At 34.0% G+C, this 144,179-nt stretch overlaps 3 protein-coding genes and 1 long non-coding RNA gene across 5 annotated transcripts; 2 read left to right on the top strand and 2 right to left on the bottom strand.

Annotated features, from left to right (window-relative positions):
* The first annotated feature begins 1,690 nt into the window (after positions 1–1,690).
* On the top strand, positions 1,691–22,420 carry PCB (Pyruvate carboxylase). Of its 2 annotated transcripts, XM_077427984.1 has the most exons (25): positions 1,691–1,809; positions 13,757–13,991; positions 14,064–14,215; positions 14,294–14,434; positions 15,511–15,626; positions 15,827–15,921; positions 16,010–16,410; positions 16,483–16,692; positions 16,760–16,850; positions 17,040–17,175; positions 17,260–17,357; positions 17,433–17,517; positions 18,026–18,076; positions 18,625–18,874; positions 18,944–19,091; positions 19,183–19,384; positions 19,455–19,512; positions 19,589–19,803; positions 19,887–20,097; positions 20,173–20,379; positions 20,466–20,574; positions 20,646–20,771; positions 20,851–21,012; positions 21,096–21,171; positions 21,240–22,420. In XM_077427984.1, exons 2-25 carry the CDS (start codon positions 13,887–13,889, stop codon positions 21,410–21,412), a joined length of 3,618 nt encoding a protein of 1,205 aa, XP_077284110.1. In that variant the 5' UTR covers positions 1,691–1,809; positions 13,757–13,886; the 3' UTR covers positions 21,413–22,420. The 2 variants fall into 2 exon arrangements, with proteins under 2 accessions (XP_077284110.1, XP_077284120.1); XM_077427994.1 differs by lacking the exon at positions 18,026–18,076 and having other exon boundaries at positions 1,692–1,809; positions 21,240–22,409.
* Positions 22,421–25,064: 2,644 nt separating this feature from the next.
* LOC143909863 (uncharacterized) lies at positions 25,065–46,941 on the bottom strand. Its single transcript, XM_077428107.1, has 4 exons — positions 46,877–46,941; positions 26,601–27,702; positions 26,393–26,527; positions 25,065–26,315 (listed from the first exon to the last, which is right to left on the bottom strand). Exons 2-4 carry the CDS (start codon positions 27,693–27,695, stop codon positions 26,241–26,243), a joined length of 1,305 nt encoding a protein of 434 aa, XP_077284233.1. The 5' UTR covers positions 27,696–27,702; positions 46,877–46,941; the 3' UTR covers positions 25,065–26,240.
* Positions 46,942–61,855: 14,914 nt separating this feature from the next.
* Positions 61,856–63,311, bottom strand: LOC143915750 (uncharacterized). The gene is made up of 3 exons (XR_013260928.1): positions 62,617–63,311; positions 62,353–62,503; positions 61,856–62,277 (listed from the first exon to the last, which is right to left on the bottom strand). It is a non-coding gene; the product is annotated as an uncharacterized LOC143915750 (long non-coding RNA).
* Positions 63,312–104,882: 41,571 nt separating this feature from the next.
* On the top strand, positions 104,883–130,737 carry Tis11 (Tis11 zinc finger protein). Its single transcript, XM_077428117.1, has 2 exons — positions 104,883–105,604; positions 127,619–130,737. Exons 1-2 carry the CDS (start codon positions 105,542–105,544, stop codon positions 128,327–128,329), a joined length of 774 nt encoding a protein of 257 aa, XP_077284243.1. The 5' UTR covers positions 104,883–105,541; the 3' UTR covers positions 128,330–130,737.
* The last annotated feature ends 13,442 nt before the right edge of the window (positions 130,738–144,179 follow it).

The following is a 144,179-nucleotide window of genomic DNA, read 5'->3' on the forward strand; positions in this document are numbered from 1 at the left end:
GTTCGTATGTTCACAAACAGGGGAGCAAATTTTCGAAATTGTTGCACACTATACAACGATTATTAGATACTACATAATTACTACTTGGATTTTTTTTTATTACATTACAAATAATGAAATGTGTATTCTGATTAGAAACTGGTTGGATTCTTGTTATTAGCTCTTTGAAGCATAGAGGTATCAAAAATGGCTCATATTTTTTTATCTTTTGCTACATGGTGGGATGTAATTTATACCATTTCGAAAAATTAAAACTATTTGAAGCACAAAGGTTTATATTGTGTCCCACTAACTAACTAAAAAAAAAATTTTTCTGTGCAACACGTGACTTTTTTTGTTTCAAATCTCGTGCCGCAAAGAGTTAATTATTGATTTTTCAATCTTGATAAAATGACAATTCTCTTCTTTAAAATCAGGGTAAAAGCTGAGTGTTTACGGATGAGGCGGACCTTCTTGGCTCGCTAGCAAACGTGCTGGCCGCTGTCATTAGTAAAGCCCGGACCCAGAAGGTGCCGCGTATCGTTCAAATGTTGTAAATGCATTGTTAAAGGTTTAACGAACCTTTTTTACAAAGGATTTACAACAATAGAACAATGAGCGGCACCTTGGCTATCCTACCTCTAGTCATTAGCTGCTGTGTGCGAGTAGGTTCTTCCTGTAAAGCCACAATAGTCCAAAACTACTATAAATAAATAAATAAATACAAAATACAATACAAGTTGTGATTACCAGAGACCGGCGGACAAGTTCCTTTGACCACAAAAAATAGTTCACTATTGTCAATTACTATTGTCCTACAAAGCAAGAAACCAAAAAAAAGTTGACAATCGTCAACCATTTTTTGTCTCTGGTGTTAACAACCATTTGATTATTCCATTTCAATTAATTTCACTCTCGTTATCAATATCACACCTTTAAAATGGCATACTACAACTGAAAATGATCAAATATTACAAAAACTTACATATTTAAAAAACGTGCCAGTGCAAAAAAAAAGGAAATTAAATCGGACTTAAATAACAAATACCATGACATCAATTATTGGAAGTATAGCCCTATAGGTCTTAAAGTAGGTCTTAGCTGCCTACTTTAAGACCTAAAATTGTGAAGAAAACAAATGTTAAAAAAATAAAAGCTTTAAGTAATAATATTTTTTTATCCTCGTTTTCAGAATGTGCAATGTGTGCCCACAAAGAGGCATTTATTTTTATTTTTTATTTTTTACATATGTATATTTTAACACGATAATTATTTGAAATCTTATTTAGCATTCACGACTGAATTCATTCAGCTTTTTTATATTATTTTGGAGAGTAGGAGGAGGGAAGGGCATCACCTGTATATAACTCTTTTATGTTACACTTATCATCTGGTCACCCTTGACTGAACCACCGCTAGAAAAATATACTGTGTGTGAGCCTACAATCAGTAAATGTATAATATCGTGAAGCTAGCGACAAATGGCACATATTTTGAAGAACGATAAATATTTTAAGTAAAAATACATATTTCATATCCAGATTCCATGAATGAATAACAATTAATTAATTAATTGAATAAATGAGAAATATATATCGCTGATTTAATGCGTTATAAAATAAAAGAAAACTGTTAAAATTAATGGTCACATATTGAAGTGTTACGTTTTAGAAAATGTGAAAGGTTTTCGGCCAAATGTTCAATTGTCGTTCAGTCGCGTGCGATCTCTTCCCTGGTTAGGTCGTCCGTTTGGTTTTCTTATTTTCTTCTTTCAACTCGTCAATTGAAAAAAAAAGAATATGGTTGTTTTTGGATAACTCCCCCAATTTTGTAAGTTCTCACACCGAACAGTTTATCATACATCACAAACACTGTAAATACATATCCTGTAATATACATACATTTATAATAATGCAATACACATTTCATACTATCCTCGATAATAATATGTATGTATTGACTATTGTTACTTCTTAAGAGCGCTTCGATAGTGCGATTGTTCTTGTATAAGGTGTGCAATTAATTTTATATTACGTAGACTTTCAGTTAATTCAATATTTAACTTTCAATCTTCGTATGTACACTCGTGTGTGTACACTCTGAAATAAGAATAGCCGTACGAAATGTCGATTATGTCACCTGTCAACATTAGCAACATCTATTTTGAAACGCGAAGTCTATATTTCTATTATAATACAGAACGATAATTATTTGCGTACCGACCGTTGTTTTATTTTTATTTACATAATAATTACGTTTGTTTTCACGTCAATGTCAACGCTTTGCGCAAACCTTTTCCGTCTTTCTACCCACATTTCGCTCGTTGCACAAATATTGCAACTATTATCAATCAATCATGTGTACATGCACGTGCAATTCATTTATATGCATATTTCATATATGTACTCCAACTATGAATCGATATCCCATAGAACAATATGGCAATGGCAAACGAATTGCATGTAGCTATTACGATATTTTCAAAGAGGAACAACCACATGCAAAAAGGAATTTTTTTCTTATAAAAGTTATTATTAGTAAATTATTTTAAAGTAATTTTTACATATATACGTCTTATTTTATCTTTTTAATTTGTACCAGGAAGGCCTAACAGGTAACCCTAATGCGCCTTCCTGGCCAGAAACATTGTACATTTGATAAAAAAATTATTAGTATTATGAAAGACATCTATGGTCAAATTTGCAAATTTACAGCATTTTATACAATTCAGCTAAATTCGAGATTGCTGAAAACTCGATATTTTGTGAGAAAATGGGTAAGGCTGCCAATTTGTTGGAACCGTTTCAATGAAAATCAGATAAATTGGCAAACTCTGATAGGAAACGATCGACCTGAAGTCACAAATCTAAGGTCTTGCGAGCAGAAGCCAGTGGGATTTAAACCCGTGACCACTCTGTTCAAAGCATTATACCACTGGTCTACATCTGTGGGAAACTGCGTTATACAATGCTTTTTATAAAATAAAGCCATCAAAATGTACTATTTTGATAAAATTTGCTTATATTATAAATTATTATATTATATGTATATGAGTTATTTGAAAGAAACTAAATCTTAGTTACGTCTACTAAGGGCAGTTCATGCTGAATCCGCCAGCGACAATAGCCTCGGGTGTAGTTAATTTATCAATTCCTTTCCGAAACCACCCGTTTAAAAATCAACTGGCACAACACTAATAATTATATAAAAAGTATTTCTTCGGTTAGTTTCCATTTTAAAGCTAGAATTGCTTAGTATTGTGTATATTTGTCAAATTGCCTAGCATTGCTCAGGCGAGTGGAAATTGGGGGGGAAAAGTCAAAAACTTACGCTTTTTTTAGAAAATATTTGTATGGCGGTGGTCTAAATCAAATTACCATGAGATAGTTTATCATATTTTGTGGTTCTAAATTGAAAACTATAAATTGGCAATGCGAACAAATAAAGACGCGAAGATTCATCTTCATGTTGTAGAAATATGATATAATGAAGAGAATAAGAGATTCTTAAAATGGCGATGTGTGGGTCACGTAGCTAGAAGAATGGGCGAAAGAAGTGCTCGAATGGTACCCGAAAGAATGTAAAAGTGTGCAAGGAAGGCCACAAGGGAGATGGGTGGATGAAATTAGAAAAAAATGTGTGAGAGTTACCCAAGACAGGTGAATGGAAACGTGTTGGAGAGGTTTTCATCCAGCAGTGGATAATGATGATATGCACATTGTAGATTGTTCTGTTAATATTACTTTTAAAAAAGGCGTGTGAAAAATAGCTGATATCTGAGGATCTGGAGTGCATTTATACAATACAGAATATGAAACAATACAAATGTGCTATGGGAGATGGTCCAAAATGATGTAATACTTCTCTGCTAAACTATTATATTTTAAATCGATTACATTCTATAAAGTATGCCAAATGATTTCCAAAATGTATCATATTGTACAGTTTGGCCTCGAGAATAGCCTGGACTACGAATCGTATTAAACGATATTAAATTTATCTTTTGTTACTAGCCAATTTGAACGTCGACTCCAATGAAGATACTTGTCTGAGTTGATTCACGGTAAATTGCATGAGCGGTTTTAGTGAGATGCACTTCGCCGAATGTTCAAAACGCATCTCGAGTTCATTGCATCCGATTCACCTTGACGCGGTCAACACACTAACATTGCATAATTTCCACGTGTCGGAAGGGTCACCTTGGTACACCGAACCTAACCTTATATTTGGGGCCTTTATACATTAGTGGATGGTGAATGGCTGTAAATGATGACGATCACTCATTTTCTTCATACGAAAATTAAAAATATATCGATAGATTCTAGGAACGGTCCGAACCTACTGAACCCACTGGACATAGGGATATGCTCGCCTGATCAACGTATTTATATTCCTATGACTAGAGGTAGGATAGTCACAGTGCTATCCATTGTTCGGCAAACCTTTAACAATGCATTTACAACCTTTGAACAATACACGGCCCCCTCAGGCTCCGGTGACTACCTATGACTCTTACGACAGTATATACGATACCCAATAGAGCAATCCCGAATATCAAAAAAAGATTTTTCTATCAAGTTAACTAAAGGAAAAGAATTTTGCCCTGATGAGTATCCGTAGACTACTTATAACTATTTTCCAATTCATAACATAAATTGCTAAAATATATGGATAAATAACTAAACATTTAAAACCCACATCATATCTACACGTACGTGCATATATAAATTTCATTCGTGTTATTTCGATTGGTAAGTTTTAGGGATTTCATTACCGGTTCACCGATTTACCGGTAAATCGCCAAAATTTCGCATAAATCGCCGCATTTTCAAAATTATTTTATCGTGAATTGAGTACGTATACAGGCATATTATTGCGTTAAAAATCGATGCAAATGGCGTATTGTGGATTAGGTAATCTGTAATTCATTCATTTTCAGTATTAAATGTCCATAATAACTAAAATTTTGAGTGGGATGAATAAGAGGTATGCAAGGCTGTAAATTCATCATATTTCTCTTTTGTTATAGGTGTTGAAGTTTTGTACAGTGGTAACATAGTAATAGTAATTCGTTGTAATGATTTGTAGCGAGTAACGAGCCTTCTGTCAGTTTGACAGTTATCTTGTAACACTACTGATACATGCTGAAGAGTGGCAACACAGATCAACTACGTCGTAATAAATGCTATCAGACGGTTGTTTCAATTATGATTATTAATTATTAGAAATGGACTTTATATATTTATATTACATTATTCACCTGAGATTATTGATATAGAATAACCTAGATGCGCCTTACAATACATTTTTGGTCGGAGATCTTGTCGCCACTAACTGAGGGGTGCGGGGGGTTTAAAATTAGCGGGGAAGTTGAGAAAATAAAAGGTTTTTTTCCCTACGACGCAGCAGTCGGCGTTTTTTTCACTTCCCCGCTAGTTAAACCCCCCGCACCCCTCAGTTAGTGACGACAACATCTCCGCATATCTATCGACAAGATCTCCGCAATCGATCTTTCCTACTTAGAAGCTAACTACCTACTGATAGAAAGTGTGCATGCGCCATGTATTTTATGTATTTTGCATGCGCCAAAAGGGAGACCAGTATGAAGCGTGAGGGCGGATCTATGTTATTCTATATCAATGCCTGAGATTTAAGTATTTGCGGTTCAATCTACCTAACGTTTGTAGAAAAAATAACCACATATACATAGCTCTAATCTACGTTGATTTTTTTCCATTTACCGGTAAAAACTGGGAGAAATTATTTACCGTCTACCGGTAAATGAAATTTGGCCATAAATTGCAATCTCTAATAAGTTTCAAAAGAAGTGTTGCAACGAGATGCTACGTGCTGCGTCGTAAGTAGAGATAGGCGCAGGACCGTGCTTTTTGGACAAAAAATGAGAGTTTTGGGGCGATTTTCCAGGAAAGAGGGCAAACTACAAAGCTAGAGACCAAAAACAAAAAGGTTCACCATAAAAATGAACAATAGTGCGCAGGGTCGCGCCGAAGCTTAGTCATAACTCATAAGCAAAGATCGACGTTCGATGGATACTTTTCGCACAAAAAATGGTTCCCTATTGTCAATTTCTAACAAAAACCTTGCATTTTTAAATCTCTTGTTTTTAACATCAATGTAGTGGTCTATTGTTTGAAAAGCATCCAACGCTGATCTCTGGTCATAAGTTAACATTATCGACTAATTTCTAGTGGCGGATTGGCCATACAAGCGACATTTCCTAATGGCGAGTGGGCCCCTCTATCTGTTAAATATGGGCCCTCAGTAAAATTAAATAACTTTTTAACTATTCCATTTTACGTGTGTAAAAATTTACAGGATATTGCACTTAGGGTATTTCAACAAAACGAATTTCTTACGATATACACAAAGAACTAATACCTGCTTTTACAACCCAAGGATTGGTTCATTTTTTTAATAAGGGTCGAAATGTAAGTTTTCAACATTTGCGTGGGCCCTTTTACGCGGGCTTATTTCCAACATCAAGAATTTGTATACATATGTACATATGTATATCCTATCAAAATTGTTTTAAGCAATTTAAGCAACGATTCGTCATCAACCAGCGATTTAAATTTACTTCATACTTTCAAAATAACATTGGATTATAATTGCACTTTTAATTTTTGATTCGTGCATTTTTGAAAATTTTATTTATTTTTTATTACCCTTGATTTTTATCGTGATGGAAAGAAGAATATTTTGTTACATGGGGGGCCCCTTTGACTCCTGGCAAGCACTGATGTCAGTCTCAGTCCGCCACTGATCAAAACCATACATATAGCATTAACATGCAATTTGGTGTTGCATGGTAACTCAGGTTGACATTGCTTTACTTACATATGTGTTGTTCAGATTCAAGACTGCTCGTTTGACCCCTCAATTTTTACGCATACAACAAGACGTCATTGCATTTGACCGATACTGCCTCACCTTTCTACAGTAACATCCATGTTTATCTGAGATATACATACATACTTTAAATATGCCTACATATATAATCTTATCAGATAAACAATATCCAGTATAGCGGAAGTTCTTTTTTTTTAATTATCTCCACGCGTCATCGTTCAGACATTGACACGCGAAATTATCAAGATCAAAGTTTGAACTTCAAATTTTAATTTTGTACTCGTTATTTTGCACATGTGAATAATAACAATTGTACGAAAATACGACTGCTTTTCGTGCACTTTTGAATTATCTAACTGTAGACGAGAATATCTACTCAAAGTCATGACATTCACCACATTTCTTTCTCGCATAATTATATAATATTCATATGTATGTAGATGTATTGACAACTTAACTTGGAAATTCAAATTTTTTCATGCGATAATTAAAACTCACTTGTTTTCATGCGATAATCAAAACTCACATGTATCATTTTTGTGAAATTATTGAAATGAAATGAAATATAAAAAATCAGTTGTATTTTCACCAAAAGCGAATGTGTGAATTAGACGGAGGCCGTCGCGTCCTTTGGCAGGCCGTAAACATATCCTTGTTAAATATCATATGTGCACATTTGTAAATATTATTAACTAGTTGTTTTACCCGGCTTCGCTCAGTATTTGTAATATAAACAGCTTAAACATGACGAATCTAATAGTAAATATTCTTTTGTTTTTTTATTAAATTTATTTGAATCGAAAAACTAATACATCGAATCGTCATAGAAACTGTTTTGTTTACGAAATTCCCAATCTAACATACAAACTTACAAAGTCTCTTTCGAAATTATATATTATATGTATTCTATATTACTAGTGTTAGGCCCGTTGATTTCAATGGGTGGTTTTGAAAAGGAATAAAAATAAAGTTAAAGAAATTGAAACGACCGGTTTCGGAAAAAATTGATGCACGAATTACAAATTTCAAAGTGATTACGAAAGTTACGAATTACGTTTTGTGCATCCCCGACGCCACGACGTCTTCGCCCCCGATGCCTCCGGCACCCCGGGGCCTTCGCCCCCAGCGCTCCCGACGCCTCCGACGCCCCTGGGCCTTCGCCCCCAACGCCCCCAGCGCTTCCGACACCCCGGGGCCTTCGCCCCCACCCCCGAAATGAAAAAAAATGAAAATAATTGGTGGAAATAATTGGTTCCCTATACTGGTTGATCGTCCGTCACAAACAAACATACATACATATTTAGCGACAGTCGGTTTTTATATATATTGTTATACCAGAATCCGACGGCCCCCCCCGGCACCCTCCCCCCGGCGCCCCGAAAAGCATGGTTGACAATAGAGAAATATTTTTGGTGCCAAAAGCATCATCCCAATCTTTGTTTATCATTCATCTCTGTAGCCCCGCCACTGGATCCTACCCAATACAAAAGATATATAGGTTTCTTTGACGCTTTCGCGTACACTTCAAAATTACTGGACACCAATTATTGATGCAATTCCTGAGCATTAAAACATAGGGTTTTAGTGATAAACCATCACTAAAACCCACAATTACACTGAGCAACAAAAAAAAATACCAGAGCGGAGACTAGCCAATCTTTACTAAGTTTGACCCACTGAATTCGAATATGATATTGATTTTTGTTGGTGGGTGATCGTTTACGAGATATGAGCGTTTAAAAAAATCCGCGATTTTTACAGTTTTTTGGCTTTTGCGGTCTTTAACTCAAAATTCAAAATCTGTGAGGTGGTACAGCGGTCGGACCTCACAGAGTACAGCGGTCGGACTACATGCCATCTCGCTTGCACCTAACATATTACGCGATACAACCATATATACAACGAAAGCATTTAAATTGCAATTACCGCTTGAGTTAGTACGTTTAGATAAAAAAAAATATTGAGATAGAAAACCAATCCTTATAAACGTGGTGAAATAAAAAAAATTCCCAAATAAATGAAAAATAGCACGGAAAAAAAATATATTTTTGACTTTTAAAATTTGCTAGACAATTAATTAGAAGTATTTTAAAGCAATGAAATATAACAATTAATAGGAAAATATCTGACTATTGATTCCAATACTCACTTTGAGCGTAACAATCCTAAATTTTGAGTTAAAGACCGCAAAAGCCAAAAAACTGTAAAAATTGCGGATTTTTTTAAGCGCTCATATCTCGTAAACGATCACCCGCCAACAAAAATCAATATCATATTCGAATTCAGTGGGTCAAACTTAGTAAAGATTGGCTAGTCTCCACTCTGGTAACTCAAAAACGTGATTTTTTGTTGCTCAGTGTTATTATTTATATTATATAAATCTTCAACAATATTTTGAAAGTAAATATTATTATTTATTTATAAAATAATAGTGTTCTCAACTTATTTGTCCAGAGGTTCTCAATTTTAATATTTAAAATATTTATAGAATAATTTATTTAACCTCAAAATTATAAAAAAATCTCTAAAGTGAGCTGACTAAGTGTTCGATTTCAATTTCGATGTGTGTGAGTGCGTGCGTGCGTGCGTATGTCCGTCCGTTCGTGTGTGTGTGCGTGCGTGCGTGTGATTTTGATTTCGATTTCGATGTGTGGGTGAGCGTGCGTGCGTGCGATTTCAATTTCGATGTTGATGTGTGTAAATTCAAATCTTGATTCGTCGAAATCTTGCTAAAAAATCAAAATCTTGCTTTTTCTCAAAAATCTTTTTCTCCAAAATCAAAATCAAAATCAAACGAAATCTTGCTCAGTGAACATGTTCGTGCACAAGTGTGCAACACTGTGCGCTTACAAAAGTTACACGCGGCATTGCCGGTGGAGACAGAGGCTAAACGCGATACCAGCTTAGTACGTGTTGTGCTGTAGTTTTGCACAAAATGTTTGTAAACAAATGTGCTGCACACTATTTTGGTGGAATCGTACCTTAACACTTTCAAGCGAGCGTCTGTCTCATGCGGACCTAAGTCCAACTCTCATAAGTAGAGGTAGGATAGTCACAGTGCTATCCATTGTTCGGCAAACCTTTAACAATGCATTTACAACCTTTGAACAATACACGGCCCCCTCAGGCTCCGGTGACTACTCATAAGTAGACTGCGGATAGAGACCGTGCTTTTTCCAAGAATCGGGGCGGTTTGGCTCTATTTACAAAGCTAGAGTACAAAAAAAAAGGTTGGGCGAACTTTTTACAACAATTGAACAATAGCATTTACAACAATTAAACAATAAACGGCGCGCTGTGGATCCGGCCACTACTCAAAGTGACTTTGGCCTTTTATTTGGATTCCGAACATGTTTTTAACCAAAATCGGATTTACGAGGTATATAAATTGAGCTGCCGACGCAGTAAATTGACTGATTCCACTGACAACCCTACAAGCGGGCCCGTACTATCATCTGCTAGTGCGTCTGCCTCAGCTGGGCCGACTCTTAGGACGAAAACACACTGAGTGGTATGGGACGTCACGTCCCTGACTTGTAAACAGTGGGTGTTCTCCAAACCGAATTAGAGTGTAGTTGCACGTGCAGAATGCATATGTTTGGGAAGTCGCACGTGTATGCATATCCATATGCAGCCAACAAGTTTCTTCTACATTTATTCAAATATGGGATTCATCGCTGTTTTTTATTTTATTTTATTTTTTACATAGATATACCAGGAAGGCCTGACAGGTAGACCCCAATGCGCCTTCCTAGTAAATTAATTACAAACATTGGAGCATTTTTATTACATAAATCACTGTATTTCGAGAGGCCGAAGAACACGAAAATTAACAATTCATTTATTAATTAATTAATCCATTGAGACATCTATGGATTGAGACTTGTACATATTTTTTTACATATTGTACATAAATAAAATTCAGACAGCGGGTAGGATGATTTTTGCCAATTTGAGGAACAGTTTCAACAATGAAAATCAGAAAAATTGGCAAACTCCCATAAGAAACGATCGACTTAGAGTCAAATATCCAAGTCTAACCAGCAGTATTAAAGATAAGCACGGGATCGAACCCAGCTTAACATAAACGCAACCACCGATCCATACTGCTGGCTATCGATCACTCAACCAAGGATAAAATATCACCGAAAACACCCCAGGGGGTGATTTTAGGACTGTGTATCATTTATGTTTTTTCGCATGTTTAAAATTATCTAAAAAAAAAAACACGTACCACATACCACACAGTGTGTTTTCGCGCGTTTGTCTTTCAATTTTTGAAGCTCAACCGATTTATTCCTACTTTTCGCTTAGTTTTGACACAGTTTCTACGAGCTCGTTCGCCGCGAAACGAAGGTCTTATTTGCACATTTTCAACGTCCAAAGAAAAAAATAGAAATCGCACATGTATTGAACTTGAACGACTTGAATCGGAGGAGTCTAACGAAAGTCACATGACTTTGAATAGATTCTAATGAAAATATATACATATTCCTTTTGTACGTAGAGCAGTTGTTTTCTGTACTTTTCCATCAGTGCGTTACTAATTATCGTTCATGTTTACATTTTTTTTATTTATTTTTTATTTATCCGGTTAAAACTTGAAGTCCTTGACCTGAACTGATGTTCAACAGTCGGTGTGACTCAATCGTTTCAATCAATTTTAACACTTTCGTAAATATGTACATATGTGAGGAAAATATAATACAATCCCACTCTAATGAGTCTAACTAGAAAATAAATTTCAGCACTGAAAATTTTCTTCAGAAAATGCTCCAAAGCAAACCATTCCGTAGTGTATTGTAATTGTTTGTACTAAAATTTGACTTGATCTCTAAAACACGATGTCTGGCACCTAATTTTACACGCGATAACCGTGAAGATAAACGATAATCACAAAAGCAGTCAAAACAGTGAATAAAATACTATGTTTTGTACTAGATAAAAATTCTCGATATCTAAAAAAAAAATGATTTTCGGTCGTGAAGTACAGGGATCGGCAAACTTTTCAACTTGTCCATGAGCTGGAATTCGCATATGCAGTCCTCGTTCAAATGAATGGGAATAACCGGTCTATAATTATAATTGCAGTTCTAACTGCACGTCGTTGGCAAAACTCCAATTTACATAGCTAGTAAATTTCAACTCGGTAGTTCGACATTAATCGTATGTATGTACAGTGATGATTTGATTTTTTTGTCTCCTAATATAATTAATGATGAAATGTTCGATACGCCTGTCACAATGTTAAAGATCACCAACCTTTGATTCACTTCGATTTTGTTTAAATAATCTATAAATAAATGTACATATTTATGTATTTATCTCAAAAACCTCGTGCCACATCGACTTAATGGTCATTTAAATAATAATATGTAATTTCAAGTTAGCAAAAAAAATTAAATATGTAGACTTTTTCCTCAATCGCGATTATTGTTAAAGACTATATTCGTAAATCTACAAGCTAAATCAGCAATGACAATATTTGTCCAAAGTTCAATATCAACATTTGATTTTCATTCACTTGCTCATTCTTTGAGAAGCTTAATTTGAGCTCTGCAATTCTGTTTAATTCTTTGAATTTTATTTAATTCTTTGATTGATGTCGCACTGTTGCCCCCCCCCTCCCCTCCCCTCTGGACACTTATATTTTTAAACAATAAATTTTCTTATAAATAAATCATATTTCGTAGTCGAACTATGATTCTTCTAAGTGGAATTTTATTTAATTCTCATATAAAGACAATTTAATATATTATCCCTATTAATTCAATTCAGATTCGTTTAAATACGAGTAAACAATAGTACGAGATTTTAGCTCGGAATTTTACCGATTTAAAATTCAGCACACTTCCAATTAACCCTTTTAAACGAAAAAATAAATAGTGTGGCCAAAACACTAGATTCCAATATTCATTTTGAACAGGAAATTGACAGATTTTGAGACATCGACCGAACAACACCAAGATATAGAAAAATCGCGCGATTTAAAAAACACATGCAAAAAACATCTCCGAATCTTGAGCCAATCAACATTTTTTATTACCAGATTCGTGTTCACTGGGCATAAGTCATATCTCGTCTCTGAACCATTTTTCGTGTCGAACAGTGTTATTTTACCCACATACGCTGTTGAATGTACGTAGTGACAAAAAAATTACAATGTTTGTAATTTTTAGCTATTTTTCCTTATAAAAAAACCAGCAATCAAACTATTTCTTATCACATAAATATATGGACTTTTATCGATATATCATATTGTATGTATGTACATATGTACCTACTTATCACATACATTTTTACTATTCCTATTACATTCTGTTATCTTGTTATTTCTTTCCTGTAAATACCACTTATTATAAATTGTTACTTAAATAATTGTGATATCTTCATCGATGATACGTCGTAGATGTATAAATTTTATTTAATAGATGATTATTTTCAATTCTTATTTTGCCATAATCACATCATTTAAATGAGCATTGCATTGAAATTTGCAGACGTTACTGCATTTAATATTCATATTATATTTAGCATTCCCATACTCTAACGCGGATATTTTCCTTATGCATGTAAATATGTGTATATGTATGTAGTATTATACTGCACTTGGTCAAGTCAGATATAAACACACACCCACTTTGCCGGTGATAATTTAGCCTCATTTCTTATCAATTTAATCATGATAATTGTGCAAATGTAACGGAAGCCTTGTAATTTCGTCAATGTCTAGTAATTATCATTTGATTAAAAAAAATGTTTGTCTCCGCTTTTGAGGCTTCACCTTTATTTGTTTTTGTCACACTATCTCTTGTGGGAAATTGAGCTTTTATACATATGTACATATATAATACAATCATAGTGTTTCGTTGATTTTTATCTTTATTTTATTACTTTTTGTTTTCAGTTCATTTGTGCAGACCAACCGCCGACTCGTTCTTCATACTAAATTGCTCAAACTAGTCATTCCTATATTTTTATTTTTTAATTTTACATTTTAATATTAAATTTTTTTTTAAATAAACAATAACTACAAAATGAAAATGTTACGCGCAACCAAGTCAATTAATCAAATATTAGCTCAACGAGCATTATGCTGCACAACAAATGCATCATCCAAGCCGAGATACACCTCTACAAAGGTATATATTTATATTTCAACAGTTTTATTTTATAAATTTATATTAAATGATACTACTTTTTTCATTTTACAGCCAGCTGGATCTGGCATTGAATATAGACCAATACGAAGTGTATTGGTCGCCAACAGGGGGGAAATTGCTATCAGAGTATTCAGAGCTTGTACTGAACTAGGTATCAAATCTGTTGCTATTTACAGTGAGCAGGATAAAATGCATATGCACAGGTTTTTTTTTTTTGCTATTCATTTTAAATATATTCTAAATCTTACAAACTATTTTACGGACTAAATAATTTTTAATAGACAAAAAGCTGACGAATCATATTTGGTTGGGAAAGGCTTACCACCTGTAGAAGCATATCTTAGTATTCCAGAAATTATTAGAATTGCCAAGGAAAATGATGTGGATGCGGTTCATCCTGGATATGGTTTCCTTTCAGAAAGGTATAACACATTTCATACTACTCAAGATTCGTTCATACTATCTAGCACTAGAAGGCAACAGCACTACGTGCACAGAAAATACTATACAGCAGGGCACGTTTCGGCACGTTCAGACTTGTTTTGGCCGAGTTCAATGCAACATACGGCGCAATATCGTCACAATATGACATTTCCGAAAATGTTCGCTTGTGCACTTTCGTTAGTACACGTGCACTCGCTACTATGACGTCGTGCGTGAATATTTCCACAGTTGTGAAAGAAAACTGTTTTTGCTTGATACGTTATGGTGACATGTACTGCTGTATAATATGAATAGATCGTGTCGGTTACTGCTGCTACGTTTACACCACCTACATATTGTATATGTAGAACATATGAATGTGTCTATATAGTAAGGTGACCATTTTTTCTGAATTCAAAACCAGGTCATTTTTTTTCCAAAAACATATTTCTAAATACTAATATTATTAAAAATCAAGATTAAAGTATCATAGACGCTCATTTATGCAAAAAAAAATAATTAATTTTCTTGAATGCTCTTATAGAATTCTACACAAACCTGGTTTAAACTGGGTTCTACATAAGGCTGATTAAAAAAAAGAATTGATTAGCAAACATCGTAAGGTGTCAACATTCAATTTTGTTTTATCGCTGAATATATATTATTATACATATATTGTTCATCAAAGTAAAAAATCCTTCGGCTGGTACATTTGTTCCTGATAAATGGAAACAACATTTGACTAATATGCCAATATTTTTGTAGACGACATCATTTTCACCGAATAATTTGTATATTTATCCATCTATTAGATAAAAAATTCAATTACATAAAAGAGCGTACTGGTTTTATCTCACAACTTACCAGGACAGATACCCAAAAAACAGGACTGTCCTGGTAAAATCAGTACGAATGGTCACCTTACTATATAAAACGTATTAAAGAATATGTACTTTTAGTACTGCTGTTTACATGAAGTTGCCGGTATGTGCTGTGCCATTATGAATGGACCTTTATATGTATAATGTGTAAAATTATATTATAAACACAAATGTTTAATAAAACAAATCTTTAGATCTGACTTCGCCCAAGCTATCATCGATGCTGGACTTCGGTTTATTGGACCGTCACCTAAAGTTGTCCAACAAATGGGTGACAAAGTTGCCGCTAGAAAAGCTGCTATTGAAGCCAGTATGTAAATTTTTTAAATTTTATCCTTTATGTGAATGAATACAAAAAAAGATCTGACCCAAATTTGTACGAATGTAATGTCCTTTAACGAATCCACCACTAAACAAAATTCAGACTACTTTTGGTGCTATTCATATTACTCGTGCAGGCTTAATACCATTAACAAGATCAAAGAAATACTAATTTTATTTGTATTTCAGAGGTTCCAATCGTACCCGGTACCGATGGTCCAATAACGACTAAAGAAGAAGCCTTAGATTTTTGTAAAAAGCATGGTTTACCTGTGATATTCAAGGTTTTCATAATATATAACATACGTTGTTGTTTTTGTTTATGAATTTATTCTTCGATATTTTTATACATATTTTGTATTTATTCAACAGGCTGCGTTCGGCGGAGGTGGACGAGGTATGAGAGTTGTACGAAGCATGACAGAAGTGGGCGAATCGTTCGAGAGGGCCTCATCTGAAGCCAAAGCCGCTTTCGGAAATGGTTCAATGTTCATCGAGAAGTTCATAGAGAGGCCACGTCACATCGAAGTTCAACTGCTGGGTGACAAAGCCGGAAACGTAGTTCATCTATACGAGCGGGATTGCTCTGTGCAACGTCGTCACCAAAAAGTCGTTGAAATCGCACCAGCACCTCACTTGCATCAGAGTATAAGAGATCGCATGACCGAATGTGCAATTCGCCTGGCTAAACACGTCGGCTATTCCAATGCGGGAACCGTTGAATTTTTGCTCGACGACAAGGGAGAGTTCTATTTCATCGAAGTCAACGCTCGGTAGTTTGAATTGAAATCTCAGCGGCGATAAAGGATATTGCTTCACATTTTTACAAAGAATTACCATTTCAGGTTGCAAGTAGAACATACCGTCACTGAAGAAATTACCGGCATCGATTTGGTACAATCGCAAATACGAGTAGCTGAAGGAATGACATTACCGGAAATGGGCTTAACTCAAGACCAAATTCACACCCAAGGATATGCTATTCAATGTCGAGTTACTACCGAGGATCCGTCCAACGGCTTCCAACCCAGCACTGGGAGAATTGAAGTATTCAGGTATGACAAATTGTGTTTGAATATATAAAAAAAAAACGTACGATACATTGGATATATTAAAATGCAGGTCTGGAGAAGGTATGGGTATTCGTCTTGATTCTGCTTCAGCTTTTGCCGGCGCAATTATTACACCTTATTACGATTCGCTTCTTGTAAAGGTAACATTCAACTTTTTCGTACTACAATCATACATTGAAATTCACTTTCAAAGTTAAAGCAGTGAAAAAGTGCAAACCAAAGAGCTTTGACATTCTACATATAATATATTTCCATGTTATTTTGTTTAATTTTTCACTGCTTTGAAATATATTATACGGATTTTATAATTGCACTCGAATTTTTGACAGGTAATTTCACATGCGTCTGATCTAGCTTCTTCCAGTGCCAAAATGAATCGCGCGCTGAAAGAGTTCCGTATTAGAGGCGTCAAGACTAATATCCCATTTTTGCTCAACGTCCTCGAAAATCAGAAATTCCAGAATGGTCAGCTATGAAAGCACTATTTTTTGTGTATAAATATTGATTACATTTTCTCCGTAGTGGTATAATATAAAACATCTCTTTTAGGTTCCGTTGATACGTACTTTATCGATGAACATCCTCAATTGTTTGTCTTCAAACATTCTCAAAATAGAGCTCAAAAGCTGCTCAACTATTTAGGACAGGTAATTTGTGATATTTTTTGAAGCTGAAAGACAGTAGCAAATTTAGCGTTTGTTATATTTTGATACCAATTTCAGGTCCTTGTAAATGGTCCCACAACTCCGCTAGCGACGAATGTCAGGCCAGCTGAAATCCACCCTCACGTTCCTGAAGTGCCTTTGGGTATAGCTTTATAATAAAATTTATTACTAATCTAGTGATTTTAGCCAATTGCAATATCAGCGTTTAGTTTAGTTTAGATATCGTGCATTGTAAACTTTTTATTTTTGCTCAATTTTTTTTATTTATTATATAATAGAATCAATCTCGTATTGTTTTCATTGTTAGATTTAGATTTTTTATGCCTATAAAGTTTTAGATTTTTTTTTGTTTAGTGTAGGAGCACACATGAAATTGTATAACAAAATTAACAATGCTTGTACTTAATATGTAACCCGCTCACTTTAAAAAATATTCCATGTGATTTTGTTTATTTTTAATTCTTTGTGATGTTTATTAAAGTTTTTCCTTGGCTTTCTTGCTCACCACTCGGCTTCCACTTTCACCATTTTCTCAAACCCTTAATTTTTAAATGGTACATGGAAGTTTTTCGCCTGCAAATCTAAAAAATCCACCGTCTTTCTAACAGTTTGTTTTCCATTTGTTAGATGTTTTCGGTTTTGGTTTACAGATCTATCCCCAGAAGCGTTGCACCGTCAAGAACTCACTGGTGAGAACACAGGTAAAAAAAATACACAAATTCAAATTTTTCTTGATATCGTTTAAAAAAAATAGTACGTCAACGATTTTCAAACGAATCGATTAAAACAGCTCATCTACCACTCTAACTAATTTCAACTATATCAAGGTATTAAGAAATACATATTTATTGTTTTGTAAGTAACAGCATGCTTTTAAACTATTATTACACATAGTGATTGCATTTTTTTGAATTCGTTATTTTTAGATTTGTTTTCTACTTAAAATAGAGTACTGGCTTTTCTTATACCATCGATGCATCTTTTGTTTATTTAATTACATATTTACAATTTTATTATGATATTGTTTTTTAAAAATGTGAATTTTAATCCTAGTTGTTCTTCTATTCAATTTTCAACAGGTTTCTCATCAAAAAGCAATTAACTAGGTTATGATGAAAAAAAGTTTAATTTTTATTTCCCTTGTAATGAATTTTTTTTGTTATAATTAACCTTATTTATAAAATTCAATTGAATGCGCACATTCTCTTTAATGAATGCTTTAGTAATGTTCCGTATTATAAACTTTCAGCGATAGCTCCTCCCAGAGGATACAAACAACTCTTGGACGAGGAGGGTCCCGAAGCCTTCGCCAAGGCAGTCAGAGCTAAAAAAGGACTTCAATTGATGGACACGACTTACAGAGATGCTCATCAATCGTTATTAGCTACCCGTGTTCGTACTCATGATTTGCTAGCTATATCTCCGTACGTAGCTCACAACTTCAGCAATTTATATTCATTGGAAAATTGGGGCGGTGCTACATTCGATGTAGCCATGAGGTTAATATTCAAAAATTAATCACGTAAATGTATAATACAATTTTAGTTAATGATTTTGAATGATTTTAGATTTTTACATGAGTGTCCGTGGGAGCGGCTTCAGGAAATGCGACGTGAAATACCAAATATTCCATTCCAAATGCTTTTAAGAGGAGCTAATGCTGTCGGTTATACCAACTATCCTGATAATGTCGTATATAAATTCTGCGAATTGGCTGTAAACATTGTTTTTTTTTTTTCAAAATATTTTCATTTGTAAAATATCTACTTATACATAATCGTACAACTTTTTCGTTTCATTTTAAAAGGTGAAATCCGGAATGGACATCTTTAGAGTGTTCGATTCTCTAAATTATTTACCAAATCTCATCCTCGGTATGGATGCTGCCGGTAAAGCAGGCGGTGTAGTGGAAGCTGCTATATCATACACAGGTGATGTGTCCGATCCTAAGAAAACGAAATACGATCTCAAATATTACGTCAACATGGCTGATGAATTAGTCAAAGCTGGTTTGTACTTGCTTTATTTTCTTATATTTACAAATAAGAATCTTTTTAATGTATTAATGATCGATTTCAGGAACGCACGTTCTTTGCATAAAGGACATGGCCGGTTTATTGAAACCGCAAGCTGCTAAGTAAATATAGTTCTAATATTATAATAGTATATTCTAATATTGTAATTATTATATAACACTAATTTAACACTTTCAGATTGTTAATCACAGCAATCAGAGATAAACATCCCGATATTCCAATTCACGTCCACACGCATGATACTTCAGGAGCGGGAGTTGCATCTATGTTAGCTTGCGCCGAAGCAGGTGCTGATATTGTAGATACAGCTGTAGACTCCATGTCAGGAATGACCAGTCAACCTAGCATGGGAGCCATTGTCGCATCTTTACAAGGAACGCCTTTAGATACAAGTAGACACTTTTTTTACACACTACATATGAATAGGTATAGTTATTTTAAATCGTTCATTGAATATCGAATGTATATTTGTTAGATTTCCAATTGCAAAATATCTCTGAATATTCGGCTTATTGGGAACAGACGAGAACGATGTATGGTCCGTTTGAGTGTACCGTTACTATGAAGTCCGGAAACGCTGATGTTTATCTGAACGAAATTCCCGGCGGGCAATATACGAATCTTCAATTCCAAGCGTTCTCGCTTGGACTCGGAGATCAATTTGAATCTGTTAAAAATGCTTATAGGTCAGTATTATACATAATTTTTCACCGTTTATGTGACATACATACATACATTGAAATGTCTTAAATTCGTTGCAGAGAGGCAAATTTACTACTCGGAGATATAATCAAAGTAACGCCATCTTCTAAAGTCGTCGGTGATTTAGCTCAATTTATGGTTCAAAATAAACTGACCACTGACGATATTATGGCTCGAGCTGAAGATTTGTCGTTCCCAAAATCCGTTGTTGAGTTTCTTCAAGGAGCTATCGGCACACCACACGGCGGATTCCCTGAGCCGCTTAGGTATGTACCTATGTATATATTGCTATTTTTAGATTGATTTATTTATATAGACTAATTCTTTATTGAGTAAATGCTTCTTTGATTAGGTCTAAAGTGCTTAAAGATATGCCTCGCATCGATGGAAGACCTGGAGAAAATTTGGCTTCGGTAGATTTTGATAAATTGAAGAAAGATCTTATAGAAAATTATCCACAGGTACTATTTTGATTCAATATTAGTTTTTGGGCTTTTTTTACAAACTGTTTTTATTAATATTCTTTCAATAGATTTCAGATTACGATGTAATGTCTGCTGCTTTATATCCTCAAGTTACTGGTGACTACTTACGCTTTAAGGATTCTTATGGACCTGTAGATAAGCTAAACACGAGAATATTCTTAGTTGGGCCGAAAGTATGATTTTTTTTTTATATGTCTTTAATTTCATACATATAAATATAAATGTATTATTATGAAATTCAAATGTTTTCAGGTAGGAGAAGAAGTTGAAGTTAAACTAGAAAAAGGAAAGACACTTGCTATTAAAACTTTAGCTTTATCTGATGATCTTACCGCTACCGGTCTCCGAGAAGTCTTCTTTGAACTGAACGGTCAACTTAGATCAGTTTTTATCAGAGATGAACAAGCCAGCAAGGTATATATAATGGAAATATTACATAATGTATTTTGTTATATTCATTTGAAAGTAATTTTATAATACATATATTTTTTATTTAGGAAATGCATGTTCATCCAAAAGCAACAAAAGGTAACAAAAATGAAGTAGGTGCCCCCATGCCTGGAACTGTTATAGGCAAGTGTTCTTACTAATGATATATATTGTGTATAATTTCCTTTATAACTAATTTCCAATTTTTTTAGACGTGAAAGTAAAAGAAGGCGATCACGTTGAAAAAGGTCAACCTATAGCAGTAATATCTGCCATGAAAATGGAAATGATAGTACAGGCACCGATCGCTGGCACAATTAAATCTGTACAAGTCACCAACGGAGTGAAACTAGAAGGAGAAGATTTGATCTGCAAAATTGAATAAGCCGCCCTCAAAATTACACACAGTCCATTGATTTTATTTTAATGCAAGCAAATCCAAAAACTACAACACATTATTACATTTCCAAAATGTTTCTACTTATATGATTGTATGTGTTGAGTTATTTGTATTTAATATAAATAATTCTTACGAGTATCTGTAAAGTTTAATTATTCGGCACAAATTGTGTATAATGTACTAAGTACGTAATCAACAAACCCATGCCTTCGTGTTAGAGAAGATGAGATTATTATATTTTAAAAACTAGTTTTATCTTCATATTACGAATTGTTAAATGATTTTAATTTAAATATTTATTTTAGCGATAAAAGACGTATCACTATAAGTGCTGGTCTGAGGGTCCTTTATTTTATATAAGAATTTTAATTTTAAGTAATTAATGAATAAATTTAATGTATTTAGTACGATGTATGTATACATCAATGTATGTATTTACGTATACTTGTTTCATTTTTTAAATGGCTGAAACTCAACGGTGCTTTTATTTATTTCTTCTGGCTGGAATTGGAGCTATGTATGTAGAATATCGTAGTGTTTGTACTTTTATGCTCATTTTTTTACCTTTTAAATTATCCGTTTCAAATATTTTTCATTTTTATGCATACAAAAAATTTTTAAAAAAATTGTCTTTTATTTGAGCGATTGTCATTTTTTTTTATTTCAGATGACGCAATAAAATGGTAATAAAAATTAAACAAATGTATGATTTTAAAAAATTTATTATTTGGATTTATCATTGCAATCCAGTTGCTTTCGTACGAACACACAGATCAAGGGAAGCGTATTAGACATACTATACATTATTTTCCATCTAGTCTAATGGAAATGAAAACAGTTTCAGAAGATTCAAAATCAAAAATCTATTCTTTTGTTTCACATTTAGAGACTTTCATATTGATGTATAAAAGTTATTTTTTTTTAATTCAACAAATGATATGATTTATTTACTACATATCATAAATACAAAGTTTGATTTGCCAAAAATCGTGTATATGAATTATTTTATTACTTTTCGATCACAGCCATACGTTTCATCTAAATCGTAGTCAATCTTTCTTTCACAGTGTAAACCAATCGGCTTTTTATTTACGGATGTACATATAATATTATAGTAATGACATTACACACAACTTACAGTTGTATTAGAATGTTTAAATTAATTGAAAAACCTTGCAAGTAACATAAATTGGTTTATTACACAAATTTCATTTATAAAAGATGCAATTGACATGTCATACGATATTTCACAGATATGACACTTCATTACATATTAAAAACAAACATAATTTCACGTGTTAACTTACTTTGTTTTCAAATCTGTTCTTACTGAAACATTTTCTCAAGATATCAAAGAAAAAATTGTTAGCATTAATTTTAATATTCATCAATGCATTGCCCTGAATATACATATGTATAATAATATTAAAAAGAAAAATCATCATCCGCAGAAACAAAGATTGAATCCATCGAAACATTAAAAATTGACACAATCACACAGTAAACATGTATATATTACACATCTACAAATGTTCCGTTGTAAAACAATAATTGGTGCCTTCAAAAACTTCAACATTGAAACGTCTGTTTATTCAAATTAATATTAATTTGCATTAAGTGAACGGTAAATTGAAGTGACGTTGCTCTTATATAATAATAATATTAAGGCATTAAACATAAAAATGTTGTATTGAAAAGCGATGCTGTCATCAAGCAAAGCCTCGTGTACTTGTGTGTGTGTGTGTGTTTTGTGTGATTCTTTACAGAAGTAGAATGTAACTTGCATCTTTGTAAGTATACATACATACTTAAAGTTAAATCGGTGGTGTGCCATTCGATAAATACAAATATAATGTGAATACGACAAACTCTGCATCTATGAAACGATACGAACATGCCTCAAATAGTCAAATATAGTCTATACGAGACTTATAAAAGACACAGTCAGACCAAGTAAATTTATGACGTTTTACAAAACATCAAATGCGTTTTATATTCTTGTGTAAAAAATTCATAAGATAAGATATACGTACCTAACGTGCAGAAACAGACAAAACTTCACATTTCTATATATAACACCATTCACGCAGTTTGCCATTCGTGGATAATAAATATCATACTTTCAATAAAATGCATATTGAAACTATGTAATCGAGTGAATATTTTTGCGTAGTACACGTACAGTGATATTCCGAATTAAAAGCTGCGATTCAACGAGCAAGAAGCTGTTGATTAGATTTAAGCGGAGCATGAGCGTCGCTCCTTGCTCATTGAATCACAATCGTTAATCTTGAATAGAGCCTACGTTATTAATTAATATATCATTCCTTCGAATAGAAAACGAAAATTAAAACTATCACTTAAATTTTACAATATTAAGATACACTGATCCTTACTAATCTTACATACACACATATTATGATGCTCCTAATCTATAAATACATATATATATATATATATATATATATATATATATATATATATATATATATATATATATATATATATATATATATATATATATATGTAATGAGACAATTTTCAAGGATGTTAAGGGTGAAAAAATAGTTTTTCGCTACTAATTTTAGAAAAAATATACCCTATACCTGCTTGTATAAAAAATATATACAACTACTAAAAAGCACATCGACCTACAAACATAACATGTGGATTTTGATTAAAATCAATTCATGGGAATGTATGTACATTTATTCGTCATTTCTTTTTTACTAAAATAATTAAGAAAGTGACTAACACCCCTGATCAGTGGCGGAACTAGGTGGCGGGGAGACTGGGGCAGAAAAGGGCCTATTTATATTAAATAATCATATTTTTTCATATATTATTCTGTAATAGCTTTCTTCAATTTATTTTTTTGATTGTAAAATTGTTGCTCTTTGCTTTTTTTAATTTGAATTTGTTTAATTGCTGTTTGCTATTTTCAAATTTTGTTTTTTGTTGTAAAAGTTTTGTATTTTTTATGTATTTGCCTGTTTTTTATCGTCTGCAATTTTAATTTGGCATAATGTTCATTATATTGTAAGCAAGGCTGTAACGCGGGGGGGGCAGGGGGGGGGTAGTTGATCCCATGCACAAAATTTAGAGATTGACTGATTTTTTTTAATGATTTTAAAGTGTTGATTATGATCTGAAATTTTACAATTCTTGTTTTTTTTAATGTAGACGATTGCCTTTCGCCCTATCTATGTATTTATGAAAATGACTATAATTTCCTTTCAATTCATTTTATTCTTTTGAAGTTTAATTTATTTGTTTACTTGGCGTATGATATAAAATAATAGATAAATAAGGAATAGAGGGGGGGGGCGACAATAATATGTTTGACCTCGGGTGCAATCTACCCTAGCTATGACTCTAATTATAAGTAATTAACTACCAATTTCTGTTTTTTTAGATACCAGTGCCATAATAAGACAAATAGGGCCCAAGATGAGGAGGGGGGCGAAATAGAACTGACAAATATAATAGACAAAAGAACAAATTTAAAATAAATAAAATCTCAAATGTACATATATATTTGAAGAAATCTTTTGACTTGTGGCGCATTTTTTTCTTTTATAACAATCTTTCCAAAATCTTTAATTTTTTATGGTTATTTTACATTTTTTTATTTTTTATATATTATTTAAATAAGCGAGTCCCTGATATTTTTTCGGAGGGGGGGGAGTTCCGCCACTGCCCCTAATGGTAATATTTGAGATCTGGAAATAAAAATACCAACATAATCTTATCAATATACACATAGATAGTTTTATCAAATTTGATGTTTCAAGTAACTATGTACATATGTATGTGTATGTACCTCTTGGAGGCAAGACCACTTTCTTCTTCACAGCAAACGCTGTTAAATATTAAACGGAAGTCAGTTTATTCATAAGAAAGCTCAGAGTATATTGTAGAACTTATCTTGATCATTATAATAAATCTGGAAGTGTTAAGCTATCCAAAACATTTCATTAAAAAAAACCAACCTCAAACTTAACAAATAAGATTTATCAATAACCCTAGGAGTATTAACATATGTACGAGTAGGTTATTTATGTAATATATTTTTTTTTTATAATAATACTTATTTCACTTTCTTTTAAGCATTTTCAGTCAATTTTCAAAACTACCTTTAGCACGTATTCACACTACATACATTACAAAATTGTGACATCTACACAATCACAAATAAATGCGATTTATATGTGCGCTTTTTGAATAATTTATTGAACAATGTTAGTGTGATTTAGTTTTGATGATGAATGAAACGATGACCCACCCTTCTTATCGACAAAATATGAAGTCGTTGAATATAATTAATCCTTAAATTGTATGTGCATACATTTCTTGTCGAACTTCAATCATTTGTGTTTAACAGTTCCAATGCAAGCGAATCATTTATATAAAAAAGTTTATCCAATTTTCCGTTTTTAATTTAAAAAATGCTTTTTAATCAACTACATTTTCAATCGTATGTAATACATGTATACATATTTTTTAATTTGAATAATTTCAGTAAGTATATCAAAAAGTATTCTGTTTCTCACTAAGAATAAATACTGATTTACCGAGTGGAAAAATAAATTAAAATAAATATGAAAATATATTCATCATTTTTTTTTTTTAATACTACCCCTCAAAATGAAATACTTTAGTTAAATGAAGATGAAACTGCTACATTGCCAATGACACCATTTTTATCACCGAAGCGCAAATAAAAACGCTCATATGTTATATAGATATTATATGAATGTATAATAAATAGGCTTTGTTAATAGTAAAATATAAATGCTGAACTTCTGCAGTATTAATCCTCTTCAGATGGATTTTCAGCCGTCAGTAATATTGCATTGTCTTCTGCTTGCAAATCCGATGTTAAATTCTACAAACATATTTTTACTTAAAACAATTAACTATTAACAAAATATATTCGAATAAAATGTTATATGGGAATTATACCCCTATCTCTTGAATCCTCCTCTTACAACGTTGTCTTCGGCGAAGAGCATAGCACAGAATGGCTAAGACGAGCAGTGCGGACAAAGCAGCCGAAAGAATTGCTGGTAGCAATAAGTTATCTCGAGCACTATAACCCTATAAACAATAATCAATCTTAAAGTTTAAAAAATATCCATCTATCTAATTAATGTAACCAAATGTAACTCACCGTCCATTGGAAGTAAGACGACGGATCAACAAAAGGCCACCTTGTTTGTAACCATGACGACTTTGTCTGTGACATTTTCACATCGTCGTTTCCTGTCTGCTCAGAAACATCATCTTCATCAGCCAAAGGTTCTTTATAATCTTCATCGTCATCATCTAAAATGTGTTCTTTCATTTCCATGTACTTCACTGCGTCCATTTTACTTTTATTCTTGTCCTTTGAATCGTTGTCTGCAACTGTCTTATTTTGAACTATTTTAATAGCATCTGTTACATTGGCGTTCACTGTAGATACTATCGTTGTTGTGGATTGATTTGTAGTTGATGTGGACGTAGTCATGGGAGTTTTGGTCATATCATAGTCTTCATCATCGTCACCCTCGTAATCAGGCCACTTTATCTGATCGTGTCCTAGCATCAAATCATTATTACTCTCTCTTTGATGAGAATAAGGCGAAGATAGCTTTTCTATAGTCGTCAGAGTACTCAGCTTAACGACGTCAGTATTTGGTGTTGGGGTAGGCGTGGTGGACAATTGGAGCCGTTTCAAAGCTGGCATTATCCAAGCTTGCTCGGTTGTTACAGTTTGATTTGGAGCAATTGTAGTAGGTGGAGATGTAACTATAAGAACAGTTTCGACTGGAATTACTGTATTATTTTCATTCTGTTGAACGGTAGTCTTGTTGAGAGTCATACTAAGCGATTTATGTGTACTCGTCTCTTGTGATAACTTCATATCATGCGCCAATTCCTTCTTTCTCGTAGGACTTTTATCGGGTTGTACAGTTGAGCATGGAGTGGTATTTTTAGCAGACAATTGTTCGTGTTTGACAGAATTGATATGATTTGGTAAGTCGATGGGCATTATGCCGCTCAGGATGAGAGCAAACAAAAGAGTTCCAAATACCAGTAATAGACCAAAAAATATAATGGCCACATAATATACCATTAACTTTTTACTCATTCTTCTGACATGAGTTGACGGGCTGTAATCTCTGCCTTTGCCTTTAAGACCGCTATTCGAAAGCACTTCTTCAGTCTGCGGCAGTATCGTATACTGCAGACTGTTCTCGCCTTGCCTCACCGTTTTGTACATCTTGAACCTGCTCATTCATTATTAACACAATTATAATAAAAGCTACACATAAATATGTAAATAAATAAGTAGTAAAAAAAAAATTGATCAAAATATTTTCATTATAGAGCTATTAACGTCTAAGAAATATGATAAAATTGAATTTTTTACTTGGAAAAACGATAAACTTATTTATAAAGATAAAAAAAATGGTCAAATCTAAACTGCTTTTAATTTTTTGATAACACTATTTAAATATGTAAATAAACAAAATAATTATATAAAATTTGATTTTTATATGTTCATGAGAAATACCTCTGTATGTACATAAACTACATACTAAATCCACTACTTAATTAAATCTTTTCAGATCTAAAAGTGTCAACATCTAATTCACAATGTAAATTCTGCTGATCAACTCATCGAGAAGCCGAAGAGGTACACATAGATTTTTTTGTAGTTTCTGTACTCATATATGAAAGTGATCATAAGGTTTTTAACGTTATCTGAAGATTTTGGATTTTTAAACTATTTCGCAATACTAAAATTTGGACATTGCCAAATGTTAATTGACCGGCTAACGTTTGCTTCTTAGAAAGAAAAACCTAAAATTCTCAAAATTTTCATCAAATATGAGGTGTCTCAATATGGAAATTGATAATTTATTAGCTGTTAATTAGATAGTCAATATTGGTTAAACTTTTTGGTCAAATTTAAATTATATTACAACTAATCAGTCATTCACGATTCATTGCTATATAAAGGCCTCTCTAATACCCTTCCATTTTTTTTTTCTGGGCGACACTTGATCTGATTCCACACATTTTCTAACACACTTACTTCCTACTCAAAATCTAGATACACTCCCTTGAATATATCTCTTGTCCATCTGCCATCCTATCTTCATTTTGATACCCTCACTCACTCCACTGTATCACCAACCATAAATTATACATCTGACCTATATGTTTTAGCATATTTATATTACACACTTCTCTTTACCATACTTAAAGGTAAAATTTCGGTAATTGGATTATTAGTCACATTGCGACCGCCCAAAAGACAATTTTTGCCATGAAAATCGCGGATACGGAATATTTGGCACTCCAGCTCTCATTAGTATGATAGTTATCGTTAGTATGATGGACTTTTCGGCTGCCAGATGTTCCGTTATAGAGATTTTAGTGACTTTTGGGCGAGCGCTTTGTAACCAATAATCACGGAACCAGAATTTCTGATGTTTTATATCTTTCATAGATCATGAAACCACTCGGCTATAAAATTTACTTATTATGAGTCATAAATACAACTACGGTAGTTTCTAATAAGTGTGTGAAAATGTTATGCATTTATTGTAACGTACAGTTTCCAATTTTAGTATATGTAGGTAAATATTGTATTGAATTCACCGTTAGAGCTTTTTATTACCTCGTCATAATATTATAAAATTACTTTGATTTACGATTTACGAACACTCATTTCAACGCGGAAATTTACAAATCGCACGCGACATTAAATGAAAAGTGAGAAAACCAAACATCGTCAGTAACGAACGTGTTGATTTCGTACACTGAATAGGTACAATTACGTTCGGAATATGTAATTTAATGTTTGTAGCGCATTTTGATCGATATCCAAACAGCAGCAGCATTTCGACCCTAACAAGTGATGAAAATTGATCAGCGCTATCCGCATACTTGCACAAATATCACTATGTATTTCCTGGTTCGTACCGTTTGGTAAAATGAGTCTGACGTCAGGCGGCCGCTGCACTTCCGGTTTGACGTGCGTGAAAAACCCGGTTTTATCCGCGACTTTCCGGTGACTAGCGCATCTGTTCGATATGTGGAGGATGAAGAGGATATTTTGTGCGCAAGTCCGATTTCATCGAACCGTCCAGACTTACCCCTTCTCTCACCCCATATTTTACAACGGCGGCAAATTTAAATTCAAAAGCACGTCAAATCGTAAATTCGCTACGCATCTTACATATAAAACGCTAAAGTTTGTTCGTATGTATGTTCGTATCTTTGTATGTATGTACCTATGTATTTTTCGTCAATTTAATTAATAGTCGACAGTCTATTGTTCTGACGTCGTCGAACAAATAATTCGCTTTTTTACATACATACCTCCTTTACGTTTCACTTACGATTACAATTCAGGAAAAAGTTTGCCTCTTATCCGATCGTTTTCATACTTTGCCATATTGCTCATTTTGGTCATCAATATAAGTAAATGGATCCTCCAACCTTAATGGTTCGGTGATTACTAGTCACCGGACCCAGAAGGGGCAATGCATTGTTAAAGGTTTGCCGAACCTTTTTTACAAAGGATTTGCAACAATGGAACAATGGATAGCACTGTGACTATCCTACCTCTAGTGATTACTAGTCAAATGTGAACCGGTCACAGGACAACCGGTCGCCCTAGATCGGTCACACGTGATCACCCGTCACACTAAAACTGGTCACGATAAAACTAGTCATACCCTAAAATCGGTCACGAGAAAACTGGTTGACCGATTTTAGGGTGTGACCAGTTTTCTCGTGACCAGTTTTAGGGTGTAATCAGTTTTAGTGTGACGGCTGATCACGTGTGACCGATCTAGAGCGACCGGTTGTCCTGTGACTGGTTTACATATGACTAGTAGTCCGTTTACCGCCATTACGATAGAGATAAAATATCGTTTAAGAAGCTTTTCAAATCTGCCCGGCGAGATACTCGGTGACGTTTACCGTTGACGTTTGTTTATTAGTTTTAAACATAGATGGCGGTAGTAAAAAAATATATTGGTGTTTTTATTCAAAATAATAAGAGGTATGTTTTTAAAAAACTTTTTTCCTATTCAAAGGATTCGAAGTTCTCGGGGGCGTAGGCGACGAGGGCGAAGCCCAAGGGGGCGCAGACGCCATGGGCGGAGCCCTAGCGGGCGCAGACGCCGTGGCCGGAGCCCTAGGGGGCGCAGACCCCGGGGTTGTACATATATTTTTTTATAACAGACTTACTATATATGTTTGTTAGTTCGTGACAGTTAATTTAATAAAAAAAAAATAAATGAGTATTCAACTAAATTTATATAAAATAAAACTATTCAAATAAATTTAATAAAATGTTTACTATTAGATTAGTCATGTTTAAGCGGTTTATATTACAAATACCGAGCGAAGCCGGGTAATAAAGCTAGTATAGTATAAGAATATCAGTATTAATTATTCGTCCCCTGATATTGAATGTAATTTAGATTTTACTGTTCGATAATGTTTGCTGTATCACTCACTACCTCTGTGTCTGAATTAGTAACCTCCATATATGTACATATGTATGCACATATGTAGTAGATCAAACAGTATCTCCTCGAATGTTCAAAATCGGAGTCGAAGTCTGAGTCGGAGAAGAAGTCGTAAAAAATCAACCAACTCTTTATTATTTTCATTGATTAATAGTATTACGGTATGTGTCAACTAGAGTCTCCAATTTTATTGAAGTAAATCCACTAAAAAATTTTAATTTAATAATTACTTTATCTATGTACGTAGTAACAATAGATGAAGTTTTGTGATCATGCGAAAATTCGAACTTGAGATTTTGACTGATTCGAATCGATTACTGATCACGTTTTCATGATCTAGAAAAAATGTGTGTGTCTGTGTATTTTGGGGATTTTTTGAACACCGTTAGTCCTATCGAACTGAAACTTGGTATCGTTACTGAAATTCTTATCGACACGTCGTAAATTTTTTTTAAATTTTTAAAATGACCGGAAATGGTACCTCCCCTTATAAGTGTCCTCTTTTTTTTAAGTTTTTGAATTCAATTATCTTCCAAACCGCTAACTGAATCGAACTAAATTTTTTTACATGTAATATAAATTATAAATTCTATAACCTAATATTTTTTTAATATTTTTACCTGAACCGAAAGTAGTACTTTTACTCTAGAGAATCGAGGTTTTTTATGTTTTTCTCAGAAACCTTTTGGTTTATTTTTTATAAAAATCGTGATTTTAAATTACATCTTCTAATATATAATTCCGAAAGAGAGTTTGTATGTACATATGTAAGTAAGTTTTGGTTCGTAGAATCAAGAAAAAACTTGTATACATATAAATATTGTTTACTATCAATATTTCCTCTTGGAAAATAGAGTCACGAGAATTTAGCGCCATCTTTTGAAAATTAATTTAATTATTAAATTATTTTTTATATTGCTGTTTTATATTGTTTATATGTAAGTAGTTAAGTAGTTTTTACTTATGAAATGAAATTTTCATCGGGTCTTTCACTAGTCATAAAAAAAATCTTTGCATTCACGGCTGTCTAATACTTTTTTCTCATTTTTCGCATTGATTTATTTGTGCATGAAATTCATATAGATACACCATTAATGTAATTACTTTTTATTTTTATTTATCATTATTCATTACCAATAATTCAAAAAATTGGTCTACGTGCACAGATATAGAATAACATTGTTCTATGGCTACAAGTTTTTTTCTTTTTTACTTAATAGTTTATATTTTGGAAATCGCTATTATTTTTACTACTAACAATTTTATACGTTGGCAAGAAAAGTCGATCTTACTAAAATTCAGATCAAGTTGGAGTCAGAGTCGGTAAATTGTGATCCGATTCCAAAGTCCTGGTTCTTCTGCAAATAAGGTGTCAATTTCTATGTATCTTTTTTTTTTTAAAGCACGTGTTGACTGATCCAGACACAAAAATATATGAACATTAAACACACACCAGATATATTTTGATCCATCATTATATATAGAAAAACGACATAAACTGGAGCTAAAAATTTTCCTTCATAATGCTACGTATGCTGACTAATTTTTTTCTTATCCACCTTTATGAAATCGGATGAATACGTATAACCATATCAAATTAATAATAGATACATTTGTACGACTGTTTATAATCTATTAAATATATTCGCTTACATGCATTATATTATGCGAGGGTTGACCAGAACCCACCCGCATGGTACGACATGAAATTCTCATGCCCGTTTCCTGGTTAAAATTAACTAATGGATATGTATGTATTTCCATGCACACATACATACATACATACACATATCGTTAAACGTTAGAACCAAACATCCCCTCGCCTTTCAAATCATGTTTATTGCTTTTGACTTCCCGACTCAATTTCACCCCAATAAACAAAGATTCCATAATGAACTACAAAGAGGGCTGTCTCAGCAATGTTGTCAGTAAAATTTGGACGGATATTTTCGCGTTTTTCGTTGCGTGAAACCCGTTCGGTGCATCGAGTGCGGTGCAGTGAGTTGTAGTAGACGCATCGGGATTGCAAATCACCAAAAAAGTAAAATCCACAAAAAGTAGTAGCACAAAAGCGAGAGAACGTTTCGGGCGAGACTAAACCAGTTTCGAAACTCGTATACATGTGTATAAAATGCACTCGAGAAACTGCATCAGTTTCACGATGCGCTTCGGTTTCAAAAGGGTTCAAATAATATCCCGGCTGATTTTCGACGATAAATACCCGCTGTTCTTTCGTATAACACGAGTAGTGCGTAATAGACGATTAAATATGAACTTTATTACGACACATTATCGCATCTGCATTTGTCTATAGTTAAATCTTCATATTGTGATACGCTTAGCGGGGTTGTGGGCCGACCAACTAGCACTTGTATAACAAAATCAGTTAAAAAAACTTTTCCTCGACTGCTACAGGCTGGTTTTCAAAACATTTGCATTATATTGTACCGAAATTTCAATATATATGTATCATTCGAAATTTGTTGTGTTGCGCAAGTCATCAGTGATGACCAGAGCTCGGCGCCTCATTGCGCAAAATGGGTTCCTATTGTAAATTTATAGAAATTTACAATAGGAACCCATTTTGCGCAATGAGGCGCTGATCTCTAGTGATGACTAAAGAGCGGACCCAGAGCGCGCTGTCTATTGTTCACATGTTGTAAATGCATTGTTAAAGGTTTGCCGAACCTTTTTTACAAAGAATTTACAATAATGGAACAATAGACGGCGCGCTTCCGGTCCTACCTCTAGTGTTGACTAAAGAGCGCACCAACTTTGCGCCGTTCATTGTTCATTGTTCGTCGTGGTTTGATCATTTTTATGACGAACTTTTTTTTATGATCTCTAGCTTTGTAGTTTTCCCTGTTTCCTGGAAAATAGACCCAAAAGGATCTGTTTCCTGCAAAAACCACGCTTCTGGTCCTACCTCTAGTGATGACTCATGGTCATCACCGCCAACACCAATTCATCATTATCGTCTACAGCCATTCACCATCCACTGCTGGATTAAGGCCTCTCTGACACGCTTCCACGCGTCTCTGTTTTGCGCAACTCTCATCCATGTCACCCCACACATTTTCATAATTTCGTCTACCCATCTTCCCTGCGGTCTTTCCTCGTTATGCCAAGCATACAACGTTCCATACTTCTTTGAGTGCATTGGACTTTGTGTAGCAACTTGACGTTCAATGTCCAAGTTTCATATCCAAACGTCATCACTAAAACCAATTATGCCGATTTTAATTGTTGGATTTTTTTGTTTTGCTTTATTTATCAAATATAAAACTTTAGAATGAAACATAAAATGCCACTGCATACATTAAATCGCAATTGCCTTTAAAAATCTTGATTATTTTCTGCATAAATGATACACAGATTTAATTTGGCGTTCAAAATTTCTATCAACGTTTTTTTCAGATCATAAAATTTACCATTTTTTTTCACACTCTTGAATCATTTGGGGAATAATTAAATAAAATGGAATTAATTATTTTACAAAATAATTTATGTTTCAAAAAGGCAAGTTATCATAAATGCAATTTTTCTTTATGCACTAATGACTAAATGTGTGGAGATTTTAGTTTTGTATCTAACCTTGAATTTGTTCTATTCTACTGAATTTTTAATCTCATCTTGTATCGGTTAATGCAGGTTTTGAAACGTTATTTTGAACATAATAATGCAATTAGAAAAAATAGACAAGACACTCCTTTTTTAAAATATGTATTTTAAAGTGTATAAATATATATGTGAGTTACAGTGAAATTATAATTACACTGACGTTTCAGTGAATTCATATTCGACTACGAATTCACTAGGTATTTTCATTACGCTTACAATTCAGTAATTAATTGATATCTCGCAAGCATAAAAGTCAGGTTTTTGATGACGCTTTTATGTACATTTATCCCAAATTATAGCGACTAACAAATCTCGAATTGAACAAAATAAAGATTAACCATACAATCATTGGTGTTTTGTTCAATATCTGGTTCACTATTAAATATCTAAATCATACAAAATTACTTTCTGTTAATAAAATAACAAAATTTGAACATATTTAGATGACATATCCTTAAAAATATTTCAAATAATGATGCTGTGCGACTTCAGATTTCGTATGATCTAGTCAACTTTACATTATTGAAATATACGTATGAATTAATATCACCAAAAGACTTAATTTTCATTTAACATTTTAGCGCATTTATTTACGATTTATTTACTTCTCTAACATTGAGTAGGGAATTTGTAATTCTATTGTTAAATCCATACTCACTACCCAAGTTGGAGAAATTCTAATTTCATTAGCGATATTTTAAATTCACTGACAATAACAATTTCACTGTAACGTATATATATATATACATATGTAGACACAAAATATATCAGCAAAATGAAATATGAATAAGAAATATTATGTGGTGTATTTTGTGAGCAACCTGTTGCCAGAGAGAAACATGCAAGGGACCTCTTCGCCTCAGAGGCTTTTAGACCACCATGGGTGTACTATATAACATTTCACTGAACATATTTATTCGTTGTAAAACGGCGTTAGTGGAACTTGTCGGTGTATGTTCGCGATAGAGAGAAAAAACCTCGGAAGAGGAAAAAACTGCGAACTTATCTCGAAATTTTTAATGGACCGGTTCACGGTCACCATATTGCGGCGCACTTGTAGCTATAATTTTACGAGTATAATATATTAAATCTGCACACGTTTCTTTTTATCAGTATTTTGATCCTCCGAGTATAGTGAACGTGCCAAAAGAGCACGCACCGGATAAAAAATGTGCATAGGCGTCGTTAGTGTGCAAAATTTCACGCAAAAGTGACATTAAAGCGAGGCGATCTCCCGCCGCGAACGTTAAAGGTTAAATAAAGCTCTGGGAAAAGCCGTTGGAACAAACACCGAAATAGAAACAAAGGAAAAACGCTTTCCAAAACGCACTTGGCAAACGGCTGAAACGCGCTACGTGTTTTTTACTCAAATTTTGGTACGCAGTTGGATCAGCAAGCTATAAAAAAGATGTCCAGCATTCATCGCACACGAATGCTCGATTCTTAAAAAGTAAATGATAGAAACCGAAATACATCGAATCGGATGCCAGACACCTATAGATAATAGAAATAAACACCGATAGTTCCATATAAAACAAAAAGTTCTTTCTAGCTTTCACATATACATATACAATATATCAGTCGAGGCGATAAAATTGAGGGTTCGGTGATTATTCCGCAAAAAGCGATCTTACGTACGGTCACTAAAATCTCTATCACGGAAAATCTGGCACCCAAAACTCCATCAATCGAAACTGACACACGCGAAATATTGTACTAACGAGAACTTGAGTGCCAGATGTTCCGTGAACGAGATTTTAGTGACTTGCGCGAGATCCCTTTTTGCGGAATTATAACCGAACCATAGATGATATACATATGTATTATACATATGCTATAATGACAAAAAAAAGACACGTATTCTGAAAAAAATGTTTTATTCATGTTTGAAAAATATAAATGTGATTTTTTTAGCATAATATATTAATGTATGTAAAATATGATTAGCTAAACAAATTAAAAAGAAATAGCACTAAGTATGTATTCGTTTTTAATCGAAGGACGTTTAAATGGTCCATTTTGTGAAAATATCTTGAATTCATCGCACTCATTTAAAATTTGCATTAAATTTTGACTATTTTGTCCTGGTTGCATGGCTCTGCATACTACTAAGAAAAAAAATAAATCATTAGATCTCGAATGAATCCGTCAAGCTGGATTTAAAAACATTCCTGTTTTTATCACAGTTTGTAAATTCGCAGGGCAGATTACAAAAAAGCATTACATACTTAAATTCGTCAATTTGATTTCTATTTTAGATTACGTTTCCAACAGGGACTTCTTGAATGTAATGATTTTAATGATTTACTTTTCAATGTGTTTCTATTTTTTTTATTGAAATTTGAATATTCATTTTACTTTTTGCTAGACAGATTAACATATAAAACAAATCAAGTGAATTTAGCTGTTGTATGGAATAAATAAATATAAATATTTTGTAGTACGAGCTACAACCATGCGTCAAAGAAAATAAGGATCCCAAAACGGACCGAGAACCATTTCAAGGTTATGCAGTGTTATTTTTTTTTGTACCCTGTTTGATCTTTGTGCCCGAGCCAGCCTCCCCTTGCGGTCCTCACACACACACATACACCCACATCGAAAATCTGTTTTTGTAGACATTTGCTTTTATCTGAGCTATCCCTGAAATGGTTCACCGTTGGGATTATGTATGTATTCGTTGTGTTGGTTTCGCTATTGAAAAACTCCCCTATTGCTCTGTGAAACAGGTGCATTGTGCACTGCTTGAACTGTGCACTTCTAACGCACTTGCAGCCAAAATTCCGTGACGCATTACATATATCACGACAAAATCATCGGATTTTAAATTCGTGTCAGTGTACAAAAAATACAGTTTTTCAAATGAGAATGCGCATCCTGAATAAATATGAACATGATAGGAGCAGGTAACCTGGCATGACAAATTATGTACATTTTACAAAAGGTTCTTGGGGGAACCTTCTATTGTCAAATGCATAATAATGTACCTACTGCATATGTATGTCAACGTATAATTCTAACTCACCTGTAAAATGTACAACGAATCGTCATTGAAAATTAATCATTTTTTTTAACAATTGTGATACTCATATTATACTATGTATATTACATATGTAATTACTCATATATTACATATGTAATATACACTGTATAGCATATATTTATACATATATTGAATACTTGGGAAAGGCGGCAAAGCCGATGGACCCAAGAGGTTTTATAATAAGTATACAGTAATACATAAATACTAATATTAAATAAGATAATAAAATAAAAATACAAATCGAAAACAAAAGGAAATATTAAAAATAGACGAAAAAAAAAAAAAATACAAAAAATGAACTTAACTTTAAAAGGGAAGAACTTCAAAAACCCATTTATTTTAAGGAAATCATCAAGTATATTTTTATAAAAAGGTTTAAGTTACTAGAAGCTACTAATTCATTTGATAGTCTATTCCAAACTTTAACCTCTCAATTTGAAAAAAAAAGGGTTCTCTAATTATTTTGTAGTAAATATCTTTTTGGAGTCAGAGCACATGACCTCTCAGATGAGTGTTATTGTTAAACATAAGGAGGTTTATCATAGGACAATTGTAATGGTTATTTATAATTTTATAGACTTCAATTAGATCAATTCTGTGTAAAGATTCATACTTTTCAATCTATATAATGTACGTATTTCCTTTGTGTTGAAAACATTTCAATGCCTATTTACTTACTTGAAAGGATTGTAAAACAAACCAACACCTGCAAAATACAATACGTAAGTTTGCTTTTGTGTACTTTTACTTAATTGCGTAACTAATTTTTATTACATTTCATAAAAAAATTAAAAATAAATTTTTGACGGTTTTTTGTTATCTCGAAATATACATTCATAGATGATGCCATTGTATTGTATATATATATATATATATAATATATGTATATGTTTCCGAAACTCAATTCTATACGCGTCGATTTTATGGCCAGTCGTTAAAGTAAAAATCATTATTTCAAAAAAATTTCGTTCGTTTTAACTATAATTTCAACTGTACCGTGACAAAGTTAAAACATGTGTTCGTCATATTTCAAATTGTGCACGATGTTGTCATTTCAGTTGTGATATTTTTATTTATTGCAGACCATTTTCTTACCCCTTCTCGGAAACTTTGAAAGTATGCACTTCCTTTGTGTTTTATTTGAAGCTGAAGAGCAGTGTATGAATAGAGAAAAAGGTGATTTTCAAAGAGTCAGCAAGTTCTAAAAAAACGATGGTGCTAATTTTCAATTCCTACAATAAAAACTTCCTAGTTTTTTGTTGGGCTGAAACATTTAAAATTTACAAAGGCAATAAAAAGCAAGACCTTCTAGCAACATAGTTCCTCAGCATCAATACGTGATTGATGTAACTTTTTTTTATTTCGGAAATTTAACTCTTATAGTCTATTGAAAACTAAACATTTATTTTCAGTATATGCGGAGAATGGTCTATAATTATGTACTTACATTTCGCGCATACTTTGTTTTGTTTGTAAAACTGCGTTTTTTCTTCTGTTTTTTATTGATAAGTTATTCTTCGTCAAAAATTGAACAAATTCTTTTGTTTGACAGCAAACAATTATTATAATGCTGTTCTATAAGAATGCTATTAGTTAGACTGCAGTGAATACAAAGCTAGTATATGTATGTATATACATATGTAGTTTCAACTTACATTCATTATAAAATAAATTTTTGTCATAGCAACTGACAGTGTACATACAAATATATCGAATTATTGATATAATTTAAATCGAGACGATTCCAATTTCAATTAAGTGAGATTTATTAAAATCTTAATAATGGTTTAATTAATTAAAAGTTCAGTTATTCGTTACAAACATAGAAGTAGAATGCATAGAATGGTCATTTCTAACTAAAGTATCGTCTAAAACCGAGCCATCGAAGTGAAAGACGGAAAGTCAGAAGAGAGAGACAAAAGTTCGATATGCATTTATCATTGATTTGGTAAAAAACAAATTATAATTGTCAAAATGTAACAAAAAAATGATCGAGTGCGTTGGATTGAAGGGATCTAGACATGATTTGAAAATTCTTCTATTAGCTATTTATTAGCATGCTGTACTGAGAAGAAAGCTACAGGACAAAGATGTTGTTTTTATTGTGTTCTTCCGTTTTAGCTGCACGTGCAACCTCGTCGGCTTTCTTTCGACAGGACAGAAAAGAAATGAGGGATTATTGCGTTCCTCACATCGTTTTATGACCCATGGCAATTTTCTCAAACTATCCTACTTCAGAAATAGGCCGAAGTAATACACGCTCGAAAATGAGTGGAAATGTCAATTTTTATTAGGGGTGTCATATATCAGGACAAGCCGAAAGAGATTTCGGTCTTTTTGAAACCGCCGAACTTGCTCATTTGCAATCGCCGACAAAAATATAAAATATGTTAACCAGGAGTGTCGTGCATGCGATTTATGTATGTACATACATAGAAGTACTACTTCTATGGTTACATACGATATATAGGAAGAGCAAAGTGTGTGTCATGCGAGTTTTACAGCGTGAAATTTGACCCATTATCCTGGCCAAGACGGCGTGTCTGAACCGATTTGGTGGTATTAAAAACCCCTTAACGACCTTCTTAGCGCAGATTGAAAAATAGACGGATCAATTGTTGTGGAGCTCTCCTTTTCTCGGAATATGTACTATATAAAAATGAAACTAAAAATAAAAGGCAAGCGTAAAAATGTCTCGGCGTTGGTCCATGCGTACACTCGCTTAAAATTAAAATAAAATCAAAAAAAGTAAATGAACCTCGAAGAATGCACTATAATTACGACGAAACGCGGTGCTGGGGGTATGAAGAGGTTGACTCATGTGAAAATGTTCGTCAGTATTACAGAAAACAATCTTTTCATCAAAATACATCAAGTCCTAGTCAACTAAAACGGGAAAAAATTATGAATATGTACTTAAATTATGTATCAAAAACTAGTTTTACGATCGTTCTAACCCCATCTTCCTATCTTCTTTAGGTAGGGTGACCGTATTTCCCAGGACTCAAAACGGCACCCTCCGCAAAATAATTGTCTCCCCCACAATATGAAAAAATGTGTAGCACATCCAAAAATTATATAATTTTACCTTCAAATAACCATTGATATGGTCGAAAAATTTTTGATTTTTTTTTTCAGATAATAGAAACAATATAAAAAATATGTAGTATATTTAATGTTCATGCGCCGCACGCTAATTTTTTTTCTGAAACATGTAAAATTAACAAATAAAAATAAAATTTTCCAAAAATATATTCTCGGTTTCTTTTAATTGCAAAAATTATGTACAATTGAAAATTTTGATTTCTTTTAAGTACTTAATTATCAGAACGTACATTTCTTTAAAAGAAGAAAATGAAACCAGATAAAAAATTAAATATAATATTGTACTACATTTATTCAAAAATAGTATAAATTTTTTCAGTAACATATAAAATAAAATATTTATATTACTTTAAAATTGCATATAATTGTATATAATTATATTTGTTTTTGGGGAATGAATTAATTGGAAAAACAAGGAAAAATTTGGAAATATATGAGCCGCTATAATTGAAAGTGGCATAAGTCCATTTTTCTTTATTTCGAGAAATAGATATCTTGTAAAACATTAAATATAATGATTTGATTTGAAAGTACTGGTGGCCTGTAATTCGCTTATTCAGGAATCGGGGCGGTTTGGCTCTATTTACAAAGCAAAGTGCAAAAAAAAAGGTTCGACGAACCTTTAACAATGCATTTACAACAATTGAACAATGAACGGCGCGCTCTGGGTCCACTATTTAGCTGATTTTTTTGCTGATACAATTTTTGAATTAAGTAAAACAGAAATAGTGTTTTTGGAATTGAAAACTTGACTTCCACCACTTTCAAATATAACGGCTCATTCGTGTCTTCTCTCCATTCTCCAAGAAAATGACGGGACAAACGCAAAGCTCGTATATAGAAAACGGGACGTATGGTCACCCTATATTTGGGGCACATCCCATGTGCTAGTTCCATTTTGGAGTCAATCACTGATTTTTTGACAAAATTATACACCCATCTTTGCATTTGATAAAAGTATATACTCCATATACAATGTACAAATGTAGCATTATCGTACATTAGCAGTTATCGGTCATAAGCATAACGCAACGTTTGCTTATCAAAACTGGGTTAAAAGTTTAAAAACACAATCGTTACTACAAAAATATTATTTTTTATTTACCACTCGCATTGTTATTAGTATTACATAGCAGTAAAGTTAGTACAATACCTATTCAGATAATTACACAACTGAATCCGTTTGATCAATACGTACATTTTATTCATAATAAACTCGAGTCTCTCATACTATATAGTTTCAAGGTTGTCAATTCCGTAACCACTTTCGTTTTTTTTTCTTCTGTTTTCAAATTATCATCCTTATAAACTGGCTTGATCACTTTTTTTCCTGTTATGTTGATATTTTTTGCGTGAAATCAAGTTTGATCAATATAATTTGCTTCTCGAAACTTAAGGCGTTGCGAAATTAAATTGGCTCGCTCTGAAAATATTTTAAAATCACAAGGCTTTTGTTTTTTTTATCCATCCTCGTGTTTATTTATAGTTCCAGAGTGATAGAAATACATAAAATTTGGTGAAACGGACACCTACTTGATTGAAGATAATTGATTATTGTGGAGCGTGAAGTCGTTCATATATGATGGGTGGCGACGAAACCATATACAAGCACTGGAGTAGGCACAACAAGCATATGGTTTCTCGGAACCGTGGGAAACTTCAAAACATGTGCGAAACACAACACGAAACTGATGACGCCAAATAAATAAGGACAACATTGAAGATTTTTTACTTCACTTTTAATCTAAAGGCGTACTCCCCCTTTACTGACTTACACGTAACTGCGCAATTGGAGTGAGCCAAAACTTTGCAAACCATTCTATGAATACAGCTATCGACAGACCTACCAATTACTCTGGCTCTTTGTGCTTACAAAATAAAATATGTATGGAAAATCAATTTCATTTGGCTCGTGATATGAATTTGTCTTCAAGAGTGTCGACTCTTCATAGTACATATTTCAATCGGCCAGAGGCGTTGGTATTCGAACGTTATCAAAAATAAATAATTGTTGAACGTATCAATAGTAGGTACATATGAAGTTGTGCGCAGATACAATATTTCGTTTTGTATCTAAACGATTAGGTCTGACATTAATGTATTTCGTTAAATCTTTATGAACCAATTCAACGTTTATAATCTTTCTTCGCCTCAAGTGGTCGTTATGTTTTCATTTTACGCGATAAAAATTTTCGAAGCAGCAAGATAAGAAAACGATATTTATTATCTATCCAAAAAAAACAGGAAGAGGGTGTGATTTTGTATTTGCTCTGTGATTTAATTTCAAGTAACCCTACAGTTTCAGTTCTGGGTAGCAAAAAAAAATCAACTCGAAATGCAGTGCACGACCTCTAGCCTCAGAGATGCTCGGAAAATCCACCTGTTTTTGGTTTAAAACCAACAAAAACTGCTCACCCTTGTGAAACTGGATATTTTTGAAACGGACCCATTTCAAACGGGGACGCTCTAAAAGTTTCTGTCGTTTTTATTTATTGCCAATGTGAAACATGTACATATTTGATATGAGATAAAATGTACCGACATCATAAACGAGCAAATTTTTTTAGCAATATTGCTCGGCAACATTTTCAGCATCACATTCGCAATATGTTCAATGATTGCCGGCAATAAGTTAGGGCGAAAACACACAGGGAAGAACGGCACGTCGTGGTCATTTTGGGGCCCAGCCCATTTCTTTCGAATGTTTAAAATTATCTAAAAAAAACCACGTGCGACGTGCATCGCTGTGTGTTTTCGCCCAACTGTTTTATTATTGCCCAAATTTTGTGTTTTTGAGACTTTGTGGCTGCTGCATATGTGATTTTATAAAATAATAAAAATATGAATGTTAACTTAAATATACGTGATTTGATGGCTCCTATAAAAAATCAATAATTAGAACTCGATAGTTCTTCTTCTTCCTCGTTAGCTCAATGCTGACCGTCGTGGTCATCGATGTGTAGAATTTGATGGACGATTCGCCTCCATTCCTATGCCAAGTTAAAGGCAGTGTTAAAGGACGATCCCGTCAGTTCTTTGATCTGGTCTGACCATCTCTTGGGAGACCGTCCTCTCGCTCGCCTTCCCTCCAGCGTTCCGGTGATTACCATCCTCTCCAGACTCTCCAAATTCTTCGTGGTCAAAGTAGGAAAGAACCCTTTTCCTACATGTTATGGAGTCTCTCTGAGACTGCCAGCTCTTAGAGGATGGAGATGTTCGTGCGTCTTGCGGTCCATGGTATGCGAGGCATTCATCTCCAACACTACATTTCAAATTCTTCTAAATGTCCATTTCTTTCTTTTTCGGGATCCATGTCACTGGATAATTATCTGTTTAAAAATTTTACAAAAATGTCCATGTCTGAAATCGAAGATTTAATTTGTATAATTGGATTAAACATAAAAAAATTTACACCGTTATGAAAAAAAAATGGTTGCTACTTTACAACTCTCTCAATATTTATTCAGAGTATCCAACTTATACATTTATCATATTTTACCAGAAGTGTATAAAACATTGACAGAAGGAATAAAAGAACCGAGACCAACGTTTGTGAGGGAGCAGGAAAGAAACAATATTGCTGAAGTATTACCGCATATTTTCGTATAGCGAGCGATATGGCAACAATACTCGGCAACACACGGTTGTAAAAATGTTGCTCGATTACAGAGTGCTTAAGCGGTCTCCAATCCAATCAAATATTTGATGACATAAGAGGAAACAAGAACGAAACAATTACATTTATTTATACGCATGTATACATAAACGTACGTAAGAATAAAAGCGTAAATTGAAACGATAAAGTTATCTTAAAGCGGGGAAACGCGTAATATCTCAATTGCGTTAATTTAAGCAATATCTCACCACATTGTAAATTTCAAACAACATATTAAACACGTATATGCGAAAATTCACTGTTAAATAACATTCTTACGCTCACTGTAAGAAAGATAACACTTTCAGTCACGCAAAAACAACAAAGATTTTTGTAAACATGGATTTAAACATTTATCAGTAGTATACATACATATGTTGTACAGGCATATTTTTGTTGCGGTTGAAATTTATGTGTATTCGCATTATTATCATTACTCACATTTCTTTGAGTTTCATCGACGTTAAATTTTATTATTATCTGGTATACTTTTGAAACCATCCTCGCTAACAGTCTCGTCTCGAACATATTTGAACAAGTCGTCGGGCCAAAATATTCTTTATGCTCATGGCGGGCAAGATATGATATTTCGTGGCACATTCAAGGGTACGTATCTTCATAAAAACTAGTTTATGATGAGGGGGAAAATATTAAATCACATTTAAATTTAAAATATGATAATATGCTGGATTTAAACCGTTTTAATTCTCCTATATGTATTCAATTAAGTGCATAAAGGTATTCGAACTTTTATAATTTCTTCTACAACACGTTCCCATTATTTTACTAATAATTTTGTGTCCATTTACTAATAAGTGAATGTATACAAAACAAAGCAAAGACCATATCACAACTTTTCGCGTCGATTAAAAATGTCCCTTAATGGTCCATGTTTGTTCCTGGCGGTCATGCGACATGACATGTGATATGAAATGTGTCATCCCACATCTTCTTTGATGATGAAATCTTTTTTTTTTTAATAAAACGTTCTTTATCATCCAGGGCACTCTTATAATAATATAATAAACATGCCTACATGCTTTCAAAATTATAAATGTAATTTTTATAAATTCTACATTGATGTAGATATATTTACCTCAGTTTTTAGGTTAATTTTCGCTTGAGACATAGTTCCGGAACCCGTGCTATTTGATTCTGGATAAAATTATTCGTCATCATCATCATCATCTAAAGACCATTCACCATCCACACTGGATGAAAGCCGCTCCAACACGAATCTATTCGTCTCTGTTTTGCGCAACTCTCATCCATCTCACTCCACACATTTTCCTAATTTCGTGTACCCATCTTCCCTATGGTCTGCCTTTTACCCTTTTGCATTCTCTCGGGTACCATTCTAGCACTACTTTTGTCCACCTTTCGTCCATTCTTCTAGACACGTGGCTCGCCCATTGCCATTTCAATCACCTCACTCTATCTATTATATCCACTACTCTTCTCATACTTCTCACTCACGTATTATATTTCCTGTCTTCCCTAGTTTTGCCAAGCGGACATACTTCTTTGAGTGCATTGGATTTTGTGTGTAGCAACCCCCGTGACCTTCCATGCACTCTTTTACATTCTTACGGGTATCATTCGAACACTTCTTTCGTCCAACTATCATCCGTTTTTCTAGGGACGTAGCCCACCCATTGCCATTTCAATTTATTTACTCTCTCCATTACATGAAACAACTTTGGCATACATATTTCTAACCCACGAATTCCGTTTTCTATCTCCCTTTATTATGCCAAGCATACAACGTTCCATGCTTCTTTGAGTGCACTGGACTTGTGTAGCATCTTGGTGTTCAATCTCTAAGTTTCACATCCATATGTATACATATCATACATCCATATTGGTAAAAAACATTGGTCGAAGATCTTTTTCTGATTATTACAAGAATATATTTAAAAAAAACTTGTCAAAAAACTCGCTGGATATCTCACATTGAAATTGTTATAATTTTTTTTTTATCAAAAAAATTGATTTTCTTTAAAAATACTTAGTGACGCTGCTTTAAGGTTAGCCTTATTTCAATTCGTGTATCAATTCCTTTCCGAAGCCACCCGTTGAAATCAATGGGCACAACACTAATGTAATTATAAAAGTCGTTCTTCTTACACCATATGCTCTAAATGAGATTATTGTTACTGTTATTTTAATGTATGAGAGTTTTGCATGTAAAAAAATTTAAATATATATATGAATACGTTTGAAAACTTGGATAAATCACGCAAACAAACATATGTACATGCATATGTATTAAACTAATGAATAAATATACAAAACGTCACGACTAAATATTGAATGCAGCGCGTCTGTGAGATGGACATATTTATTTTGGTCATTATCAACTGGCGAACGAGTAACGAGCTTTTTACGACGGATTTCGTCACACCTATGTATGTATGTATGTATCTATTCATACAGTCGTGTTGAACTTGTACAGCTTTCATATTAGAAATTGTGAAGCACTTTACACTTGAAATGCAAGATGCGATGTGTGCCCTCCTCGTTAGTTTCAGTGGAATGTTGACACCACTCTGATTAAAAATTCAATTGTTACATGGGTATCTCCGTGTGTTTATCGTGGCGATATGTATTCCAATTCCGACCAACTGAACAAACTGTCTTTTGAGGTCCACCCCGCTTCTATGCATCGACAGATGCAATGCACCAGCTTTCGAAACAACACAACTGCGTCACAGAGCATTTGAACAAACATTACTGAAAACACCTACGTATCTATAAAATGTTAAATATGAAACATGGTAAATACCTGCTGCTTTCAGTATTACTAAACTAGGGTTAAAATACGAACGTCCTATATTTGAAGCCTTAAATTTCTGTTGTCCTTTTGTTCATATGGATTTTTCGTCTCAATACACATGCTAGCATGTAATTCCAAATACGATTTTTTTTATATTTTGCCATGATGCTATTATGGGTTTTACCCCTGAGCGACACCTATAGTAGTAAACGTTTACTTACATAAATTTGAAATCATATTCAAATAGTGGTGATAAATAGTAAGCGGGATGCTTTTGTCAATTTGTTGAGGGACCGCTTCAACAATGATAACTAGAGGTAGGATAGCCAAGGAGCCGCTCATTGTTCCATTGTTGTAAATCCTTTGTAAAAAGGTTCGGCAAACCTTTAACAATGCATTTACAAAATTTGAACAGTACGCGGCACCTTCTGGGTTCGGGCTTTAATGATAACTAGTCACCGGACCCAGAAGGTGCCGCGTATTGTTCAAAGGTTGTAAATGCATTGTTAAAGGTTTGCCGAACCTTTTTTACAAAGGATTTACAACAATGGAACAATGGATAGCACTGTGACTATCCTACCTCTAATGATAACAAGTATTTGAGAGTGTGAGCGAGTGAGATGGAGTGATGCGCTCTCCACTATTCATCTCGCTCTTACATCATCGATTTGTGTCTAGTTTTAAACTCAATTTAAAATCATTTACCGCTCAAATTAGTACGTTTCGATAAAACAAAAAATATTGACATAAAAAACCAATCCTTATAAACGTGATAAAGTAAAATATTAGCGAAGTTAATTAATTATAAGTATTTTAAAGCAATAAAAAATAGCAATATACAGAAAAAACATCGGACTAATTATTTCAATACTCACTTTTGACAATACTAGATATTGAATTAAACACGGCAAAAGCCAAAAATCTTTAAAAATTGCGCATTTTTTTAAACACTAATATATAATTTCGAAAGAGACTTTGTATGTATGCTTGTTTTTTTGGTCCGTAGAATCCACGACGTTCAATTAAAAAAAAAAAACAAATGAATATTCAAATAAATTTAATCAAATGTTTACTATTAGATTAGCGATGTTTAAGCGGTTTATATTACAAATTCCGAGCGAAGGCGGGTAAAACCACTAGTATCTCATAAACGACAAGTAAAATAAAATTTAAAATTCAAATAAAATTTAATACATACTCAAATTCAATGGGTCAAATTTAGTAATGATTGAATAATCTCCGCACCGTTAATTGTTTTGTGTTGTTCGGTGTAATCGATAGAATGTCAAAAAGTGGGTGTAAAAATAATATGCATTAAACATTAAAAAATACAACATGCACAGGAAGATAAAAATAGATAAAGTATGTACTTATACAAGTTGGTAATATCAATTTGTCGAAATGTAAAAAAAAAGTATTTTTAGATTAAAATCCTACCGTAAAATTATATGCCTAGGATTGGCAGCCCTATCTAAACCAGCTTTATATGTATTTATTTGATTTTAATTTCAGGTTTCATTAATGCTATTCCATTGACTCATGATTACGATAACGAAAAAAATATTAAACGTATTGGAAATATAATGAAAACTCTAATTTTTTAGTAGAATTTTATGGCAGCTTGAAAACTAGACTTTGAAAACTTCTTTTGGGAGGACTGTCGTGAAAATAGGCACGAATTGACGTATTTATAAAATGTAAAGGACATTGTTTGCAAATTTGTAAATTAATTAAGTGTGCGCGTGCCGTGCCGCCAATGGTTGGTTTTTAGCTGAGACCGGTTACCAATTCCGAGAAACCGAAACTGGATGTTTTACATAACGACGCACACGAACAGTTCATCTCGTTTGTCTGTTCATCTTGCAACCGACTCGTTGCATTGAATTCATTAAGAAAAAAATCAACGGTCTATTTCTGACGAAGCTCAAATTTCCGCAGAAAGAATAATATATATATATATATACATACATACAAATGAATATTCATAAAATATTCAAAGCGTAGTTCTCACTTTGCCGAAGTATTTCGGTGAAATTAGACTATGTTTGTATATGTATATAAGAGACTTTCATGAGATTTACTTCTTCGTATTGAAAATAATCAAAAATTTTCGGCAAAATGAGCGTTACTCAGTGCGTGTATTATATAGTTTGTTATTCACAGCTAAGAGATAAAACAATGATTTTCAATGCGACAGAAAGGACATTGGGATTAAAAACACGTCCCGGAACATATTATGCATTCTCCTACTGTTTTGAATCTCCATCTTTTTATTTTCAAGTCAATAGGTTTTAACTTGTTGAAAAAGTGTCTATTTACATTCAGGACAGCTACATTGAATTGAGAATGGAGTGAAAAAATAAAGAGTTATAACTTTTTATTTGTTACTGATTACTTCACGTCCTATCCTAGGAAGAATTCCGCGTCGAACGAGACAGTCCAGTTTTTCCATTTCGATCTCAAATCAGTACCATCAATCAACTGAGCAATTATTCTGCTAAGTCGACACCAGATTACGTGCTGTTTTGTATGCAAAGTACATATGTACGCGTTGTTTTGAACCAACTGCTCATTTCATTCAACATTCAGCACAAGCAAAAAAAAAAACGACATCGAAAGCGAATAAGTAATAGACTCCATTATAAATAAACTGGTGTAAACATACATTAAAGGAACAGAGTGAATTGTAATTAGATCTTCGATGATATGGGGATAGCACCATCATAAATTTAAATAAGACTAATATTTTACAATCCAGCATTGAATAGTATTAAAATTTATCGTTTCCTTCGCGGATCATTTTGAAATGGACTGATGTGTAGTTAGCAGTATAAAGTGTTAGTATCAAATATGTATCTTCTTCGGCTCGTAAATCTGATGTACATATATGTTACAGTTGAAGTGTATTGTTACGGGGACAAGAAGGAGAAGGTGTAGAATATTATAGTCACAGATTTTGTCAAATGATTATATTCTTTAATTAGCAGTAAATATGAACAAGACTAATATACAAGTTTGTATTACAAGTTACTAGTAAGGCAGTTTAATCGCAAGTAACTATGTATGTAGTAATCACAAGTTACTAGTAAGACAGTTTAATCGCAAGTAACTATGTAGTAATCACAAGTTACTAGTAAGGCAGTTTAATCACAAGTAACTATGTATGTAGTAATCACAAGTTACTAGTAAGGCAGTTTAATCGCAAGTAACTATGTATGTAGTAATCACAAGTTACTAGTAAGGCAGTTTAATCGCAAGTGAGGTTCAATAGATCTAACATGAGCATTTATACACAAAAGAATGATAAGCTTTAACCAATCACAGAATTTTGGTAAATAACAAAGTGATTAAGATACAGAGCAACATCCGTGTGTAAGACAGTTTTAATATTTGATTTATGTATCCTTTGAGAGTATCGAGACATTTTTGAGTAGAAACACAATTTATCATAGAGATAAATAGAGATAATAATATTTTAGGGTTTACACGTATCGTGGGACAAAATGCAGCTATAGCAATAAAGATTATTAAAAGTAATACTTTGTATTTCAACAGGTCATTAACTGTGTCGTCTTATATAGCAATCGTGTTAGAAACTCGCATAAATTATAATAGATAAGAAGTTAAGTAGATAGAGTTGAACAGAATAGTTGATTGTACAGGGTGGAAGCAATAGAGATATTGAAAGTCTCATAATTAATGAGTGATAGCTTTAAGAGATACATCATAAGTAGTTAAAAATGAAACAGATGTTCAAACTTAAGGTTAAAGGGTATTATACATAAGTATATACATAGGTTGTAAGATCCTACCACATAACAGTATCTTCCAGTTCTAATATATTTTGACTAGTTGGAATATATTCGTCCAACCCACGTAAGTTGATTCATATGACGAATTACATTCCAACCGGTCAAAATATATTACAACTGAAAATACAGTTCGACTATAAGTTGGTACCAGGTTAGATGCAGAGTTTAGGTTTTCGTGGAAACGTCAAACGATTAATAAATTGAGTTGGAAAGCCACATTTTGCTTTGAATACATTCTTAGATTTATCTTAACACGGTACTCGTTACCTTTATTCGTAATACCTAGCAAATGTTAACGCATTATTGAATTCTGAAACAATCGTAAAAATATTAGAGCTTTCAAAACTCATCTGTTATATTACAACTGGCGCACGTTGTTGAAAGTGTATTTGCACTTGCAGAATTTTACTAGTTGAATTGTATTCGAATATGAATGACCTAAAACGCCAGTTGGAATATATTACAACTGAAAATACACTTCAATTTTAGCTATTGCAAACATTGGATATCTTGTCCTTGATCTTCATTTCAGATGAATTCTTTCATTTATAATTGAAATAAAAAGTACTGGGATGCGCTTCGCTCTATAAAAACTTCCAGTGTGTTTCGTCATATATTAATTTCCTTAGATTATTATTATGAAATAATGGGAGGAAATTTGAAAACCTGAGGTATTGAAAGGTGTTCACGTTCGAGCTTCAAAATATATGCTAGTCGCGTCCGTATGGTACGCATGAAGCGACATTCTTCATCGGTGTGGCCCATGGGGTGGGAGCAGGAGAGGTAAAAATGCGTGATATTATGTGAGATTCGTTGTTGACGATGGTATTGTTGCATAAAACTATTACATATTTGAATTATTGTTCCTACAATTTTATTTTTCAATCGGTGTGTAAATAGAATATCACCAGAAAGCAATTAAGAGACCTTGAATTATGTAAGATGGTCAATAAACAATAAATATATGCTATTGCATTTATTACTATCAAATGAATTCAAATTACTATTTATAATCTGCCAGTTGATTGCAGATTATAAATAGTAATTTGAAGCCAAATTAATTCAAATTACTATTTATAAGTTATAACCCAGTTGTTATTGTTAAAATCACCTGGGCAATTTAACGTAACGATTTATCACAGTGGCAAACTATCAAGTAGCAGGTAGGTAGGTCTTTCAAGAAATAATATTAGTAAACGTTGCATATGTATAATACGGGTCTACGTAACGAGACAGAATGTTAAACGACAGAAAACGCAAATATCGGCAGGCAAAGATCGAAAATCGAAAGATCTTAAGTCGAAAGATCAAAAAAAAATGGTGCATGGTAAACGGTACATACTCACGTACATACTCACTTAATTTGCGCGAGCAGGATACAACAGGAACAAGAGGAACAGGCTTTTCCTCCCGTATTCTGCGCGCGAACATTAATACGGGAGGAAAAGCCTGTTCCTCTTGTTCCTGTTGTATCCTGCTCGCACAAATTAAGTGAGTATGTACCGTTTACCATGCACCATTTTTTTTTGATCTTTCGACTTAAGATCTTTCGATTTTCGATGTTTGCCTTCCGATGTTTGCGTTTTCTGTCGTTTAACATTCTGTCTCGTCACGGAGACCGGTATAATACATACGTGTGTATATGCAGTGGTGTAGTGCTTAATAAAAAAGAACCAGGTCGGGTTCAATTTTTACGAACCCCCCCCCCCGCTTTTGCCCTTACTAAAAAAAATTGTATCCTAATATTGGTAGTTCGAATATTTATAAAAAAAAATTAAATAATTAATAACAAATATTCTTGTTGAAATTATGATGTATTTTTTTAAATTTTATAAAAACTTCCATAATGCATCCTCTTCGACATCTTTGATTTTGCAAAACCCGTGTTTGTGTGTCAACAGCAACATTTGCTTTTAGCGTATGTATTCACATATGTACGTATGTATTCACATATTTTACGTATGTATTCACATATGTACGTATGTATTCACATATTTTACGTATGTATTCACATATGTACATATGTGAATACATACGTAGTTAGTTTTATGGTCATGTAAAAATTCTCGAGATTTTGATTGATTTGAACTCAGAATCAGTCACTGATGACGTTTTCATGGGATTTTTTTAATTGTTACTAGTGTCTATGTATTTTGGAGTATCATACAAAAACTTAGTATCAGTTACAGAAACATTTGTCTAAAAACAGAAACAAACAGCATAACAACCAGTGGCGGCTGATCAAATGCTGTATCTTTATCGCACAGTCCATATTTGCAGTATTTTCCGACCCATTGATCATTTATTTAACGCATTAAATTTTTTATTGTTACTATTTATGATTTTATCTTATTTTAATTTTGTTGTTTTATATATGTATGTAAAAACATGTGTATCATCATTCATCATCATCATCATCAACAATTCACCATCCACTGCTGGATAAGGGCCTCTCCAAGATGATTCCATTCATCCCCGTTTTGGGCAACTCCCCACACATTTTTCTAAATTCATCCACCCATCTTCCTCGCGGCCTTCCTTTCACCCTTTTACCTTCCCTCGGGTTCCATTCCAGCACTTCTTTTGTCCAGCTTCCATACATTCTTCTAGCCAAGTCATCCACGCATTATCATTTCAATCTCTTCACTCTTTCCAATGTGTCAACTACCCTTATCATACTATGCAGCAATAAATACACGTAAGTTGCGTTAAGATAGGTTCATATGTAAGATAGGTTCATATGTAAATTTGACCTAATAATATTGGCATTTAATTGGGTAACAATATAATAATTATTCTTCATGGTCGTAAATATTACCGAAACCACATTTACAATCGGCGAGACCGCATCTCATTTTCATATAAATTGGTAGTTATGTAGTAAGGCGACTAGCTACCGAAACCACCGGATGTATATGGCTATCTTTTTATCTATTGTACACTCCACATTGTAAGTTTGTTTGTATGTATATTACGTTGAAATCGACCCAACAGATTTTCAATTGTCAAGGAACGACAATCCGTTATAAATTATAATTATGTATCTAACCACTATCGATAATAAGCGTCTGTGATAGTGGATCATTTAGTTCTGCTTATATTATGATATCCGAGACTACCATTCTTCGAGTTTCATTTTTTCGATTTAAAACGAAAGTATGAAAAAACAATTGGGTTCAATCGCCAAGAAATTGGATCCTTACCCAGATGTGTGTGTGTTGGTTGGTCTTTATCGCCAGTAATGCGACACCCAGATAAATTGACTGGCTCAGTTTTATGCACCGACAAACACAATCATCGACTCCCAAACAAAAACCAATTCAATATCACAATTTTAAAAATAATTAATGTATATCAGAACTTTTCAAAAATATCAGTTTTGTTGAAACTGGCTGATACTAAGTAGTAATAATAAATGAGGTTTGTAAAAATCATTGTTATTTTGATCTAGTATAATCTATCCAACTTTAAAATAGGTTTGTAATTCTAAAAAAAAATATATGTGTATATCTAATATATAATTTGGAAAGATACATTATACATGAGGAAACAGTTAATTGATACAAAGGAGTATTTATACTTGTCGAGGAACGTGACTCATCGGAGAGCTAGTCACGGTAAATAACATGACTTTGCCTATAGGAAAATAAAACTCATCAGATTCGAATACATATATGTATATTTATGTATTTGTATAATAAATATTGCATGCCCGATAGTATTACATTAGACAATATGAAAGAAGTAGTTAAGAATTATTTATATCTAGGTCAAATTATTGTCAAATTATTACAAATTATCTCCGGTAATAAAGAAGAGGAAATAAACAGATGTATGAAATTAGAATAGAGTGCATTTGAGCGAATAAATGTCGTTGTTATTAAAACTAAAATGCCACTGTGCCTGAAGAAAAAGATCTTCGATTAGTGGATCTTACCAGTGATGACGTATTATATATGTTCGAAACTTAGACATAGTACGCCAGAATGTTGGATAAGGTCCTGCGTACTTAAAGAAGTATGGAACGCTGTATCCTTGGCATAACGAGGAGATATATAGATAGAAAACGGAATACATGAATTAGAAGTATGAAAAAGGTGGTTGATGTAATGGTGAAGGTAAAGAGATTGAAATGGCAATGGGCGGGTCACGTAGATAGAAGAACGAATGTAGATAGCTGGACGAAAGAAGTGCTCAAATGGTACCCGAGAGAATGTAAAACGGTGCAAGGAATGCCGCAGGGGAGATGGGTGGGTAAAATCAGAAAAATGTGTGGGATGAGATGGATAAGAGTTGCCCAAAACGAAGACAAGTGAAAGCATGTTGGAAAGGGTTTCATCCAGCAGTACATGGCACATGGTCGTGAATGATGACGATACATATGTATGCATACATTTAAATCTTTGCAGTCGATATTTATATTGAGACATTGGAATATAATCGGGTGATAAGCATTTTTGCATTGCGTGAATTATAAAGAGGGTTTTTATTAGAGGTTATAAAGAGTGTTTTATAGGAGGTTTTTTTTTTTAATTGGCAACACTTTTTCCAACAACAGCCAATTTGAAAGTTAGTTGATAGCTTATTGTGCTCAGTTTGGTTTGTCATTTTATCGTAAACAGACTTACGCCAGAACATGTGCAAATTGTGCAAATTTGTTTCAAAAATCGTGGTTCAGTTCACGAAAATTGCCGTGCGCTACGTCCATTTATCGGTCGTGAATTGGCCTCCAAGATCGTTGGATTATTTTCTGTGGGTATATGTGAAATCGCTAGTCTATACCGATAAAACAGAGACGATGGACGGCTTGGAAGCCTTCGCCGCGTTATTGCCGATATACGGCCTCAGCTGATCGAAAATTGGAATTTAAACACTAATGGCATAGCAGTATCTTCCAATAAAACCAATGGTGTTACCACGATTTTTATTTCATTTTAAAGTTCTACACCTTTAAAAAAAACACACTTTATTTATAGAAAATAAATAATCACACAATGAGGAAAGGGATATAATCAAAATAAGAATATTCACTAACACTAAAAACTAAAAAGCTTCTTCAAATGCAGTTGATTTATTCAAATTATTTTCTAATGTAGGACTTGAATTTCAATAACAAACTCTTCATCAAATTGTAAATATTTCAAATTCAATTCAAGTTAACCAGCAGCATAGACTATTAGTAAGCATATAATACTTTCGAACAAAGTGGTCACGGGTTCAATGCTGGCTAGAGCTTGGATATGTGACTCCAGATCGACCGTTTCCTATCAGAGTTTGCCAATTTTTATCTGATTTTCGTTGAAACGGTTCGAACAAATTAGCAACATTTACACATTTTCTCACAAAATTTCGTGTTTTTCAGCATCTTGAATTTCGCTTATTTGTATAAATACTGCAAAGCTGTCCATATATGTCTCTGTGGATGTTAATGGAATACTTACAATACTTCTGTGTATAATGTAATATCGTGTATAATGTAATATACGTGTATAATGTAAATACGAGGGTGAATACCTGTATATATAATTAATAATTTTTAATATTTATACCACAATCGTCGCTTTGGAGAAATATGTTAGGACGAGTGTGTATGATTGATTGAATAAAATAAATTTAAATCGATAGAATTTTTGAATCTTCCTTCGTCTTCTTCTTCGAGTGCTTGAGAACAAAAATCTTCAAAGGCTGGGACCACCTGACTGAACAGGTCTTGGTCCTGTGCTATTCGAACCAGTTCTTGAAATCCCATGCTGGTCCATTTTCAAATATATGTATTTCAAAATATAGAAAAACCACCACTTGAATGAATAACATTTACATGCCTACGTACATGCATACTGTATGAAACTAACCGTGTAATTGAAGCTAAATTGTGTATATTGAATAGTGACTTTGAATTCTAAATTTATCTTCAGTTCAACACTCACATGTTTTGAGGAAATTTTGTACAAAAAATTGGCATCATTTTGACCGTTTAAATTCGCAAAATCGGACGAACAACCTCTTCCAATGTCGATTATATTCGCGCCTCGATTTATTTCAAACACTCAGTATTTTTTTTCATCCGGCTCAAATGTTTTCATTTTGCACGCAAAAACAAACACAGAAACATGATCAACTATCGTATTGTGAACGTGGTAGTTAAATTGCAGATGCAATGACAATTTTAAAAGCGCGACTATCGTTTCGCAATAATTGCTGGAAACACAATCGATTGATTTTTTGATCGATACGATTTCAATTACGAAAACCAGTTTCGTCTGCGCGAGTGGTTAAACCAGTTTCCCGGTCTTCGGCTGGTCACCCTACTCACGCATACAAACACTGCACGTAAGCAAACCTACCTGACTATATCACTCAATATCAGCTACTACGTACTTGGAAAACCATAATTTACCTAAGGAAAACGAATCGATTTAATTCGGAAAAAAAAACAACGTAAACAAACCATTTATATGTGAAGTTAACGGCAGTAGCAAATTTAATTCATGAAAATTTATATTATTAATAAAATATTACATACATATTGTGTTGCGTCATCGTCAGCGATATATCGCAATCGTAGAAAAAATGATGCACTTTCTTACATAAAACATGGCGCTATTATTATACCAATTCACACATACGTGCAACGCTGTCACGGACAAGCGATTGAGAAAGAAAGTGAAATTCGACCACAAAAACCATAATATATGTATACGGGTAAATAAATTGACGATGACGTCATTTTTAACGTACTTTTATACGTATAATATGACCGGTTACTGTATTTTTTTTTATTTAGTATGTGTCATCTTTACGTGTTTACGCCTCATATTGATAAGGCACCCTATGCTACTTTTTACAGAAAAAAAACTAAGGCAACATCGCCAAACACACTTATCATTCCTCTTACTTCACTGTTCACTATCTTTCTCGCTCTTTTAGAAGCAACTTATATTATTTACGCCAAATTCCTCATTTCGTTATTGTTTCCAAAATACAATAGTGCAAATAAATAGCACACGAAATTCTTAAACCAAAAATAAACGTACAAAATATGAAATATGTATCAAAAGATAAATTAATCGAGACTAGTCTGGCTGGATACATGGGCTTAGTCTATGTAGTAGTCATGCAGATAGATCGGCGGACAAGTTTTTCTCGCAAAAAAAAATGGTTCACTATTGTCAACCTTTTTTTATCTATTGCTTTGTAGCACAATAGTGAAATATTTTTTGTGGACAAAAGAAACTTTTCCGGCGATCTCTGATCATGAAATATGTAGGTAAAACATGGATGTAAAGGCGCAGACACTCGATAAATATGTACATATAATCGATGAACTGTTTTTTTATCATATTATATGTACATATGTATATCACGATGTACATATACAAAAACAAACTCCCAGTAAACACTATATGAGCCGTTATATTTGCAAGTGACATATGTACATAAGTTCATTTTTCTTAATTTCAAGAAATATTTCGTAAAACATTAAATATAATGATTTGCGTTAAACAATATTTAAAAAAATACAGGTGTTTTTTTACACTATGTTTATTCCGCTTTTCCGAGATACTGTACATATCGAATTAAATAAGTGGTAACAATTTTTTTAATGAAGTCAAACAGAAATAGTGTTTTTGGAACTGAAAATTGGACTTCCGCCACTTTCAAACATAACGGCGCATGTAACTATTTACATACATATGTACATATGTACATATGTACATATATATGTAGGTGATGAGCAAAATATTTATGTATGTAATTTCACACATTAGGTGTAACGTAAAAATTCGTTTGCACCTTGGGTGCAGAACATATTGGTTCCAGATGTAATGTGTACGTTTCAGTTAGTTGAATTGAGTTACTATTTTCATAATGCAGTGCCAACAGTTGTCATGCGTCATCCAAGGCGAGAGAGGCAAAACGTGCTAAATTTATTCGCTACAAATTTCAACTGGTAAATTATTGTTGCCGAGATAACTTGGACGAGTATCGAAGGACGCGATTTCAGTACCATTTCCTGATTTCAGCAATGAATTCCGATTTGAAACTGCAGCAGGAAACGGAACTGTTATGGGACAAGGCCTTACAAATAAATCAAACGCATTTACATAATTTAAATCCACACTGGCGACTTCACTGATTAACTGATTTTATACACTTATCCACGGAAAGAAATACAATAATTTACAATGTAAAGTATTTCATTTGTGAATGTAAATATGTATAATTCATACCTTTATATAAACGTAGATCGGCTTAAAAGTTGCTAACCACATAGAGATTTGTATCCAACCACGCAATTAGATTCTCTAGCTTCGACAATTGTCGCAGTTTAGGACGCTAAGTCTATGACCAGCCCTGCAACGAACGCAATAATATGAGCATTGGACCGATCACACAGAGGACAAAGAATAATTGCCATCTTCAAATCTAAAATGCCACTTAGCCCGAATAAAAAGATCTTCGATCAATGTTTTTTACCAGTGATGACGTTTGGATTTGAAAATTGGACATTGAACTCCAAAATGCAAGACAAAATCCAGTGCAATCAAATAAGTATGGAACGTCGTATGCTTGGCATAATGAGGAGGGATAGAAAATGGAATACGTGGGTTAAAAGTATGTATCCCAAAGTTGGTTGATGTAATGGTGAGAGTAAATAAATTTAAATGGTAATGAGTGGGCTACGTAGCTAGAAAAACAGACGATAGATGGACGAAAGAAGTGTTGTTGGACGAAAGATAGTTGGACGAAAGGACGAATGATACCCGTGAGAATGTGCAAGAATACATGGAAGGTCACGGAGGAGATAGGTGTATGAAATCAGAATGTGTGGGATGAAATGCTCAAAACAGACGAATGGAAGCGTTTTGGGGAGGCTTTCATCTAGCAGAGAATGGTGAATGGCTATTAATGGTGATGATGATCTGGTTGAGGGATTGTTTAATTTGAGATTGTAAACGTGTTCTAATATTGTATGCATTTATTTTATGTTTTACAAACTCAAATTAAACAATCCCTCAACCAGATCAGCTTATTTTAGATTAAACAAATCCAAGTTATCAGAAATATGGTTGAGGGGTTTTATACTCCTTGCAACAGGTGACGAAGCCATCAAATTGGTACATGTCACAGGAGAAGAGAACAAACTGCGGCATTTAATGTACCTAAGGTGGCTCAAAGCATTGATGCTAAATGTACATACATACCAGTGGCGTGCCGTGGAAATTTTCCATTTTTATCGCACATATTTACTTGTGTGCGCGAGCAGGACACAAGGGGACTAGGTGACGTCATACCAAGTCCCCTTGCATCCTGCTCGCGCACACGTAAGTGAGACTGTACAATAAAAAGGAAGATTTCCACGGCACACCAGTGGTATATGAATATGTATATACACAAACGTGTATATATATATATATAAAATATAAATACAATATTTTAATAGCTCCGTACATGCATATACCACCGAGAGTATTAACTTTCCTTATCGAAAAAAATAATTGGGCGCCAACGAGAGAGACGGATAAGGAAACGATTTGCGGTGTAAATTCGTCGACCAGGAAGCCAGATACACTCATATCTCATTTAAAGAGATTGTGAAGGTAAAATGAGGCTATTTTGCTGAGACTGCGGGTGTTGGTGCTGCTGCTGCTACTGAAGAAGTACATTGATCGAACAGGTTTGGTCTACTGGTCGTTCATACAGTGAAAGTGAACGACAGCACGCTCGGAAAAAGGGTACCATATTGGTGGAGTGAAGGTCGATTGAAAGCGAAGATTGGTCGGAGAGGACCTGAACGACCTCAGCTTATCGTCAGAGGCCCCCTTTCTATTCAGAGAAACTCCACGAGGGGTTTCACCGATAAATCACACCATTTCAGCCTCCCTTACTCAACTGAACGAAAACCAAGTGTTATGATTATTATACTAAATATATTCGGATAAACAATCGAAATATATTCGGATAAACAATCGAAAAAATTGTTATTGATTTAGGTTATATTTTTGGACAAAAGGTTGGGTAATATATTGCAGCGACAATCGCGAGGATTTATTGTAGACATAATCACAACGATTTATTGTATCGACAGACTGATACTTAGATAGTAAGTACCAATTCTCAAATATCGCTAGATCAGTTTATTGTGGTAAATTATAAATCTTTTGTCCTGTACGTAGAACTACATTTATTCGTAAGGGAATCTACTTACAAACGGTAGAAGTCAAGTACTAAGCGAAATTTAACAAAATTTTTAAAATTGACTTCGGTTAGTTACATGTTAGGGTTGCCAACTGGGAAATGAAAAAAAGAGGACATTTTTTTTAAATATTTATTACAATAAAGCCTTGACATTAAAAATTTAACATAAGATCGTTTAGAGCAGCGGTCGCCGACCTTTTGGACTTCACGTATCACTAAATTCATAATTTTAAATCTTGCGGACCAGTTTTTTGAATTTTTAAAAAAGATACGATATAAATTTGTAAATTAATAATCACAAATTTATATTTTATTTATATGAAATGCATTCAGTGGCGTATCATAAACAGTGTGGGCCTGGATGAAAGGTTACAAATTGAGTCCACATTATTTATTTTTAATATTGTAATAATAAATTTGTAGGTAATTTTTATAAATTATTTATAAAAATTACCTACAAATGGTCGATGGATGCTATACAAATAACAATAGACCACTCAATTAGTAAAGCAAGAGAGCAAAAAAGTATTGTTTTTCTAAGAAATTAACAAAAGTGAACCATTATTGGTGCGAAAAGCATCCATCGAATGCCGATCTTTGATCATTAGACAAGTATTGCAACTTTCAAATTATACGAAAAATTCGAAATGTATTAAAAATAATAAAATTCATGTATTAATAAAATAAGTGCCAGTTTAATTTAATACAAACTAAAATTTATAAAAAATTAATTAATTTATTTAGCGCCGCGGATGAAATTTTTTTTCTTATTCTAGAATCTCATTACATATTTGCTGGTGCATTCACTTTCACTTTACCATGAGAAAAATGTTATATTCTGGGAAGCGTTATACTTTACAAAATTGTGGAACGTGAATTATATATAATAGTTATAAATTAAATGAAATACATAAGTATTGGTTAGATCAGATTTTAATTTCTCAAATTTTCTTATGATATTCTTCATATACATACATATGTATATTTAAGCCTAGAACTATGCAATTCGAACATTCCAAATTGAATAAATAAATGTAATCATTACAAAATAATAGTAAAACAAGTTTCAAAACGATCGGAAGACTGTAGACTGAAGAGGCTTTGTAAAAAAAAGAAATATTTTGAGCATATTTAACAAAAGAGAGAGAACAGATTAATTTTATCAAAAAATTACCAAATCGATTGTCCGACAGTACGCCGCGGCCATTCGATTTTCTTGGTTTTTGTCTGTCTTGCGTTGTTATTGAAGTCATCGCATAAGAAGGGGTAGGAGAGTGAAAATCAGTAAATAGTGAAGATGACACGTCGTTTGAAGTTTAGTCACTCTGTGCATACCAAATGAATTATTATTAGTAGTTTTGGAACGTAATATACAAAAGAGCGTCTTGTGCTAGTGATATTGAACGAATGGAGAATGATAAAGATAAATAATACATACATACATATGTATTTTTGGGTTGTCGACAGTACATATTTCAACCGGTTTTGTAAAATATTGTCATTTTCTATGTAAGTATGTGGAGTTGTGGAGAGATACGCGCGAATGTCACACCAGTGCGATGACTCTTATTATGTACACACATGAAATCAAAACAAGAAAAAATAACATGTAAAATAAATAAAAATCTGTATTATGAAACGCCATAAATGTAATAAATCTTAAATTAATTGCTTTCATTTCGATATGAATTGATATGATGGAAACGCGTTGTATGTAATTGCGCATCAGCAACTGAACTGATACCGTGAACAGCTATTACTTTATTGCTGTATCATAAATACGCCCACTTTTATAACGTCAACTTTTATTTTGTATTTTTGTTAGTGTGTTTAAGAATTATATTCACTATCTAGATTTTGATGAGAGTAATGTAAATTCTCGAATTTTTCCACTTTTGAACATACATACATACATATGTATGTACATATGTTGTACGTAATCATAAATTTGTGTATACACATGTTTCAACGGCCAAGATAATGATTCTAAATTTAGCTAAATTTCATAGTATTTTTGTATGATATATATGTATATTTAATTTTTTTGTACTTTTTTGTAGTGTTTTTATGGAATTGCCTCAAGGCGACACCTATGATCAACTTTGTACATAAAATTTATATTTTTTTCATTTCACCATGTTTTTCTGCCTTGCATTTTTGCTTTTTATTTTCTGTATTTTATTTTTTGTTTTTTCTTTATCAAATGTAGGCCACTGTGGCGCATTCGTTTCTTAATTTCATTAGTTCTTCCTGTAATGCCACAATGGTCCAAAACTAACTATAACTATAAATTATTAATAATATTATTATAAATTTGAAATTAAATTCAACTAAAGTTGACAAATGAGGATAGGTAGCCTATTTGTTAGGAACCCGTTTCTACAATGAAAGCAGATAAATTGGCGAACTCTGATAGGAAACGATCGATCTGAAGCCACATACATATATCCAAGATCTGACCAGCAGCACTGGATCGGGGCTTGAACTCTTGACCCCTGAGTTGTTAGGATTATACGGTAACCACAGAGCTGCGTTGCTGGTTAGTTATTACGTAATTATTCAAAAGACTGAAGCTGTATGTATGTATGTACATATATTTCTAGCACATGCAATATGAAAAGTTCGGTTAGTAGTGGCATGGTTCATCTATAAAAACTGTGGTACTGCAGCACCCCATTAATGATAAACTATAGACGGGTATATATGCAAGACTTCCAAATCGATTTCGAGATTTACTAAATGTTATCAAAACCCGAGATACACTGATAATAATCAGTGTATCTCGGGTTTTGAACGGGGCAATATCCTTTTAGGGCGGGGCAAGTTGCCAATGGGCCGTATTGGTAACACAATATAAAATAAATAACATCTCGAAGCTAGCAGAAATATAACAATGTTCTCTTCTTCGACTATCAACTTAAACATATCCTTGGCACATACACTGTTTTTTTAAGAGGGAGAATTTTGATACTAGTGGTTCATTAAATACTATTCAAAGCTAATATTAAATGTCTATTGATTTATAAATTATTTATTTATTTATTTAAAGTTTGGACCATTGTAGCATTACAGGAATTCCTAATGCGCCACAATGGTCAAAAATATAACAGAAAAGAAAAGAAACAAAATAATAACTTAAGAAATTAGACATAACAAAAAAAATATTATTATAAAATATAAAATATTAAAATAATACATTCATATACACAAACAACTACAATAATAATAATAATTACAAATTATAAAAAACAACAGAGAAGGGAATGTCTTATAAAAGAAAAAAGAGAAAGAAAAATAAATATAAACATATGTGGTATATACACAGACAAAAATACATTTATACACAATCATAAAAAATAGCAGTTATAAAAGCAGATACGTAAAAATATCAAATATAAAATATAACATAAGGAATGCCTTGCATCTACAACCAGTTCAAATAAATCAGAACCAACTGCAAATACAAAACATCCATGCGAAGCCCAAATGGAAGAGAGTAAATCAAAATTCCACTCATAAATCACAATCAATCATGAAAACAATGATGAGCGCAGACTACCAGATAAATGGGTTAAATAATAATAACAATCAATATAATCGTTTCGTTCTTGTTAAAAAAATAATTTTAATTTTATAAATTATAATAATTCCTTGAAAAGTCTAAAGCGATTACCAAATTCGACTTCTGAGGTGGCCCTTTTTTAATTTTCATTCATGGCCTAATTGCCGTCGAATAGTTACGTATAGTCTATGAGATTTCAAATCCAATTTTGTGTTTGTATAAACAAACCAACCAGGATCTTGGATTAAAACTATTATTTTGTCTTTGGGTGATTTAATTCGATGTAAAATTATAGCTAATGGCACGTTTGAGCCTACCATATGTAGATAATTCATTATTGATGATGGAAAACATGAATTGCGACATTTAAAATCCAGATGTCTCGCATGTAATTATTCAATTTGTCACAATTGAATGGTCGATGGTGTAGTGAAAGCTGCACTCTGACAAATCGTCGAATTTATTTACGTGGTTAAATTTAACTTAAGAGAAAAATACGTAGTACGAGTATGCGTTCCGTTGACATCACAAGTTGCAATTCACTGTCAATGTCACACTTGGTCCCCCACTTGCTCTCTCGGGCCAATTTCCCAATTTTTTCTTGGCACGCCACTCCGATATTCATCAGTCATCACCATTGTTCTCCCACAGAATCCCACACCTACAAATTTCCATTTTATACAAATGTTCACTTTCACTCTTTGCCAAATAAAACTTAATTTCAGATAGCTCAATGCGGCAATGTTTATGCAAAGATCAGAGCAAGATTGACGTATCCTTAAATATTTATTATAAATAACGGAAATTCCACATTTGAAATATGTACAACATATGTATGTGTACAATAAAAATGCAGGAGAATAAATCCAGATGACAGTCAAACTATTTTTTTCGAATAAATCAATGACATTAATATTAATTTACATCATGCACAACTGATAAAATCTAGCTATGTACATACATACATACTCGTACATAATATACACATATACATATGTATGTAGATAATATTACATCTGTTGCATATCGGTTATGTCTTGTCAGAATATTCTTCTATTTATCATTCTGGGTCTGGGTTACAGGTTGATGACTTCCATTTTTTCCATCATTATTGAATCGGATTTTATTATAAAACATGTACTCTGATATCAGTCAGCTAATTGGTTTAATTTTCAAATTCTTATCATTGATTGGTTTCTTTTTCCATTTAATTGAGTTCTTTTTTACAAAGATTATCTTAGTTTCACTTTTTAACTTCTTACTTTGATTTTCTCTTATGGTATTTGTATGTTTACTCCTATCTGTTTTTTAAGTTTTATAAATATTTCGCACATCAATAAAAATAATGTTTTGCGATTAATAAAATTAAAAAAAAATACTGGTGGCCTGTAATACGTTTATTCTGCTTTTTCGAGATTCTAGACACATCGAATGATCACAATTAGTGAATTGAGTCAAACAGGAATAGTGTTTTTGTAATGATATATCTACATTCGTAGCTAGTATTCTCTTCGCTAGTAATCAATATGGAAAAGTTCATTTTAATTTTAAAATAAGTTTAACAACAATAATAGATCAATTTCGTCAACAATTCGTTAATTTTACGTTTTCGTTTACAAAAACTCAATTTTTCGGTTCGTTTTATTAATTTACATGCATAAACAGGTACAGTATACAGCAAGAATATAGCAAGAACCAAATATAATTAATCAATGAGAAGACTTTGGCACCGAAGATGTTCGTTCAGTCGAGTTTGTATGTTTTAAAAGGAGTCACGCACTCTCTTATAAATAGACTTCCTTTCTGGTTTGGTCCTGTGAGTTAAATTTGAGCCAAATAGAAGTTGGCCGCACACCAAGGTTACGAATCCCAGGATTGTTTCAAAAAGTAAAAAACATTTCAGCGAATAAACAAAGACGCCTTTGTTTCCAGATATCACACCAAGATGTGCCCCAAGGCTCCTTTCCTTTCCTTTTCTGCTTTACATCAACGTCACAAAATCGATGTAATAATTGTCGAGAGGTCATCTCGCCACGACCTCTCAGTGAGAGGAAGGTCTAAAGTTCTCTGCCGCATTAAGCAGTTCCTTCACTTGGGTAAGCACATATGTATATCGCACAAACTTACATCAGCGTTTTTCCAATATTTTACTGTGCTTTATTATTGGAAGAAAATTATTCGTTCTTGCATGTATGTACAAAAGATCGAATAAAAAATGCATCGATACTAGAGAAAAAAAAAAGTTTTGTAACTCTGCGACAAGGATAAATACAAGAAATATCCGATTAATCACAATGGCAATTCCATAAGTCGAACGACAGCCACTGGTGCTATATTTATTATAATGCAAGCATTTTTCTTGATAACATTATAAAACTATACTTGCATATCAGCATATGTATACATATGTAAGTAAGACTAGCGGGTCACGTAGCTAAAAAGAAGGATGAAAGAAGTGCTCGAATGGTACACAAGAAAATGTAAAATATGCAAAAGCCACAGGGAAGATAGGTAGATGAAATTAAAAAAAAACTGTGTGGGATGAGATGGATGAGATTCGCCCAAAAGAGAGACTAATATAAGCGTTTTAGGAAGGCCTTCATCCAGCAGTGGATAGCAAATGGCTGTAAATGTTGATGATAGTGACACAAGTAACACCCAATGCTCCATGAATTTTTAGCGTTTTTTTTATTATTTCAAACATCAAATTACTAGCAAGGTTATGGGGTTCGATCCCGTAGGTTGATCTAGATTCAAAATAATTTATTTCGAGTATTTCCTATCAGTTTGCCAATTTATCTGAATTCATTGTTGAAATGGTTCCTCATCAAATTGATAAAAACCGTACTATGTCACCACTATTTGAACAGTCCATCGGCTATGCCGCCTTTCCCAAGTATTAAATAAAATAAATTAAAGTTAAATTCCGGAGATATAAACATATGCAGACAGTCTATTATTACATATGTGTGTAATAATTAGAGGTAGGATAGTCACAGTGCTATCCATTGTTCCATTGTTGTAAATCCTCTGTAAAAAGGTTCGGCAAACCTTTAACAATGCATTTACAACCTTTGAACAATACGCGGCACCTTCTGGGTCCGGTGACTAGTAATAATTAGAGGTAGGATAGTCACAGTGCTATCCATTTTTCGGCAAACCTTTAACAATGCATTTACAACCTTTGAACAATACACGGCCCCCTCAGGCTCCGGTGACTAGTAATAATAGTTCGTACTTTTACTCATAATGTTGAAACAATTTTTTTAATTTGTGGATGATTAAAATTATCAACAAAAACCTTGTGATAATAAATATATTTACACTTTTTAATAAGAAATATTGTTTTTATTTATTGGGGAAAAATAACTGTCGTGTAATCAATATAAACATGTACATATATTACAGTGAAATCATATTTACACTGACGTTTCAGTGAATTCATATCCAATTACACAATCATTGGACAGTTATATTTTCACCATGGAAATTACATATTCACTGGCCCCTATTAGTGAAATTATAATTTCACTGACATTAAGAAGAGAATTCGTAATTATATTGTTACATCCGTACTCACTACTTGAGTTTAACAATTTCACTGTAACATATGTATGTACATATATACCACCACAGATTAACTGTAATAAATACACACATTTTATTGTTATTCCATTTTTTTCAATTATCTCCGATTAAAACAAATGTATGTATGTATATTGTACAGCAAATGATTAACGTAATATAATAGCATTGCATATCATTTTATCTATTTGAAATTTTAGTAAATAAAGTATCATTGACCTCGGTATCTACATATATAAAAATGATTATTAGTAAATTATGAAAACTGAAGTTTTATGGAATCGTAGTTTTCCAACGACTCAAAACACTTGTAAATCAATTCGTTTCAAGACTGTTCGGTGATAATTGATGGCTTTGAAGTGGTGTAATGAAAATTTAGTCGGTTTTTCCGCGATGGAGAAGATCGTGACTTGTCTATCGCAAAACAACGCCAAGTGGCAACAGATAGAGCCCGATCCAAGGTGATCCACTCCGTGTTCCGCGTTCTAACCCAATAGAGATGGACATCAACGGCCAGCTCAACCATTTCCTACTAGAATTTTCGATCATGGGATGCTGTGCGTTACTGCAGACTTAAAAATCAATTTATATATTAACGAGCGGCATTATTGTCGAAGCGAGAATGCATAACAGTGAGTTAATCGACAAATAATTGCCACCTCTGAGGTTATTCGATAGCAACGCAGCGACTTGGATGAGAATCTTTGAAAGTAAAAGTGAATTGAAGAACTCTCTTTCTCTTTCACTCAGGGGCAATGCCTTCAAAATTACTACTTTTGTACAAAGAACTTTGATTTCAATTTAAATACAGGTTTTTTTGTGATTTTACTTTTAATATTTTGATGTTCCAATCTTTTTTTTGCAAAATATACCTGTAATGCTTTACATACATATGTTGTATAAAAATTTCATCATTACAATTATATTGCATGTACTTTTTTCACTCATTATTAATTATAATAATTATTAGACGTAGTCTTACAAACCGGATGATAAGTATTTTAAACTGAATTACATATATTACCAAATTTCATAAGCATTTAATATTTTCGAATTTTCTTTTACGATTTACAAAGAAGATTTATAAATTTGCTATAATAAAAATAATCAATATACACGAATAATACCGGGTTCAAAAACGGTTGGATCACCTGTTGCCACGCTGCTAGTAACATTCAAGTTATTCGTCCAAGCTACTTGCATCGTGTACACCCGTTATAAAAGTTTATGCATAACGCACTGTTTACGGCGTATGCGCATGCGCGGTTTTATCAAGTGGACGAATGCGTGCACCGGGTCACTGATATTCATATTTGTAAGATGGATCTGTTTTTTTTTTATTTTTAGAATTATGCTCAATTAGCCCATTAGTTTGCAATCATTCATAAGGCCTAACATTTGAATATGCTAAAAGACTGCTTTTAAATTTTCAACACTGTCACTGCCGTAAATGTCATTGAAAAAAAAATCTCTGTAGTTTAAATTTTTATAAAAATTAGTGAATTATATACATCTGTTGATTGGTGTACACATATTGTCATAAAATAAAAAAATAGAGCAGTGGCGTGCCTTGACTTTTAAAACAAGGGACTAGTTATGGAAAAAATACATATTTTTAATGTTTGAATTTTGTGCTAATAGAAATATCCTAAGTGGCCTATCTTGATTAACAACATCTTGTATATACATATACATATATTCAAAACTTAATCTTATGAATGATTTGTCGAACAATCGATCGAGAATGAAGCATTCCAAATCCTCGTTATTTGTTTTCGAGCGCTCCACACTAATTTGTTCCGAGGGAATCGTTTCGTGAGCCGAATTCGTTTCCATATTTGTACTCAAGAAGCTTTGAGTAAATATGTGTGATTTTAACAAAAAAAGATAGTTCAGAATAATGTTTGATAGACACAAATCAAACTGTTCTCAGCGAAAATTCCATAAATGCTTGAAGAGATGAGTAAATCAAAAAATGTTTTGTCTTTGACGGAACGCTTATACATAACAATCAGCTAGTACTGCGAAGGGAACAGAATTGAGACAGCGAGTCCGTGCAAGCGAACGACGCGGCGAACCATACCATATAACAATCTACTATCATTACTACTACCTCAAGAAGGGCCGATTTCGGTTTCTGAACTCCGTTAATCTGAGTGAGCATTATCAATACGGACGACAATTGGCATTTATCTCTCTACACAAATGAAGGCACGCCACTGAAGTATGTAGAGTGCTGGGCATATGTACATACATATATACATATACATAATATGAAATTCAATTCTCTCAAATTTTGCGCGAGTCACTTAAATCAAACGACGTGCTTTTGAAAGACAAGTCGAAGCGGAAAAATTACTTGCATATATTATTAAGACAAGAGTAAATAAATTTGTATAATTTTCCTGTGAAACGCTAAAGGTTACCCGATTTCCAATAATGTATAAATGCATACGTGCCATCCACCACATTTACTCAGTTATTAATGAAAAATATACCTATTTAATTTACATGCACCGCTGTAATATTATCTGCTGGCACGAAATGATAGTCTTATTTGCATGGGTGTATGTAGTGCTATTTCGTGGTTTATGCACGTGCATTGTCTGTCGAACAAAACTGTAAAAAAAGCGAACAATTGGAGACGCTCGGTGCTTATCAGATGGCCATTGTGCGTAAAAACGAGTAAAAGTCAACGACTGGTCGGATTTCCAATGAAAATGGAAATGGAAACCGCGACAAAAGAAGTGTTAAAGTTTCCCAACGCGGGTCGAGATTCGCCCATACAATTTTGCAGATAGCAGCCTCGACCCCGAACCGGTTATTATTATCGCCGTCTACCGGCGCTTAGCGTGTTAAATCGCACAGACTATTATTCGAATGTGTAATGAATGGTTGAGGACAAGTGCCAGGTGAGTACGAAACGATTGTATTTAAATATCGACCGCAACGTTATTTCCCTCCGTGTATGCGATACGGCCTCTGTATGAATATGAAAAGTGCATTGCACTCTCTTTTTCACTCTCGACAAAGATACGAAAGTTCACAACATATCGCTGGTGAGGCCAACCGATTGCAAATACATACATAATGCTTGTAAAAAATCAAGGCATTTGACAAACACATTCTAGTCGGCTCTTTCTGCCGTCACACACAATATGACGAGCCAGTTCATACTACATATGTAGTTTTAAAATAATTCATTATTTGAAACTGACACTGTCGGTAAATATCAGCAAGGGCTAATTAAGTTGATGTCAGGGCTGAGAGGGGGGGGGGGGGGGGCTGGAGTTAAGTTTTAGGACCCGGACTACTCTAGGGACTTTCGTTCGACTGAACGATATTGCTATACAGTGGCGGACTGGGACTGAAATCAGTGCATGCCAGAAGTCAAAGGGGGGCCCCCCAGGGTTAAAAAAATTTGTCCCCCCCCCCCCCCCCATATAACAAAATTTTCTTCTTTCCACCACGTCAGGGACGTCATTTCAGCTTTTTCTTGGGGGGGGCAGGCAAAGATTGGTCAAATTGAATTTTTTTTCAAAAAATCTTTTTTATATCGGAATAAAAATGGAAAATATTCTTTGAATACACCTAATTGAGTTATAAAATATGAAAAAAATTAGCTTATTTTTGAAAAAGTAATTATAAAAAAATATCATGTAAAGAGAAAAAAGCGCCGCAGGCGAAAATTTTTTTCCACAAATCTTCACATGGTCAACATTAATCGACCATCAAACTGAGTCATCAAAAAACTATCAATTAACTTCATTTCTACCAACTGTCTTTTCACTTTATCTATGTACATGTACGTAATAACAATAGATAAAGTTTTGTTTTGTTTCTCTTCAAAGCACATAGCAGCGATTATTTTATTAGTTACCCAAAAGTAACATACATAAGAAATAAACGTAGCATTCATAGATCCGTAGTATCTCATTAATCATTAAATTCATAATATTTTCTAAATTCACACTATTCCTTAGTTTAGAGGGGCGAGTGCCCCCCTATGGCCACCCCAAATTACGTCCCTGAAAAAAATGCATAATATTTTCAATGAATGTTAATCGAAAATCGGGATTTTGGGGAGGGGGCCCCTATCCTATATTTCTATTTACATGGATGTGTCTAAATTAGGAATAGATTTTATATTCGGAAACTGTTTAAAATTGTGTATTTAAATCTTACTATATCATCGAAGTATAATCAAATGTTATTTTGAAAGTATGAAGTAAATTTAAATCGCTGGTTGATGATGAATCGTCCTATCAAAATTGTTTTATGCAATTATGTTTATATTTTTCACGAAAATTTGTTTATTCCCATTTTTATTTCAGTAGTTAGTTGTTACATAGGTATTGGTATATACATAATATTGAGGTTGGAAATGGGCCCGGCAAAAGGGCCCACGCAAATGTTGAAACTTACATTTCGAGCCTAATAAAAAAAGTTAACCGATCCTTGGGCTGTTAAAGCAGGTATTAGTTGTTTGTGTATATCGTAAGAAATTTGTTTTGTTGAAATACCCAAACTTTAGGTCCCAAAGTTGCAATATCCTATAAATAGTTAAAAAGTTATTTAATTTTACTGAGGGCCCATATTTTCTAACAGATAGTGGGGCCCACATGCCATCGGGCATGTTCGCTTGTATGGCCAGTCCGCCACTGTTGCTATATATGTATATTATACATATGTATAAAAATTCATGTTTGTCTGTTTGTTTGTTTGTCTGTCACGTATGTGTTCCTATACCATTCAACCGATTGCGATGAAACTTACAGGAGTTATTGGGTGTATGCCCGCGATGGTTCCTGTAAAAAAAATCGCCCAAAAACGGGAAAGGAAACGGGAATAACGGTAATGAGTGGCATTGCATGGCCTAAAACTTTTTCAAATCAGTTCGCAACTTACGTTGTTAGGGTAAAGTAAACAAACAATTGAATAATTGAAAAAGTGTTCGCCGTCAAGTCAAGTTCGCCGCCTGCGTTTTTCCTACAAATGGGAACGGGAACGCTATTGTGGCATTGCAACGCATGCCGGGTTCAGCTAGTTATTTATATAAAAATATATATACAGTATACTCTCGATTATCCGTGCTTGAAAAATAATAATTATGAATCAAAAATTTGTGTTGTAAATATGATATTATATTCGAACTTTCATGATTTGTATTATCCGTGTTTTTCAATTATCGTGCTCTTCCTCCCCAGCATTAGCCAGGATAATCGAGAGTGGACTGTATTTATTTAATGCTGAATGTTTATTATTTTTCGATCCGCACATTATTTGAGTCAATGTGAAATCGTACCTGTTATACCACAATTATTCAAATTTAAAAAAAAATTACAACTAACGTCTTTTTCGAATAGTTCTGATAGATTTTTCGCATATTAAAAATATATCTATAATATCTTATTGTTAGTTAATCGTCGGGCTCGGATTTATTTTTCCAGGGCCCCTGATTCCTCTTGGCGGCTCTGGTTGATGCACACTAAATATTTGACCTATACTAGTAGCAGGGACGTCTCGTGGACATAGGCGAGTAGGGCGATAAAATTATATACGTTTTTTTTTATTATTAAGTATAATTAAGCCCGTAAAGGAATCATTGAAATTTAAAATATAAATGCGCGTAAATAATTTGTCATTCAAGAATGGACCGTCAATTATCAACCGACCTAGATAAATACATCCTAATTACTTATATTAAAACATGTATGCATTCAAATAAATTTGAAGACATGCTGAATAAATTTACGATATAAAAACGTTATTTCAAACATTTATCTACTATAACTATGAAAAAATTGTTCGATCTCATTTCTACAGGTGTCGGTCATGTAACGATTCCTTTCCAAAATCACCCGTCGAAATATCAACGGGCACAACACTAGTTTGACATAAAACGAGTTAATATAGAAAGCTGACCCATTAAACGTTCGATGAAAAGAAGATAGTAAATATATATTAATACTTATACATACTTTCATTTGTATTTTTTCCGCAATTCAGTCTTAATCGTTTTGTGTGTAGTTTTTGCACCGATTTTAGCTTATATTCAAATGAAATCTATGTCCTACAGCTACTCTAGTGTTAAATCATTTAATTATTATGAGAGTTGATAATAATATGATGATGCTTATCATTCTCCAAATGGTACTGCTTCAATGTGGATTGTGGAGTGACTAGCTGGTCTCATCTAGTATGCACGTATGTACATCAAGATGTTACACCTTGATTAACCTTGAACCTTTGGGATTATTCTCCAAACCTATAAAAACAGAAGTGATTAAATTGATATTCATTAACAAAGCGAATCAATTATTTATTATATGACGTACGAATCTCTAGATAGATAATGTAGTCCGAAAGAAAAATCTCAATTGTTTAACGTCTTGATTGCAAAATATTTTCACACGAAACCAAACAAAAATAGACGTTTTGTATTTAAGCAAAATGGACCTATTGAGATTTTCAACAATGTCCATATCGAATTATCATCGTTTCGGACAAGGCCTGACCTAAAAAATACAACATTCGCATCCATTGTAGTAATTCGCGGGGAAAAGGCGTTTGATTAGTCTCAACGCAGAACAATGAATAATATAATATTTTAAATGACCGAGTAAATTTGCGATATGCAGAAACGTGCAAACGACAGGACGTGTTCATTTCCATAAATAAATCCAGCGCACAGGGACAATGTTCCTGCTCCGAGCTGCAAATAGGACCAAAGTCGAAAGTCACCTCGCTATAAATGTACGATACGCATGGTTCATAGTCATATTCGCGGTTAGCTATCACTTCCTCTTTCATTTTAACAATAATGTACTCAAACTTAAAAATTTTAATCATTTTTTCAAAAATTTTCCGTAACACAGTGTACCCATGTGTAAAAATGTGATAAGAATAATGAGAAAGAATTTAATGAAGAACATGAATGTATGTGTGTACATATATTCATATATGTATTCATAATTCAATATCAAAAGACAGTGGAAGCAAAATAGGTATACTTAGTTGAAAAAAATTATGAAAAATTAATGAAGAAGGTTCTCGATTGGTACCCAAGAGATGAACGCCAAATACAAGCAAATGAATTATAGAAATTGTGTAAATGGTAATTGCTTAAAATAGACAGTAGATAAGGAAGAGTTGACGGTGATAGGTATATAATTAGTATTATAATTAATCGATTAGTAATTGAAATCTTCAACTATGTGTGACGAATGCACATTGAATATGAAAGTATTAATGCAGAAGTCATGATTGTCATGAACAAAGATCGGCGTTCGATGGATGCTTTTCGCACAAAAAATGGTTCACTATTGTAAATTTCTTTAAAAAAACCATTATTTTTTGCTGTCTGGCTTTGAAAACTAATGGAGAGATCTATTGTAGTTTGAAAAGCATCCATCTAGTCATGATTTCATGAATACAAGATTAAAAGATTCTTTCTATTGACAAATCGAATGTATATACATAGATACAATTTTGATCCTCAACTTATGTAAATACATATTATATTATCATCATCATCATTTACAGCCATTTACCATCCACTGCTGGATGAATGCCTCTCCAACACGCTTCCACTCGTTTTGCGCAACCCTCATCCATCTCACCCCGCGCATTTTCCTAATTTCGATTACCCATATTCCGGTCTTCCTGTTACCATTTTACATTCTCTCGGGTACCATTCTATCCCTTCTGTTGTTGAAACACGTGTCAAAAATGGCGAATCCAATGGAAGAATCCACACAATGGGCCGCTCTCGAGAGAAATGCACACAAGAAGAACTCGCATACTAAAATCTGCTTTTATACATGTACATGTACATATATCTGGCATAAATATTTATTTATTAAAAAATATTTTATTTATTTTAATGTAACAAGGAAATATATTATGACTACATCATAATTTGTAAAATATAAAAACTATAAATAAACGAAATCGTCTCAGAATGTTGCGGTTGACGGAAAATAATTATGTTGTCTGTATCGAAAAAAAAGCCACAGTTGTATGCATAACCACAACGTATTGTCATTGAAAAATGAAAAATATATATAAAAAGTAATTTTATGGTAATGAAAGTAAATTGTTTTCGAAATACATGTAATACATTATATTATCGAGATTAAGTGCACAGATAGCGGCTGAATCGACATTGCCTCGAACCAATTTATTAATGAAGTGGTACCGGTACGACAGTTTGAGAAGCAGTGACTGCTAAAACTTTCTTTTCGCGCCTAGCTGCGTCCGCTTCGAGAAATTTTACTTTCTGGCCGTGTAACTTTTACGCAACTCACAACTTACATAAACAAAACGACTGTTTATGCATTACACACACTCTCAATAATTTATTGACATTTAAAACAATACTTTTTCTTCTTATTGGATAGGTATCGTTATGATAAAATAGCTATGATCATAAACGCCAAGAGAAAATTCTAAAATTTAATTTAACCAAAAAGAGAGTGATTAAAAATTAAACATAAGTACATATGTACATATAAGTACTGTTGATTACTTATACATATGTACATATGATATATTAACGAATTTTGTTTACGAATACGTGACTGCTGTTCAGACCGGCATTTTCAGGATTCGCTTACATCGCTTACCATTTCGGACCAGGCACTGAGCTGAGCCACGGGAATTTTTATCATCTCCCCCTCCCCTTTCCTCGGTCCTGGCTATGTGCATATATTAGCTTTGTCTGTGAGCCAAATTTTCAAGAGTATGCCTATTACTTGTCATAAGTAGACTTAGGGCGAAAACACGGTTGTACGTACGTGGTACGTGGTACGGTTGAATGGTACGTGTTTTCTTTAGACACTTTTAAACATGCAAAAAAAACGCAGCATCCTTAGGGCCGGGCCGCACTGTGCAATTTTGTCGGCCGACTATCTAAAAAAAACGTCCCACATACCGCGCTGTGTGATTTCGCCCTAATTTGGTTTGGGGAACCCTCACTGTAAAACGGTGAGGCGTTTTACAGTGAGGGTTCACAACGGTGAACCAAAGGACGTTACGTCCCGTACCACTCAGTGAGTTTTCGCCCTTAGGCATTGACTTGGTGCTTTTAAATATCAATAGACCGCTTCAAAATTCTACAAAGCAAGAGAGAAAAAAACATGGTTTACAAAAGTGAACCATTTTTTGTGCAAAATGCATCGACTCAGGTTTTTTTGCTCTCCCTTTTACGGTAGTGGAAAGGTCCTTTGTTATTTGATGAGCATCAAGCCAGCTCCGAAGTCTGGTCTTTAGCGATTTGTTTGTCGTAGCTGTTTCTTAGCAACGAGCCTATTCCTTATTCCGTTCGATTTTCTCAATAAGTTCGTCTATCGCTGGCAAGATCTGGATGGTATTAAATTCATATCAACCGTATCCTATTAGAGTTTGCCAATTTATACAACTTAATTGTTGTGACGGTTTAAATTGAATCGGCATCCCTCCCTCATGCTTTTTTTCAGCACATAACACAATCGAATAAGCACAGTTTTTAGTAACGAATATTATAAGAACACACCCAAAAGTGTGACGTGGGTCCGGCTCGTGGTTTCCAGCTGTGACGGGCGTATCTTCATGTTACTATTAATTTGTGCGATCTTATTATTTCTTCAAGTTTCTTTTGAATTTCTTCAAATATGGGAATCACTGTCAAACCTATGTCAATTCAAGGATAAAATATTACCCAAAACACTCCTGAAGGTAAGTTTGGCCGAGGATCGCGACGGTGTAAATTAAGAGTGCTAGCGTTTTCTTTGCATGTGCAAACTTATTAAAAAGAAAAACACGTGCCACGTTAATTTGATTAGCATGATCCCATATTTTGTTCGTCATTCGAGAGATTTCTCTGTCTTAAGGTCGGTTGTAGTGTCTCTAGCTACGTCAAATTTCGTAGGCAGAGATTTTTCAGGAGACTTGTTTGCCGATATATCTCTCCATAAGTGAGAAGCACAAAATATCAATACATATACTTAAATTCATCTATTATTGAAAATGCAAATGTTATTATTATTCCTTCTCATGATCACAATACGCACCTACTTAATTCTCATATTTACCATATGCTAAATATTCAATTCACCTCTGTTCCGGACTATAAGTTTCCTACTATATACTATATACTTATATCCATATACATATGTATATATACCGGCAAAAGCGATTGCATGAGTAGGCACTACTATGATGAACATGCTATCGAACACTCGAAGGCGGGGGCGTCAGCTATTTCCTAGGCCAAACTTTTCAACATATTGCAATATTGCTTGTACAATAACGCAGTGATCGAAAGTGTTGTGTATCCCAATGACGTAATATACAAATTAAAACGCTTTCGAGATTCCCATAAACCGTCAATCTGATTTAAATATATATTTTTGTATATCACACGACGTACTTTCTCGATATCTAAGCCTCAACGACCCCAATTTTGGTTAAATTCATATGAAACGTTTCGTTTTGATTCGCTCATGAGTAATCATATTATATGTATATAATTCACTGGAGTGACTATTTGTTTTAAATATTATACAATTGATTAAATTAAAAATATTGTAATTTACAGCCTGATTTTACTCATATACTAAAAAACAAGAAATTTTAATAATGACGTCATGACCCGTGCATTATTTTGGCACGGCTTCCGAGTGCATCCATAGATAAAATATACGTATGCGTTATGGAAATAAGCCTTTCACTTTCACATTTTGTAATTTTTTTCAAATATATTTTGCATATAAAATCAAAAGATTACCGGTTATAATTACATAAGAGCGGTAACGGTCTAGAAATTGCTAAAAATTGCCCATCTATCGCAAAACGCTTATTCGGACAAAATAAATCATCATTTGTATAAATAGATGTATATATATCACTGAGGAGTATGTTCCAGTTTTTTGTTTTACTTGCGTTATGTTGAACTCACGATTTGTTGTTTAGGAAAACGATTCTTTTCTAATTTTGACAGATATCGCGATCGTATACACTATTTCGCACTGTTTCAATAGATTTTAAAAGTCACAACGGTCCATTAATCATATAATCTAGTAAAAGACGGTGGTCTCATTCATCAATTTTTACTGGTCTATATTGAATGTGCAGTAAAAAATCATTATATTATATGAGCCTGTTGAGCTAGTTCTATGATCGTTTATATATTTGAAATTAATTGAAATATCACGTTAATTAAATTATTTATTTATTTCAATTTTAATGATAGGTCGACTATTAATGTATAATTAATTACATGTGCTAATGAGCCTTGCATGTATGCCTAATACGTGTACACTGAACAGTGGCGGACCCAAGGGGGGTGCCATGGGTGCCATGCCCCCCCCCCCCTTTGGGATGAATTTAATTTCATATATATTGTAAATTTTTCATATTTAGATTTTAAATTCTTAAAAATTTAAAATCACATTTTTTTTATGTTCAATTTCAAAATGGCCCCCTCCTTGATCATTTTCTGAATCCGCCTATGACACTAACAATATCTAATTTTCATTCTGTTATATGAATGTGTTGAACAAAATGTCAAAATCAATGGAATTCTTATGCCATTGTTAACAATATTTCAGTATTACTCAAAAAAAAATTCGGTTACATTTTAAAGGCATCTGTTTCAGCATCCATCATGATTTTAATATTTTTAAACTAGCGATAGGCCTGATTTAATATCACCGAGCACTAAAAAAATATACTAAAATTTATATTAATATAAACAACCTTCTTAAAACTTTAATCGAACCTAATTTTACTAATAACATTTACTAATGTAAAAAAGGCATGTATTATTAATTTAAAACAGAATTTTCCAATCCGTAATTAAAACACAACAGTTCCAGTTATTAATAGAGATATGTAGGCTTAGGAATAGCAATAGATCGTTTCATCAGCAAAAGAGCAAAAAAGATTATAAAAACATGTTTTTTCTATGAAATGAACGATAGTGTCCGAGCTCTAGCCGATGTCTAGTTATTAGCAGGAGGCGCACTGTTTCGAGAACCAACTGGGATGAAACAATTTTTCTCTGATTTATATTTAATCATACGACATATGTATGTCATATTTTGAAATCGGATAGAAATCGGAGCAGATTATTTTGCTATTGCTTCATAGAAAAACCAACAGTGTTTATAAAAATGGTTTTTATGTATATGTATATTACTAGACGTGGCTAAGGATCGGTGCAATTGCAAATAACAATATACCGTTCCATTCCAGTGCGGTGCGTGCTGGGCGTTCCATGAATATGTGCAAGAAACGGGCCATTTTTTCGCATGTTTAAAATTATCTAAAAAAAACCAACGTGCCACGTGCATCGCTATGTGTTTTCGCCCTTAGCTTACGCCATTAATGACCAGAGATAGGCGCGGAAGCGTACTTTATTTATTTTTTCCAGGAAAGAGGGCAAACTACAAAGCTAGAGAGCAAAAAAAAAGCTTCACCATGAAAATGAACAATGGTGCGCAGGGTCGCGCCGAAGCTTACTAGTGAGCTTACTTAGTAGTGAGCGGATCGGAAGCGTGCAGTTCATTGTTAATTGTTTGCGGCGCTTTGTTAAAGGTTCGCCGAACCTTTTTTTTTTGCACTCTAGCTTTGTGAATAAACCCATAACGTCCTGATTCCTGGAAAAAACACGCTCCCTATCCGCCTTTTACTAACGAGTAAAGAGCGGACCAACTTTGCATCGTTCATTGTTCATTGTTCGTCATGCTTTGTTTATTTTTATGATAAACCTTTTTTTATACTCTCTAGCTTTGTAGTTTTCCCTGTTTCCTGGAAAAAGAACGCTTCCGGTCCTATCTCTACTAATGAGTAATGACTAAAGCCCGGATAACCAGCGTGCCCTTCATTGTTCAAATGTTGTAAATGCATTGTTAAAGGTTTGCCGAACCTTTTTACAAAGCATTTACAACAATTGAACAATGAGCGGCGCGTTTTGGGTCCGTACTCTAGTAATGACAATACGACAAACAAACCAAATAACGAATAAACAATCGAGACGGAATTGAGCTATTACATACATACATACATATATTTTTTCAATGGTCATAGTATTATTTTTGTATTGTAAAATTTGCACTAAAACTCGACCACATTGTTCATCTGTTAATGCGTAAGTTGTAAGTCGTAATTATAAGAAACGGGGAAATGATTCTTCACGCTGCCTATGGTTGACACAATGAGCCTATTAGTGAATTGAAAGCATCATTTTTTGCTATCATCGTCATGATCTCGCCACTGAGATGAGTATGACATGTGCAAGTAGTGTAAAAGTGTAGGTAAGTAGTGGGCAACGGAACAGTAAACGGATGAGGTAGTGGTTGTGTAACGGTTGTGTTCCATTCCGTAACATGCACGCGCGCTGTTTCACTTTCGTTGCGCTAATTGTTGTTGCGATTGTTGGCCAACGCGAGAAAGTTCCTCAAGACCCACCACCACCACCATCGCCGCCATCATGATGATGATGGCAAAAAAGTGGAAACGCTGCAAGGTGGCGACCTCCGCCGTCCGTGAAATCCTACTGTCACGGCCGCCTGCACTCACTTGGCACTGACTATGGGATTCCACGGGAATGTCATTCCAAGCAGCCACACCTTTCCCCATGGCAGCAACAATCAACATAGTAAAAAGCCACGGCTACTTGTCCAGCATTCCTACCGCTGCTGATCTGGACCTTGCATACTGAAATCATAACTGTCTACATACAATCACTCTTCCGCAAAGCACATGCAAAACTTTGCACACCACCCAAGGTCGATAAGAACAGGAAGTTTTATGTCCGCATCTCCAAACGCGAAAAAGTTTATTCAAGGCTTTCACTTTCGCAGTTCAGGCTGCGTTTGACATTTGATCTTGATTGAACTTTGATTGTGCGTTGCACAATCATTGCCTGTGTGCACACCCAACATTTCAATATTATTCTACAAAAAATACTACGTCGTATTCCACCAGCTAATAGTAAATTTATTATACATAAATAATGCAAATATTAGACTCTCTGGTCGTACATTAAAATCTCACTAAATCTGTCCGGTTCTAGCGTATTCGTCAGTTGCTTGCGTCGTTCATACGTTGATATATTATGTATATTTCGTACATCATGCGTTAATTCCCGTAAATTCTAAGTTCATCCATCAACAAATATCGGCTTTCGATGGATGCTTTTCGCATAAAAATTGGTTCACTATTGTCAATTTCTTATAAAAACCAATGTTGTTTTCTCTCTTACTTTAAGCACTAACGGAGGGGTCTATTGTTATTTGAAAAGCATCCATTCAACACCGGTATCTGGTCATCACTAAAGAGCAGACCAACTTTGTTCATTGTTTCATTGTTCATTGTTCGCCGTGCTTTGTTCATTTTTATGATGAACTTTTTTTTTATGCTCTCTAACTTTGTAGTTTGCTCTGATTCCTGGAAAAAGCACGCTTCAGGTCCTACCTCTAGTCATCACAAATGCATGTCGCCAATTTGATAATGTTGCATACTTGCATGTTTATAGGTGTCCAGCCATTAAGCGCCCGACATAACCGCGCGACGACATAACCGTGCCAGCAAAAACCGCTCGAGGACAAATCCGCGCCAGAATCCGCTGTCTGATGCAAGTTGCGATCGCGCGTTATCTCGGTAGGGAATAGTATTTGTATCGATTTGGCTTTCTTTGATTTATGGGTGGGACTGGATACGGAATCGAACTCGTCCTTGCCGAACGTTGTACGGAATATTTCACAATTTATATTCAGACTTATCAATCGTTTCAAATGCAAGTAGAGAAGCAAAAATTTGTTGTGTGGTTATGTTTTACTACCTATATTGACTATACGACGACTACCTACGTATATTGGCTATATTTATGTATAAATATTCAGACTTGCCTTGTTTCGCGTCCGGAGTGCTGGGGGCGAAGGCCCCGGGGCGCCAGGGGCACCGGGGGTGAAGGCCCCGGGGTGCTGAAGGCATCGGGGACGCTGGGGGCGCCGGAGGCGTCGGCGACGCTGGGGGCGAAGGCCCCGGGGTGCCGGAGGATTCCGGGACGCTGGGGACGCTGGGGGCGCCGGAGGCGTATGCGGCGCTAGGGGCGAAGGCCCCGGGGTGCCGGAGGATTCCTGGACGCTGGGGGCGCTGGGGGCGCCGGAGGCGTCTGCGGCGCTGGGGTCGGCTGCGGCGCTAGGGGCGAAGGCCCCGGAGCGTCGGAGGCGCCGGGGGCGAAGGCCCCGGGGTGCCGGAGGATTCCGGGACGCTGGGGGCGCTGGGGGCGCCGGAGGCGTCTGCGGCGCTGGGGGCGGCTGCGGCGCTGGGGGCGAAGGCCCCGGGGTGCCGGACGATGCACAAAACGTAATTCGTAATTCGTAATCACTTCGTAATTTGTCATTCGTAATTTTTAATTCGTGCATCAATTTCTTTCCGAAACCAGTCGATTCAACATCTTCAACTTTATTTTTATTCGAGTTTCAATTCCTTTTCGGAACCACCCGTTGAAATCAACGGGCTCAACACTAGTCAAGTATATTGCCTTAATTGTATACCTTCATCCGTATTTTATTCCGTTGTTAGAGTCTGGTATGCACATATTCGACTAAATCTTTTCAAGAATTAGTAATTCAACCACCAGCTTATTTGAATGTTTCTAAATTTTGGCAATTCACTTTTTATTACTGACATCAGAGTCTCAATATGATTTGATATACAATAAATGTATTAATACATTTATTGTGTACCAACATTAATGTATCAATTAACGGTGATATAAACATAATATGAAATGATATCAATGTGAAAATAACATTTCTAGCCATTGGCAAAATCTGTCAAAATCAAAATATCAAAATCAAAAATAATTGAATTATTATAGACTACTTGAGGTCTTGGGAATTCCAATAACGTTCATGATCTTTTACGCACCGGATGACAGAAAGGATTAATAACAATTTTTTTAGTAATTGGTAAAAACGGACATACATACATATACTTGGAAATTCCGAACCGGCATAAAAAAGCTGTAAGCTAAAAACGAAGCTACCTTTTCGAAAAATGGGAAAAACCGAAAGTTTATTTTTTAAAGGACGAGACAAGTAAAATGCATTCAGTCTACATATGCTCGATGTTTTATTTTTTATTATTATTATTTGTTACACGTGAAATTACAACCATTATAAATATATGTATAATATCACGAAACACAATAAAGACAATACTTCTACGTATGAATTGCATTGCAATTAGGGGGGAGGGGGCTAGCGTTTTAATGAGAGCGCAATTTCAATTCGCTCGAAAGAAAGTTTTGGCGAGCGGTTGCGCAACTACTACAGTGGTGACTTCATCGAACATCAAAATTATCCATCTGTGTGATGATGAAGATGGCGCGAACGGTGACGAGTACCCATATATTCCGTATTTGTGTACTTTTCAACAATTGGATAATGAGAGTGAGGATGACCCGCATGGGCGGCCAATTGACACGGTAGAGGGTGACGACTCATAGTCACCCCTGCCTGGGGGCAGATGGAGGAGATAGTGGCGTAACAACCCCAATAATTATCGCTAAAACGATTGAGTGAACGCATATAGGGTTTTTTATATTTGCATAAACATCATATCTCGTTAATGATACAGAAAAAAGGCCAGTTGAAGTAAAAAGTTTTACTGAATTTGCCATTTTATTCCATAACCAGAGGTGAGGATTCGGATACGATCAAGGAGTCGTGTCTTTCGACTGGAGTGGGAATCGGAGTCGTTTAAAGTCGAGCGACTCTAACTCCGATTTATTCGCAAGTGACTATAGAATTACCATTAAATCATTGAATATGAAACATGAAAAATGATGTGTGTCAAAATATAAATATTATAGTTGCTAGTCGCATGATTTGTGTGTTTACCCAAGGGCAAATTCAATCACATATTTGTACTAAACTGTGATGTACATACACATCACATATTTATTAGTGTACATGTTATATACATACTTGTAGTATTTACAAATGATATATTAAATATATGTAAAGTGCATCATCCAATGTCGACGGCATATGCCAATCCAAGGATATTTGCAAAATCTGACAAATCTGCCCATTTTTTTTGTCAAATTCAATGCTATGGTGTGTAACAAATTGAGAAATTTCATTTTAGAATAACATATACATATTTATATGTAAATGAGATTAGGAAACCTAAATAGCAGGAAGATAATTGCAATATATGTATTATAATCAGAAACCGGCAGATACGATTCTGGCCGGCTAAAAAAATGTTTCATTATTGTCAACCATATTTTTGCTCTCCTGCTTTCGCAATAGAGAGGTCTATTGCTATTTTATGGCAGCATCCTCGCTGCCTAAGTCTGATTATCAGAAATCGGCGGACAAATTGCTTTTGCCCACAAAAAATGGTACTATTGTCAACCTTTTTTTTGCTATCTTGCTTTGTAGGACAATAGTACCATTTTTTTGTGGGGAAAAGCAACTTGTCCACCGATCTCTGCTGATAATACGAGGAGAAATAAAAAAAAACGGAATACGTGGGTAAGAAGTATTATAAATAGAGGTAGGATAGTCACAGTGCTATCCATTGTTCGGCAAACCTTTAACAATGCATTTACAACCTTTGAACAATACACGGCCCCCTCAGGCTCCGGTGACTAATTATAAAGGTGTAGATCTAATGGTGAGGGTAAATAATTTGAAATAGCAATGGGCCGGTCACGTCGCTAGGAAGTGCCCGAAGGGTACTCGAGATAATGTAAAAAGGTTACAAGGAAGACCGCAGGGGAGATGGGTGGATGAAATCAGAAAAATGTGTGGGATGAGATGGATGAGAATTTGTAATATGCATCGATTTATTGCGTTTTGGGATTGCAGCCAGTCAGAAGGGATTATGGCCACAAACTCCTGTGCAGCCAGGGAGCCCGAGATCGATTTTCACTTTTTGAAACAATACTCTTTTCGCCGTTTTATTCTCTTTTAACTTTTTTTGTGCACTCGAATCACTTTCCATTCCGCAGCGCTGATCGTGCGCAAAATGTACACATTCAAATTTCCCTTCAACGAAATTCACAAAAACAACGGCCGTAAGAAACTGCCTCGAAAGCGGAAAAGCCGATTTTAAAAATATATCTTTTGAATTTCTAAATAGTTAATGTCAAAATTGGTATTAACGCATAACATTGAAATGCCTTATATTTAGGCATTTCTGTGATTTACAGTGCATATGTATGTAATATGTATATGTGGGTCTATCTCACGAGCCGGAATGTGAAATTACCGAAAACGCAAATATCGGAAGGCAAAGATCGAAAATCGAATTATCGAATCGAATCGAATATTTTCGTTATATATATTAAATATTAAATATTTTATAATAATATTTCTATAAATAAAATTTTATAATTTTTTATCATAATTTTATAAAATTAATAAATAAAGATGATAAATAATATGATTCCTATTAAAACTATTCGGAGCACGAAGCGGAGTTGGAGCAAGTACTGAGGTGTCGGAGCGGAGTTGGAGCGGAGCAACTCAAAAAATTGGTTACTCCAGATCTATGTTATTTTTACATACCTCTTATTGATCACTCTTGTTCTGTGGTCACTAAATCTTCTCCGGGTCTGAGTTTTCTCTCGGCGCCTATGAATATATATAATTTTATACTAAATTGAATGTGACTACTTATTCACTAATAATGGTTACTTACCGACTACTTACAAACACAAAAAAACGTATGTATGTTAATTTGAATTAATTTGGACCGGTTTCATATGATAACAGTCTCCAAGTTTAGAACTGGTTAGCGATCACTGCAAAAAATGCTTAATTTAATTACTGTCGATCTATTTTTATTGATTGTTGTCGCCTGTTTTCCTAGTTATTTTCATCGATTAAAAAAAAAACAATTTACAAGGACATTTTGAAATTATTATATCGAACACTTTTTATAATAACTTATTTGCAGTGACTGATTTCGATAAATTGACAAAAGCAATCCTTATTATTAAGAGGGCTGTATACCCGAAACCTTAATTTTGATGCCGTTCCTTTCTTCCATATATACATATATTGAGTGAATGCGACAATATATATCAATATATATATTGATTGAATGCGACAGTTGCGCTTCGACCAGATAATATGTATTTTAAATCGACAAAATCGAGGTTTCGTATTCTCAAGTTTTCTCCTCCGAAACTGGACCAATTTAAAAAAAAAATCATCATCGGTATGAGAAAGATATTTTCTATGTTTGTGTGCTCGTCTTTTTTTTTTAAATCAACCGTTAATTAAGCACGCTGGACTCTTTTCGTGGGTGTAAAAAGAGGCGATTTTATAGATGTTTGGCGGCTCCTAGCTCCTATAAAAAATAACTAATTAAAAAAATAAAACCACAGAAACATGTCTTTGGTAGCTATCCATAGCATATTAAAAAATAATTTCTCTAGTGCAATAATTGAGGAAGAGAGAAGTGTAATACGTTTGTATGGGCAAGGCACTGGTATCCAGCCCTCTTAATGAGGATTGCTTGTGTCAATTTTCGAAATCAGTCATGTACATAGAATCAAATATCAAGAATCGAAGAACTCATTCAATAACAAACCACATCATAAATCTTGATTAAATTATTCATAATATTTAGTGTTACATAATATGTATATTCAGACTATAAACAAATTTAGTATTGTGTTATATCCATATTACTCATATGTATAAATGAACGAACAAATCGGTTTTACGTCAAATTAAAACTATAACCGCAAACGTAAAATTTCTATAATCTACAATTTATTATTTTGGGAAGGGTAATTTTCAATACATTGTAAGTTTAGTGTTGGATATTCGATTACAATTTGTATTCGAATATTCGAATTAACTATTCGTTATTCGAATACAAATCATTTTGCTTGCGATAAATAATTAAATATGGTCTTTATTTGTTATGAAAGATATCATAAATTAAAAGACGAAATTGAATAATTTTGTCAATTTATACAATAGCGATCATCCAAGTCGAAGCGCAAAAGCAATCTTGTCATGATTGGACCTAGATCTTTCAGTTAACTCATATATGTTCCATCAATTGAGTTATCATTTTAAACACATGCACACTCGTATATGTAAGTATGTACATGTTACATTTTGATGGAAAATGAAATCGAAATGATTGTGCATCATCACACAAATTGTGAAATTACCGAGTGTGGTGTAATTTTTCACTTGACGTAATGCCCGATTAGAGCATCTAGCGGTCGACGGACCAAAATCAAACGGAGAAAGTACCATCTCAATTACTTACATCTAATACATACACTTAGGTACCACAGCCATTATCTGCCTATTGAATATTTAAAAGTCGACTTGTGAAAGGAATGGGTGGCGAATTTAAATACCAATCAAATGGGGTTTGTTTGTATGGGGGGTTTGTTGGGTAATATGTATTCGTCTGTATGGATATTTTTGCATGAGGGTCACGTGACACCCGGATGGGGGATGGAATCGTATGGGTCACGGGGGTCGTGTGACCCCCATTATAGTAGCAATTGAGAGTTAAGTGTGCCACGCGTGCTGTTCCTCTGTCAATTTGGCTAAATGATGGGGGTAAACATGGGATTTTTCGCAATTGCAATTTAATGACAAAAAATCTCTTAAATTTTAAAACCAGTATAATAGCGTATAATGCTATCAATTGAGGGGTCATGGGTTCAATCCCTAGCCTGGTGTTGCTCTGGCCAGATTTTGGATATACATACGTACGTATGTGACTCCGGGTCAATCGTTTCTTATCAGAGTTTGCCAACCTGATTTCATTGTTGAAACGATTCCAAACTAATGGGCGACCTATCCTCATTTGTCACCAATATTTGAATATAATTTCAAATTTAAAAAAATAGTGTTATAAACAGAAATCGGTGGCCACGATTCTTTAATGCACAAAAATGGTTCACTATTGTGAACCTTTTTTTTTGGTCTCTTGCTTTGTAGAACAATAGTGAACCTTTTTAGTGCATAAAAGAATCCTGGCCGCCGATCTCTGGTTATAAATTTGTGTAAAGTACATATGTATGTACAAATTTGGCCATAGGTGTTGGCTTGGGGCATAGCCTCTCTCTCTTTTTGTCGTACAGCCTTACTCAATGTGCGTGAGCAGGATACAAGAAGAACAGGCTGGCCCCATTGTAAATATTAGAAAAAAAGTATTTTCTCGTCCAAATAATGTTTATCATTTTTACTTTTTAGCTAATGTTTTTTTTAGCTTTTTAGCTAATTTTGGCTAACTTTTTTCATCTCAACTCAGATTTCAAATGTAAAAAAAAATATTTATTTATTTATTTGTAAATAAATAAATTAGTGACTAATTGTTGTACATATACACATATGTACATACCATTCCAGCACTTCTATGTACTAGCTACGTAACACGTACATTGTCATTTCAATCTCTTCACTCTCTTCACTACATCCACTACTCATACTTCTCAACCATGCATTCCTTTTCCTATCTCTCCTCGTTATACCGAGCACGGAACGTTCCATACTTCTTTGAGTGCATGTGACTCTATGTAACATTATGGCGTTCAATTACCAAGTTTCACATCCAAACGTCATCACTGGCAAAACACATTCACCGAAGATCTTTTCCTTCAGACAAAGTGGCATTTTTTATTTAAAAACGGCATTCATGAGTCCAAATCCTAATTTCATACATCTCTTTATGAAATAAAATGGGCATAGTTAATTAAATGGATGCAATTAGAAATTACAATACGGACGATAGTTTCTTGTAAATTCGGTGGTTCAAAGAATGAAGTATCTTTCGGCTCGTCCTGATATATGACACCTCTAATAAAATTTTGACATTTCCACTCGTTTACGAACGTTAATCACTTCGGCGTTTTTTTTTAAGCTGGATAGAAGAGAAGGCAAACAGAGAAAAATGCCACGGGTCTTAAAATTATGGAAGGCAATATCCCTCATTTCGTTGTTTAGAAAAGGCTAAAAAAAAGGCAAGCCGACGAATGTTGCACGTGCAGCAGAAATGGGACAAAATTATCCTATTCACTTAACAGCTTTTTTTTCGTTCATTTTAAATTTCTAATTTGAGTTCACCCAAAGCAACGATAATGCATAATATATAAACTGGCCGAGTAAGGAAAATTTAAATCCGAACCTTTTTATATGTATGTACACCAGGTGTTATGATAACGATCTACTTCAACTTTCGAAGGCTGGGTATTATTTTTTTGCATTTCCTTCTTAGATATTCTGACAAATTTATGGTAAAACTCATCAATTACAAAATTTGTCTATTGTAAAATCCATGATCAATCGTCAAAAGTTATATTAAACCTACGTACATACATACTTATTTGATTCTTCTTTGGAGTATCAATTCTAAAAATTATTAAAAAATATACATATATGTACATATTACCAGTCTACGAATCAAAAAGTCAAGAATCCAACGCTCAAAAAAGAGATATGAGGCCTAGCTACCTATCTATCTACCCTCACGCACATACCAGATATTGTATAAAATAACCAATGCACACGTACCTACGTATTTGTCGAAGCATTGATACGTGGGGACGAATATTAGAGTCACGTGCCCGTCATATGTCACAAGCCGAAGACGCAATTGTGAAACGTGACACTAATATTATACTATATTAAAAAAAAATCCAGTGACCAAGTTGACAAAACGTATGCTAATGAGAAGACCCAAGCAGCTCCCGAGTTGGGCAATCGGGTCGACCAGATGACCCAACCTTCAAATCTCAAACGAACAAAAGAAGAAAGCAGACACAAATTTGTACCATTATATGGAAGTATTTCTCGGAATTCAGAGAAACGAGTCCACTTTTACGAGATTCTACTCCCAACACAGAATATGAAATTCAATAGTTTTGCTGTGTGATTCTCTCGACGAGTTTTTCATTTCCATCGATTTTAAGTATCACGAACTTGCACTCTATTTATCTACAACCATTTCCATAATATAACGGCAGGTTACAATAATCGCTCCCGTATAACTGTTTCGAAGTGACACGCGCTAAATATACACACGTTCAAGTTTAAACAAAGGATTTATTTGTAGAGTTGGTGGTATACACATGTTTTAAGTTGAATATAGAGAAAGTTTCTGATTTCAGCTCAATTAATCGAGCATACCCATTGATATAACCACAACGCACATACATAATTATGCATCTGTGCATGCACTTTCCCCACAAGAAAATACACATATACACACATTTAAGGGTATTCTTGTCGTTTGCTGTCTACCGTCGTTTGTCACGGGCCGTTCACTTTGTCTCACCCACATCAATTAATTGTAATAAATTGTTAGGTATAGAGGATTATCAAGTAAATATATCTTTATATTATTTATAGCTGGTTGTTTACAATTTCGGTTTAACTTTTGAAAATATAATGTTGAGTCTACATATGTACAATCACTGATCAATGGTCACTAGAGTCTCCAATTATTCTACTTCATTAACTATTCGAATAGTTTTAAATGATAGAAAACAGTGTGAATTCAAAATAATTAAAATGAGTGGGGTCCAAATAAATTAAAAAAAGGTAAGTTTATCGTCATACATAAACTTTATTTTTATTTTAAAAATAATAAGTTCTTTTTCGTAAAATACAATTTCTAAAGCGAGGAGTTCCAATGTCAAGTTCCACGAATCCATTGCACTGAGGCGATAAAATGGTATTAAACTTACTTGGTATTAAAATCATGCACTGTAGGGCTAATACCAAGTAATATATAAAATATATTAAAGTTCCGTTGACCGGAACTGGCAGTTTACTCTTCTTCTACTTTTTTCCACAGTTTAAATATGTGTGCTCGTCACGAAAAAAATCAAGTATAATCTGCATGAATATGTATCAATGTGATGAAAATAAAAAAAATAGTTAAAAATGTATTGTGACCACTATTTTTTCCACACTACTGAACGTATAGAGCTGAAAATTTATATTTGCATTATTTATGTCTCACTTAATAAGGTTTTGTCTAAAAATCATGACCCGGAAGTAGTAATTTATTTTAAAACAATATTTCATTATTTTATTTTGAACTTTTAAATTATTTTTATCAAGAAGTGATATTTTATGCTTCTGCGACAACCGAAAGTAGAACTTTTATGTATGAGTTTCAGTAAGTGTGAACGTGTATATTTGCGTCACTATCAAATTTTGTTTTGTATACATCTTATATTCCCCAAATACAAAGATAAAGTCATGAGTTTGGTGACATCTGAATTTTTTGCTATGGATTTCGATCCGGTTATTGTTATTGCAATTTTTTGTTGGCTAATTACCACTTATAAATAGATCATTACCATGAGTTGTTAAGAACTTATTAACGATTTAATAAATTCAGTCCTAATTACTAATATGAACTGAATCCATATGATCAAAAACTATTTAATGGCAGTTTTCATATTTATAATTTGTTGCTGTTAGAAGTATGGATTAAAATGAAAACCAATTTTTTTCTATATGAAACTGGTTACATAAAAAAATGATAAGATTTTGATGCCAGTCAACGCATACATATATTTGATATAAAAATAATATTATAAAAAAAATAGTATAGTTTGAAAAAACTATTCGAATCTTTGCTGTATTTTTTTAATACAAAGAAAGTGTTTCATGATATTGTAACGCATATTTTTCAATGAATCGACATCATCAATGATTCATCAGTTCCCAAAAAATATTATATCCTCTGTACGGCACTAATTTATGATTTTACACCATATACTACATATATAATAATTTCAATTATGTATTTATACAATACAATAAATAGTAATAAATTCGCTTTCGATGGACAAAATTTCATTTAACATTCACACACTCGTAGTGCTTAAATCGTATTTCATGTTTGTAAATGACTTCGACAGATTCAACGATTTTAAAATAAAAGCATCTGGCATTTCAAAAGGAGCGAAATTCTTTCAGCTTGTCCTAATATATGACACCCTTAATAAAGATTGACATTTCGGCGTGTTTATGAACATTTTAACGCAGAATATATCATAGGGATATTTTTTAAAGCGGCATCTCAAAGAAAATAATTGTTATGGTTATATTATGAGCTATAAAATGATATCCAGTTATATTCCGGATACATTATCCCTTGTTTCTCTTTGTAAGCAAAAAAATCCTTTGAAAGAAAATACCCTGCGAGATTTTTGACCGTTTTAATTAAAATGAGACATAAAATAAAGTATGGAATATGTGTTTCTATGGACTTTTTGTGATGTATAATACAATTAATTTTGAAATCGATTATAATTACAATACATATATGGATAGTCAATCGAAGTCTGTGTTATGTACATAATATATTTACTTATATGTATAAAGCAAACATACTTTGTACATGGAAGTAAAATTTGTGTACATAATATATTTGTTTAGAATTTTAAATTTGGTAATACCATGTAAATATGTCGACGGCTATAGTAATACATAATGTACTTTTATCTATCATTATTAAATTCATAATTTTGTTTTACATTTTATATTATAAAAAAGATTCACGTATTAATATTATTTTAATAAATGGTTTTTGCAGAATTACGTCCAATTATTTAAAACACAATATTGATATGTTGTGTTAAATTTGTTCTTTATTTTTTTACAAAAAAACTGCTAAACTACGGTTTTTTTTAATTGAAAATATTTTTTCTGGATGTTCACAACAAATGACGTCGCAATTATTCCACGTGTACACTTGAAAATAAATGGTTAAATCGTAGTAACTGTACATTTTTTTCGGCTTTGCAAACAAATGAATAGAAACGTTTGAATGCATACGAAGGGCAAATGCGAGAAAAAAAATGTGTCGATATTTTCAGGGGTAGCAGAGCTTCGGTTATCGTTTACATTTTAGTCAAATTTAAAGAAAGTATTTTGGAATCTTATTTTTAACATTGAAATATATCGCATTCGTTTTTTACGGCAAGGAGATTGTTGAACTCGACCATTTACAATCAAGGATAAGTTCAAGAATGAAAGGTAGTGAACGTTTTACGACATGAATTCAACGTTTGTTGACTTTGGACGTAAATGGTAAACAACACATTGATTCATTGATCAAATCGCTGGCATTCTTAGTGCTATCACTAGAGGTAGGATAGTCACAGTGCTATCCATTGTTCGGCAAACCTTTAACAATGCATTTACAACCTTTGAACAATACACGGCCCCCTCAGGCTCCGGTGACTAGCTATCACATCGCTTTCAATTTAGAATTTTGTAGAAAAAGGTTGAAGATGACATTGTAGAGATTATTTTATCTATGATAGCGCGACTGCAGGAGGGAAGACTTGTAAATCACTGGAAAGGGTCTCAAACCCCAGGTCCAGGTCAGAATTTCTAATGGTAATGGTGCCCATTTGGTGGCCAAGTGTTCGTCGCAGATAATGATCCTAGAAAAACGTCCATCATTCTCGGAAAAGGACAATCTCTGCCACTCACCAGCCAACACATTTTTTATTTACACAATTTTTTATGTTGTATGGGGACTCGTTTTCGTAGTCATGCAATAAGATTCGTTAGACCGGTTTTACACTTTTTATTTATTATAAATATTTTTTCAAAGATTCGATTTTCGGCATCTACGATTATTCCATATACAAAATGTACAAGATCGCATCACTTTTAGGAATTTATTATGACTTTATACAATATTCAGAATTTACTCTAATACGAAGTTTATATGCATGTAATTTTACAAATATTTATTTTGACTTATTCAGGAATGGAATTCGTAGAAGAGTAAGTTGTATGAATAGGTATGTGAGAAGATTCAATTTTTATACCTGTCTTAATTTTTTTATGATTACAGTTGGGTCATTACTAAAGCCCGGACCCAGAAGGTGCCGCGTATTGTTCAAATGTTATAAATGCATTGTTAAAGGTTTGCCGAACCCTTTTTACAAAGGATTTACAGCAATGGAACAATGAGCGGCCCCTTGGCTATCCTACCTCTAGTCATTACTGAATAATCAATTAAATATCCACATCCCGGATAATAAAAACTACTCAATAAATCGCTCAATTTGATCCTTTTTCTAATATGTATGTAATGTATCGTTTCATTTTGATGAAGCTTTTCGATGAAATTAATAATAGATTTTTAATGAAATAAAAATAAAAAAATGATCTTTTACAAGCTTCTTAGTGGCACAAATCGCCCCCATATATGAAGAACAGACCAATAAACCATTCAATTTTTTTTTTCTGTTATTCATATATCTACATATGTACATATGTATGTAGAAGACCAACGATATTATAAGTTATATGCACATGCATTGTTATAATTTATAACAATGCATGTGCATATTTTATCAAAAATATTATAAATCAAAAAAGTAAAATTCTTTTGTACTTAATGATTAATTAACGAAATATTTACGTATATATAAATAAACGATGTATCATTTCATATTGTTTTGTTGCAGGATGGATCATCACGGTCTTGTACCCACGCGGATAACTTCTCAGAAGGCCAAACACGTCCGACTGCTCATGTAAAAAAACTCGTTTAAGAATATATTCGAAATCTGAAATAATTGATTTAATTCACAAAATAGCAGGTACTTTTATTCCGTGTCCTTCTGTAGTTGTAGAGTTCACATTAACCTTCGACGTGCGTTGACCGGCGTTGTTTACGCACGGTCAACGTTGTTGGCCTCTCACCAGATTGACTTCTATTTCCGAGTACGATGCCACAACAAAACGCACCAAAATATCCAACTTTTCTATTTCGGTTCCAAATTGTCGGAAGGTCGCATCCGACTATCGAATATATGAAAGTCATCGCTCGTGAACCACGGTCTCACGGCTGTACCACAACTGTTTCGGATTATCCACGGCAAGAAACCCTTCTAGGATTATATCGTCGATAACATCAAACCTTTAATTGCAAAAACGACAATTGATGACGGGGATTTTAGAGCAGTTCAAAAAGGACCGACCTTTCAAATATGTATACGTAAAATAATAAGGACACATGTAAGTATGGAAGTGACTGCATATACGTACATATGTGATTTTCTTGTAGAAGTCTCTATTCATATTTGCAGAATTATTTCAAAGGGGGTGTAGTATTTTGGAAAAATAAGTTAGATGTATTTCACTAGTCATAAAATATGACATATTTTGAATTAGGTCCATTTATCGTTACCGTCTCCCAAAACGAATTCTTTCGACTGCAACGTTAGTTAATTTTTGAGGCCCTTTGAGGTTTGAATTTCCGTATAAATTTTCTCTGAGCTGCTCAATGAGAACATACAATCATACCTGCTCTTTCAGATATCCCCACAGTAACAAATCGAAAGTTTAATATTAAAATCGTTAAAATGTGGAAGTGAATATGGGGTCTTCTCAAAATTATCCGCTCGCTGAAATTTCACATTCCCATACTTGATCCGTCTTAAGGTATGTCAATTAATAACCAATTTTGATGTTTGAAAAATATGGGTATTGATAGATGGATTTTGCCAACGAATGATGCTTGGATTGAAAACTAATTTGCAGTCAAGTCAACGGGGAATTCTAATTTTATGTAAAATACCCTTAAAAAGGAAATGCAAAAAAAAAATAATATTCAGGAAAATAATGGAAAGGTTGGGATTGAGATTTTCGGACCGAGCTTTATATTCGTTCGATATGCATTTATCATTGAATTGGTAAAAAACAAATTGTAATTGTCAAAAAGTAACAAAAAAATGATCGAGTGCGTTGGATTGAAGGGATCTAGACATGATTTGAAAATTCTTCTATTAGCTATTTATTAGCATGCTGGGAAGACAGCTACAGGACACAGATGTTGTATTTATTGTGTTCTTCCATTTTAGCTGCACGTGCAACCTAGTCGGCTTTCTTTCGACAGGACAGCTTTTCACAAACAAAGAAATGAGGGATTATTGCGTTCCTCACATCATTTTATGACCCATGGTAATTTTCTCAAATTGCCATCCCTACTATCCTACTTCAGAAATAGGCCGAAGTAATAAACGCTCGAAAATGAGTGGAAATGTCAATTTTTATTAGGGGTGTCATATATCAGGACAAGCCGAAAGAGATTTCGGTCTTTTTGAAACCGCCGAAGTTGCTCATTTGCAATCGCCGACAAAAATATAAAATATGTTAACCAGGAGTGTCGTGCATGCGATTTATGTATGTACATACATAGTATATTGTAATACAATATACGTATATAAATTAATACTATATTGTCTGTGTAGCGTGATGGAATTTGTCGGGGATGATACCGATGGAATCAGGAATCGACAAATTGTAGAGATCGCGTAGAAAAAGCACTCACGCAAGAAAGCGGAATTGGCGAGTGTAACGTGACGCCACTTGATAATTACTCAATTGCAGACAACACACCACACGTGTCATTCTCAATTATGGCAACTTGTCGAACTCGTAACCTGTCCCTAATAAGTGAATGCAATCAATCTACTTCATATGTATACTATGTACTATTCGTTATTTAAGCATGGGTCGAACCAAATCAAGATTCACGACCACATACCAGGAACATTCTGATATAAATCATTATAACTCCGATGAATGTATGATTTATATCAGAATTAATTTGACTTTCTAGTCACATCTTCCGATATGATACACTTCCGATATGATAACTCGATGAGTGTATCATATCGGAATATGTGACTAGAAAGTCAAATTAATTAATCGGGGTAAATGTAGTTCAATTTAGAAAAAATATCCATTTGGAAAAAGTAAGGACATAACAAAACGTTCTGGAACTACAATATATTAACAAAATTCCAAAACTACATTTGTATATATGTATGTATAACATCAAATAATTTTAAAATTATCACTTTACAATTTATTATGAATTAATTGCTTTCTTTAAACCATAATTTGAAATTATGCATATATATATATATATATATATATATATATATATATATATATATATATATATATATATATATATATATATATATATTCTTATGTACGCAAATATTATGTATGAATTTTGTGGGTAGTTTATTTAAAAACTGTAATTGACAAATGAAAAAAGAAAACCACCATAAACAACCAAAATTGATCAAAACCACAAGGAATTTGTTCAGAGTTATCATTCCTTTGAAATGTACCGCTCAGAATTGCATTAATTTTACGAATCTTGATGTAATAATATAATTTCAAATCACCGTTTTCACTCAAGAAGACTTTGAAGTAATCCATATGTTAAGCCTGTTTCACACGAGTATCCTTAAATTGGCCTGTTAAAGAGCAACATTTTCACGCAATGTATTGCTAGCAATATGGACATGTGGCGGTGTTGCCAGGCATTTTCGATTTCCTGAACGTTCTTTCTTAAAATAATCATTTTTGAAGATTCCGTTACGTCGTTGGATCTCATGGCGTGTGGAGCAATGGTCTTTTGGAGCTTTAGTCGGCTGGAACTTTTGTCGTTGAACTATATGTCTGTGGAGTTTTTGTCATTATTTAAAGCAGCTACACACGGCTTATTTTTCAAATAACTATAGATTGCTCCATTAGTGTTGAAAGCATGACAGCAAAAAAAAGCCTGATTTTTCTAAAAAAATAACCATTTTTTGTGTGACTGCGCTAGCCTAAGTCTGGTCATGACCAGATATTAGCGGACAAGTTTCTTTTGCCCACACAAAATGGTTCAATATTGTCCTACAAAGCAAGAGAGCAAAATAAAATGTTGTCTTTCACTTAGTAGGACAACAGTGAAACATTTTTTGTGCTGAAAATAATCCTAGCCGCCGATCTCTAGTCATGACTAAAGAGCGGACCCAGAGCGCGCTGTTCATTGTTCACATGTTGTAAATGCATTGTTAAAGGTTTGCCGAACTTTTTTACAAAGCATTTACAATAATGGAACAATAGACGGCGCGCTTCCGGTCCTACCTCTAGTCATGACACGGGATGAGTAATATTAATATATGTAGCCATGTTGCCCAACACTATTGCTGGTGTAGCCTTATTATTTTTATTATTTTATAAAATTACATATGCAACTACCACAAGGACTCCGGTATCGTCCATGATGCCCGATCATACAATGCAACACAAAATCTAGGCAATAAAAAATCAGCAATTAATTGCCGGCAATCATTGAGCCACACATTTCTGGGACACATGCTGAAAAAGTTGCTGTATGGTTGCTGAGCTACATTGCTGAAAAAAGATGCTCGTTTACAGGCTCCTTTAAATTTCAGTAGGTTCATACAAACCGGACATTTTTAATCGGATCATGCTTGGTAGCCATCAGTAGTAACTAGTGCATTTCTCATGAAATGGAAACCACAAATTAAAAATGAAGTACAAAAAAAAAGAGAGTGTGTTCACCTTGAACGTGACACGTATTGCATCATCGATTCGTGGCGATTCTGCCCATCCATCGGACGATTGCAAAAATCAAATCACTTCTTTCTTACAAACTCAACAACAATGGCCGCCATTCGATGTCGGCGTCATCAATCACTACCAATTGATCAACTACGTATGTTCATACACGCATTTAAAATATATTTAATTGTACCCCGATTGACGTGCACGTTGACCGCGGCAAATGTGGAAATATTTATAATATGAAGTTAGTGAAATAAAAAAATAAATATATGATCGACTACTAGAAAACAGTTGTGTGCGTTTGTATTGAGTATGTAATCTGACGTGACTGGTGTTATTAACACATATCGGGCCGGTCGCGGAAGTATGCACGCTTCTTATAAACTTTTTACTTTCATGCATGCTGTAATCGTTCAGTTTACCGGCTAATTAAAATCTTTTTTTCTTTTCATTACATTTTAATGACATTTTATTACACACAACATATGTAGAACTACCACAATATGTATATGTGTGTACATATGTACCTACATACATATGTATATCAGAAAACGATTGACGTTTTTGAGATATGTAATTTTTATAATATTTCTCACCTAATATGAAAACATTCACAGCTTATCTTTTTAGTGTGATAATCAAATCAGCCCACGCATTCAAACAGAAATGCAGAACCATTTTAGCACCTACTATAAATATACTACCTGTATGATTCTCCTTAATAAAGAGCCGTATGTATACACGTATTGATACAAATAGCGAAACATGTATCCGAGATTTGTCCAAGTATTAGGGGTTGCAATTTACCGTCAGATTTCATTTACCGGTAAACAATTTTTCTCATTACCGGTATATCAGTTTTTACCGGTAAATGAAATATAAATTTCATGGATTAAATAACTGTGTGTGGGTACTTTTCCTAAAAACATTTGCTTAAATTAAATCATAAATAATTACAAAGAAATGTCAGTTTAATAACGTCATATGAATACATAAAGTCCATTCATAATATTTTTTTCATTTTTATTTTTATGTTTTAATCAATCATATTTATTTATTTAAAGTTGGAACCATTTGAAAGTTTGGATAGTAAATGAAACAACCGTCTGATCGCATTAATTAGGATTTGGTAAATTTGTTTGGTCTTTGTTGCATCAGTTATTAGCAACTCTTACGAATGCATATTTTTGGACATTTAACACTGAAAATAAACAAATTCCAAACTATCTAATCTATAATACATCATTCGCATCGATTTTAATGCAATAATATGTCTGTATATGCACTTAATTCGTGATAAAATAATTAACGGTAAGATTTACCGATGGCTAAATTTTGTCGATTTACCGGTAAACCGGTAGACTGGTACATATACCCGTATTACAACCCTTAATATATGTATATATGTACACCGAGACTGAATTATGGCTCATAATTCAGGTGACATCAATGGTATTTTTAATCAAATTACAACGAGAAATTCGTTGCACGTTTGAAATATTGACGTACATATAATATTTGATGATATCAGATGATTCCAATTGATATTTACATAATCATAATCGTCGAGCCTTTGTATCGTAGTTCTGATACGTTCGATATTTATCAAAACAGATCTTATGTATGAGCGTAACTAGGAATTTTGGGCCCGTAAGCAAAAAATCATCAAGCCCCCCCCCCTCGAATTTTTAAATCGAAACACCAAATTTTTGGATTCGCAACGCAGTATTAATATAATTATTGTTAATATATAGGTACATAATATAATTTTCTTAATTTAACTCGCCTATTTTAAAATTTCTTCTTTCGAACCTTACTGTTTGCAAAACCATGAATTAGTTGTGCTCAATTGTAAGCAAAGATAGTTCATTGAGTCTGGTTTGACCGATCGAATTTATTTTATATTCTTTAATTATTTTAAATTTATTGAATGTTCTTTCTACACTAGCCACAGTTATCGGATGAGTAAAAAATAACACGAATGCGGTATATACTTCTGAAAAATCACTCTACAAACAACTGTAATCGGTAATAAGTAATTCTGAAAATTGCCTTATGATTATTGTTTCAAAAAGATCTTTCTTTATTAATAAAAGTACATGTGTAAATTGAGATTCGAATTGATCTGAGAAAACTTCTGGATATTTTTTTCTGAGATTCAAACAATGGTATGGAATATCTTTTTCCGACATATTAAAAATTTTCCTAGGTTCAAGAAAACTGAAATAGTTTTTCACTACCTGCATTTCCGCAAAACGATTATTTTGTCGATTTATGGCACCCTATTTCCGTGTGTCCGTAAGCATTGCTTACCCCCGCTACATAGTAGTTACGCCACTGTGTATGAGGTCAATTTCTGAAGAAAACAATAACAACTCAAGTTGACACAAACGAATTCTATATATGAAGGTATGTTTCTATATCATGAAGGTATGTTTTGGTAGTTCTTTGAGATGACCATGTACTGTACTTATAATAAATGCGTTTGATGGGTCTCGTTTAAGTCGAGTTGAGACAATAGAGCCGTGCTTGTCACGTCAATATCGCTCGAGCGTTTTTATTAATATCGTTGTTCTGATTCACAATGGACAATAGCCGTGGACCGCTTATTGATTTAGAAAAATAAGACGTTCTAAAATAATAATAGTATATAAAAAAAATAAACATGCAGAAGAAGCGTGATGTTCGAGCGATGAAAGTGTTTTTTCCACGGTACATTGTGCATCGCTTAAGTCATATGATGATAATGATGATGATGATAGTGATTATGGCGGTCAATTGTCACGCGATCTTAGCTCGCAAATAGGCGGAAGAAAAACGCATTTGACAATGTTCACTTTCGATTTTCAGATTCATGTCCTTCGCTGACTAATGTGACACGTGTGTTATTCCAGATAATGTACATGTATTACACTGTATTTTAAAAAAACCGATACCATAAGCGTAATATGATATATTTATGAGCGTCCATTCTGATGGATAGAGAATGGTTATTCCATTTCGCCGACGCTCTTTGATACTTGGTTGGAATCCAATTTGCTCGTAGTTGTTTTAAAAATTCTGTTTCAAAGTACACAACAGTAATCTAGTAACAATGCACGAAGTACAAATTGTGCATATGGTCGAGAGGGAAAATGTGGAGTTGTGGAGCGGTACGTGTGGTAGAGTACAAAAAGTGGTATGATCGTAACTCGACCGTGCACAAGATAACAAACAAACACACCCATTGAAGATCCATACCGAGTTCGAATTCAACGGAAACGCCTCATAATTGATCATAATACCCTTTTCTGATAAAATCAGAGGCTACTCGTATTTATCGCGGTCTTCATATTCACTGCGTTTCACGCCATATATGTATTAATTAATTTTATTTCATTATTATGTCATACAACGTTCGCTTATTATAACGTATTCTTGCTAAATCAACATAACCAGTAGATATGGCCTTTCCTAATAGAAAGTGTTTTTGATTGACGATGTTTGTGTTAACATTTTAGTTTAATTGGGAAGAGTCAAAATTATCTGGTTGTTTTCTTGTTATTCAATAGAATTTATTTGATAACAATCTAATTGGAATATTAAAATCAATTCACCTTTGGTTATCGTGGAATATTATCTACAAAGTGTACATACATATATGAAATGAAAATATTTACATTCATCCTACGTGCAATTTCGTTTATTTTTACAAGCTTCATATCAGCTTGTTGTAACTAATCTCTATATGTATGTATAACAAAATAATACAACACATGATAAATGCAATCTATATTTTCGAGGATTTAAGTTGTTTAAAAAATAATTTATATTTATAAATAAATAACTTACATTCATATATGTATGTAAGCATTCATAATTAAAAATATGTATGCATTTTTTTATTTGTAATAAGTAGATGTTTTAAATAATTATTTGTATATTTAGGTTTATTAATTATTTAATTGGGGTTTTCAAATGAATTGTTTTAGTCAAAACGATAAAGTTCCACCAGTTTAAAGTTATGATTATTTTTAGAGTGTTGATATATAATTCTCAAGAAATTTCTAAAAAATCTGTTTTATTAATTTTTGATAATTTTTTTTTACCAGAATGGTGTTATTTTTCTTACCAGAATGGTGTAATTTAAAAATATATTTAATAAGAATGCTCGAAAAAATTTTGAGTCGACGACGAAATTTTTTTCGATTGGCTCGTGTGCTTTTTCCCGTAAGCACATTTATTAGAATAATTGATGTCTGTAATTTGTTTTGACATTTTTAAAGAGAATTTATGAAACAGAATTTTTCATAATTTGCACATTATGTAATACGTAATTACACTCACTTTCGTAAGAAAATATGAAAATTTCAAATATTTTTTTAAAAACTGAAGATTTCAGATGTTGAGTTGTTAAAAATCACACTACATTGTAAAAATATAATAGATACATTCAAAAGTTGTACATATGTCTATTAGAAACAAAAAATGTATATAAAAACAAATAATTTCCTTATATACATATAGGTACATATAACGCACACATGTTGAAAATGTTACGATAAAAGAGAAGTCGCTGTTTATTTTTTCTTTATGTATAAAGTATTAATAGACAAAGTATTGTGATCATGAGAAATTTTGATCTTTCACAGACAAGAAATTTCGTTCTTCTATATTATAGATCATATAGTAATTATATAGTCTATAAGTAACAACAAATTTAGAATTCGAAGCATAAATGTCAGTGAAAAAAATCAATCTGTCGGTTCTGAAAGTTCCACATCAAAAGATCATTACATCCAACGACATAGTGGCACAAACATAATTTCAAAAATAAAAAAAATAAGAAGGAGCAATCAATAAGTCGACAAGTGGTTTGGTGAAAAAAATTTGAATATTGTTCGCAGATGACTAAATATAGATAGTAAGTCAATCAAATCAAATCCGGTCGCGAAGTTTTTGCAAGATGGTTATTGTCGTAATTTATTTATTTTTTTGTCAGGTACTTTGACGTACGAAATGCACACATTATCCTAATAAATTATGCACACATGAGAACGGAGAAATTCGACCTTGATCGAGGGAGCATCGCGTACGAATTTTACGCGGCGAGTATGTGTGCATCAACAGATTGTTATAATTTTCGTGAGCTCGCAGCGGGGGAGACCGAACGCAGAACGCAAACAACGCACAGAAGAAAAGGAGCAAAAAGCCGGCATAAACAAGTCGCGGTTCGGGCACGGTCGGGCGAGATCGGGACCGGTCGGCTCTCTCTCCGCCGGCGATTGGCGATTGCCGATCGCCGATTGGCGGGTGCCGTTCGAGGTTCGAGGCTCGAGCACGGAGCAAGAGCAAGAGCAAGAGCAAAAGCAAAAGCAAAAGCAAAAGCAAGAGCAACCAGCAGCAACCGAGAGGCGATAGGCGATAGGAGAGAGGCGAGAGGCAACTACAAGCAGTCGCGTCGCGTACTTCTGCTTGTGGTCTCGAACCAGCAGTCAGCGAGTCAGTGTGCGGGTGCGCGTCTCTGCGAACGGTCGTTTGTTTCGCCAGTGCAGTGCGCCAGTGCGTTTCGGCGCTGACATGTGATTTTCTGTTCTGCACATCCTTCCTCTCATCACAATCACAGCCACCTCAACAGCCAACAAACACAACAACCACTACAATCACACTCCTCTGATCACGACCATTCGACGACAGACAAACTCGACCACTCTCAGTGCTTCACTCGATCCTCGAAACTATCTGTGTGGATAATCTGCACTACGACGAAAAGTTTTGTTTAGTTTTTATCTGTATTTTGTTTGTGATCACACCACACCACACCACTCATCATGTCTACGGCGATCATGCACCAGGCGCCCTTCTACGACCTCAGCGACTTGTTACTCCTAAAGGTAAGCCGTTATTAATTTTATTATTATTGTCACACACATAAACACGTTGCATTGTTGCAATGATTTTTATTTCGATTCAATGTTCGCTGCAATGTTTTTTCTGCGTGGGTGTGTTCGTGTACGTGTGTGCAACCTTGCATTTCGAAAAGGGTCTTTTTTTTCTTTAATTTGTGCGTCCCTTCACTTGTGCCCGTATCGCACAAAAGGCCGGAGCGGCAGGTAGATGAGACGTTCCAACCCGTCTTGAGAAATTACCAGGCAGTATTTTCAGGCCGTGCTAATTTATGTTTTGATGATTATGGTCGCGTCGAGACGCGTTTGGACCGGCGACCCCGCGCGAAAACAAAAGTGAAGATTGTGGATGGCGCGCTCTGACTCTGTAATTTCAGTTCGTTGTATTTTCGCTGATTCACAACAATTCGAATAATGATTAGCGATGAATCATAATCTGTAGTGTTATTTGTTTATTCTGTAGTGTTATTAGTTTATGGTGGTAAATAATTAGTAATGATATGTCGCTGAGATTTAATTTTATTCTATTAACAACGATGTAAAAGTAGAATCCGATATACTATAGAAACTAAAAACTTGTTTTCGCGCTTAGTTTAGTTTTCGCGTTACTATTTGAATTGTTTTGTATATGATCTTCAAACTTCAATAGCAATTATTGTTACTCTCGTTTATCAGTAACGTACCTTCAATATTGCATACTGGCATTATCTCAATACGTGAACGATTTGTTTTGTGATAAAATCGACGTGTTGACCAAATAAATTTCTTTTTGTGACGTTACCACTTGCGTTACTTAGAATTCAGTCGGTTTCGATGTGTAATATGCCGATGACTCAATTCTTCGCGTCGCATCCGTTCCTTTCAAGATGGCTATTATTAAAAGAATTTGGTCAAAATCAGTAGTAATCGAGACTGAAACTATGTTCGCTCATGCCCAGTGAGATCCGATAACGTTTTAACACAGTGACGAGGAAAACGCAACAACGCAAACCTGTTTGAAACGTTTTGAACAAAACAAAAAAAAAACAACGAAACAACAACACGCCTACAGGAAGTTTACAAAGTTACAATACGCTGTGATTTTTTTTCATGCAGACTTTTATGCTTACACTATACAGATTTTCAAATACTAATCGTGCGTATTTATTTGTTCTATCGAAACCGCGTGTGAAACCGCAAATGTATCAATTGCTAAATTGTCTATTTATACAAATTTAATATGTGAGGTAAGCATCCGCAACGTCAAAACTAGTTTATTTGCAATGTTATCAACTTGTAATTATTGGTAATTAGTACGAGTAAACAGCAATAGTTCTAAACGTCAATGTTATGATATATTAAATAGAAAGCTCGCTAATTTGACTGTAATCGCAGTGTGATTCGTTGTAAATGATGCGTTGTGGATATGAATGAAACATTGGGTTATATTTGCACTCGTTGAAAAGATTTCTCTATTTGCCATAAAAATCTAAAAATAAAAAAAATGTGGTTCATTACAATGCTTTTTTGCGAGATATAAATACATTTATATCTAGCCCGGTAAAATAACACTATTGTACTATTTCTAAAAGTATTTTCAAATATTTAAATAAATTTTGATGCAGATACATTTCATTATTTTCTATACACATGTAAAGTTTTACAGAATTCTACTGTATTTTCAAAGCTATCGGATTACTAGGATCTGGTTTTTAAAATTACATTATAGTATTTTCAAATATTTAAATAAATTTGATGCAGATACATTTCATTATTTTCTATACACATGTAAAGTTTTACAGAATACTGTATTTTCAAAGCTATTGGATTACTAGGATCTGATTTTTAAAATTACATAAAAGAATCGCGTTCGAACGATTCTTTTTGCAAAAAAGAGGTCAATTACTTCTTTGAACCATTCTTATTTGCTACGCCGAAACTTCATTATTCCTATAGCTGCTGATTCAGTCGATTTATTTTGCACATTTTTTCTTGTTAGTATTTATAGTCTTCAGTTTTAAAGGAAAAATACCTCATTGCAATTCTTATTAACGTTCATAAAACAATTTATAAATTATTATTCGCCTATCTAAAGCAATTTGTGTAAAGCAATCTAATTTGTAATATCTAATTATAAACGTATCTATTTAGTCATATTGATTATCAAATTATTGACTATCGAAATTGATTTATTGATAAGGATTGAAGTTCATTTTTGAGTGTTTAATATTTTTATTCGAATTTGGTGTGTATTTTGTGGCAAGGTTGTAGCGTTCGCCGAAGCGACAGCGCACCCGCAAGTGTATAATAAATACAATACCCGTTTGGCGAGATTCGGCCGGCGGTGATGTGTTAACGCGCCGACCTAAACCGCACACACCACAGCCATAACCTTATGACGCAAACTACGTCGCCCCATCAAAAATCCATTATTTTTTATTATTGGCTTTTTCCAAATTGCCGTAACTGACAATTTTTCATCCACTTACCAAAAAGTACATGCACGTATCAAATGTCGCAGTTTCATTCCCGGTGTTATCTGACGAAGAGGAAAGTGGTCTTGGGCGAACTTTCGTCGTGGCGCCAAAATACTTTCATTTGTGCGTAAGATTGATCTGTACGAGACGAATTCAAAACCTCGTTCGAAATTTTTACACGGCGAAAGCTCTTTCGTGACCCGACCGTGTATTTTTACATGTATGCATTTTATTGTTTCATGTGGCTTTCAATTCGCATTTCATATGTACGTCCTATATATGTCGACTGTCTCACTGCACTCGTCTGCTATCTTAAGACACATTTTCTTATTTTCTGGGTTTGTTATATACACGTGGCGTTAAAAAAATCGTAAATTTTGTGACATTGTTCAAACGTTTCACAAGCAATGTGCAGTTTGTCAACTGAAATCAAACGTAAGACTATTTATCAAATGTTGCTAATATATAATTATTGTCACATCAATGCCGTTTTTACAAGGCCATATACATGCCAGTTTTGGTTCTTCTCGGTTATACGGACGCATCCGAGCGTCTAGTATGAACACTTGCACTATGTGATACAAATACACGACAGTTATATGTTATAGCTAAAGATAGGTGGTCGGTCTCAATTTGGACACCGTGTAAATTTTTTACCTTTTTTTGCTATTTCCCGTGAAATAGAACCCGAGCGCCGGAGTTTAGTTAGAACTCTAGTGCAGTCACCTTTAGTTGTCGCAAACAGTTTTAGTTAAGTGACAGTATAACATCGTGGTACGGCTCTACACATGGAAAATCTATTTGAAGAGATTATCTCTGCAAAAAGACAATACAGGGCACATGTGGTGTGAAATACGTAGACATGTTATATAGTTAGGTATAATATTTGGGACTAATAAACAATTTGGGAATGCATTTCCAATTTGGGAATGCATTTCCAATTTTTATCTATATTTTTCGATATAGCGTACTATCAGCGTACTGCTCGCGACACCTAGACTATTCTTGTTCCAATTCATTCCAACTATTGTTCAAATGCGCCCCTATAACCAATAAATACCCAATATTTCGTACTTAACCAAGTAATGTTGCTATTCATATTTGTGTTACATTTTTCCATCAATTATTTCCAACCTCAAATTTCGGTATTAATAAACCACGTGTTCCATGCACAATGGCACTGATGAATCACAAACAATTTTCGCATTTGAATAATTTTTTATGTATCTTATGTTCATTGAATTGATAATATTTTACCATTGTGTACATCGGAGGTTTTTCCCCCTCTTATTTAATATTGAGGATATGGCATATGGACTTTCGTAAGAAAGCCTGTATGCGAAGTCTTTATCACTAACAATACAAACCGCGATAGTACCTTTTCAATGGGGTCTTGTTTTCTAAGCATCTATATTTATTGCAATTTGTGGTATTCTAAATGAATCCATCGCTTTTCCGGACGCAAATTTTCTTAACAACGTTGCATCTGTCGTGTTCGCGATACAATCTTTGTGTAAGAAAAAAAATAGCATGGAAAAAATAACGACAGTAAAACCTCTTAATTACGTTGTGGTTGTATACGTCCAAGGCCGGACCTGTCTTATTTATTACTCACCTACTGATTCTTAGCATACTTACTACTCATTGTTTCCACCCAACACACTACTGATATTTTTAATTCGCTTTGTGAAATATGACTAATGTATGTAAATGTAAAATCAACTGTCATTTGAGCAATTGTGCCCAAGTTATCCAATAAAGAAACGTCGCTGCATTCACTAAATGCTTGCAATGACTTAGTTACCTCATGATTACTGCAACTCTTGCGTTTGATCGTAATTCAAGAGGCAGTTTAACGTGTTTAAATATCCGAAATAAAATTTTCAAAGAAACATCATATAGTTGACAATTTCTGGGAATGCTTATGTTTATACCCTATTATCTGATTTTTTTTTCACCTATTTCTTGCAAAGGGCAGTTTCACAATAATTTCGATAAACATCGTTATCTTGCTGTACTAGAAGGTTGCATTTAACTCTTGCTTGCTGTACTAGAAGGTTGCTTGACTCTTTTTACATTGTGATTTTATCGACGCCGTCGTGATGATTCACTCCGATTTAACTAATTTGGCAGTAGAATAACTACATTACTAATTGTTCGACACCATCTAAATATGAGATTTCCAAAAAATTAACTGATAGCTATAGCTGAACAATACGAATCGTGTATTTTTACTTATTTCATTTTTTTGCATTTGCTTCGGCACTATATATATATATATATTTTTTTTTTTTAAATAATACTAAGAAGGCCTAACAGGTAAACCCAATGCGCCTTTATGCCTAATTTCAAAATAAAGGTTGTAAATTAGAAAAAAAGCACGTATATACACATCCACACATATATACAGTATAGGTTTACCTCGTACCGCCATGCTGAACCTAAACTGTATATATGTGTTTTGCATTTAACAATAATTAAAAATGCTGGTGACCTGTAATACCTCTATTCTGCTTTTCCGAGATTCTGGACATATCGAATTAACGAAGGAACGATAGTGAATTAAGTCATAACAGAAATGCGTTTTTTTTACTTTAAACAGATTGGACTTTCAAATATAACGGCTCATATACAATCTCGACGTGATGCACTGAAGAGGCGGGAAAACGTGTCTTTAGATATTTCAAGTCGGTCAAACGGGGCGCACCGATATAGTATAATAGTTCAACCAGTTTGTTATAGATTTGGATTTGTAAAATACCCGAGAGAATGTGAAAGGGCGCAAAAAAGGCCACAGGGTGGATGAGTGGGGAAATGTGTGGAATGAGATGGATGAGAGTTGCTCAAAACAGAAGGATATTGGAGAGGCCTTCATCCAGCATTTAATATACATCAGCAATACTCGATTTTGTAATTGACATTCAACGGACCAATATGAGTTTTTACAGCACGTGCATTTTATTGTTCGTTTGGATTCACTACCATGTGAGTTTATAGTACGTTCTCTCACAAAGTCGTTCAACCGATTGCGTGGGTCTCTCTTTCTGGTATATAACACAATTTATAGTGCATATATATATATATGTATATGAATGTATAGTAGGCATTTTATACAAACTGCTTTTGTGTGGGCGAAGGCATGACCTGACCCGTCAGATCCGCGTCTGGTTTGTTTTTGCACCACAGAATCAACCTGGGTTACAACTTGACTGACTGCTTTGCTTTCTTCCTTTGCATCCGTGAAAATCAAATGTTTCAAAATCTGAGGCTGTTCAAACTGTCGAAAAAGTGTGATAGCAAACGATTGTCAAGAAAGTTTCGAAGTCTACTTATGGGTCATTATTTGGACGACATTTGGACTTTCAATCAATTTGTTCCATCAAGTATCTCCCCGTTGAAAGCGAAATTATAAGTGGATGATTGGATAACAATCGCCGTGACGATGACTACGTGTTCGAATGAAGAATGGACAAATTGTGGCTCGCCGGTCAGCGTCTTCAGTCAACGTCGTCATATTGTTTTTCAAAATTGTCCACTTTGTTCACCTTGTGGAATAGTTTATTCGGATTTTTATTTATTTATTTTTTCATGAAACCTTTGCTACACTACACAAGCGGAAGAAAGCGGTTGCAATCCTTCAGTTATTAGCATTAATAATGACGCTTCACAAATTTATATCATAATGTATTTCATGTCATACAAATGCTATCGGAAGCAATTGGAATGGTGAAAGCAAGTTATCGAAGATTGGTCCGTGAACTTTTGGATTCGGCAGTCCAAAATTCTTTCGTCACTTTAGTATTTAACAGCAATGGTCAAATTACACATGTGTGTTATTGATACGATGATGCGATGTAATTATTGAGGTCTGGTTCCTAAAAAGGGATGCGCATAATTCGTATGTGCTTGTGTAGGAGGAATAGATGGAAGGGATAATATTTTTCATCACGGTTGAAAATTGATTCGACATTCAAGTGTTAGCGACCATGAACCGCGAAACACTGAGTTTGTTTCATTAACAATTTCTCACGAAGTGCGTTTAGGCGAGATGAGATTGAGTTGAGTTGCGTAACTGCACGATGTGTCCATTATGCATCACAGCCAGTTTTCCTAGTTGGAAACCCACTCTCTTCTTATCGTACCAGTTACCTCTCGGTTTCTTTATCTGCCCACAAGAAAACTCGTTTGGAAACTTTCCCTGTCAATACAATCATCGCGGCACTCTCTCTTACACAACAGCCTGCCAGCTGCTCTTCTCACTCCACGAGAACTTGCATGAATATTCACCATTTCATTCCTATTCGAATGTGATATAATACCGCGTATTCATTACATGTCACAACAAAAGTTAATAATACAAAACAATTGTGTGCTTCTGGTCTTGCAGATTTCTGCATAAATGTAATATTATCCTAACCAACAAACCACAAGAAAAAAATTATTCGGTAGTTTGGCTAAAATGACTCAATTTTCTTGGTTGTTTCAGTTTGAATTTATGCTAATTTTAATACAATGGATCTTGCTTTTAGCTACTGATCAATGGCTTCGTTCAATTACGCTTATCTGCGTTGCGATCTATTATTTATGAGTAAAGATTATCTCTTGAATGATTGTTTCGCTTATTTTTGTACTTCACTGACCTTTTTACCCAAAAGATTAGAAATTTCAACGAAAACAATTGTATAGTTGGATATCTTTTGTACTACTCAAGTATCAACATTCACCTTGCTAATATTCCGCAAACAAAATCTTACTTCAAACTTATTCCAAGTGTATTCCAAAATATTCTTAAATGTGATAGTACAAATTTAATTTAGGGACATAGAAATGCGCTTCGTATACTTTATTATAAAGAATAATTGTGAATTCCAAAATTAGCTTAAAATTATTCTCACTTAAAATTATTTCAGTTTGCATTTGTTGCCAAGTGGTTTGGTTCTCGGGTCACTTGTGACATTTTTTTTAATAAACGAACGCATTTTACGAACGAACACGGGTAAGGCAAGGTATGCCCAAGTAGACTTCAGTTGTGAATGGGCGTATCTTCATGTAATCGTTAATTCGTACGATCTTTCGTTTCGACAATCTTTCGTTATCTATCACTCACAAACCTATGTCAATACACAGATAATTTTTCACCGAAAACACTCTAGGGGGGGGGGGGGAGTTTTGGTGTGCATCGCAATAGCATAGATTATTCCGGAGTAGACCTTTGTACATAATTACTTCTTCAAAACTGTCTACATATCTACATGTTTTTTGTGTGTGGGTTGAAAGTTGGAATTGTTGAACTGAACTGTATTTAGTTGCACTTATAATTGATATTTAGAAGTCACTGCCCTGAGAAGTCACCATGAGACATGTCCACATGAACGCCATTGAACCTCAATATTGCGTCGCCCGCGGCAGTCGCATATCCACCCAGAAGTATCCAATCTAATTTATTAGCGAAACCTTAACCTTGTCGGTGACTTGGCGCGGTGCGGGTCCGCTTTTTTATCGCACTTCGTGACGCGAACCGGTTAGGTCGATAAAATTTTTACACCCAAGAAAAAATGGAATATTTGGCAATAGGACGTGACAAGATGAGCTTGTACACGATGTACTGACCAGGTAGTAGCAATAACGAGTCCGTTTGCGCAACAGGTAGTTGGTAGCGACGAACGAATGACTAGTGAAAGTGAAACGGCCGGATGCTACTGCTTCGCTTCGCTAACCTTTTCCTCGCCAATCTTCATCATTTCGTATGTTACGCGTGCAAAACCACTCATATTAGTAACCGCACATAATTGACACTAAAATATGCTAGTTAAAATGCAAATATCGCTTTTAGTTTTGAATTTGTATAATATTGTTGAATAATATTTTTATCGTATGATTCCAAATTAATACAAATTTATGTCTGGTTTGAACTATGCTTAATTTCCTTTGTAGATTTAGCGCACCAATTACCGCAGGTTCATTCTTGGATCACAATTAAACTTCGTTTTGTGCCCAGAAACATTGTTATCTCAATTATGGAAATATTTTGCTGTTTTTTTTTTAACCATTTTTATGAACCAGCTTTCGAGCATATAAATATATACGTAATGATGATAAAATGAAAATTTCATTTTATTCGAATTATATCAATACACTAACCAGCAACGTATTTCTGTGGTTAGCGTCTAATGCTTTCGAACAAAGTGGTCACGGGTTCAATCCCTCTGGTTGCTGTTGGCCCGACCTTGAATGTGACTACAGGTCGACCGTTTCCTATCGGAGTTCGCCAATTTATATGATTTTCATTGAAACGGTTCCGAAAACCGAAAACATTTTCGACTATAAATATAGGTTGTAATATTTTATAAATTATTTTAGCCTATATTGAATTTTTTTTGACTACTGCCATCTATTGAATTTGGTAAAGTGTACATTTAGTAATATTTTCAACCAAGTTATAAAATTTTAACACAATAGACGGCTCTTTAACACAATATACAGGTTGGAACTTCCAAGACATCTATGCGTGTCTTACGCGCTGAGGGCATGTTCGCTAGGACATGTATAGTAGTCGTACGCGGTGGAAAGGTTAATGTAAAATATGTGGGTGTATACATGTAAAATAAATTATCTTGAAATCGAAAATTCGAGTGTCAAATATTCCGTATTCGTTGTAGTGTGCGAAATTGTTCGTTTACCACGTGAATCATCAATCCCAAAGTTTCAGATCTCGTAATTTAAAATTCTATTGTTCACGTTGAATGAAAATGGTCTTCTTACACATTCAACATTTTTTTAATATGATCCTTTTAAACAATCATGGTATTTAACGACTCCAAAGACAGTTTTACTGTAATGCCATTATAAAAGATTAATTGTGTTTCCACTAATTGATTTCATCAAAATTTTCATTTGGTGTATTGTTTTGTCAAAAAAACCTTCATGTCAGATGAAATAAAAAGGTGGGAGTTTCCATTAAAAACATTGTCATAGAACGGAATCTACAGGCATAAAAAAAACTTGCATAAATATTTAAAAAAAGTTACATTGCATTACTTGAAATGACTAATCGACCCTTACCTTTGTACCACTTGCTTGGAACACCTGTAGATATAAACGGCATTGCTCACACCACCTTGTTTCATTAATTCAATCAACCTTTCTCAAACTTTTGTATGCTTTTCTAACTAAAAACGCGATAATTACCCACTTGCTTTTTTTGCACCCATACATATTTGCATTTTAAACATACACGACTGCCGATTACGTATCAGCAAACTGCGCAATTCCATTCTCCATTTCTGTCCGCTTGCATAGTAGACTTTCTATCTTGCCCACCTTTGGTAATATTAATACATGTCATACTATCATGTCATAAAATGGCAATAATAGGTTTGTCGCTGTGTGTACTTAATGAAAACAATCGTGTGCGTTTGTGTCCATTGCATTTTGACCGACCCTCACCGCTCAAGTTAAATCGCACTTTATAATGCATTCAAACATTCAAGGCGCGTATACAATGAAACATAAATATAGGAAACCTCTGTTACTACGGCGGATGATACGTTACTATCATTGCTTTACTGGTACACTATGATTTTGTAATGAGTGGTCGTGGTTTTTTTTTTCGAATGCTGTGTAATTATGGCGACCTCGGAAGTGTGCCTCAGGTGCTCGTTGTATTGTACTTCAATGGGGGACTTCATAAAAAAATTTCCAAATAAGCCGATTTTTAACAACAATGACATTCTTGGGTATTTTTTTATCCAAAATTCGTTATAGGAGGGGTCTTTAATGTAAACAAATGCTCGAAGAATCGTTATACAAGTTACTGAACCATCAAATTAAATCGTGGTAAATGCTATCATATTTAGCCTAGTGAATACGTACATACATTTATTTCAAGCAGTGCTTCTCAACGTGTGTTTCGTGGATTAACTGGGTTTGATAAGTTGAGAGCTTCATATGGATGTTTTTTGCACAAAATGGCACTATTGTCGATTTCCTTTAAAAAATAAATGCTTTTTTTATCTCGCTCGGTCTATTGTAATTTGAAAAGCATCCATCTAAAGCCGATCTTTATTCAAGCAATTTAAGGACGAAAACATTTAATTAAGGGCGAACACGGGCACGTTATTTCCTGTTGTGAAAAATCCGCATGGTTTCTTTTCTTCCAAATTACTGTAAATACAAATACAAATTTCTTTAAATATAATTTCGATAGAATGCAACTATTGTTGGTTCGTAAATCCGCGACGTCATCAAACAAATAAATAAACGAACGAACGAAAACGAAAAAATAAAACTGTTCAAATAAAATGTTTACTATTAGCCATGTTTAAGCGGTTTATATTACAAATACTGAGGAAAGCCGGGTAAAAACACAAGTAATAAATAAGCCTGGGTGCCATAGCATAGACTACGTGCTAGCGATTTGTTTACATGTGCAAAACTATCTAAAAAAAAATGGGCCGCGTGCCTCTATGTCTGCGATCAGACCCACATTATATCTCGAGGAACCACAGATTAACTGGATGGCTGCTTTAAACGCAATTCTCGACTTCACGAATGATAATCGCACATCAGATGACGAGTAACCTTTCGATGTGCACAGATGCAATTATTAAAATTGAGTTGGATCTTTCTGGCGAGTTTATAATAAGGCAAAATTAGTTTATAATAAGGCAAAAAATATCACAGAACGTATACAGGGTAGGTATATCCGGACTTCGGGTATATTTCGCTTAGTGTACGTGCGAGCAGTGCGCACGCATAAGGTACCCGTGTCGTTGATCTGTGGTTCAGTCTATCTGATGCTTGTCGATCGTTTGCACCGCATCGAATTCTTTCACCGTGTATACACAAGCAATTGGAAACTACTATACACAAACAATCTTTCATGACTAACTTGACTGAAATTCATTTTTTTTGCGATGCATATAAACAATGTTCACTTCCGGCAGTTCAAGCAACAGTCCAGAATTTGACCTGCAAATCTCAAATTCAAATTATATTCAAAGCCAAGAGTGTCCTAATAGCTATTGTGGAGGGAAAAAATTAGGGTCGTAAATGCCTGTCCACTGTGGAGAAGATATTCCACGCCGCAACAATTCCAAGAAATTGTCCTAATTTGGAAAGACACCTGAATCGGACATGCCGAAGTGCCCAGCCTGGTCCTCCCAGTACTACAATACGTAGCTCTCGTCCTATAAAGATGTACGTAGCCAGTTTTTGTATCATCTATGAATCGATTCGATCGACTGATATATTGGATGATCGCAAGAATTTCCTTCACAGGAACATATTCTATAAATTTCAATCCAGTGTCTCGACGAGTGCATGAAATCGCATTGACAGTATTGTATTTGCAATTGAGTGTGAACCACCACCCTCCAGAGCCTCGCGTGGGTCATTTACCCGCGCCCGCATAATATCCACTCTAGCTAATCGCTTGACATTTATATTTTGCCGATCGCCCACGTTGTTTTTCGCCTTGACAGTGCGTAAATTGCCGTTTACTTCGCAATGTGTCTTAAGGTCACGTTGGGTTTTTTCTGTACATATGCAATATGATTTGAGGTTATGCAATCGTAGAAATGACCACTGACACATTCTATACTAGCCATGTGTTCTTGCAAAACGTAAACAGACCGATACTCAATACTGCATACTTTGCGCGCGTAACCTTCACCTTGCCTAAACTGCGATTTATCGTTTCGTGAACACGTCTACTGTACTAGTTCAAATATTCAGGAAGAATGATTTGTATGGTTGTACAATATTGTGCCAGTGAATGCTTATATCGAGACTTGTTTTGAAGGTAATTCAGAATATTTATCTTTTATACATTTCACGTTCTTTTGCTAATCTAATTTTATAAGCTAAATTTAAGTTCCCGCGATTTCTCGATAACTTGTTGCGTCCTATAGTTTAGTGCTCTCTCGAAAATATCTCGTTTTGCTCTTTCTGTTCTATTCTACCACTTTCAGATAAGGTGCATTTCCAAAAACTGGTTTTGTATCTAATTCGTTATACGTAATAACGTAATATTCTGGTAATTAAGTATTTTGTTTTGTATTCACTTTAATCTATGCATATTTAGTCTAATTCATAATGTTGCATTCGTTTTACCAATCGGGTATTTAAATGCTGATCAATTGTGAAACAACTACGGTGGATCAAGGACGAGCCCTGTTGGTTATTTAACTCGATAATGATTTTGAAAAATATGCATAAGAATGCATATTTATTTCCATGTCGTATTCGTGCGCCGTTGGTACAAATTACTAAAGATGACTAATAGTCGTTATCTGTATAATTCTAAGTGCAGTTTTACTATCTGCCACCTGATTAGATGTTGGGTGTTGTCGAGTAGTTTCATTTATTCCCTTGGAATCAATCATGGTGTTGTTTTTGCCGAATTTTTATAAAAACTAGTAATTCGTCTTCCACATGTATATTTATACTAGCACAGCACGCACCAGCAACTGCACGTTACCAGCAGTACCAAAAGTATTTTTGGTACATTTTTTTATGGAAACATTCGTGTCTAACGTTTCGTAGGTGCAACAACAGTAGCCGACAAAATCTATTCATACTATACAGCAGTACATGTCGCCGTAACGTATCGAACAAAATCAATTTTCTTTTGGAAAGTGCGCATGCGCATATGAATATTTTCGGAAATGTCTAATTGTGACTAATTAATGCAAGCAATATTGCGTCGTATCGTTATGTATATGAACTGACTTCCTCGCAACTCGTTGCTGTATATTTTGAATAGAAACTGTCGTTTGCGTGAGATGCTGTGCTGTGACTTTTATTAATTTTTAATCCGGCCGGAATCAAAGGCTATTAAATTTTCTCGATGATCCAGTACTTCTATCGTTTACAAACTTGGTGATTTTTTTTTAATATAATCAGCAAATTCAGCTAAGCCGAATTTGTTGGAAACATTGAAATGTGCTTGCGATTTGTATTTAATATATGTACCTACATTTTAATAATGTACACAGTGTTACCTGGGGTGCACTGGTATGGTGAAATATATAGATATGTATCTCGAAACCTGCATCTCTTGGTTTTTCGTGAACTGTACTCGCTAGTCGAATTTTGTATTTTTGGCACATGTGTGAAACGCATCAAGTATTTGTGTGGCGACAATGATGCGGATACAATCGAGCAAACGAGTATTGAAAACACGGTGATTAAGATGATGGTGGTGGTGAGTGGGTCTGCCTCGGGCCACTCGATTACATATTCTGCTCGGGCACAGGACGTCTCAAGGTGGCCAGGTCGCCGGACCCTATCCAAAATCCCCATCTCGTTCAACTTGCCTCTAGATCTGGAATATGGAACCTTTGCTCTCTACTTTCTGCTCCCTGGTCTAACCCTTCCAATTCTGCCTTTGGTTCTTCTATAATCTGTCTCGTTCTCCCTTCCAGTATATTAGTGTTCGGTCCCACCTGATTGGGTCTGCGTCACTGCCACGCCTCTCGACCGTATCACCCTTCGTTATTCCGATAAAAATCAACTATAAATGTATGCATATGTGATTGCTGTATCTAAAGTCGTCGCCATTGTTGTTGCTGAGCGTAAACTTTTTATTTAATATACTTGGGGGAGGCGGCAAAGCCGATAGGCCCAAGGGGTTTGAATAAACATAATTTTACAAATTATACATATATGCAATAAAAAAATGAGAAAAATTAAAATACATTAAAAAAAAAACAATATTAAAATAAAATAAAATAAGAGAAGAAAAAAAAATATAAAATAAATAAACAAAAAAAGATAAAAATACAGAAATATGATTATGGGAAAGAAGAATCACAAAAATCCTTTGGTTTTAAAAAAAGTATCAAGTTTATTCTTAAAAATATTAATATTAATAGAGGTTACTAAATCGTTGGGAAGACTATTCCAAACTGAAACCACTCTGTTAGAAAAGAATGTATCTCTGATCAATTTATTAGATTTATCTTTTTGGAGTCTAAGCGTGTGACCTCTGAGGTGAGTGTTTATGTTGAATGAAATAACATTAGACATATGACAATTATAGTGATTATTAAGAATTTTATAGACTTCGATTAAGTCACCTCTAGATCTTCTCGTCTCCAATGTAGTGAGATTCATTATTTTCAATCTTTCATTATAAGAAAGTGATTTGAGTTCAGAAGGAATCTTTGAAATTCTCCTTTGAACCCTTTCAATACATGTAATATCCTTTTTAAAATGAGGATTCCATATGCAAAAAGCGTATTCAAGTCTAGGTCTGATGAAAGTTTTATATATTTTTGTTAAAATAGTTAAATTTAGAAAATTGAATACCCGCTTTATAACATACAAAAATGAGTAAGTTTTGTTGACAATATGATTTATATGAGCGGACCATTTTAGGTCGCAAGTGGTGATGATACCTAGGTCTAATTGGTATTGGACGCAATTCAGGAAAAGGCTGTTTATTTTGTAGGAAAGATTTGGGTTATTATTTCCTAGGTGGAGAACAGAGCATTTCTTAACATTTAAAGTTAAAAGCCAAGTTTTAGACCACGTGACAATTGTGTCCAAATCGCTTTGAAGGGAATTTCTGCCATCTGAGTTGGCAGGACAATAAAGTTTAATGTCGTCAGCGAAAATAGAATATTTACAAGTGAGGTCATTTGCTATATCATTAATAAAAATTAAAAAAAGAATTGGCCCTAAAACAGAGCCTTGGGGAACACCACTAAGGACGGGATGAGATTCTGAAGAGCAGGATCCAATCCTCACCGAGAAGTATCTAGACTTTAAAAACACTCTGATCCAGTCAAGTAGCCTTCCTCTCACACCTATATGCTCGATTTTTAGTAAAAGCCGATCGATAGGAACTCTATCAAAGGCTTTTTCGAAGTCAAGATAGACGACATCTACGGGTATATTATTATTAAGAAGCAGAGACCAATCATTGTGCACGGTTAAAAGGTTACTCAGTACTGATCGGCCTTTTATAAAACCATGCTGGTATTTAGATAAAAGGTTACAAGACTCAAGAAATTTAGTCAGTTGAGAGGCGATGATTTTTTCAAAACATTTTAGCAAAATGGGTGAAAGACTGATAGGACGATAATTAGTGGCTTCTAATTTGTTTCCCTTTTTGTAGATAGGAATAATGTTAGAAGTTTTCCATTCGTTGGGTATAAAGGAAGATATAAAGGAATGATTGAAGAGTTTAAAGAGGGGACGAGATATGGATAGAGCAGTTTTTTTAAAAAAAAGTGAAGGTAAGTTATCATTACCAGGGGCGGAGTTGTCTCCCAGGTTGTGTAAAACCTCTGAAACGACTTTTTCGGAAAACATTATATTATTAATTACTGTTGAATTTCGGGACAAGTTAGGAAGCATCGGCAGATTTGTAGAGTCTTCTTTGATGAATGAGTTGCTAAAGGCCTTAGCAAAAGTGTTGGCTATTAAGAGGGGATCCGTAATAAGCTCCTTTTTTTCATTCATGATTGTGGAAACTACAATTTTAGATTTTAGGTTAGAGTTTAAGTATTTAAAGAAAACTTTGCAATCGCCAGAAGCGATTGAAAGTTCAAAGTCACGCTTTGAGTTTCTTATTTGTTTAGTGACTTCATTATTAAGTTTTCTATAATTAGCATAACCCTCATGGGTTTTATGTTTAGCATAAATGTTCCAAAGTTTCCGTTTTTCTTTAATCAGAATCAATATAGGTTTATTGATCCACGGTTTACATTTGGATTTGAATGGTTTAAGGAAAGGAACAAATTTTTGTATGCCAGCATTTATAATATGATAAAAAGAATCCCACTTAGAATGAATATTAATTTCGAGTTCTAAAAATGACCAATCGCTGTTTATAAAAAAATCATTCAATTTCTCATAGTCGGCTAATTTAAAGTTACGCTTTAAGAAAGGATCAGTTTGAGGTTTACATTGGGATCGATCACACCATTGAATCAGAGAGTTAATTATAATATGATCACTTAGACCAATTGGGGAGTCAGAGAGAATCGATGATAAGAAATTGTGGGAGTTTGAGAAAACTAGGTCCAATGTCGATGGTCGATTACATCCTCGAAAACGAGTAGGGAAGTCTACCAGTTGATTTAGTCCTGAATTTGCGATGCAATCAAGAAACTCAGCTGCAGAGCCGGAAAGACCAACTGGGCTGAGAAACTTCCAGTTAATGGTAGGAAAGTTGAAGTCTCCAAAAATCAGCGTTGGACAGCTTTTACATCCTTCATTGGCGATGACGTTGAAAAGTTTGATGTCTTCCTCAAATGTGGAGGTGGGAGGTCTATAAATACACGCTAAGATAAATTCGCAGCAGTTAAAACAAACCTTTAACCACAAGTGTTCGATGCCTGATATTGAGATATTGGATGGTAAAAATCTTTCAACCACAATACATGGATTATTAGAAGAAATTTTTACATAAATGCAAACACCTCCTCCTCTTCTATCTTCCCTATCGGATCTATAAATAGCAAAATTAGGAATTTCTACGACACTGTCAGGTATGTTATTATTTAGCCACGATTCACTTATTAATATTATATCGGGATTGTTATTAATTATGTAAAGTTGAAACTCACTGAATTTGGGAATTATTGAGGAGATATTCGTATACATAATTTTAATTTCAAGATAAGCATTAATGTAGAAGTTATTTCTATTGATGTTAGTAGCCATAATCCGTTTTATTGATCATAATGGTGAGCTGGTTTTTAAGTTCAGGACACTGGTTGATTCTTGTCATATGATTGCTGGGTTTGTTAGTTATAGTACAATTGAAGCATTTGGGCGGGTTCGATGTAGATGGACAATTTGAAACTAGATGACCAGAAGAAGCACAGTGAGAACAATTTGGTTTTTCCTCTTTGCAATATTTTATAGAGTGCCCGAAGTTGCAGCAGCGTGAGCATTTAAGCACGCTAATGTAGTCATCGATCCTGCACGAATTCCAGTCTATGAAGCATCTTCCTTGGTTTACAAGTTTTTTTCGGAGTGCTGGCGAAGTGGAATACACTCTGTGGCAGGTGGGCCCTTCCCGAGAACCCGCTAGGTGACTGAATTTAATGTTATTAGAGACGTCAGTTCCGAAGTCTTCTATCAAAATTTTCATAATTCTGTCGTCGGGTACATCTCTAGGAACGTATTTAACAATAATTTTTGGCCAACGCTTTTTCGGGAATACTACATTTAGCTTAGCCAAATTAATTTCATTACACTTTGCAATTAATTCGCAGTCTATGATAGAGTTTGTAAAAATCACCAAACCATTGTTACTGACCTTTTTTAAACCTATTACTTTAGCACCTATTTTAGTGGGGTTAATTGCTGCTTGGAGAGTGGCTTGTGTTGCTTCAGAACTGGAAATTCCAGAATCCTTGCAGGGGTATATGATTACAGCGGGAGATGGAGATTTAGCTGCGATCCCCGTGTTCGCCACCTTCAAGTGTCTGGATCCGGAGCTTGAAGCCGCTACTTCGGAGAACAGCTGAGTTTGAGATGCGAGTGGTGTTCGTTTGTCGGAGATCTCATCAGTTAAAATATCCAACAATCTTTGTACGGATTCTTTGATACATTTGGATTTGGCAGTGGTAAGCATGTTACCACTTGCTAGTATCTCCAGGATTATAGTTTGTTGTTTTATAGCTTCGTTTAATTTCTTCATTATAATTGTTACAATTTGAAAAAATAAAAATATTGGCGCAAGATTCGGCACGATAATTGATTGACTTATGCATAAAAATATGAATACTATCTTTTACTCACATCTTTAAGCGATCGATTTTTGTTTGGTGAATCATCCTCAATATTTTTACATACCTCCTTTACGTTTCACATGGCTTTCGTGTCAGTGGTCATTGTTATCTCTTATCCGACCGTTTTCATTGTACTATTTATAGTTTTTGTTCATTTTCATAAATGTTTTTACATGTTTTATGGAATAGCGATTTCATGTCTTTCAAATCTTGTTGATTCTAACTAGCTGTCACATTAGGTTTGACAAAGAGTTAAATAATACTGAATTTTTTTTTCACTGATTTTCGTTTAATACTACTTGGAAATCACTGACCATAGACCAGCCTCACAGCCAGATTAATTTACATCACATTACACGACGAACATAATAGTTAACGCAAACAATGTCGAAATCGACAACTTCTCAAAAGCCATCAGTAATTTATAACATCCTTTAATTTTCTTGGATTATTAGCTTATCCCATATCTGACGATGCCACATGGGCGAATAGTTAGTCACGCTGTCAGTTTCGTCTTGCATTTCATTTTCTCTAGATTTTCGAGATTGGTTCTTTATCATCATCATTATAACCAATAGCCACCATCCGCATCTGGATGAAGGCTTCCATTCAGCACGCGTCCATTTGTCTGGTATGCACAACTAATCCATCGTGCGGCATTACTTTTCACCCTTTTACACTGTTGGATACCATTCCAGCACTTAATTTCCATTCTGCTAGCCACCTGACCCGCCCACCGTCTCTTCACTACGATTCTATCATATAGGTATATATTTTACTTCACATGTTGTTTAATATTTTTACCGTCATTCGCCATCCACTGCTCTCCAGAATGGTGATGTCACCGGACCCAGAAGGTGCCGCGTATTGTTCAAAGGTTGTAAATGCATTGTTAAAGGTTTGCCGAACCTTTTTTTACAAAGGATTTACAACAATGGAACAATGGATAGCACTGTGACTATCCTACCTCTAATGATGATGTAACATTATTTTCTTATATTCTTAAAGTAACTAAAGTCAACCCTTTTCTAACGCGAAAAGGCGAAGAACAAACTAAAAGTGAAGATGTCAGTTATTCGGCATCATGTTTGCTTACAATTCACTTCCTTTTATTTATTATGTTCTTGGAAAACTAGCGCGTTATGAGACCAGTCTTTCAGTCAGCATTAACATTTTTTAGTTTTTTTGTAGCTATGGCGCCGAATATTAACTAGTGCCTCACCTGTTTTGCTAGTCCGGAACATAGCGAACATACACATATTCGATTAGCGAAAATACACACACAGAAATAAAAATGGCCGCGCGGTTTCGCTTTCGCATTTGCACAAACACACGCATACACGATTGCGCGTGCCGTGCCGTGAGTTATGCAAAACCCGGCAGTCGATTACCCACTGCCGTATTACGATTCGCCATAGAAAGTGTAACGACACTATTTTACCGACTCACTATTATTACATGGAATCGATCGTGCCGTCCTTTTATATCGGCTCGCCATATGTCATTGTTTCATTATGCAATTGTTTGTAAGCCTTGCCTGGAAAAAAGTGCAAGACGCGCTCTTTGGCATTGCTAGTGAATGAGGTCTTGAAATTAACGACTCGGTGGCTTTTAATTTTAAAAAAGTTTAGGTACATCGGATTCTCTACTGCACGACCATATCATCAGCATAGCCAGCATTTTCATATTTTTTTTAACGTTAAATTACTTCATGGTGAATCAGTAATATTAAAAAATTATGTAGACTCTGTAACTAAGTATAATGCAGTAATGTACCTGAATCTTATCTTACCTAAAACCTTTCTCATAGCTATCTTTCATTGCCAGTTTCCCATTTATTTTGTAAGATGAAAGATTAGAATTTTTTCATGTGCATATTTATCCAAAGTTTTGGAGAGGTATTTTTTTTTGTACCTGTAAGGCAGAAAATTTTATGTGAGACTTGCTCTTCGCTTGTAAATACATACATAATATTTGAATCTCATTATTTAGGTGCACACGTACACACGAGGGTACGCGGCAGGACCCTTCCCAAAACTCACCCTCCTGAATGTTATATCCTTTTATTGAAAGATACTGATAACGATGATCCTCCTATTTGAAGAAATGTTGGAGAAAATTGTCCAAATAATAAGATCGTAAGAATTAATAATTATATGAAGATACGCCTCCCAGCTGGTGTATATTAGTGCGTTCCGTGCCTTATTACCTTATATCTTATCGCAAGCATGATCCATACACGTTCGTTAGTAATTCTGTATGCACATACGAATACATGCGAAATCGGAGTCGCTCGACTGACTCCCACTCCAGCCAAAAGGTACGACTCAATGATCGAATTCGAATCCACAGGCATGCCTATCACAGCTGGAGTTGACTAAGGCGTGCTGTGCCGCACGTTACAAGGGATTTGGCTCCCACTTAGGATTAAAAAGATTGTAATATGGGTGCATCAACTAAAAATCTGCTTCGAACCGTAATTATAAGTCACAACGAAATGCGTGGGTATAGTCGGTCCTATTTTCAATTTTATTTGCTCAAATTGAGTAATAATACAGCAATTACGGCCGAACGTGGTCCAAGTTGGCGTGGATCAGATATGTACTACTACTACTACTACTTGTGGATGGATGGGTCTCCGGATCTGTGCTAGTGGGTAATAACTGTTACAACACGCTTTGTGGTGCTGTCCTCGACCGCTCCACGCTAACTTTTCCTTTCGTTTTTCGCTTCGTAACTATTGTTTTTTTTATTTTGTTCTGATTTTTCGATTGATATCCTATGAAATTGCTTTTCTGCTTCACCACTTTCTTTTTCGCTGGAAGCTGTTGTATCTGTATTGGGTGCATATCATCATGCAATGTTTCATTTGCTTCTCTGTACCATTTGAATGATGTGCAGTTTTCAATGCCATATCATCAACTTCTCCATGGTATACGTATGTACTGATCAAAGGCCTCTTTCTCCAGTGACGCTTTTCTTTAATGCTACTAATTTTATAAGTAAGGATTTGAGCAATTGCGGGACTTTCTCTGTTTTCCTCTATAGTCGCCGGTTGGCCAATGCAAATAAGCGAGTTGTCGCGATTTCAACAATGGCATTGTTTGCTCTGTTGCACTTTTCTTTTTCCCATGAGGTAGTTGTGTATGTCACCGTGTTCATTATGAGCCAATTGCGTGTGACGAGATTAGACGGCCGTGTATTTCTCAAATTAATATTCCTGTCCTCAATTTTTCCTTCTGTTTTTAGAAAGTTTTGGACCGTTTTGGTTTTGTGATTACTGGCCTTTTTCAAGAACCGACGAAAGTGCTCGTTTATGTTACCGATTTTGTTACATTGCTTTTTGTTTTACAGATTTCACTTACGCGATACAAATGTGGCAAATCGTGGATCTTACATTTCACAATTGACTTGTTGATATTTCAATATCAACGAGTCAAGGTTAACAATTCGCGAACTTGGACTACTTGGAATATTGCACTGAATAGTCATAATTTTAAAAGGCGCTCAAAAACAACGTACGCAATAGAATTCCACAAAAAAAAGGTTGGCACCTTCGGATAACATCCAAATACCCCTTGACGCTGTTTTGTAGAATTCTATTGCGTTAGTTCTCTTTGAAAGAGTGCATTTTTCCGGATTCTACGAACCAAAACTTACATATGTACATATTATATATTAAACTAGCATTATTACCCGGCTTTGCCCGGAGTGTATAAAAAAATAAATCAAAAAAAAATTTAAATATACTATGACTATGAGCTGAAATTTAATTTTGTTTTTGATTGTTTCAGAACCAAGGCGTAATGGCGTCGGCGCAGGCCCAAGCCGAGCACGTGTCCCTAGCTCGAGCTCGTTCTCTAGGAGCAGCTGCAGAGCTAAGTCAAATGTTTATACGCGCTGTTGGCATGCCGCAGCAACCCCAGCAGCAGCCACAGCAACAACCACCGCAGCAACCCCCATCACCCCAACAACAGCAATCTCCTGTGCAGACTCCTCAGCATAGACGGCTGGAAAGGGCAGTGTCTGAGCCGGCCCCAGTGGCTGCTCCCGCTACTCCACCGAACGCCAGTCGTTACAAGACTGAACTGTGTCGGCCATACGAAGAAGCTGGCTCCTGCAAGTACGGCGACAAGTGCCAGTTCGCGCACGGATATCGCGAGCTGCGCAACCTGCAGCGACACCCAAAGTACAAGACAGAGCTGTGCCGCACATTCCACTCGGTAGGATTCTGTCCGTATGGACCGAGGTGCCATTTCGTGCACAATGCCGAAGAAGCGAGAGCAAACTCGCAACCGTCATCGACAACTGGAGGCGGCAGACCATCATTGCCGTCGACTCCTGGCTCCTCGCCCTTGTCTCGTTCGCCGACGGCCTCCGTGTCCTCGTCGTTCTTCGTGTCTCCATCTGTGTCGCCGAGCAACTCACCCCCACCGACTCCAGAAGAGGGACGTCTTCCTGTCTTCAATAGGCTCATGTCCATCCGCGACCTGGCCATCGCCTAACTTACGACCCCAACGATCTCGCTTTCGCTCTGTTCCCCGCTGCAATTTTACGGTCGCCCTTTCAACTAGAACTAGAGAATTGTGCCTTGTGATAAGAAATTTTAATTTTTGATTCAATTTTAAATTATTTGTTTTTACCAAAAATTACTTCCCATCACACGTTCCAATGAAACAATTCCGATTCAAAGTTGCTCAAAATTTATAGAATAGAAAGACGCCGTAAAATTGATGTAAAAGAAGGAGCTCCAACCAATCATTTTTTATTTTATTTATATTAAATCTTACTTTTATGTGGTATTTATTGAAACTTTAAACAAAAAAAAAAAACAAATTTATCATGTTACTTGCTTATTATTATGTTACTGATATCATAATTAATTATTATTCAATATTTCATTGTGTGTACGGTTATTTATGCAGAAAGACCGGTTTATTAATTATCATTATTTGTTTTTTTTACAACTACGAGTATCTAGATTTAATATTTATAATTTTTTAATTTTCGTTCGTAACGGTTGTTTTTAGTCATTTTTTTCATAAAATGTTGACCCCCCCCTCTTTATTGTTGTGGTCTCCTGGTGTAATGCAGAGGCGTTGCGTGATGAGCAATCTTTACTTTACTAAATTTCTATTTTGAACCCAAGTACGAAAATTTTCATTTCGGACATCCTGTAAATAATTAATATTAATTCTCATTTATTTTCATTTGAAATTTTACGTAACACGCCTACTGTTGCATGCAAGGAGATACTTGTGCTGTGTTTGTATTATTGTATTATTAATGATTATTTTAATGATGACGAGCGTTTCGATTCTGTCGCTGTTTTCATCATCATTTAATTTCGAAATGCAAAAAAAATAATAGAAGGACCGTAAATGAATACGCAGAAGCGTTCTTATTCAATTTTCTACTTATGGTTTAATTTAAAATGCAATTATGTCTTTGCAAGTCTTCCAATGATTTATTTTTTCAAAAATTTTTACCTAAAACATTTTATTAAATATACGCAATATATGTGTACATTAGTTAGATTTATTGGAAAAACCTTTTGTATTAAAAATACTTTTTATATGAAAATTGCAATCGACAATCTTCCATATTTTGTAAAGGCGCGGTAACGTCAGTACTTTTTTGTATGATATCGATTTGAGTGAGCACTTGAAATTTATTTTTTATTATTATTTTTATGAAATATGACGCGATTCCCCTACTGGGAATAATTTATTCTTTTAAAATTAAACTAAGGCGTCTTAAAGAAGTTTTAAGTGCTGATCTCATTTTTATTTTCGGATAAGTTATTGTACAGTTGTATAATTATTTTTTGTTACTTTATTTTTCTTTGTCTGTATCTAAAACACATGTTAAAATCAGCACACATTTTTTTATTGATTTTCATAAAAATAATCGTATATGACGTTACTAGTGCGAATTTAGTGTATATTTTTTTACGCATTGAACATATCTTCGGCTTTCACCCTATATAAACATATATTAGAATATATACTTACCTTTTTCAATTTGGGGGAAATAATGAAGTCTGAGAAAATTAATTCCATCATCGATTATATCACGGATAGTTTTTAATTTGAAATATATTTATGTGTGTACCTTTATGTTTCGGAAAATTAACGATCTGGCAGTGTTTTTTACTCATTGTTCATGTTTTGTTTTGGAAAACGCCACCGAAAATTTTTGGTTTCAATGAAGAAGTAGTTTTTTTGATCTGGTAGTATTTTTTTGTTAATTATCGATTTACTGCCTTCTCGCCAAAGACCACTTTTCAGTGTAAAAAATAGAGCAAAAACTATGGAACGATGTATTGAGTGTGTGGAAACGAAGTAACGCTTAATTTTACAAATATTTATTTTAAACTTATTTTTATTAAAAATTATTGCATTTTTTCTGTATGGTAAGGTCTTCGCGTCCACTGCTTTGTAAAACAATGTAAACGTTTTTTCAAAAATTATTTATATTTTTAGTTTTTTCATTTTTCAACTCCAAAGAAAATGTTTCTATGATAAATAAATATCGTTTACATTGTCGTCCCTTCGTCTTAATTTCACAGTAATACACTTGTCTGTAAAATATTTGTCCTTTGAAAAAACTGATTTCTGATATTGTTAAATTATTTATTTAAAAAAATCCTATTGTTAATAGTTAAATTAAGAATATTGTGAATTTGTATGTATGTGAAACTTTGAGGTAAAAAGAATGTGGTTTTTAATATTATATATATATTTATTAATTTTTTCACAATTATTTCACTTGTACATATGTCAATGAATAAACGACCATGTGGTTTTTCAAATGTTTTCTTTGGTACGTTAAAGATTTCATTTACTTTTGAATTTATGATACAGACGCGCGTTGATTTTCATAGCATTCTCACAGTGCCTTTTGTATGTATAATAATTAAAAAAAATGTGATAAAATTGTTATCGTAGTATACATTTTATATTTATATGTATATGTATTTTAAAAAAGAATTAAAATTGTCAACTTTGCTCTTCTGAATTGTGATAAGGAGATAAGGATGTCGCCGTATGCTCGTATTTATTATGACTTTACGTGTATTTTTTAATGCCAATTTCACTTTTGGGTCATGCTCAGTAAGCGACGCGTATTTTAATAGATCGCAGTCCGACAACGGTCCAAAAATTATTTATTCTTTTAGTTAATTAATAAAAATAAAACTTAATTTATTGAATCCATGACGACGGAGACCATCGTCGGAACTGCTGCCGAAAGTTCTTCTCAATTAATTAAAAGTATTAGAATTTTATAATAGAATAAAATTTCAACATACCAACACTAGTCCCTTATTGAATAAATGTCCCGAATCTGAAGAGTCGTACCAAGCGACTTATTCTCCGAAACTAGTAATTTTAAACTTTATTTGGTTCTTTTTAGACATTCAGTTCCATCCTAAAAATAGCTGATTATACCACTGTCTCAAAGTGTCACAAAAAAATAACTCCCCAAGTTTCTTACACATCCAGTGAAGCCGGGAAGACCTTATCGCCTTACATTTGTAAATATATGTCTATTTAATAATTACTATTGTGCGTTGTATATCATCCAGTGGAAGATAACTGGACGATGCTGCTCTTTTGGTTTCTTTTTCTTTTATGTATTCGTCAGATCGTTTTTTCTGTTATTTTAATTCATGTAATCGTTTTTAAATCGAAACATACGTTCCCGGATAATCTGAGCGTACTTTTTTTTTTTTATTAATTTTTGGCGAATCGTCAGATCCGCGCGAGGATGGAAGTTGCGTGTATTTAATTTTTTCAACTATATTTTGTTTATTTTAATATAAAATCTCTCAGCAGGGAGCTTTACTTAAGCGATTTAATTTTTTTAATTAACTTATTTATTGATTTTTTTCCAACCTCGATGACGACGACTGAAAACGACGATACGTTTCAAATGACATGAATACGCTGTGGATTCATTGAAAATCCTAGTTTCCGGAAAACAATGAAACTTGTCGAATTTCGTTTCATTGTCTTATAAAAATATGGGACTTCGAAAACACAAGATTGATGAAAGTAGGTTTTATAATTATTTCCCTTATTATTTTTGTTTACACTTTGGAATATCTTTTCTTTCATTATTTTTAATATGGGACCAATTAATACCAATTGTTTTACTTCTTTTATTAGAATTATGCTATTTTTCTCTTACTTTTATCTAAAACAAAAAGAAAATATTGGTCAAAACATTCAATATTTATAATTTGAAATCTTCTGAAAGTTTTCTTATCCATTGTGAACGTATGTATGTTATTATATTGTATAATGTAATGATTATTATATTATTATTGCGTACTTTTACTTTATCATCAGTCATTTTGTATTTTTAGACAGTAAACTATTATTTAATTTTTTTGTAATTTAATTTATAACTATGTTTAAGGTGTATCATTGTAATGATAAAATGATAATTGCTGGTATCTCGATGTTTTTTTTTTCTTGAATTATCATGAATAAAAGACAATGTTAGACTTGATAATGTTGTTTCATTTTTTTTCAATTCACCATATTTCGCATTGTTTTCAAAATGATTACGAAGCAAATGTAACACCAGATAACTGACTGAATTTACTTCATTCTTATTATCTTAGAAAACTGAGGATTTATATCAATCAAGCTCAATTTTTTGCGAATCACTGGTTTGAATTTCACACTTCTAATGTTAATGCTCGTACATATAGATTCTGCTCTATAGAAGTGACGAAATAGATAGAAATAGAACACGCATGCACATAATTTGTTGGTTTTGGTTGTTATCGACTAAGTTTTAAAACATATTGGCGCAATTTGTCCGTTGACAAATCGTGTCAATAAGGAAAAGGGACCCGACAGTGAGGAATTCTTATCAAAAATTGGGTAAACGCCTAAAAGTTTTCAGCTGATCAAACACGTCTAGAGTTCAAACACGTCAAACAAACGTACATCAAACTGGTAAGCTATGGTAAGGTTAATGACTCAAATTGATATCGGCATGAACTGTGAAACCGACTATAATAAAGCAACCGAGTAGAACAGAAAAGTGAAATCGAGTAAATAGATTGTCGATTGGCGTTAAAAGGAGACGCGTTGGCGTTCTGGGTCAAAATCGGAAACCATCTCACCATACATAATTACACTTTATTATTGTCGTTTTTATACCGTCGAACCATGTCGACACCTCCGCATCCTTATCCTTTCTAAATAGAAAGGAGAAAGAACCTAATTTTGATAATTTGAAGTCCCATGTCGTGACGTCCGACTGGCCGATATTGATATTTTACATACAAAAACATGTATTTATTTAATGGTAAATGTATACGCATTTTTCGTGTCCATGAGAAATTGTACCTGTTACATCATACTTTCTCATTCAATTATTTTAAAAAATTACAACCGACATGGTATTTTTCTAATAGTTCTAATAGATTTTTCGCATATTAAAATACAAAGATATTATTTTCTAGTTTGTCATAGGTAGACTGCCGATAGACACCGTGCTTTTTCCAGGAATCGGGGTGGTTTGGCTCTATTTACAAAGCTAGCTCCAAAAAGCCTGGAAAAAGCACGCTCCACCGCCGAAAACTGGTTATGAGTAGAGGTAGGACTGGAAGCGTGCCGTTTATTGTTAATTGTTGGCTGTGCTTTGTTTAAGGTTCGCCGAACCTTTTTTTTGCACTCTAGCTAGCTTTGTATAATGACCCAAAACGCCAGATTCCTGAAAAAAGCACGCTTCCTATGCTCCTTTACTCATAACTAGAGGTAGGACCGGATGCGCGCCGTCTATTGTTGTAAATTTTTTTGTAAAAAAGGTTCGGTAAACCTTAAACAATGCATTTACAACATTTGAACAATATACAGCCCCCTCAGGGTCCGGGCTTTAGTTATGAGTAAAGAGGGGACCCAGTGCGCGCTGTTTATTGTTCACATGTTGTAAATGCATTGTTAAAGGTTTGCCGAACCTTTTTTAAAAGCATTTACAATAATGGAACAATAGACGGCGCGCATCCGGTACTACCTCTAGTTATGAGTAAAGGAGGATAGGAAGCGTGCTTTTTCCAGGAATCTGGCGTTTTGGGTCATTTTACAAAGCTAGCTAGAGTGCAAAAAAAAAAAGGTTCGGCGAACCTTAAACAAAGCACAGCCAACAATTAAAAATGAACGGCACGCTTCCGGTCCGCTCACTAGTTATTTGTAGAATTCGGCGTTGGCTTGGTGCTCTTTAAATATCAATAGACCTTTCCATTAGTCCAACAAAGCAAGAGAGCAAAAAGCATGGCTTTTTGTGCGAAAAGTATCGTCCGAACGCCTACCTCTTGTCATGAGCAGAGATCGGCCGCCAAGTTACTTTCACCCACAAAAAATGGTTCACTATTGTCAATTACTATTTTTAACCTTTGTTTTGCTCTTGCTTTGTAGGACAATTTTTTGGGCATTAAAGAATCCTGGCCGCCGATCTCTAATTATAACTAGAGATCGGCGGTCGAGTTGCCGCCATAAAATAGCAATAGACCTCTCCATTATCCGAGAAAGCAGGAGAGCAAAAAAAATGGGTGACAACAGTGAACCAGTTTTTTTAGCCGTCGAGCATCTTGTCCGCCGGTCTTAGTTATAACTAGAGTTCGGTACCTCATTGCGCTAAATGGTTTCCTATCGTAATTGTTAACCTTTTTTTGCTCTTTAGAGAGCAAAAAAAATATTAACAATAACAATTTACAAAAGGAACCCATTTTGCGCAATAAGGCGCCGAACTCTGGTTATAAATAGTCATCAAATAACAATAGACCGCTCCATTAGCTCCATATTACAAGGCAGGAGAGCAAAAAAACATGGTTGACAATAGTGAACCATTTTTTGTGCGAAAAGCATCGTTCCAACACCCATCTTTGGTTATAATCAGAGATCGGCGGCAAGGATTATTTTGAGCTCAAAAAATGGTTCACTATTGTCCTACCAAGCAAGAGAGGGAAAAAGGTTGAAAATAATCCTGGCCGCAGATCTCTGGGTATAACAATTTATAACTATTATTAAGATTTAAACTTTTATTAAGATTTAAACTCTGATATACATACATAGGTTACCCCTATTTGAATACTGCATATCATTATCAGTAATCGGATTATTGCGATCGCACGCACGACAATCGTTGCTACAAAAATCCCGGCACTCGAGTTATCTTTATTACAATATTTCGCGATGGAGTTTTTGGGTGCCAGATGTTCCGTGATCGAGATTTTTGTGACTTGCGCGAAATTGCTTTTTGCGGAATAATCACCGAACCATCACTATTAGTCTTCATAGTAAAATCAGCAATCCTAATTTTTTTATTATTTTTCACATGTAATTATGAAATTTGCCCATAGTATGTTAGTACATACATATAATATGTATGTACAAATAAACTAAACATAACTATGTAAACATCTTTTGTTTAATAACATCATAAAACCAAATGAATGTGTGTTTATTTATTTACGGCTAAATATAAATAAATTTGAAGTGTGTTTTAAGGCAGTTTATAGAGTGATCGAATGATCTGTAAATCAAGTATTTACATATGTATGTACATATATGTCCAGCTTTATAAGGATACGCTTTATAAGCAAGTGTATACGTATCTATTTATTGTGTTTGTTCAGTATGTGTGGTATACTAAATTGCGTGACGTTTGGGAAGTTGTTTTGCAAAATTGAAACGGCGTCAACGCTGATCAACAAACATGTTCAATCAATTTAAACAGATGGCGATTATTTTTAATGATTGTCCATATTGAATTAAACAAATTCTTTTAACTTAAAACTGGGTAATAGCTTAAGCAACCCATGTCCTTCTACAAATTTTTACATATATGCATATATTATTTCAATTCATTCATATTTAAAATTATTGCAAACTAGGTACATTTAATAAATGTACAAATGTAAATCTATATGTAGTATGTCGGTCGTAAACATAAAAATATATAAAAAAAAATGATAGAAAAGTAAAAATACTACAGGAGATATACAAAACATTGTATTTATCGCACGATAACTCTTTCGACCTGAATGATTAAAATTTATACATTAATATATAAATTATTGAAATAAAAATGTCAAAAACATATTTTTATGTCAATATGAACAAAAATATATATTGACAAAAAGCTAATAGTTGTTTGATTACACTGTTCGACACGAAAAATGGTTCAGAGACGAGATATGACTTTTATTATAAATCAGTGAACGCTAATCTGGTAATAAAATATGTTGATTGGCTCGAGATTCGGAGATATGCGTTTTTTAAATCGCGCGATTTTTCTATATCTTGGTGTTGTTTGGTCGATGTCACAAAATCTGTCAGTTTCCTGTTCAAAATGCATATTGGAATCTATAGTCGGGTATTTTATCTTTCATTTGTAGTATTTTCCAGCTTTCAAATCTCTCTAAGTAGTCGACCAGTTCAAATCAAAAGTCAAAAGTACGTATTTTCACTTGGGATTTTTTCCCACTGTTAATACTATTTTATATTAAGTATTTTCTATTGAAACATGTTTATTGGGATAGTGTTCTGGCCACACATTTTTTTTCCGTATGCTGTGCTGAATTTTAAATCGGTAAACTTTTATTACTTACAGACAATAAAACATTGTACGTGCAAAATGTTATTGGTTGACATTGGGTGTAAGGGACAGCAAGTCCCTTTTACCTAAGTGGCTTCCTATCGCGGATGGACTATGTAATATTGTCAAAGAATTATAATTAAATATAATATTTAGAATGTACAATTTTTGTGTACAAGTAAAATAGAAACAAGATTAAAAAAATAGTAAAATATTTTAAGTTCATGGGCCACATATTTTTTCTGAAACGTGTAAAATTAACATATAAAATAGCTAAAAGTTTTCCAAAAAGATATTTGCGGTTTTTTTTAATTCCAAAAATTCACTCAACAACGTTACGCGCACGACATTTCACTCACGCGACAACTCGCTCACGGACGTTACATTCACAGATAAATCACTCGTGCGACAACGCGCTCACGGGACAAATCACTCACGCGACATTACGCCCATGGAATTATTAAAATAACGTACAAAAACGTTATTTTTTACACAAGAATTATTCCAAAACTCAATTAAATGTATCGTGACGAATCAACACACTATTCAATCACAGATAAATAAATAAAATATATACTAACCAGTTTTTTTTCCATTCTTAAATTATATTAAGAATGGACTTTTAAGTATTAAAATTACTTTCGTTTTTCAGAATTTTTTACATGTTTGTATGTACATATAATATGGCCTTATGGGATCAATTAACGAATAGTCAGATATATTATACATATGTATGTATGCACTAAATTTTAGATAATTCTGAAAGAAAATTGCTGGAGATTGTAGTGACGTCGTGTGTGGGTCATAAAACAGTCAAACAAATAAAGAGAAGCTGATTATTGGCTGTTAAAAACGCCGAGAGCCATTGTTGTAATTTAGTGATGACTTGGGACGCATCAATGCTACACCGTACACCAAAACTTTCAAACTCCCATTTACTTACATGCAATTTCTATATTGTACAACAATTTGACTAATGAAATAAATACACATGTAATAGATCATATAAAATTATTTTTCTAGTCATTGATTTTTGCGATATGCAAAAGTTGATGACCTTGTTATCCAGAACGACATATTTATGTACATACATACATATATATTTATATTCTCTTATTGTGTTGTAGTATTTTTTATGCCGGAAACACAGCGGTTAGTAGTGATTTTGAAGCGTAAATATTTTATCTGATCTGTAACTGTTATTTTAAACGATTGATTAAAGCAAAAAAAAAATCAGATCAAGTGCTAAATCATTCAAATCGATGTAAAAAAATTGAAATACCAATGAAATTTTTTTTGAATATCTACTATGATAAAATAATTTATAATAATAATAATAAAAAAAAACTGATAATAATATAGAGAGAGCAGAATGAAACAAAGAGGTGAGGTTTTTTGGAATCAATCTGTCTTATAGTACTTCGCATTAACTATTTTTCTGGTGTTGATACCTGTCAAATGAATTAGCGAGTGTTATGTGACACAAACTTAATTAATATTTAAACAGTATGAATATGAATTTTAGCTCAAACTGAGCCAAGTTTTTTCGCCAGCGACAACACTTGTTTACAATCAAACAACTAATCGACATTTTATTATATACAATAAATAATTAAAATTAATCTTTTACAGTGGAATTAAATCTCACAGAATAAATAAGAAACAATTTTGTACCAGAATTTTTACTAAAAAAAAGCGCATTTTTAGAAAAATATTATATATTTGACCAAGTGTTAAAATGCATGCCAATGCAACAGGCAACGAATTTTTAAGAAAAATCAAGTTTAAGAAGTTGACGGATCTTAGTAACCAAACAAGCCAACTCCATTTTAAATACGTACACTGGATCAATTTGTTTAATGAACGCATGAATTACATTAATACATTAAGGTCGCTGATATGTGACTTGCCTGCTTGCTGGTTTACTTGAAATTTTCGCTTTCAAATTTTTGTAGATAATAAATTGATGAATATCAAATTACTTATAAAAATAGATAGTAAGTTGACGTGCATCTTCTTTGTTACGGAAGCACATATATCGGACCCAAACATGAACTCTTTATTTGCAGGTAAGCAAAAAGTCACTCAATAATTTAACCAGGTTTTTTACCCTGGAATGATACCCGAGAGAATATAAAAGATGGGTGGGTGAAATTAGAAAAATGTGTGGGTTGAGCCGTTATATTGATGATAGTAGCGCAAAACAGAGATGAATAGAAGCGTATTGGAGAGGCCTTCACCCAGCAGTCATATGATGATGATGGTGATGATCAGTAACCGGCGGATAAATTTACTTTACCCACATAAAATGGTTCACTATTGTCAATTACTATTGTCATACAAAGCAAGAGAGCAAAAAAAAGGTTGACAATAGTGAAACATTTTTTGTGGGCAAAGGAAACATGTCCGCCGGTCTCTAATGATGATGATGATATGTATTTGTAATTTAACAGAATTAAATTTTGTAGCAGAGTGTACCGAGACGCGGCGGGTCACATACAACAGATCGACAAACAACACGCATCTACTTACAAGTCTCTCCAGCGGTTCTCAATTGGGTTATCAAGTTCAATCGTCGACGACGTTCATTTTCGGCCATCATGTTCAACTGAACGACCATAAAATTAACAACGTACATATACACAGGACTGACAATTAGGCGGACGAAAGTCCCACGGTATCCGGGTCACCCAAGTCTCTGATATTAACTTCAAATTCACAAAGACTATACCTGCACTTGCAAATCGCCTGTGCCCGGTCATTGATATTTGAGACAATGTCCGATGATTCCGAGAAGTGCCACTGCACATTTCCTTTTTGCTCCCGGTGCATAATACAACACCGCTGTGCATAATGTTGCATTGTTTCGCCCGCTGAAAAATAATTCTTATTGTTAACGAGTCGTCTGGTTGTTGTGCAATATTGTCATTTTTCATTACCCACCAATTTTGTTGTTAAGTACATAAGTATTAAGTTTAATTATAGTGGCCAGACAATTGGTAGACTCACACATAGGCAGATCGAAATTCATAAAACTTGCCAAAATACTTTCAATTTGTTGTGGTTTAATGGATATGTACTATTCTCTAAAATTTTGTAATAAAAGTTTTACTGCCCATTAGACTATTATTTATATAAGCGTTGAGTTTAGTTAAGATGATTTCAATTGTATTATGTGATTTTAGTCCTAAAATTGAATACATATTTTTCGAGTTCGAATTTTCGCATGATCATAAAACTTCATTTATTGTTACTACGTATGTATCAGTAACAACTGACTTCATACATGTATATTTATGTATGTATAGGCACTAAGGGTTATATGTAAGTCGACTAAGGGTTTCTGCCGATATTGATGTGTAAGTATCTCATAAAGAAACATATGTATTTGCTTAAATGTTAATACGCTCCCTATTCAATAATTTGTTCATATCATTTTGTTTATTCTAAAGCGTTTAATCTCCCCTTGGTTCAGTTTAAAAAATTCTTATTCTGATGGTTTTTTCTTACAATTCGAAAAAAAGATAAAAGTTTCGGATACTATTTATAAAAGCGTCATAGTTTATGTAGTTTTTGATTACTTAAAAACTTTTCTAAGATAAGGTTCATTTCACTCACTCGGGATTTTAATTTTGCGTCGAACATAATGTTTTTGCCTACAAATCCAAAGAAGAGTGTTTCTTTCCGAAAAATAAAGGATGTTACTGAATCTTTATATATATTCAAAACAAGCTAATAAAATGTATGGCAGAAATATAATGGCGTTGATCAGTTAAAAGTCAAACAATTAATCACGCCTGTCACTTTTATTATGCTATTCCAGAACTTTATTAACTGATTAACCAATCTTTCTTTCGAACTTTCTTATTAGCTAGTTTGAGTACGTATTTGAGTGGTATTCGAATCTGCCTTGCATTTTAACGTTCGTTTTATGGTGTTATCCAATGTTCCCCTATCTGAAACTCTCATGTATGTAACGTGCCGAAAGAGTAGGATTCTTACATAGTAAACATAACGAGGCGCACCTTTTCATAGCAAAGGAAGTGAGTTCTATAATATTTTGCAAAAAGGCAAAAATAACAAGCATTTTGATATTATTGTAGTAGTAGATGTACATTGTACAGTGATTATAACAATAGATAGCAGTGCTAGAGGTGAGGTTGCGCATGTATGTAATCTCGACGTGTCGCAGTGAAAGTTTTTGACGTAAAAACAACGCCATTATGTCCACATCAAAATCAAAAGTGAAAAATAATTTTACTCTCACTTTCGAGCGCCAGCCTCCACAGATAACATTGACTTGCTTATAGAAAGTTTCCACTGTGCACTTTAAAACTGGAAAAAACTGCATTGGTTCGAAGCAAGACCCTTATTTCTAAATTTTTGCCACACATTCTTACATATATATGTGGGATTTTATGTGTGTGAGTGAATTATTTAATGAGTAATGTTGAGGAGTGGTGTACAGGCAGTGGTACACATGATTGTTATATTGTTAACAGTTGGTACCCCAGACTCCGGTTGACAGGAGTGGAGTGGGGTCGCGGGTCAGCCGCTGCTGGCATGGCCGGGCTGTATACTGGATGTATGTACGTTATATTAAAATAAACGTGCATTGATTGACTTAAGATCGCCTTTGATTATCTCTCCTGCAATCCTCCCTATATCTCGAACTCTACATATATATATATATATATATATATATATAAATATATATATATATATATATATATATATATATATATATATATATATATATATATATATATATATATATATATATATATATATATATATATATATATATATATATATATATATATATATATATATATATATATATTATTGTTATATATAAATATAGCATTGCATTGATTTTATTATAATGTGTATTGAAAGACGATAAGATGAAATAAGAATAATTCAAATAATGATTCAAAAACCCAGAACATCATAAAATTGAATTTTGTATGTAAACGTATCAGTGACGTGTCGTCATTGGAATAAAGGGACTAAGCTAGTCCCCAAAATCTTTTACCTACAATTTTAAAATATCAACAATTTAATTAAAATAAATTCAAAACCTTGTCCATATTGACATTATCTACTCGGATTAGTGAAGATGATAGTAGTGGATTGTTATGGAATGGCTCGCCGCGTCGTTCGCTTGCACGGACTCGATGTCCCAATTCTGTTCCTTTCGCAGTACTGGCGAATTGTTATGTATAGATAGGCGTTCCGTTAAAGACAAAACATTTTTTAATTTACTTCTCGCTTTGAGTATACAGTTTAATTTTCACTAAGAATATTCTAATTTGTGTCTATCAATTGGTTCGTGAAACGATTCCCTTAGAAAAAATTAGTTCGGAGCGCGCGGAAACAAATAACGAGGACTTAAAATGTTGCATTCTTAATCTGTTGTTCGACAAATCATTCAGAAGATTGAGTTTTGAAGAAATGTTATTAAGAAAGTTGGGCTACTTGAGATATTTCTGTTAGCACAAAAATGAAAAATTATAATCATCACTTCAAGACAGATTATAATTTAAAAATTAAATATATTTTTTCTATCCAAACCTAGTCCCCCGTTTTAAAAATCAAGGGCATGCCACGCCACTGATACGTATATGTACATATATAGAAAAAAGCAACTATATATATGAAGTATCAGCATACAAGTTTCGACATGTATATTTAAATATAAACTGAAAATGAATACATGTAATAAATAATTCATCGTAATTACATTTATTTCTGTTTTTGGATCTTTCGACAACTGTATGCTTGATTAAACAATCAGTTTCTGGATTGTTTTAAGTTATTCAGAAGAATGTCTCCTGTGTCTCCAATGTCTGTGAACGACTTGACGTTTAATCGCAAATTACTTCTCGGTGTTGTATGTTGCTAATTTAATTTGTGGTTTATGAAATTTGTAATCAAAATATAAAAATAAATGAATACAGTGGATTCCCAAATACCCGGCTGACTCTAATACGCGAAGCTGAAGGATCACTATTAGTGATTTTCGTTTGTTGAGTTTCGTCCCAAACAGCCGGCTGACCCGAATAACTATCGTCTCAATTAAGTGTACATATTTTTTTAAAACCAAAACCTGCTGTATATTAGCCATACTATGATTTCTATCATGTCATACGTAAATCATAATCATAAGAATGCTTATAATTGTCATAATCCAATAAATCAGACAGTTGTACAATATTTGTATACACATATATTGCTGTCGGTTCCCTCATCACTGAGGATCGTGACTATGATGTCCGGTCAACCAGCTGCCTCCATTCAGTTCTAAATTCGGCCAGGCGAAGACTTGCTACCGTGGAAGCGCCCGTCACTGCAGATACTTGGTCAGTCCAGCGTCCGGGGGATCTGCCTCTGGCTCTTCTGCCTTCGACGCTACCAACCACAACCAACCACTCCAGGCTCTCCTCACCTCCTCCTGCAATGTGGCCGAAGAACTGTCATATAAGTTTCAGGCATATTGTTGACAGTCTATCCTTGATTTTTAATTCTTCAAGAATAGACACATCTGTGCGTTTGTCGGTCCAAGGCACTCGCAATAGCCGTCTCCAAGACCACATCTAGAAGGCACCGATTCTCCGTCTATCCGCCGCCTTCATGGTCCACGTCTCGACTCCATAAAGGCAGACAGAAAAAACGAGACTCTTCACGAGACGGATTTTGACAGCAGTTGTAATGGCTCTATTCTTCCAAATCTTCGTTAGTTGTGACATTGCCGATTTTGCTTATATAATCCGGCGCCGTATTTCCAATTCGTTGCCGCCGTTGTTGGATATGAGTGACCCCAGATAGACAAAATTATCAACCACCTCTATACTGTTTACACATACTTATAGATGAACAAGATATAAATTCCATTTTATTTCAGACTACATATATTTACTACATACACATTAAATGTGTTCCCGGAAAGATGGACTAAATTGCAGTTTCGAGAAGTCCTAATTTTCAAAGGCCCTCATAAAAAACTTACGCTATAGAATTTCACAAAAAAAAAAACAAACCCCTTGACGCTCTTTTGTGGAATTCTATTGCGTTAGTTCTCCTTGAGCATCTTTGAAAGTTTGGATGTCTCGAGAGTGCAACTATATCGAGTGCATTTTTCCGGTCACCGTATGTATGTATGTGTGTACTTAAAATTGTGCAAAATTTTATTTCCACCAAAAAGATTTTTGGTAGTATGTACAAATATCGTAGAATATCAATAATCGTGTGATAACATATCTGCCTATATCCATGCTATATTTTTATCAATATCATTGGATCCAAAACGCTATCTTTCACAAGCATACATATATTGTTGACACTGTTTGGAGTGCCACATACAACAAACGAAAATCCCAGATACATTCATAATATAACTACAGTCAATTCATTTTATTTCATTTCGATCGTTATTTTGAATTCAATACTGTCTCTGAGCCATTCTGTATGGCAAAGTGCGTATGTATGTACTTTTCTGTTCAAAATTTACGTCGGCGGATTCAATTTGCAACTTGCGTGGATGTCGAAAGTCTCCGATGACTAAAGGGTTAATGATGATGGCGACGAAGATGATGATGCGGATGATACGAATGTGATTAAAACGAAAATGACTATTACACAGCAATAAGGATGTCACCAATGCGATATTCGGAATGGTAATTTTGCGAATATTTATATGCACGAATTGGCAAATATAAATATTAACACGTTCCG

Source organism: Arctopsyche grandis, chromosome 1 (assembly GCF_051622035.1).
Source record: "Arctopsyche grandis isolate Sample6627 chromosome 1, ASM5162203v2, whole genome shotgun sequence".
NCBI classification, from domain to species: Eukaryota; Metazoa; Arthropoda; class Insecta; order Trichoptera; family Hydropsychidae; genus Arctopsyche; species Arctopsyche grandis.

Coding starts and splice junctions, on each gene's coding strand:
- Tis11 (XM_077428117.1), top strand. CDS start 105,542: ATGTCTACGGCGATCATGCACCAGGCGCCCTTCTACGACCTCAGCGAC. Junction 105,605..127,618: donor GCGACTTGTTACTCCTAAAG/GTAAGCCGTTAT, acceptor TGATTGTTTCAG/AACCAAGGCGTAATGGCGTC.
- LOC143909863 (XM_077428107.1), bottom strand. CDS start 27,695: ATGTACAAAACGGTGAGGCAAGGCGAGAACAGTCTGCAGTATACGATA. Junction 26,528..26,600: donor CGTCTTACTTCCAATGGACG/GTGAGTTACATT, acceptor TATTGTTTATAG/GGTTATAGTGCTCGAGATAA. Junction 26,316..26,392: donor GGAGGATTCAAGAGATAGGG/GTATAATTCCCA, acceptor ATATGTTTGTAG/AATTTAACATCGGATTTGCA.
- PCB (XM_077427984.1), top strand. CDS start 13,887: ATGAAAATGTTACGCGCAACCAAGTCAATTAATCAAATATTAGCTCAA. Junction 15,922..16,009: donor GTTTACCTGTGATATTCAAG/GTTTTCATAATA, acceptor TTTATTCAACAG/GCTGCGTTCGGCGGAGGTGG. Junction 16,411..16,482: donor TTCATCGAAGTCAACGCTCG/GTAGTTTGAATT, acceptor TTACCATTTCAG/GTTGCAAGTAGAACATACCG.